The 129,331-nt window shown below is 39.3% G+C and overlaps 1 protein-coding gene across 1 annotated transcript; it reads left to right on the top strand.

The window, feature by feature from the left end:
- Window positions 1-39,662: 39,662 nt before the first annotated feature.
- On the top strand, window positions 39,663-106,399 carry ADAM7 (ADAM metallopeptidase domain 7). The gene is made up of 22 exons (XM_047857569.1): window positions 39,663-39,714; window positions 40,698-40,801; window positions 45,480-45,556; window positions 60,532-60,610; window positions 62,156-62,232; window positions 63,194-63,386; window positions 65,248-65,301; window positions 70,821-70,892; window positions 78,314-78,483; window positions 80,801-80,885; window positions 82,257-82,387; window positions 84,057-84,231; window positions 86,309-86,398; window positions 87,399-87,594; window positions 88,011-88,113; window positions 89,105-89,294; window positions 95,709-95,789; window positions 97,026-97,104; window positions 97,842-97,947; window positions 98,314-98,413; window positions 101,910-101,966; window positions 106,325-106,399. The coding sequence occupies exons 1-22, from the start codon at window positions 39,663-39,665 to the stop codon at window positions 106,397-106,399; spliced, it is 2,346 nt and encodes a 781-aa protein (XP_047713525.1).
- Window positions 106,400-129,331: the final 22,932 nt, after the last annotated feature.

Here is a 129,331-nt window from a genome sequence, read left to right as displayed (position 1 = left end):
TAGTTTCCTTTTGGTGTTTGGCAGCATGCAAATAGTCTAACAGTTAAATGTGATGTGTTTTTATCCTCTGGAAATTACTTTCAAAAGCAGAATTCTGTTTCCAACCAGAGCAAAATCAAAAGACTACCATATATCTGCTCCGCGTTCTAAGTTTTTCAAAGTATGTTTACATCTTTTACCAAGTTTGAGTCTTAATGAAAACATTAAGAGACAGGCATAGCGAGTGGTAGTGTTTTCATTTCATAATGGAAGAATCTGTGGCCAAATAAGCTGTTAAGTGATTTATCCAGGGTTCTATAGAAAACATACGGAAGGCACACAATTCACTCCAGTGCCCTGAGTCCTGAAGCAAGTCATTTACAAATAATTTAGGCTTCTACCATTTTGTTCTCCATTCTGATGAGATCATCTCTTGAAATGGTCGAACCTCACGTCTTACAGCACTTTATTTATTGATACTTACAACAGGTCATAAATCCTAAGAGAACCCGGGATGGTGTTGGAAAGTGCACATGAGCACAAAGGACAAATGTCTATGAATAGCGCTCAGTAATTTGCTTTCTAAAGACACTGATTGCTTCTTTCCCTCCCCACCCTTGACTAAATTGCCTGGCACTAGGATTGTATTTTTATTTTTTTCAAAATTTTTAATGTTTATTTATTTTTAAGAGAGGGAGGGGGGAGGGCAGAGAGAGAAGTAGGCTCCAGGCTCTGAGCTGCACAGAGCCCAACATGGGGCTTGAAGTCATGGACTGAGAGATCATGACCTGATGTTTAACCAACTGAGCCACCCAGGGGCCCCTGGGAGTTTATTTTTAAAGTGAAAAATATGGATTCTTGAAATTTACATATAAAATTGACAATATAGTAAGAGAAGAAAACTGAATTCATACAAGGATAAACAAATGTATACCTGTTTAGTCATTGAAAAACACATGTATTCAAATAGTTTCAACCCTAGTAATAAATAGATTTGTCATATAATGGAAGCTATTTGAGCTAGTATATATCCAGTACATTATACTGAGTATATTACTAAGTAATTAATGAATGTAGAAAACAGGTAAAACATAGTTATTTTTCTCCCTGGAAATTTTTTTTTCCATTTTTTAAAATGCTTATTTATTTTTGAGAAAGAGCCAGAGTGCGAGCGGGGAAGGGCAGAGTGAGAGGGAGCCATGGAATCCAAAGCAGGCTCCAGGCTCCAGGATCTAGGTAGGCTTCAAGCTGTCAGCACAGAGTCCCACATGAGGCTCAAACTCATGAACCACCAAATCATGACCTGAACCGAAGTGGATGCTTAACCGACCGAGCCACCCAGGTGTCCCTTTTTTCTCCCTGGAAAATTTTAACTTTGTGAGAACAATGGGCAATCCACATAGCCTAGAAGAGTTGAGCTTCTGGAGGAGATACGGCTTGACCTAGCTGTTGAGGAATAACACGATTTGAAAAGTCAAAGTGACTTTTGGGGGTGTCGACACAGTTTCCGAAAAGGAGTGCAAACTTAGAGACAGAAATGAGAATACTAAGCATGGGACAAGGAGGAACAATGTGTTCCCTCCTGGCCCATTTTCATCGTGGTCTTGAGTAAAATGCCACAAGGCAGAATGTAGAGTTAGGTGAGCCACGGATTGTCTTTAGGATCCTTTAGGCAGGGGACAACATTTATTCTAAGTGCCAACAAACACTACATTAGGTTCTGGCCACCCATTGCCTTACTTCATTTTCATCATACGCATTCCAATTTCGTCATTTTTACATTTTGCAGGTGATCACATTAACATTCAGAAAGATTTAACCAACGTCACACAGCAAATAAGTGGGTAACTGGGGTGCACCCCAGATATGACATTCTAGTTCCATGGTAGCTTGCTGAATTTTCAGAACTTGAAAGTTATTCCTTGAAATTTATTGAAATTTATTTATCATGTATTTTAGAATTTAATAATAAAGTGAAAGAATAGTTAAAAACGTGGCATGAAGAAAATGATTCACGTATTTAAATAGTTGTTGCACCAAATCACCTTGTCAGTGTTTTGTAGAAATTTAAAAAGACAAGAGAGCAGCATATAAAATATTTCTGTGCAGAGGATGATGAGTAATTATACTTTTTCATCCATGAAGGGGCAAAGAAAGAAATAAGGAGTTAGATATACCAAGTAGCTTTAAAGGCTTTAAAATATTTTTTCCCCAAGGAACCAGGAGAGAAAAGTAGGTTATTTTAATGTTTCTTCTAATCATCTTATTCCCTATAGTAGAGAAGGGATTTAAAATGAACAGTAGAAGCAATGGCACTTGGTCCCTGAGGGTCCCCTCAGTGTTGAAAGGCATCCAGGTACTTGGGCCTGGATTTCATCCAATTCCTAGGATTCTCTGGAAACGTTCATGTCATAACAGCTGACCAGGAGAAAAGTAGATCTAAATGGCTCTTCATTCATATCATAGTTTTTTATATGTGGTTACTTTCTTGGTCTAGAAACAAACCAGCAAAATGACCTTACTAACTTAACTAGACTGGATGAAGAGAGACTGACCTAAGCAAGCCATAGACATCACTAGAGCCAAGGGACTTATCAGTTGCGTGTGTGTGTGCATGCACACAGGCGCATGCATGCATATGGGCGTGTGCATGTTCTCAGAGCATTCCATTCAAACATGGAAAGATCAGGACACAGCCAGACAATGGAGAACTGAAGGACAAGCTGTTCCAGGGCATTAGAGTGAGTGAAGACCACAGAAATGATCAAAGCAGAGTACAGTCACCCATCAGAAGAACACAAGGGCCACGTGGGGCCAGGGAAGGGAAGTGGCATTGCTGTAAAGATTTTACTGATCAGGGGCGCCTGGGTGGCGCAGTCGGTTAAGCGTCCGACTTCAGCCAGGTCACGATCTCGCGGTCTGGGAGTCCGAGCCCCGCGTCAGGCTCTGGGCTGATGGCTCGGAGCCTGGAGCCTGTTTCCGATTCTGTGTCTCCCTCTCTCTCTGCCCCTCCCCCGTTCATGCTCTGTCTCTCTCTGTCCCAAAAATAAATAAACATTGAAAAAAATTTAAAAAAAAAAGATTTCACTGATCAAAATGATTTCCTGTGGATGGTGACAGATGAAGAGAGTCCAACGTACAAAGACAGGGAGAGGTTAAAGAGAGCTTCCTGACTCAAAATGGCACTGCATGGCAGATAAGGAAACAAAGTCAGAGACAAGGCAAAGACCTTTTGGCAAAGGAAGTTGTATGATAGATAGATAGATAGATAGATATAGTTTTTTTTTTTTTTTTTGGAAAAGGAAGTGACAAATAAGACCATGACCATTTAAAGGGGGAGACTGAAATATTTTAATTATTTAAAAAAATTTTTTTAATCTTTATTTATTTTTGAGAGAGACACACACAGAGTGCCAGCAGGGGAGGAACAGAGAGAAGAGACACAGAATCCGAAGCAGGCTTACGGCTCCAAGCGGTCATCACAGAACCTGACGTGGGGCTCGAACTCACCAACCGTGAGCCGAAGTCGGACGCTTAACCGACTGAGCCATCCAGTCACCCCGATTTTCAATTACTTTTTAAATATTTTAAGTTTATTTTATTTTATTTTTTTTTTGAGAGAGACAGAACAAGTGGGGGAGGGGCAGAGAAAGAGGGAGAGAGAGAATCCCAAGCAGACTCCACGCCATCAGTGCAGAGCCCTACGTGGGGTCCGAATCCACAAACCTTGAGATCGTGACCTGAGCCCAAACTGGAACTTGGATGCTTAACCCACTGAGCCACCTAGGTGTTCCTGAAATATTTTGAATTCTTAAGGAGTCCATGTTTGAAAAGAAGAAATATGGTTTAGAAGATGATCTTGTAAGGTCGGTTTTAAGATGGTCAAAACCAAATGAGAGGTAATTTCAATAAGCACGGTAGAGAGGACTTTGCCTGCTGTTGACATACTGGAATAGATCATGGAAAATGGCTCTTCATTCATATGATAGTTTTTTATATGTGATTACTTTCTTGATCTAGAAACAAACCGAAAAAAGGACCTTAATCACCAGACTACATGAAAAAAGACTGACCTAGCCAAGCCACAGTCATCCCTAGAGCCAAGGGACATATCAGTTGTGTGTGTGCGGGTGAAATGAGCACTGTGTTTTAAGGGACGTATTCCTAGGTGAGCATTCTGGAATTTTATACTAGAAGACAGCCCTGGATTGGACTTTCTTATGAAAGCTTTCTTTAGAATGAAGGTTTGAGGAAAGCGTAGCATGGTGTCTATAGGCCTAGCACCTTAACACTTAGCACTTACCTTAATACCGAACATGTAGCTTGGTACCAACCAGGCACAAAGAGGAAGGAAGGAAGGAAGGAAGGGAGGGAGGAAGAAAGGAAGGGAGGGGAGGAGAAAGAAGGAGAGAAAGAAAGAAAGAAAGAAAGAAAGAAAGAGAAAGAAAGAAAGGGAGAAAAAGAGAAAGGGAAGGGGAGGGGAGTGGAGGGGACGGGAGGAAAGGAGAGGAGAGGAGAGGAGAGGAGAGGAAAGGAAAGGAAAGGGAAAGGAAAGGAAAGGAAAGGAGGAAAGGAAGGGAGAAGGAAGGAAAGAGGGGGAAGGAAGAAGAAAAAAAATCATGAAAGAATGGGAAAAGAGAGTTGTACACAATGTCTGAAGAAAATACATTTCCAATGTATAGGAAAGAAAGAAAGAAAGAAAGAAAGAAAGAAAGAAAGAAAGAAAGAAAGAAAGAAACATGATTTTGACCTCTCCTGAGAGTGGGGTAGAATTCTCAAAGAAATAAAGTAAAAACCAGAGAACAAATTATGAAATGCAACTCCCTATGGCCCAAGTCTTGTGTTCTAGAGTGAAGGGGGATCAGTTATCTGTTGTTGGTAGAGGCCACCTTCAAGAGTAAGAACAAAGTACAATAAAACCATGTTCACATGAACAAATTTAACATTGATAATTTTGACAATTTGTAGAGAAATGAAATGGTCCGTGAAAATGGACTTCTGAGGTGAGCATCCCAATCTGTACAAGGGCTGTGGTGGAAAGCAAGCGCTTAGCCAGGGACTTAGCCAAGACAAGTGCCAGACTCGATGACCTCACATGATATATTTGGTCATATTAGTGTAGAAGGTTCAATCGTTCCTTAGAAGTGACAGAGAGCTAGAAGTAAAGGAGGCAGAGAGAGACAGACAGATAGTGAGCAGTAGGGGGACAGAACCCCGAGAAACCTTGAGAGAACCTAGATTGGCTTGTCACCACCAACTGTGGACACAAGTATATGGCAGGAGGTAAGGCCTTCTCTTCTCTGGAGGTTTTTCTGCAGAATATCATATTTGGGGTCCATTAAAGCCTCAGCATTGAAATCTTCTCCCTCACACATCACAGTAAGTATATATACACACATATAGATACGGAGATCTCACTTTTCCTGTCATGTTCTACCTAACGGAGGGAGGAGAGTGGCTTTCCCTCAGCCCTTCTTCATTATTTCTAGATCTGTCCCCTCTTCTGTGTTGTTTACAGCATCACTTAGTATACCTCTCGGTGGTCTCCAACACCCTTCCATCTGGGTCATAGAGTCAGAGATTGCCTCATGTTCCCCTTCCTTAGCATTTTCCATGCCAATGCTTCGCAAAAGCAACACAAATAATTGCTCAGACATTTTTAACCGAATATACTTCAGACTTCCTTAAAGACCAGTGGCATGCAACTTCACTTCTTGGAGCAAACCCTCGGAGCAAACCTTCAGCATGTCTTGAATGCCTTGAATACCATCAATTAGAAATGACTTCTTGGGGCACCTAGGTGGCTCAGTCGATTAAGCCTACGACTTCCGCTCAGGTCACGATCTCATGGTTCATGAGTTTGAGCCTCACATTGGGCTCACTGCTGTCCATGGGGAGCCTGCTTTGAATCCTCTGTCCCCCTCTCTCCACCCTTCCCCCACTTTTGCACTCTCAAAAATAAATAAAACATTTAGAAATGACTTCTTTCTAAGGATTTGGAACTGGAACTTGCCTTCTATGACTGTTTCTGCCTTATTTTCTCATGCACGCTCATGCCTGCCTATTTTATGATGGGATTTGCCTCCATGTACTGATCTTCTTATAATTATTTACACCTTTTCCCTCTCTTGACTTTCTGACCCAGCTAGAATCCCATAATTCGCCATTTCAGTGCTGTCTCCCTTATTTTAGCCTATCCTTTCCAGTTAGGCTTATGTCATGTTACCCACACCTGACTTTGGTATTCTTACCATCCAGTTCTCAGATTGGCCGCAAGGTGCTGGTCAACCAGGCTACCACAAAATCACACCAAATTGAGCAGGGCTCTTGTTACTGTTCAACATTCCTTTTATCGATCTCACATTGAACTCCTGAAACTTTCCCTCATGTTGGCTGTGTTAACTCATCCTCCCTCCTTTTCAGTTTAAGGACCGCTCTTCCCATGATGCTGAACTGAGCATTGGAAGTAAATTCCAGTCCCCAAATCTTCCTCCACCCATGTTTCGGGCCAGCTCTGGGTCCACATTCTTTCTGCCAGGACCAAATCTCCCTGGCGTCTGTGACGCTCACTCTTCTATTTGCTGCCTCGGGGAGGATGACTTCTCTTCATTTTCGACTCTCCTGTCTGTGTTCTCCTGTTTTTCTGTCCACTTTCTTCTTGATTGTTTCCATGTTGACTTGGATGTTGATTCCATCTGCTCGAATGGCTTTAGCGATCAGCATCCTTCTTCACTATTCCTGACACCCTCTTCAGTTACTCCTCCCCCCCCACCTCATTCTGTTCCCGTCCCTCCACCCATTCCCAACACCTTCACCATAAGACTCCCCCACCTGCTCTTGTGTTTCCAGTGGCCCCTTGCTTCTCCCTCCCTCCACTCTTCTCCCGCTACAAAAAGGCTTAACAGAGAACCAATGGGGGAACACTCTGAGCCGGCAACTAACTGCTTTTCATCAAGAAGAGGAAGAATTAGGTAGAGAGTAGAGCCTTCCTTTCAGGTCTGACTGATATCAAAGAACGAAATTAGACTGCTATTAACTCTAAGTTACCGAGTCCGGGGGCACCGGAGTAGCTCAGTTGGTTAAACAACTGACTTTAGCTCATGTCACGATCTCCCAGTCCGTGGGTTCGAGCCCCGCGTCGGGCTCTGTGCTGACAGCTCAGAGCCTGGAGCCTGCTTTGGATCCTGTGTCTCCCTCTCTCTTTGCCCCTCCCTTGCTCATGCTCTGTCTCTCTCTTTCTCACTCTATCTCTCTCTCTGTCTCTCAAAAATAAATAAAATCAACATTATAAAAACAGTATGAAAATTTTTTTTAAAAAATAAGTAACGGAATCCATCATTTAGAAAAAAATCCATAACTCCTCAACTATTCTCATGAATACCCCTGGGTATCTTCCTGAGTCCTCCTGTCCTCCCGGACTGGACTCGCTTATTTTATGTCTGCTGACCCACCAGGCCAGTCCCTAATATAGTTACTCCTCCTCTGTGACAACTATGTCTTCAATAATGAAAACTAAAGGCTTCTTCCTTGGGTTTCTCTAAGCAGAGTTAAAAAAAAGTGCTTTCCCCCAAAACTAACTTTATTGTATACTTCATAATAGCAAGAAATAGATAGCAGTATAAATCCATCATATAGGATTTATGCAATGCAAACACAGAAACACAAATATAAACATAACCATCTTCCTCAAGTGTAGATCTGCTCTTTCAACAAGCTCGAGCCCAAAGGACTGGTACGTCTGTGCCCACCTTGTCCGGTTCCCTCACCCCTCTTCTTTATTTCCATGGAGAAGATTCCATTTTATGACTTACTAACCTTTCTTCCTCAATCTCTGATCCTTGCTCATCCCTAAAAAATCCCACTTGTGAACCGTCTACTAGTTCCCCATAAATTGGCAGGAAAGCCACTTACTTCCCTACAGGAAATACTTTTGACTAGGAGCCCATTTAGCCGGTGACAGAAAGCCTGAAGCAGATTCCCTTAGCCCAGCGGGCCCAGGGATTTGGGGGGCCGATCTCAGGCCCTTCTTCTGGAGAAAGGACTTCTTGACTTCCTGTCTTGGCATCTCATTCTGCTCGACTTCTCTCACTCATTTGAGGGGCTGTGAGCAGTGAGCTGTTGCTGAGCAAAGCAGATGATTCCAGGGTCAGAGCAAGTGGGCTTTAGTCTGAAGCTCTGAACATTAGAGAGGAGCTCAGCCGGGCCTTTGGTTGTTTTTTGGACCGTCAGCTGACGCGAGCCCTTGTAGACAAAATCTTGGGCTCTGGGCGCCCTCCTGTGGGTGTGATGTGGACAGGTGCGGAGCCTCTGGCAAATTCTCTGTTCCCCTGGTATGTCCCCACGGCTACCACGGGGAGAATGCCCTTACTGGAGGCCTCAGGGTGGGTTGGTTGGGCGGTGTGCGACCATGGCAGGTGGAAGAAACCCAGCTCCACGGAGAGATTCCGTAGGACCTGTTTCTAAAGCAAGTCAGACCTGCAGCCTCTACCACAGCAAGGTCTGCATCTCCCTCAAGACCCTTTAGCAAAGTTGATCCTTTCAGGCTGAAAGCTGCAGAGCTGGCCAAGGCTTATCCATTCAGTCCAACAGCATCAACGGCCCTCTTGTGAACTATCGAGATGAGTAAGTAGTTGACCTGTGTCTTCACCCAAATGCGCTTGGTTCCACACTTGATTTGAAACCACATGGGGGACTTCGAGTTTCCAATAAAGCTCTTCCTTATTCATTTCAGATTAGAATCGCTTTCTCCCTGAGCATAGTTCTTGAAGGAGGACCGAGGATGGAAGGGTGCCGCTAATGTTCCTCACAGACGCACACAGTCGCACGCCAAGCTGAGTGGCACTGAATCATCTGTGGTCACCACCGTGTGTGCAGATTCCACACAACTGTGCCCCAGGGCCTGTGCGGAGCACGCAGATATTTTCTCCCCGGCCCAAACTTGCGTTGTTTGTTTTCTGAATGCTCTTTCCATGGTTAGAAGTTTTTAATTTAAATGAAGTCTAGTTTGTCATTTTGTTCCTTTATGATGGTTATGTGCTCTGTATTACGTCTTTATTCCCCTTGATTGTTAATTTTTTATCTTAGGTTTTCTTCCAGAGCATTTATTGTTGTAACTTTAACGGGTAGGTCTATGATGCATTTCGAGTTAATTTCCACATGTGGCATTAGGTGAGCTCCAATGTTCATTTTCACCATATATGTAGCCAGTTGTTCTGACGCAATTTGTTGAAGACAATGTCTTTTCCCCAGTGAGTTACCTGGACGCAATTCAAAGGCAACTGTCAATGAGTATGCACGTACAAGTCAATTTCTGGACTGGGTTCTGTTCCATTGATCTTCGCCTCTGATGTATGATCTTGCTAAATTAACTTGTTAGTTCCAGTCGCTTGTGTCTCCTAATTTTATACACTTTTCCTTGTTGTACATCGTCTGTAGGACTGCGAATGCCAATGCTCTTCATTGACTTGTCACATCATCTAGACACCAACGGCCATTCCTAAATTGGTTTGTGCAGCCGGTTCAGTGACTGCCAGTCCTTAATTAGTCTGGGTTTGGCGTGTGTGTCCTGTTCCTTGTCCTGACACCTCACTTCCCTAATCCTGCTATGGGAGGGCTCTGCTGTTCCAAACCCAGTATCCTCCTACCCGGAACCAGGCTGCTATGATCATCACTCTCTTTTCCCCATCCTCCAGGCCACTGGTATCATCCATATTTCTCTTAGGCAACAGCTTTAGCCCAGTAATTCAGTTTAGAGGCTGGATCTTTCAGCTTTTACCCTGGAGAGGGCTAGCTCTATGGGAGGAAATATCCCATATTCATTGGTAATTTAGTAATTTAAAGGAGTTATACTTTTTTGCCTTATATTATTATTGTTGACGTGTTTGATTACTTAGGGTAATAGTTCTTATCCTTGTGGAATAAATAGAAGTAGAGAAGAAATATATTTGAGGCAGATGTATCTGTGCCTGGAATACGCCAGGGTATTTTTCATAGCGTGGCTATTGGAGGACATCTTTTTTTTGACACAGTACCCATAGATCTCTTGTTACAAAAGAACATCCACCAAGAAGGATGATAGTCTTAGCTAAACTGAGGGACCCAGGATTGAGTGCAGAGATGCATTATATGAAAAATTGAGGGTGAATTTACTTAAAAAAAATAATAAAACAATAGCAAAACCTTCTCTAAGAATGGGAGCAAAGGAAGATAGAGCCTCTGCTGAACTGAAAGATGAAGTTTCTCCTGGTCTCTTGCCATAGTCGGGATGGATGTTGTCCAAAGATTATAAGCTGGTTTATTTTCCCAGCATTCATTGAGCTCTTAGTATAGGCCAAGTAGCAAAACAGCAGGCACTTGCTACAGGTTCCTGTTATAGACAGCAGAGAGAGTTCCTTCTTCCTCTCCTACCCATGCCAAAACTGCAAATGGAAAGGAGAGTACTAGCTCCTGCGTCCCTCAGCAAATACCCGGTGACCGCCACCGTCCTTCACGATCCCCAGCCCTGCCGGCCTCAAGGTTCTCTATTGTTTTCACGAAGCAGGGGCCAGCGGAGGTATTAGCACTCAGTTGACGCTCTCCAGAATTGGAATCTCTGCAAGGAAAATGGAACGGGACAGACGTCTGGGAAACTGGGAAGCAAATAGCACGTGGTTCGTTACTACATTTCCCTGGTGCTAAAGGTGACATTCTCTCACATTTTTAAGATTTATTAAATTGAGATACTGCGTGTCGTATATATGGATACGATATACGGTTTTACACACACATGCACACATCTGATGAGGTAGCATTCCCTTTTTTGCCCTCTATAACTATCGTGAAATCAATGCAGTAGCTTACCAGCCTGTTGCTTGTCAATGGAGGAAAAGTGCTCATTACCACGTCAATTCTACCATGTCCATGGTACTAACTGAATGTATTTTAAAGCCGTATTTTAAGGTGATTATTGCCTTTCTCTTTTGCATTAAGAAAACGCACTGCTTCTCTTTTATTAGGCAATTGTGACACCTGCTGTCAGAAATAGAGAACTTCTCTCCGGCTGCCAACTGGCCTTGCTGATCGCTAAGAAATAAAGATGCCTAGGACCTGAAAACTTCTAGAAGACAATGAGCAAATCACAATTTTCATTTTTGTACTCTATTAAAACAACCCTAATTGTTCCGGACCACTGAAATTCCAGTTTTAAGCAGGTAGCATTTGTGTTGGAACACTGTAGGCAGCCCAAGGCCTGTCTCTGTCCTGCCCCAATTTTTTTCCCAGAGATTTGGTGCTGAGTGATTGATTTAGTGACCACCAGACGGACAAATATTTGCAGGCATCTACCCATGCTTTGAGCGTGTAGATATCACCTTTTTTTTTAAGTTCGGGGGCCCCTGGTTTGTTTCTGTTTTTTTTTAATACCATTTTATTGGGTATGATTTACATAAAATGTACTTGCTTTAAGATGCAGTTCAATGAATTTTGACAAATGTCACCACTACCAAAATCAAGATATAGAAAGTTTCCATTGAGCATTCTTTTCTACCTCTCTCTGGTGAGCCCTGACCTCCCCTCACCCCCCCTCCCCATCCCCAACCAGGTCCCAGGCAGTCACTGATCTGCTTTCTATTACTATAAATCAAGTTTGTGTTTTCTAGTTTCAAGTAAAGGGACTCATACAGTATGCATTCTTTATGCTCAGTGTCTTTCACTCAGCATATTTGGAAGATTCATCGAATCCAGTTATTATTAATGTTATAACTACTTACCTCAAAACTTAGTGGCAGAAAACATTTTAGTGTGTTCCCTGACTCTGCGGGTCAGGATTTCAACAGGGCACAGTGGAAACAGCAAGGCTTGAGAGGGTCCTGCGCGCAACAGCTTCTGTTGTCATGGAATTGGGGTGCATTGGTCTCCTGGGATATGTTTACCAATTCTACTGTCTATTGTGCATTGGTCTCCTGGGATATGTTTATGGGTATGTTTACCAAGCTGGAAACCTATCAAGCCACCTACGATTTGGATTTTATGGAGGATTCCTCATGTAGGCAAGATCAATTTTTAACTCCTTTTCCAGCCCCTGTCCCCTCTCTGGAGAAGTGGGGGGAGGGGGCAGGCTGAAAATGCCAAGCTTCTGATCATGATTTTGTCTTTCTGGTGACCAGCTCCCCATGCAGGAGTCCTCCCAGAGTCACCTCAATAGAATGATCCTCTTACATTTAGTGAGCCTTGTTTTGTGTCATGATGTGATCTATCTTAGAGAATGCCCCATATATACTTGAGAAGAATGTGTATTCTGTGCTTCTGGCTGAAATGTTCTGTATATATCTATTAAGTCCATCTGGTCTAATGTATCATTTAGGGTCACAGTTCTTTATTTTATTTTATTTTATTTTATTTTATTTTATTTTATTTTTTTATTTTATTATTTTATTTTTTAAAGCAGGTTCCAACCTAGCATGGAGCCTGACATGGGGCTTGAATCCACCACCCTGAGACCAAAACCTGAGCTGAGATCAAGAGTCAGATGCTTAACCAACTGAGTTACCCAGGTTCCCCTAAGGTAACAGTTTCTTTATGGATTTTCTGTTTGGATGGGATATCCATTGATGTAAGTGAGTATTAAAGTTCCCTACTGGTATTGCATTGCTTCCATTTTCTTCTGTTAGATCTTCTAATATTTGTTTTATATATTTAGGTGTTCCTATGTTGAGTACATAAATATTTACAAACATATGCTCTTTTTGGATTGACCCTCTTATCATTATGTAATGTCCTTCTTTGTCTCTTATTAGAAACTTTATTTTAAAGTCTGTTTTGTCTGATATAAGGATAGCTACCCCAGGTTCTATTGGCTTTCATTTGCAAGGATTATCTTTTCCCATCTCTTCCCTTTCAGTCTTTATGTGTCCTTATATTTGAAGTGAGACTCTTATGGGCAGCATATAGATGGGTCTTGTTTTTTAATCAATTAAGTCACTCTATCTTTTGATTGGAGAATTTTGTCCATTTACATTTAAAGTAATTATTGATAGGTGTGCACTAGTAAATATGAATATCAATCAATATTTGTTGTTTCTCTTTCTCAGTCATCTAATGTATCGCTCTATCTACACCAACTTACATATTCCTAACTACATAGTTAAAATAATTTAAAGGTAACTCATGATACATGATGTACAAAACAAAAATATAAATTTGAAGTAGATAAGAAGAAAAAGTAAACCTTTGAGTTTTTAAATATTCCTCTTTTTAATTTTATTCCAAATGTGAATAAGAGGCATTCTGGATCAGTGAAAGATTATTTACTAGTATTTCTAGAATAATAACTGTGTTGCTTCCTTTGTTTCAACTCCTGTCCTGAGACAACACAGAAAGAACCAGGTGGGAAAATTTATTTGGGGAGCCAAAATACCTTTATGCAAGGGCCAGAGAAAAATGGACTTTTTCTGCTTATGTATAGGAGAAAAATACATCTTTCTCTCCACTCCATAAAGAAGGGAGAAAATACCTTGCTCCTTAGAGACATAATAGAAAGGATCCTGGGTTCTCACTCTAATCTTTTGAAATATAAATACACCACTCCAGTCGGTTAAGCTTCTGACTCTTGGTTTCAGCTCAGGTCATGAACTCACTGTTTGGTGAGTTCAAGCCCCATGTCAGGCTTTGCATTGACTGTGGGGAGCCTGCTTGGGATTCTCTCTCTCTCCCTCTCTCTGCCCCTACCCTGTCCCCATGGTCTCTCAAAAATAAATGTCTTTCTCAAAATGTCTCTGTCAAACTAAACAAACTAAAACAAATCAACGTATTCAGAAAAAGCATCTGACAAAATACAGCATCCTTTCATGATTAAAAACCCTCAAGAAAGTAGGGATAGAAGGAATATACCTCAAGATCATAAAGGCCATATATGAAAGACCTACAGCTTATATCATCCTCAATGGGGACAAAACTGAGAGCTTTCCCCCTAAGGTCAGGAACAAGACAGGAAAGTCCATGCTCACCACTGTTACTCAACATAATGGAAGTCCTAGTCTCAACAATCAGACTACAAAATAAATAAAACGCATCCAAGTCAGCAAGGGGGAAGTCAAAATTTCACTCTTCAGAGATGACATATTCTCTATGTGTAAAGACTTCACCAAAAACTGCTAGAAATGATACATGGATTCAGCAATGTTGCAGGATATAGAATCAATGTACAGAAATTGGTTGCACTATCTATACACCAATAATGAAGCAACAGAAAGACAAATCAAGGAATTGATCTCATTACCAATTTACCAAAACCCATAAAATACCTAAGAATAAACTTAACCAAACAGGTGGAAAATCCATACACTGAAAACTATAGAAAGCTTATTAAGGAAATTGAAAAAGACACACAAAAAAATGGAAAACCATTCCATACTCATGGATTGGAAGAACAAATATTGTTAAAATGTCGATATTGTCCAAAGCAATTTACTTACTCAGTGCAATCCCTACCCCAAAAGCACCCAACATTCTTCACAAAGCTGGAACAAATAATCCCCAAATTTGTGTGGAACAGAGAAGACCCCGAATAGCCAAAACAATCCTGAAAAAGAAAACCAAAGCTCGAGGCATCACAATCCCAGACTTCAGGATGTATTACAAAGCTGTAATCATCAAGATGGTATGTTACTGGCACAAAAAACAGACACTCAGATCAATGGAACAGAATAGAGAACCCAGGAATGGACCAACAAATGTATGACCGACTAATCTTTGACAAAACAGGAAAGAATATCTGATGGAAAAAAAGACAGTCTCTTCAACAAATGGTGTTGGGGAAACTGGACAGCAACATGCAGAAGAATGAACCTGGACCACTTTCTTACACCATGCACAAAAATAAACTCAAACAGGATGAAAAACCTAAAGGTAAGACAGGCAGCCATCAAAATGCCAGAGGAGAAAACGAGCAACAACTTCTCTGACTTCAACTGCAACAACTTCTTACTAGACATGTGTCAGGAGGCAGGGGAGAAAAAGCAAAAATGAACTATTGGGACCTCATCAAGATAAATAGCTGTGTACAGTGAAGGAAACAATCAGCAAAACTAAAATACAACCAACAGAATGGAAGAAGATATTTGCAAATGACGTATCAGATGAAGGGTTAGTATCCAAAATCTACAGAGAACGTGTCAAACTTGACACCCAAAAAACAAATAATGCAGTGAAGAAATGGGCAAAAGATCTGAATAGACTCTTTTCCAAAGAAGACATCCAGGTGGCTAACAGACACATGAAAAGATGCTCAGCATCACTCATTATCAGGGAAATACAAATCAAAACCAATATGAAATACCACCTCACACCTGTCAGAATGGCTAATATTGACAACTCAGGTAACAACAGATGTTGGTGAAGGTGTGGAGAAACTGCTGGTGGGAAAATTAAAAATAGAACTACCCTATGACCAAGCGTTTGCACTACTAGGCATTTATCCAAAGGATGTAAAAATGCTAATTTGAAGGGCACTATGGACAATAGGCAAGGCATGTAAAAAGCCCAAATGTCCATCAATGGATGAATAGATAAAGATGTGGGGTGTGTGTGTGTGTGTGTGTGTGTACACACATATATATTGTATTTATACATATACATAAAATGGAACATTTTATTCATCCATAAGGATGAATCTTGCTATTTGCAACAGCATGGATGGAACTTGAATGTATTAGGCTAAGCAAAATAAGCCAGTCAGGGAAAGACAAATATCATATGATTCCACTCATATGTAGAATTTAAGAAACAAAACAGATGAACATAGGGGCAAGGAAGCAAAACTCAGGTAAAAACAAAGAGGGAGACAAATCATAAGAGACTCTTAAATACAGAGAACAAACCAAGGGTTGCTGGAGGGGTGTTGGTGGATGGGTGGGCTAAATGGGTGATGGGTATTAAGGAGGGCACTTGTTGGGATGAGAACTGCGTGTTATATGTAAGTGATGAACCACTAAATTCTATTCCTGAAATCATTATTACACTATATATTTACAGACTTGGATTTAAATTTAAAAAAAAAAAAAGAAGACGAAGACACACACACACACACACACACACACACAATCTAAATAAATAAATAAATAACTCCAAAAGCCAGATATGCTCCAGACTTTCAGGCTTTAATGACCTACAGGAATACCGCCCAAGCCTCATCTTCCCTTCAAATATAAACTCATATCTATGGTATAAATTAACTTGCCGAGACTTGCTTTTAGGTCAGAGTTTGAAGTTTCTGCAAAATTGATTCAGAAAGCCACACATCTGCAGAAACACAAAAAATATTCACTCACATTCCTTAGAAACATAATGGTAAGGTCATAAAATGTATATTCCCATGAAACATAGGAGAAAGTAGTTTTAGGTAAAGTCCTTGAAGTTGCTCCCTTCAACTTATTGTTCCAGTCAACTCCAGACATTTCAACTCGTTTCCTAGTTAATTGACTCTTTTTAATTTTTTTTTTCAACGTTTAATTTATTTTTGGGACAGGGAGAGACAGAGCATGAACGGGGGAGGGGCAGAGAGAGAGGGAGACACAGAATCGGAAACAGGCTCCAGGCTCTGAGCCGTCAGCCCAGAGCCCGACGCGGGGCTCGAACTCACGGACCGCGAGATCGTGACCTGGCTGAAGTCGGACGCTTAACCGACTGCGCCATCCAGGCGCCCCAACTGACTCTTTTTAGAGTAAATACATACATAGATCATCCCGCGCATGTACACATACACAAAACAAATCAGCAGAATAAACCCGTTATTTTTACACCAAAAACAATGACCATGTTTTGTTTTTTGGTTTTTTGGTCTTTCTGGGTTTTTTTTTTTTTACTTCCACTTGGGAAATTAAAATAGGCTTCAGAGAATTAGAGACCCAAACTACTTTATTGTAAAATGGGAGAAAACTCATTAGGTTGCCTTAAAATGTTCTTTGGGTGATTGTATTCTTTCAGAATAAGTGCTTTTGCCCAGGGCATGTGGTTGAAGTCAGATTTCTTTATTAGGAACGGAGCATTTTAGAGCTAGGAGAGACTTTCAATATCTGACAACGCTAATGGATTTAGAGCTAATTTTAGAATAAGATACGTCTGGGACACATATTGATTTGCAGTCCTGATGGCGTTTGCCTTTCTTCAGAAATATCTCCTTCCAGGTATTTTTCCATTTTCCTATAACCCAGATGAGATTTCTAAAAGCTTTGAATCACAATTCTTGACAGAAGATAGATGGTAGAGGTGTTGTTTTTAAGTTACCTTTGTTAGAGACAATGGGGTAACCTGGAAAGGATTGGCTCGGTAGAAGATACACTTGGCTTGGAATCCTCTGCCGGTTACGACTTGCGTGGAATTGGAAGGTGCAATTGCTTGAGTCATCTGTGAAATCGTACCCCCCACCCCTGCCCCACCTTTTACAGAGGAGGACGGAGGATGCACACCCGCTAAGTGAAGTATGGTTCCGTGCTGCAGTCTTTGGGAAGTTTAACAGAGATGTACAAATTGCCTAGTAGTGTGAGCAGTCGGCATTCAACAGGTGAAAGGTAATACATAACAATAATAAAAGCGTTTTCCTCTTTGTCCTGCCTCAGATGGAATATCTAAGCATTGCTTATCTTCCATAGCACCACCATCTTCGTCATCAACAGGAGGGGGACTCAAGATGCCACAATCATTTGTACACTTTCAACAAAGAGTGGTACCCCAGAGTCCATGGAAAGAATGCCTGGAAACTTTATTATAAGGTTAGATATTCTGAGACACAAGTTTTCCTTTTTTTCTTACAAAGAGATACAGCATTAGCTGACCCAGTGGACAAAACAAATAGTTCCATCCTGGTTTCATCGTGTTTTTTTCTTCTTTTTTTCTTGTCTTTTCTGTTTCTTGGTTTGTTTGTTTGTTTGTTTGTTTGTTTTCTGTCTATGTGTGTGTGCACATGCTTGTATGCATATGTGCAGTACTCTGTAACTTTGGCTATTTGAGAGCCTTTTCTTCAGATTTCCATTTCAGCTCTTCTTAAGAGCTCTGGGTTGGGGCGCCTGGGTGGCCCAGTCACTTAAGTGTCCGATTTCAGCTCAGGTCACCATCTCGTGGTCCGTGGGTTCGAGTCCTGTGTGGGGCTCTGTGCTGACAGCTCAGAGCCTGGAGTCTGCCTCGCATTCTGCGTCTCCTTCTCTCTCTGCCCTTCCCCCACTCATACTCTGTCTCTCTCTCTGTCTCTCAAAAGTGAATAAGCATTAAAAAAAATTTTTTTTTAGGGCTCTGGTCAGTGGTCAGTAAAAGGCAATGCAGGGACCATCTAAGTACAGTAAATACTTTGAAACAAAACACATCTTTAGAAAAAATGATTCCTTCTTCTCTCCCCTATGCCTTCCATGTAATAAAATAATGAGTTATGGTTGTACCTACATAATTAGCAGAAAATCTATTTTAGAAGAAATAACCTGAAGCAAAGAATTTCATAGCTATACATTTATGCTGGATATTTATTTCCTTGGAGTCTCGTTTGCTTGGTGTTAGTTTTTCTCCTTTGACGGGACCATTGCTCTTAGAAACAAGTAAGAGCAGATATTTTTATAAATCTTAGGTCCACACTTAGTTTAAAATCCTTCATAAGTCTGCCCTTACTGGAGTTAACCTGAAGGATTACACTCTTGCCTGACTGCCAAACACATTTATCTTTCACTTGCGTCTCGAGAGTAAGGTCCCGAGAGCATAGAGCATCTGCTTTTGGATTAAAATACATACCCCTAATCCCTACTTTTAATTGCAATGCTTCGCCTGGTCATCTCTGATCTTAATTTAATCAAAAAATATAGTCTCTACTATAAATTGTCAGACAATCTCCAAGCACTAGAGCTAGAACAGTAATCAAGCTGACAAAATTATCTTTAGGTGATAAAGTCAGGGAAGTAAGCAGGGGTCAGATAAGCAGGGCTTTGTGCATCAGGATAAGACATTTGGCTTTTGTTTTCAGTGTGTTGGAAAGCCTTTAGAAGGTTTTCAGCCATAAAATAAATTGACGAGGCTTATATTTTAAGGAAATCATTTAGTTGCTGAATGCAAATGACTTCTTGGGAAGGGTTGGAGGGAGAGAAAGACTAAGTGCCTTTGTGGGCCTCCCATAAATGGAAGGACTGCTCATCTCCCAGGATGCAAGATCGCACCATGTTTCCAGGCAAGGGCTCTTGAAGCTGGTTACAGATACAAATACTGGTTTATTGCTCGCTATTGACCTCTCGACTTCATGACCCAAAATGGAGATAACAATTTTACCTTCTACCAAGGGTTCATATTAGGATTTAATGCTGATATATATCAAGCTGGAGCAGTTCCTGGCACACGGAAAACTTCAATGAACAGCAGCCTTAAGAAACTTGATCCATAAAATCTATTGGCTTACTTTCTGTTTTTGTTGTGTGGACTTTGGAATATTTTACCACAGAGATTGCAATTCCTCCCAGCTTGCTTAATCTCTTAATACTCACTCGTTCTTGCCTTGTCTGAAACATCTTTCTTGGCTTGACCGATTGCCCAACTATATGATTACTACGCTGCCGTCATATTCTTCATCAAAGTCGGGGTTTTAAACTTCTTTTTTTTTTAAGTTTACTTATTTATTTTTGAGAGAGAGAGAGAGCATGAGCAGGGAAGCGGCAGAGAGAAGGAGAGAGAGAGAATCCCAAGCAGGCTTTGCTCTGCCAAAGCAGAGCCCCATGTGGGACTTGAAGTCACGAACTGTGAGATCATGACCTGAGTCGAAATCAAGAGTTGGCTGCCCAACCTACTGAGCCACCCAGGCGCCCCCAGGGTTTTACACTTCCCAATCCAACCAGGGCTTTGCTGCCCCCACTGGAAATCTACACTTACACTCTTTGCATGTTTAATATTAGAGATATGTTATCCAACTTTTGCTGCTATAGTATCTTTAGTGTCTGAGAGTCATGTTCTCATTTTAACCATACATTTTCTCATGTCCGTTTTATAATGAATTGTTTATATCATCAGCTTAGTTGCTGATTTTCCCCATTTGTGTCCTTACTTTTCCCCTGTAGACTTGAAGACAAAAGTTCTAACTGCTTCCTTGTGTTTGGGGTGCTTTAGAGGCTCAGTCTAGCAATATGTTAATATAAAAGTCATTGATTTAAATATAGAGGGGGTGTATGTAAGTGATCTCATCCAGAGAGTTCTGAGGGAATAGGCTGAATTAAATCACAATGTAAGAATGGGCCTCCCAGATGAGATGCCTGAAGTTCAACTTGTCTCCTAATTTCACTGGCGTGACCCTCCAGTGTAGCCCAGCTCTCTATGGTGGTTCATGGTCTTGAAAAACTATAATATTTTGTTCTTTTCTCTTATCCTGAAAGTTTGGAGAAGAGAATGCCTTTTGTGACTATGGTTGTCATGCACATTTGAATTTGAGGTTAGCAAGAGATTTTCTGATTAAATAAGTTCACATTTGTTTTTACATCGACTAATTGGGTATGATTTAAAATTCAATGCAAGTCGTAAAAACAATTTTTAACCTTTTCTTACATCACAAGCACTGTACTGTGCATTTAATATGCATAGTGACATTTAATTCTATTTTTTTTCAACGTCATATAAAAAGTTAGTAGAGATTGAGCAGCAAATATAATTATTTCCATGAGAGCTCCAGTGTCAAATAACACAATTGCATTATGTCTATCTGTCCTTGGCCTAAAATGTATTCTCAAAAGCTGACCCAGGATCTCAACAACATAACTACTGTCGAATATTTATCTTTTCACTGATTCAAAACTCTTCCAAACTTTAGAAGAAGAGATAAAAAGAAAAATAACACGCACATATAAAAATAATATTGTTTAAGACAGGAATTGGTATACATTTTCTGTAAGGATCTAGACGGCATATTAGCACTTCATGGGCCATGTGGTCTCTGATGCAACAACTACTTGGCCATTGCAGCATGAAAACAGCCATAGAAAATACACAAACGAATGGGTGTGGCTGCGTTTCAATAAAACTTTATTTACAAAACTGGCTGTGGCCCATAGACCATAGTATTTTGACCCACTGGCTTAAAAAATACAGTGAATATGATTTTATTTCTTAATTTTGTAGAAAATCATAGGGCAGTCTTCCAAATCGTGTGTTCCAAATCATTGCACTTAGTAGCTCATACTAAGTACAGCTGGGATATGTTTTCTCTAACAAGGAAAAGTCCCAGGAATGGAATTCCTCAATCTGAGGGATAAGACTAAAAACTTCTCAAGGTGAATGAAACCAACATTATTCTTCCTGGATGGAAGGTCTGGCCCAATCAAAACCACTTTCTCCTTTCCGCCCTCCAATGCATTATCCTAAATACCCTTCTCATTCAAGAGAAAGAACCAACAACGTTATTTCTGTGTTTAAAACTTTTGCGAACATTGCCTTCCGGATAAATTAGCACCTTCGTACTCTGGCAAACAGACCTCTTCCCAATCCATCTCCAACCTTCTGGAGAGCTTCATCTCATGGCACGGCCCACCTTCCCAATCCCATTTAACCTGGCCCTTTATTAAACACATCTCCACTGAGCACCCAGTTCCAGAATCGGTCAGAGTTTCAGATGTGAGGTGACTTCATGTACACTGTTTTTTAAACAATTTCACTTCAATTCATAGCAATACTCGACTAGAGAATACATCTCAGCATCTTACTAGTATCTAACAATATTTTTTTGGCCCTGTGTCAATGACTGTTACAATGGCTACAAGTATGTGTTGTTCCGTGGAAACAACCGAGAAAGTTCAGCAGAGGAAATGGGAGGCACAAAGACGGGAGGATCTCGAACCATAACAACAAACAGAAGTGAGGGACGGTGCCACTGTTCCACACCACACCACACCACACCACACCACACAACACAGGCAGGCTTCCTGACTTCATAGGAGGAGACAGAAAGGAAGTGGTTTTCTTGTGAATCCTCCTTAACAATTAGGGATAAAAGAGTATATATATATATATATATATATTTTTTTTTTTTTTTTTGAGAGACAGAGTTTGAACAGGGGAAAGGGACAGAGGGAGTTAGAAGGAGGAAACCCAAGCAGGCTCCACATTCAGCGTGGAGTCCTACACAGGGCCCAGTCCTACGATCCTGGCATTATGACCTGAGCAGAAATCAGGAGTCAGCAGCTCAACTGAGTGAACCACCCAGGCGCCCCCCTCACCCCTTTTTGGAGTATTATTTTTAAAAGAAGAAACTCTGATGAAAGAAAATTTTGTTTTTTGAATGTTTGTTTATTTCTGAGAGAAAGAGAGAGCACACATGCACTAGTGTGGGAGGGCCAGAGGGAGAGGGAGACAGAGGATTTGAAGAGGGCTCTGCGCTGACAGAAGAGAGCCTGGGGTGGGGCTTGAACTCGTGAGGTGCAAGATCATGACGTGCGCGGAAGTCGTGCTTAGCCAACTGAGCCACCCAGGTGCCTCGAAAACAAATTGAAAACTCTTGAATTTTTATTACTATTTCTAACCATGGGCACGAATAGGCAGCGCAAAAGAGTGGAAGACAAAGGTTCCAAATACTTTACACGACTTGGGGCTGATATTTAAAGTTGAAGGGGAACGCGTTCCTTGATTTCAAACCTCCTGCAGATGCTGATTACTCCGAGACTTTAAAATATTTTTCTGTGTGCGACTGTCACTGGCACAGACAGGCTCTCTCTGTGATCCTCAGAAATAAGAACGGAAGAGTGGGAACCTCATAAATTAATAGCCTAAGATAATTGGGTCTATACAAAGTTCCACCAGTCGCTGGTTACCTTTGAGCAGGCAAATTTCCCTCTTGGCAGAACTGAATGTCCAAGTGCCCGACAGAGTAAGTGCTCAAGAGGTTAAGTTTTATTGCATCATGAGGTCGTAGGGCTCATTTCAAGCCTGAATCAAGGCTTGAAAGTGTGTTCTGAGTGAAGGAACATCTGGGTGCCAACATTTCCTGCCTCAACTTTCTCTTTGTAAGGAGACAACCTGGATGCGGGGAGTTTCTGGCACGGGTTCGACGGCCGTACCATGCCACTTCCTCATGGTTAATGGAGCCCTGCTGGTACAGACTGTACTGGAAGGTTCAATTGTGGGTGAAAGCAGTCTGCCGAATTTGAACGGACAGACTGTAGAGATGCTATTGTATTCATTCCTAGGCATGATGGATAGTCAAGCTATTAGAAATCTGAATGTAACCTCAACTCCCAGTACTTGATAGTCCTTGAATAGCTCTTGGTCACGGGTGCGTCTGGAGCTGTTATGCAGCCTTGGCTTAGCTATAGAGAGACCCAAAGGAACTTGATTTTCGGGAAAATAAGAGTTGTGGAAATTTGTTTTCGGTCACAGGAAATCTATAATGTTTACCACCTTTCTGCAAACTGAGCGCAGCAGCAAAGTTATGCTAAAGTAATCACCTCCTTAAACTACTGTTTATTGAATCCAGACAATGTGCAACGTCTAGAGATGTTGGACCCCAGGACACGTGCGTCTTAGCCCAGACCTCTGATTTCAACAGGTGTGTACATATTTCAGAAGATACAGTAAAAATTTCACGAATAATTCCTGACTTTGCAAATGTTAAGAGGCAGAAGGCAAGCAAGTTCAGATATATCATTTAATTAGGGTCTAGATACTTCGAAGATACCTTGGCTTGGCACAGAAACACCTTAGCCTTCACTATATTTAGCCTACAGAAACAAGCAGACAAAAGCAACAAAACTCCCTCAAAGGTACTCACATCCCTTACATACAGACTGTAGGGCAGAAGTAAGCATTCTTAGGATTCAGCGAAAGGAAGAGGCAGCATGGGCTATGTTCGGTAACAGAAGTATCCTGAAGAATGTAGTACTGCATGTGTGGATTCAGGAAGGGTGGGCAGGCCCTCACCCCAAAGTGACTTATCATATTTGTCAAATTGGAGGAGGAGAGTGGCCTGGAATAAAGAATATGATTGCACCACAAGGACTGATAGGTATACTGAGTTGTGTTCAACCAACCCTGAAAAAGATGGTTCACTTGAACCTGTAGGAAGATGAAAGGAGAGCTCAGCAGGTGTGCTGATAAAAAAAAAAAAAAAAACAGGGGAAGGGGTGCCTGGGTGGCTCAGTCGGTTAAACGTCCGACTTCCTCTCAGGTCATGAACCGGCGGTTTGTGAGTTCGAGCCCTGCGTCGGGCTCTGTGCTGACAGCTCGGAGCCTGGAGCCTGCTTCAGATTCTCTGTCTCCTCCTCTTTCTGCCCCTCCCCTGCTCATGCTCTGTCTCTCTCTGTCTCTCAAAAATAAATAAATGTTAAAAAAATTTGAAAAACAAAAAAAAAGCAGGGGGAACAAGACCTGAACAGGCCAACCAATCAGATGATCTGTTGGCGAAAAGCAGTCTCTAGTCTTTTCTAGTTTGTAGTCTTAAAATATTACACATACAGTGTCTGGTTATGACAACTTAGGTTTCCTTACATTTAGCCATCCAGGCTACTGGGAAACCCTCTTCAAAACGGCAGAAGAAGACAGAGTCTCAGTCATTCATTGGTAATGTTCAGTTTCTTGGAAAACAAACAAAAAAACATAAACTATAAGGACAAGATCTTCAAATGAACTTACCCTAAAAATATTTATTGGGAGTCTCCCTTGTGTGAGATACAACTCTAGGTGTTGGGGACATAGCACTGAACGGACACAAAAGATTGTATTACATCCTAGTGCATGTACATAAACAAACAAACAAACAAACAAAAAACAAGTGCATAGTTAAAAGTCTTTCTGCTGATCATGTGCTTACTCTTCAATGACCAAGTGGGAAAGCACATAAAGAGATCTTAGATGTTTTTATGAAGAGTGTGCATCTAAAATTGAGCAGGCAAAGAAGGACTTGCTGAAAAAGCATATTTTTTAAAATTTTATTTTTTTAAATTTACAACCATATTAGTTAGCATATAGTGCAACAATGATTTCAGGAGTAGATTCCTTAGTGCCCCGTACCCATTTAGCCCATCCCCCCTCCCACAACCCCTCCAGAAACCCTCAGTTTGTTCTCCACATTTATGAGTCTCTTCTGTTTTGCCCCTTCCCTGTTTTTATATTCTTTTTGTTTCCCTTCCCTATGTTAATCTGTTTTGTCTCTTGAAGTCCTCATATGAGTGAAGTCATATGATTTTTGTCTTTCTCTGACTAATTTCACTTAGCATGATACCCTCCAGCTTCATCCACGTAGTTGCAAATGGCAAGATTTCATTATTTTTGATTGCCGAGTAATACTCCATTGTGTGTGTGTATATATATATATATACATATATACATATATATATATACACACACACATATATACATATATAGATGTATATATACATGTGTGTATATATACATATATATACATATATATATACAATATATATATATTGTGTGTGTGTATATATATATATATATATATATATATATATATATCTTCTTTATCCATTCATCCATCAATGGACATTTGGGATCTTTGCATAATTTGGCTATTGTTGATAGTACTGCTATAAACATGGGGGTGCATTTGTCCCTTTGAAACAGCACCCCTGTATCCCTTGGATAAATGCCTAGTAGTGCAATTGCTGGGTCATAGGGTAAGTCTAGTTTTAGTTTTTTGAGGAACCTCCATACTGTTTTCCAGAGTGGCTGCACCAGCTTGCATTCCCACCAACAACACAAAAGAGATCCTCTTTCTCCGCATCCTCACCAACATCTGTTGTTGCCTGAGTTGTTAATGTTACCAATTCTGACAGGTGTAAGATGGTATCTCATGGTAGTTTTGATGTGTATTTCCTTGATAATGAGTGATGTAGAGCATTTTTTCATATGTTGGTTGCCATCTGGATGTATTCCTTGGAGAAGTGTCTATTCATGTCTTTTGCCCATTTCTTCACTGGATTATTTGTTTTTTGGGTGTTGAGTTTGATAAGTTGTTTGTAGGTTTTGGATACTAACCCTTTATGTGATATGTCATTTGCAAATATCTTCTTCCATTCTGTCGGTTGCCTTTTAGTTTTGCTGATTGTTTCCTTCGCTGTGCAGTTTTTTATTTTGATGAGGTCCCAGTAGTTCATTTTTGCTTTTATTTCCCCTGCCTCTGGAGACGTGTTGAGTAAGAAGTTGCTGTAGCCAAGATCAAAGAGGTTCTTGCCTGGTTTTTCCTCGAGGATTTTGATGGCTTCCTGTCTTACATTGAGGTCTTTCATCCATTTTGAGTTTATTTTTGTGTATGGTGTAAGAAAGTGGCCCAGGTTCATTCTTCTGCATGTCACCATCCAGTTTTCCCAGCACCACTTGCTGAAGAGACTGTCTTTATTCCATTGGATATTCTTTCCTGCTTTGTCAAAGATTAGTTGGCCAAACGTTTGTGGGTCCATTTCTGGGTTCTCTATTCTGTTCCATTGATCTGAGTGTCTTTTCTTGTGCCAGTACCATACTGTCTTAATGATAACAGCTTTGTAGTAGAGCTTGAAGTCTGGGATTGTGATGCCTCCTGCTTTGGTTTTCTTTTTCAAGATCACTTTGGCTATTTGGGGTCTTTTCTGGTTCCATACAAATTTTAGAATTATTTGTTCTAGCTCTGTGAAGAATGCTAGTGTTATTTTGATAGGGATTGCATTGAACATGTAGATTGCTTTGGGTAGTATTGACATTTCAACAATATTTGTTCTTCCTATCCAGGAGCATGACATCTTTTTCCATATTTTTGTGTCTTCTTCAATTTCTTTCATAAGCTTTCTATAGTTTTCAGTGTAGAGTTTTCACCTCTTTGGTTAGATTTATTCCTAGGTATTTTATGGTTTTTGGTGCAACTGAAATGGGTTAGATTCCTTGATTTCTCTTTCTGTCACTTCATTGTTGGTGTATAGGATTGCAAACGATTTCTATGCATTGATTTCACATCCCGCAATTTTCCTGAATTCATGAATCAGTTCTAGCAGTTTTTTGGTGGAAACTTTTGAGCTTTCCATATAGAGTATCATGTCATCTGCGAAGAGTGAAAATTTGACCTCCTCTTGGCCTATTTTGATGCCTTTCATTTCTTTGTGTTGTCTGACTGCAGAGGCTAAGACTTCCAATACTATGTTGAATAACAGCGGTGAGCGTGGACATCCCTATCTCGTTCCTGACCTTAGGGGGAAAGCTCTCAGCTTTTCCCCATTGAGGATGATATTAGCGTTGGGTCATTCATATATGGCTTTTGTGATCTCGAGGTATGCTCCTTCTATCCCTACTTTCTTGAGGGTTTTTATCAAGAAACGATGCTGTATTTTGTCAGATGCTTTCTCTGCATCTATTGAGAGGATCATATGGTTCTTGTCCTTTCTTTTATTGATTGATGAATCATGTTAACTGTTTTGCAGATATTGAACCAGCCCTGCATCTCAGGTATAAATCCCACTTGGTTGTGGTGAATAATTTTTTTAATGTATTGTTGGATCTGGTTGGCTAATATCTTGTTGAGGATTTTTGCATCTGTGTTCATCATGGTTCTATAATTGGTCTATAGTTCTCCTTTTTAGTGGGGTCTCTGTCTGGTATTGGGATCAAGGTAACACTGGCTTCATAGAAAGAGTTTGGAAGTTTTCCTTCCATTTCTATTTTTTGGAACAGTTTCAAGAGAATAGGTGTTAACTCTTACTTAAATGTTTGGTAGAATTCCCCTGGAAAGCCATCTGGCCTTGGACTCATTTTTTTGGAAGATTTTTGATTACTACTTCAATTTCCTTACTGGTTATGGGTCTGTTCAAGTTTTCTATTTCTTCCTGTTTCAGTTTTGGTAGTGTATATGTTTCTAGGAATTTGTCCATTTCTTCCAGATTGTCCATTTTATTGGCATATAATTACTCATAATATTCTCTTATTATTGTTTCTATTTCTGTTGTGTTGGTTGTGACCTCTCCTCTTTCATTCTTGATTTTATTTATTTGGGTCCTTTCCTTTTTCTTCTTGATCAAACTGGCTAGTGGTTTATCAATTTTGTTAATTCTTTCAAAGAATCAGCTTCTGGTTTCATTGATCTGTTCTACTGGTTTTTTTTTTTTTTTTTTTTTTGGTTTTGGTAGCATTAATTTCTGCTCTAATCTTTATTATTTTCTGTCTTCTGCTGGTTTGGGGTTTTATTTGCTCTTCTTTTTCCAGCTCTTTAAGGCATAATGTTAGGTTGTGTATCTGAGATCTTTCTTCCTTCTTTAGGAAGGCCTGGATTGCTATATACTTTCCTCTTATGATCACCTTTGCTGTGTCCCAGAGGTTTTGGGTTGTGGTGTTATCATTTTCATTGACTTCTATATACTTTTAATTTCCCCTTTAACTGCTTGGTTAGCCCATTCATCTTTAGTAGGACGTCCTTCAGTCTCCAAGTATTTGTTACCTTTCCAAATTTTTTTTTATGGTTGATTTCGAGTTTCATAGCATTGTGGTCTGAAAATATGCACAGTATGATCTCGATCTTTTTGTACTTACTTAGGGCTGATTTGTGTCCCAGTATATGGTCTACTCTGGAGGATGTTCCATGTGCACTGGAGAAGAATGTATATTCTGCTGCTTTAGGATGAAATGTTCTGAATATATCTGTTAAGTCCGCCTGTTCCAGTGTGTCACTCAAAGCCCTTGTTTTCTTGTTGATTTTTTGATTAGGTGATCTGTCCATTGCTGTGAGTGGGGTGTTGAAGTCTCCCACTACTATTGTATTACTATCGATGAGGTTCTTTATGTTTGTGATTAATTGATTTATATATTTGGGAGCTCCACATTTATATATTTGGGTGCATAAATGTTTACAATTATTAGGTCTTCTTGGTGGATACAGCCCTTGATTATGATATAATGCCCTTCTGCATCTCTTGATACAGTCTTTATTTTAAAGTCTAGATTGTCTGATATAAGTATGGCTACTCCCGCTTTCTTTTGGCAACCATTAGCATGATAGATGGTTCTCCATCCCCTTATTTTCATTCTGAAGGTGTCTTTATAGCTCTAAAGTGGGTCTCTTGTAAACAGAATATAGATGGATCTTTTTTTCTTACCCATTCTGGTACCCTATGTCTTTTGATTGAAGCATTGAGTCCATTGACGTTTAGAGTGAGTACTGAAAGATATGAATTTATTGCCTTACTGATTCGTGTAGAGTTGGAGTTTCTGGTGGTGTTCTCTGGTCCTTTCCAATCATTGTTGCTTTTGGTGTTTATATATATATACATATTTTCATCTTTTCTCCCTTCAGAGAGTCCCCCTTAAAATTTCTTCCAGGGCTGGTTTAGTGGTCATAAACTCCTTTAATTTTTGATTGGGGAAATTATAATCTCTCCTTCTACTTTGAATGACAGCCTTGCTGGATAAAGAGTTCTTGGCTGCATATTTTTCTGATTCAGCACACTGAATATATCCCACCACTCTTTTCTGGCCTGCCAAGTTTCTATGGACAGGTCTGCTGCAAACCTGATGTGTCTTCCCTTGTAGGTTAGGGACTTTTTTTCCCTTGCTGCTTTCATCATTCTCTCCTTGCCTGAGTATTTTGTGAATTTGATTATCATATGCCTTGTTGATGGTTGACTTTTGTTGAATCTAATGGGGGTCCTCTGTGCTTCCTGGATTTTGATGTCTCTGTCTTTCCCCAGGTTAGGAAAGTTTCCGCTATGATTTGCTCACATAACCCTTCTACCCCTATTTCTCTCTCTTCCTTTTCTGGGACCCCTATGATTCTGACGTTGTTCCTTTTTAATGAGTTACTGACTTGTCTAATTCTTAAATCGTGCTCTTTTGCTTTAATCTACCTCTTTTTCTGCTTCGTTATTCTCCATAAATTTGTCCTCTATATTGCTGATTCTCTGTTCTGCCTCGTCCATCCTTGCCACCGCTGCATCCATCCATGATTGCAGCTCAATTATAGCATTTTAAATTTCATTCTAATTTTTACTTCTTTTATCTCTGCAAAAAGGGATTCTAATCTATTTTCGACTCCAGCTAGTATTCTTATTATCGTGATTCTAAATTCTGGTTCAGACATCTTGCTTATATCTGTGTTGGTTAAATCCCTGGCTATCATTTCTTCATGCTCTTTCTCTTGGGGTGAATTCCTTCCTTTTGTCATTTTGAAGGGAGAAAAGGAATTAACGAGGTAGAAAAATTGAAATTAAAAAAATTATAATTAAAAAAATTAAAATTAAAAATTAAACACACACACACACACACATCGAATAGATGATTCTAGATCTTAGGTGTGTTTTGGTCTGGGTGTTGAAACTGGTTTGACAGATTAGAGGAAAAAAAAGGGGGCAAGGAGAAAAAAAAAGGAAAAAGAAGGAAATTGTTTGGGAATTTGAAAAAAAATGAACACACTGAAGTAGATTAAACTGAGATAATGAGGGCAAATAGAATTTGAAAAAATATACACAAAAGTAAAGAATATAGTAGAAAAAAATAAAGAAAAATATTTTTAATAAAAATTAAAAATAAATATGAATTTTTCATTTTTTTGTATTTAATAAAAAGGAAATGAAAAAGAAAAAAGATAAAAAAGGAAAAAAAGAAAAAATAAATTGTTTGAAAATTTGAAAAAATGAGTACACTGTAGTAGACTAAAATAGAATGATGGAAGTAAACAGGATTTGAAAAAATATATATAAAAGCAAAAACTATAGTAAAAAATTAAAGAAAAATATTTTTAATAGAAATTGAAATTAAAAATGAAGTTTTTCTCTTTCTGCATTCAGGAAAAAGAAAAGAAATGAAAAACAGAAAAAAGAAAAAGAAAGGAAAAAAGGAAATCGTTTGAAAATTTGAAAATGTGAATACACTGAAGTAGACTAAAATAAAACGATGGAAGTAAAAGAATTTGAAAAGAAATTGCTCAAAAGTAAAAAGTATAGTAATAAAAATTAAAGAAAAATACTTTTAATAAAAATTGAAAATAAAAATGAGTTTTTTCTCTTTCTGTAGAGTAAATGATGAGGTTTGAGAGTAACAGGGCACCAGAAAAAGAAAAGAATTGTAAAAGAGAAAAAAAGAAAAAAAAGAAAAAAAAGAAAGAAAGAAAGAAAGAATAAAGAAAGAAAATTGAATAGATGGACCTGCTAACAGATTGAAGTAGGACTGAAATTATTTTGTTTTCCCCTAGAAGTCAGTCTATGTAGCACTTTATAGTTCATAAACCAAGCCGGTGTTGAGACCTGTGTTCTTGAGAGCGAAATTGGCCCAGGTGGGCGGGGCTCAGTGTAAGAGCTCCATTCTCCACTAGATGGTGCTGCTAGCCCCACTGGGGTGGATTGTTGTGGAACTCCAAGGTGTGTATGCGCATGCGCAGGAGTGGTAAAAATGGCACCACCCAGCTACCCAGTCTGTTCTCCTGGATCAGCAATCGTGCATCTGTCCTGTCTTCAGCTTTTGTCCACTCCCCACTTTTTCACTCTCCATGACCAGGCCCCAGGGCAGTACCTCTCTCCAGAGTTTTGTCTCAGATGCGGCTGTTTTCCCTGGCCCCTTACTTCTGAAGGACTGCGGCCTTGACCCGTTCCACCCCTCTGCAGGAGGTTCTCACCGAGCAATGGCCAAATGAGCAATGGCTGAATGTCGGCTGCACCCAGGAATGCTTGCTGGACCCTGCTGCTGCCAGTGCTCTGAGACTGCCCAGGTGCCAGCCCGTCCCAGAAAAGTTCGCGAGACAGTGTAGCTGCAGCGTTTCAGGGATGATGGAAAATCACAACACACACCTGGCACCAGGCTTCACCCTTAAAGACCTTGTTCCAGCAGCAGCGAATATGGCTGTTTTCTGGGGTCTGCTGGGACCAGGTGGGTTCAACAGTCCTTCCAGCAGTGGAACCGCTTTCCCCCGTGTGGCCCGAGAACCTTCCAGACCCCACTCTGCTCCTGGGGATTCGCCCTTCCCACCAGGGCGCCGCCACGTATGGAGCTGCGGAGTTGCAGCCTTTGCGCTCCCCTTGTTTACAGTCTTAATGGAATTTAAACCCTCTCCTTTCTCCTTTCTCCCTTTTTAGTTTAGTCCCTGAAGCTGTTTCCAATTTCCGCCTTCTCTCCAGCTGCTTTTGGGGAGGGGTGCTTTTCCCGTATTCTCCCCACACCCCAGTCTCCGTCCTCTCTCCGCTCACAAAAGCACCTGCCTTCCTGCACCTTTTCACTCCCCAAGTTGACTTCTCCACGCCGTGTACCTGCTGCATTCTGTGGTTCAGGTTGTGCAGATTGTTGTGTTAATCTTCCAGTCGGTTTTTTAGGTGTGTAGGATGGTTTAGTGTTGGTCTGGCTGTATTTCATGGACGCGAGACACACAAAAAAACTTCCATGTTGTTCGGCCATCTTGGCTCCTCCTCTGAAGAAGCGTATTGGAGGAAAGAACTAACAGAGGTAAGGGATGGAGCCCTGAACTGACAACATGTTGGCATATTGGTTCTGGGTAGAGCAAAAAGGACAGAGTAGCTGAAAAGAGCCAAGGAGAAGAGTAAATGATGAGGTTTGAGAGTAACAGGGCACCAGATCATACAGGGACTTGAAGAGTGTTACAAAGAATATAGCTTCTATTTGGTTAGGTGGTAAACCACTGCAGGATTTTATTTATTTTATTTTTTTTTTAATTTTTTTTTTCAACGTTTATTTATTTTTGGGACAGAGAGAGACAGAGCATGAACGGGTGAGGGGCAGAGAGAGAGGGAGACACAGAATTGGAAACAGGCTCCAGGCTCTGAGCCATCAGCCCAGAGCCTGACGCGGGGCTCGAACTCACGGACCTCGAGATCGTGACCTGGCTGAAGTCGGACGTTTAACCGACTGCGCCACCCAGGCACCCCACCACTGCAGGATTTTAAACAGAGGAATGACATGTTACTTCTTCCATTTTAAAAAGATTTCCAGGCGCGCCTGGGTGGCTTGGTTGGTTAAGTGTCCGACTTCGGCTCAGGTCATGATCTCACAGTCCATGGGTTTGAGCCCTGCGTCGGGCTCTGTGCTGACAGCTCAGAGCCTGGAGCCTGTTTCAGATTCTGTGTCTCCCTCTCTCTCTGCCCCTCCCCTGTTCATGCTCTGTTTCTCTCTGTCTCAAAAATAAATAAACACTAAAAAAAAAAAAATTTCCAACTGCTTCTGGGAAATAGACTATTAGGGAGAGGCAAGGATAGACATTGAAAGCACTGATCAGGGGTTTGTGGTAGTCCTCCGGCAGGAGGGAGATGATCGTGGATTTGTTCAGTGTGGTATCAGTAGAGGCGATGAGAAGAAGTTAGATTCTGAGTACGTTCTGAAGAAAAAGCCAGCAAGATGTCCTGACAGGTTATGTATGGAGTGTGAGAGAAAGAGAGGGCCCAAGGACAGCCCCACGGTCTTTGGCTTGAGTGGTTATATTGATCTACAGCATTGTTATTTTCTGAGATGAGCAAGACATTTAGAGGAACACTTTTGGGGATGCAGATGAGGAGTTTGGTCTTGGTATAAATTAAATTTGTGGTGCCCAGTACACATCAAAATGGAGATGCCAAATAGACAACTGAAGCTAAGGAAATATCTCTGGGACATATTAATTTGGCAGTCAACAGCATAGCCAAAGATTTTAAGACGTCATTTTTTTAAAAAAAATTTAATGTTTATTTATTTTTGACAGAAAGAGAGACAGAGCATGAGCAGGGGAAGGGCGGAGAGAGAGAGGGAGACACAGAATCTGAAGCAGGCTCCAGGCTCCGAGCCGTCAGCACAGAGCCCGACGCGGGGCTCGAACTCACGGACCGCGAGATCGTGACCTGAGCTGAAGTCGGATGCTCAACCGACTGAGCCGCCCAGACGCCCCAGACTTGTGATTTGTTGAGATCTCCAAGGGAATTAGTGTAGACAGAAAAGAGAATATGTTCAGACAGTGAGCCCTCCTAGGACTTTCCAATGATTAAAGGTCTAGGGTGTGAGGGAAAGGAGTACAGTAAAGCAAGAAGAAATGGCTAATGAGGGAGAAAATGCAGGGCTAGAAGTCCAGTAATAAAAGTGTGTCAAAAAAAAAAAAAAAAAGACAAAGACAAAGAAAGGCTCAAATAAGAAACCAAACATGGCAAAGAAGTGAAATTAAGACTGACACTTGACCATTGAATTTAAAATGTGGAAGTCATTGGTGACATCAGTGAGTCATTTCAGAAGAGTAGTGGGGACCAAAGAGATTGTCTCTTGTCCCTGATAGGAGTGGCTTAAAGAAAGAATGAAGAATCTGGGGCAGTGACTGTATTGAGAGCATTTTGTTGTAAAGGGATTCAAAAAAAAATATTGAAACTGCTGGGCGGGCAAGTAAGAACAAGAACCTTACTCTAATTTGTTTAAAGATGAAGAAAATTACAGCTTGTTGAGGGGTGAGGAGAAGGTGTGGCATAGTTGTGTAGGAAAATGGGACTGATGAATGGAAACATGAGAGCCATCATCTTGTGCCTGGTTATCCAACAGGAAAAAATCTAATTATACTGCATTTCATTTTCTATCCTACCACCAGTTAGTTTTACGTCTATGTTCTTTAAACCATTTTGGCCTTGCTGAATTCAGTGCATTTCTTAAAGCTGGTATGAAACAGTTAGGTTGAGAGTAAGAAATAATGTCAACCCTTCGGTAACACAATTCATTAATTATCTCAGTCTACACAACAATCCTATGTAAAAAAAAAAACACTCTCATCCTTAGTTTATCATGAGGAAACCCAAACGCTAGGAATATCAAGTGATTTGTTCAATGTCACTAGCTAAGCAATGTGATTATCAGAATAAAGAGGTGAAATTATTACACCTTCTGTTCACTCTGGGACTGCCATTCCCCAGGAATAACTTTGTCCCTCTGGGTGACAGAGTGAGTCAATTTGTTATGACTCTTGTTGTATTTGTTACATGATGTTTTCTATGCATATTATTGGTAAACCTGTAGTTAGAAATAAAAAAAAATATGATAGTGATAAAAAAGTCCCAAATGTATCATTATTCTCCCAAATCAAAATTCCCACTTACAGTGAAGGTGTTAGAAAAGGGGGGGAGGGGCGCCTGGGTGGCGCAGTCGGTTAAGCGTCCGACTTCAGCCACGTCACGATCTCGCGGTCCGGGAGTTCGAGCCCCGCGTCAGGCTCTGGGCTGATGGCTCGGAGCCTGGAGCCTGTTTCCGATTCTGTGTTTCCCTCTCTCTCTGCCCCTCCCCCGTTCATGCTCTGTCTCTCTCTGTCCCAAAAATAAATAAACGTTGAGAAAAAAAAATTAAAAAAAAAAAAAAAAAGAAAAGGGGGGGAAAACCCCAACAAGTGTAAGCGTGGAAATAGGATTTTGATATTAAAAAAATAATCTTAGACTTCAAACAGTCTGACAATCCCAATTTATAAATTAGGCAGTGGAGCCAAGAAAATCAGTGATTTGCCAAAGGTAGTAGAATTAGTCACAGGAGAACACAGAGCTCCAGATTTTGAATCTAGTGTTCTTTTCGATGCACTTAAAACACAATTAATAGGCTGAAATCAGCGTCTACAAAGAGAATCACAAGTTTCCTTTGATTACTGTGGTTTTGGAGTACTTTATACTGCTATTTCTTTCAAAGCCAGACAGAAAAATGCTCATTTTTATTCCAGTATTTCTCTGTGGAGCTTTTTCCTTGTTACAATTTAAATGTTTTTCTTTATTCACCTTCTTCTCTTCATTCGCTTGTATTTAGTGCCCCTTTCCTTCATGATTCTCTTCACAAAGGTAGTCACAAGAGTAAGCATTTGGGGTCTGCTGCTCATTTCTGATTTAGAATACGTTCTGCACCATCTATCATCCTTCCTGGGGCCTCCATTGTGAACACACTCCTTTAAGTTTTTACGAGGGTCTGGGGGTTGCTCTTTAAGTCACTAGCGAGGAGAGTGGGAACAACATTGAGGAAAAGAACAGCAGAAGGGAGCCCCAGAGGGCAAGCCCGAGGAGTATCTGGATTGTGAGGGAGGTCAAAAGGAGAAAGTGTACAAGGTCTGCACAAAGCTGGGGGCCTCCAAGACTATTTCGCAAAGAGCTGATCCTAGTGGCAATAAGGAATGAACACAAGAATCTATAGCCTCCAAACCACTCGTGGAAAGCAAGATAAGAGTAGGTTAGAGAACCTCTAAGAGAGGCTGCTTCGCTAATTTGTAACGGAGAAATAGGAAGAGAACAGAACATTCTCATGCATGTCTAATCTTTCTTTCAAATCGGCTGTTGTCTGACATTTGGACTCCCTTTGATATTGAAATCTGTTCCAGGGTTCATTGCTTTTTGGAAAAAAAAAGTTTCATATACTTTAGTGATCATGCTAATTTAAACAGAAAACTGTGAGCAAGAGTGAGAACGATGAATGAACTAGTTGTATTATGTTGCACTATTTCGTGCTAGCAACTTGGTAGAGTTTGGAATTGAGTGCAACATTCTCCAAGTTTGAAAGATTGGTTCGAGTGTGATTTTGAGAAAGAGTAAAGCTTGTTTCCCTCTCTAAAAAGGGACACCAGGATATAATAGAAAGAACACCGAGTCAGGCAGACATTTTCTTTTAATCTCTGCCTTCCATTTGTTGAGCACGCTTGAGTAAGTTACAAAAATGTTTCTTCTTTGAAAGTGCTTGTTTGTTTCACCTGGGTTAACCATAAATAATACTGTATCTGTAATACTTTAGATATGGCAGAGAGTTAGTCTAGTTGTAACTCGAACAAAGACACCAGACTAAGGCCTCAAAGCCTTATCATTTACCATGACACTATAAATAATTGAGATTCCACAATTTGTATTTTTTTTTAAACTTTTTTTTAACGTTTATTTATTTATTTTTTTTTTTTTTTGAGACAGAGAGAGACAGAGCATGAACGGGGGAGGGGCAGAGAGAGAGGGAAACACAGAATCCAAAGCAGGCTCCAGGCTCTGAGCCATCAGCCCAGAGCCCAACTCGGGGCTCGAACTCACGGGCTGTGAGATGGTGACCTGAGTCGAAGTCGGACACTTAACCGACGGAGCCACCCAGGCGCCCCTCACAATTTGTATTTTAAAAATTGTTTCTTCTATCTCCCACAACTTTGACTGCAACAAAGGCAAGTTCAATATAGTTTCTGTCACCCAATTTAAAATGATCTTCTTCACTGTCATAATGAATAAGCTGGTAAGTTCCATTTGATGTGTGGCTGAGTATTTGTTTGGTTTGATAATGGGCCGAATACCCTGAGGACACTCATCAGTCTTCACCTCTCTTTTGCACTGACCTGAAAGAGTGTCATAGACTCTACTGGTAGAGATGATCATTTGCATTAAAGCTGTTTCAATGATGTTCGAAATTTCTGGAAACACATGAGGGTGTAACCCGGCAATAATGATGCTGCCAATTATGTTCTTGCATTCAACAATTTTATATTAAATGTCGTGTCTATCTGCAACACGCTGTTAGGTTTGTGGTACCAGAGTAAGCAAAAACAAACACAATATTTGCTTTCTGGAGATTATAGTCCGCTGGAGGAGGTAGATAATCAAATACTTAGATGAGTAAGTGTGTGATAAACTAAGTTTTCAGAAAAAAAGAGAATCTTGTTTCAGAATGAAATTCGATTACGAGAGATATCAATGATGGCTACCAGATTTCAGACTTGCAATGTGGAATGGATATTGACATCATTAAGAAAGACAGAGAATGGGGCGCCTGGGTGGCGCAGTCGGTTAAGCGTCCGACTTCAGCCAGGTCACCATCTCGCGGTCCGGGAGTTCGAGCCCCGCGTCGGGCTCTGGGCTGATGGCTCAGAGCCTGGAGCCTGTTTCCGATTCTGTGTCTCCCTCTCTCTCTGCCCCTCCCCCGTTCATGCTCTGTCTCTCTCTGTCCCAAAAATAAATAAATGTTGAAAAAAAAATTAAAAAAAAAAGAAAGACAGAGAACAAGTTTTGTACCTTCTGAGTTTGCAGGGGCTTTGAGCCCTCCCAGCGAAGATGTTGAGTAGAGAGTTGGATGTAAAGGTCTACCATTCAGGTGGATAGCTGTGTAAATGTGAGGCATCGCAGAGAGATGATAATTAAGCCATAACTGATGATAAGATGGCTTTGGGACGGGCACACAGTTAGAGGAAAAGAGGGTATAGGATAATACCTTGAGGAGCTCCAAAATTTAAAGGTTGGGTAAGAAAAGAAATGCACGCACAGGTTTCCAGAGGGCTAGGAAAACATTAAAAAAGTCTGTGTCAAGGGAGTCAAATAGAGTATTTCGATGGCGAAGATGTGGTCAAGAGTGCCAAATGTTGTTAAGAGGGCAAGTAACATAAGGAACCAAAATAGCCATTGGATATAGAAATTGTGAAATGGTAGGCAAGATTGATCAGCTATATCAGCAGAATAATGAAGGCAGAGTACAATGTGTTAGGATGAGCTGGAAGGGAGAAAATCGCCAGAAGAAGTACAGATAAACTTTGTGAAAAGTTTAGTTGAAAAGGGAATGAAAAACCAGGTGATGGTAGGGGTCTGTGGAATATAGGATTGAGGGGAGGATTTTTTGAAAGGAAGAGACTTAAACTTATTTAAATATTAAAAGAATGCTTCTAGTTATCATAGATTGGTTCAATTTATGGGAATATTAGAGGGATAATCAATAATATGAGATGGGGGAGGAGACAGAATCCCAAACACCAAAGGATGATATTGGCAAAGGGATATCTCTTCTAACATAAGAAGAGATCGTAGGCATAGAGATAGGCTTATACAGGTTCTTCGCGCATGTGTCTATTAATGTCTTATTTTTCGTATTGATTTGAAGGAGCTCCATATTATAAGGATATTCACCCTTACCCTTACCCTTACCTTGCATACATTCCTGGAGTTTTTGTCTTTTCATTTAAATTCATATGTGATTTAGAGAGTAGATGCTAAGAGCTCTCATCACAAAGAAAAAGCCATTTTTTTTCTTTTGTGTCTGCATCTGTAGGGGGATGATGGATGTCAATTACACTTACTGCGCTAAAACTTACAATAAGAGTAAATCAAGTCATTGCACCATGCACCTTAAACTTACACGGTGCTGTCTGTTAGTTATATCTTGATAAAACTGGTGTGGGGGGGGGAGATCAAGTTATCTCCCCTCATTTTCTCTTCTTGCCTCAGGACTCTGGGTTCTTTTATAAGGGTAGGAGTGGAGGCTGGGGGTGGGATATGAATTAATATCTTGTGTTTGGGGCACCATTAGAAAGGCCATTATGCCCCTGCCCCACGTGGCATAGGCTTTTCTTTAATAGCTAGGGGAAAAAAGGCTTCAGTATTTCTAACTGGTTTTAACAAACCTTCCTTTACAATTCCTACACGTGGCATTCTTCCTATGCACCTTCATCAACCCAAGTTTATATAAACGTTCTTTAATGTTTTTTTTCTAAGACCCACATGATTTTTTTTCACTTTAGGATTTTTAGTACCTCTAGAATTGTTTTTATATCAGGCACGAAGCAGGGATCTCTGCCCAGTCCACCCCCATGACAGCACCTCAGTAGTCCTTTTAATTAGTACATGATGTCAACCCTCCGGGTTTTAGCCTCAGGCACCTCACAAATGATGCAACACGAGCAAGGAACACTTCCTTGTGCTGCATCAAAACTGTCTGTCCATCTGTTGGGCTCTTTGACCCCGCTGAGGAAGCAAGGGCGGGAGCTGTGTGCATCTTTTCTCAAGCACCTGTGCCCCCTTCCACCAGAATCCTTCAGAATGTTCCCCGGGACTTTGCTTTTCATGATCATACTCATCTCTCAGATTAAAGGTATGTCTTAATCTTTTTATTAGGGTTTTCTTACTAGGCTATGAGGTAATGTCTCTTTAGTCACAAAATTGAAACTGTAAATGATAAAAACAGGAATTCCCATGGATGATTTCGCTGAGAACATAGCGTAGGACTTGGGCCAGTTATGACAAATACTGAGATTCTATGAGACACCTTCTCGGTCTTATATATTCTGATTTACACCGAGAAGGAGGAAGGAATGGACATTTCTGGATATCTGCAACATTGCACACGTAGAGCTGGCCATTGGCCACTTTGTACATTAGCACACGTAAAATTCTAAGTTACTGTCTCCACTTTATAGATAAAGGAATTGAGAATAATATATACAGATCAGAGAGAATGGATATAGTATTTATGGTCACACTGCTAATAAACTGGTAAAACTTATTTGATTCAGATAAGAGCAGATTCTAAAATCCTACGGTCTTTCCTCCCTATCGCTCTTCAGGGAGGTTACCAGGGCTCACCTCACAGATGGCCACCGGTTGTGTAGAATATTATGTCCAGCACTGATTCAAGAGTATTTCAAACCTTTTTTAGCAAGATAAAGACCTGTATGTATCTAAGAGGGTCAAGGTTTCAAATGCAAATGTTCCTGGGAGACAAAAATCGGTAATTGACACTAAAATCGGTAATTTACCATCTACGATCCATCCCAGGGCAGGCTGGGACAGGCGGCGGAATCCAGAGACAGGCGTGAGGAGACAGGCAAGGTGGAGAGATGGAAAAAGCCAAAGGACCTCATGGTTTTTTGGTCTACTTTCCAATTTTGCTTGTATTTTCCCAATTTGGAAATGACAGTCTCAATTTCCTCACCTGTGAATGGGGATCTATTTCCTAGTGATGCTGTACATGACTGCTAACTGGGGGCAAGTGAACTCTGTGAGACTATTCGTTCTCCAGTCGCTGTGGGTGAATGTTAATGCCGGATGTATTTTCCCCCTTATGTTTCCTTTTAGAAAAGGTAATCCTTGGAGTGGAGGGCCAAGAACTGGTGTATCCGAAAAGGCTTCCTCTGATGCAGAAGAGAGATGTTTGGCACATCCATGATTATGACATACAGGTACACGTTTGGATTGAATAAATTGGATTTATTGCATTCACAGGATATGTAGAAAGCCAGCTCGTGCTCCAATCCGAACTGAACAAGAGAGGAGTCTCGATGTTTCTGCGGACTCACCTCCCCCCCCCCCCAACCGCCCAGGGTACAGCATGTGCTTGGTGGGGGCGAGGGTTGTGGAGGCAGCAAGCTTTTGATGGATTAGGACATAAGATGGAGTAAAATTTGGATTTTAGGGGGTGCCATTTAAAATCTTCCACTAACAGAGGATTTCCACTAACAGCTTTCCGGACTGATTTAAGGCAACTTCGTTTGTTCTGAGCTGGTGCCCGTGGAATGTAATCTCTGAGCATTTTGCTTTCTCAGAGGTGTAACATGCAGGTTTGTTTGCTTTACAGCAGCTTTCTGCAGCAAAGTTGGACAACTTTCACGGGAACACATTTGGCCTGTTGCTTAGAATAGTGTTTATTCAGGTGTTAAAACATAAGCATTTAAGATTTTATTTAAAAAAAAAACCCAAATGTTTATGCAGACAATATGTAATACATATAATAGGAAACAAGCTTCAAAATTAGGTAATTTTTCAACTCCCGCTACTATGAAAGGCATTCAATGACTGTCCTTAGATATTTATTACCAGGCAGTTGCATTGTGAGCCTTAGGTTTCTTACTTGGTCCATGGAGAATACTGACTGTCACTTTGCTCCAACATTTTTTGAGTGGGTAAACTTTTCCCAGGGCAGCTGCTTTTCTTCCCTCCAAAACTAGAAGAGCCAGCCCTCCATGCTCTCATTTGTTAGGTTTCTCAGTCATAAGCATGACACATTTCAGCATTCCAAAAGATCCCACCTAAATGTCTTTCCCATGGCTTGAGATCATGAAAATGCAACTCTCCACCTGTGGCCATTGGGAGATAACGTCTAGCCATTTTTTCTCTAGTTATCTCCTTACAAATAGTGTATTCTCTTGATCTCCAATTCCTTTATCACCTTCTTAAACGTTTTATTAATATAACATTGCAGGTCAACAATAAAAAAAAAAGCAAAACTTTTATTGGTTGAAGTTTGGTACTCACCCAAGAGGGCAAAGCCAATCTTTTACCACCATTGTGCAAATCAGGACTTATGTTAAAAGTCCCATATGGGGGCACTTGAGTGGCTCAGTCAGTTAGGTGTCCAACTCTTGATTGCTGTTTAGGTCATTATCTCACTGTTCGTAAGATCGAGCCCTAGATCTGTGTTGTCAGCACAGAGTCTGCTTGGGATTCTCTCTCTTTCTCTCCCTCTCTCTCTGTCCCTCCCCCTCTTCTCTCTCTCTCTCTCTCTCTCTCTCTCTCAAAATAAAAGCTTTAAAAGTCCCATTATGAGTATGCAAGATGAGCCTGGCCTGGGGCAGGAATTATACAAGATGAGTTTGAAGCATCTTATGCTACCAGAAAGTGAGGAAATTCTCAAACAACCCAAACTTGCATCGATGGGAGTGTGTCAAAAGAACATAGGAGCCAAAGGAAGGAGCTCCCAGTAGCGAAAGAAGGGACAATTTGAGCAACAAAATTAATAACATAGTTTTGGACCATAAAGAAAGATAAATTAATGCCCATGAACCCATATCCCCCCCATAAATTGAGGGGGGATAGACAAATCTATTCATAAGAGTGAAAAAATTGACATAGGCTCCTTTCCAGGAGATGGACATAACTCCCCACCCTTTAAGCATGGACTGTGCATAGTGACTTCTCCATAGAGAAGAACATGGAAGGGGAGAAACACTGTTACCTTGAAGTGGAGAAGGGCTGACAAATGTCACCTCAGTGAGCCGATCAAGGTTAACATCGTCAGTAATAACTCATGTTGATAGTAGGTACTTTTAGTATGATGCGATGAAAATGGCACTTTTTTCCCTCAAATCTCCACAGTCCCAATCCAGTAATAAGAAAAATTTCAGAAAAACCTAAGTTGAGGGACAACCTATAAAATACTTGATTGTTACTCTTCAAAACTGTCAACGTTTTCAGAAAAATAAAGAATGTCTGAGAAACTGTCATAGAGGATCCTAAAGAAGCATGACTGAATGTAATGTGCTGCCCTGGATGGGATCCTAAGACAGGACTTTAAACAAAATTAAGGAAATCTGTATAAATGTATACATTAATTGATAATGGTAGTCTTGGTTCATAAGTTGTGATAGGTACATAATAGTCATGTAAGATATTAGCAATATGGAAATCTGAGTTGTGGGGTCCATGGGGATTCTCTGTATTATCTTTCCAACTTTTCTCTAAGTCTAAAATGAAAACAAATTTGGGGCCCCTGGGTAGCTCAGTCAGCTAAGCGTCCTACCTCGGCTCAGGTCATGATCTCGCGGTCTGTGAGTTCGAGCCCCGCGTCGGGTTCTGTGCTGCCAGCTCAGAGCCTGGCGCCTGCTTTGGATTCTGTGTTTCCTCCTCCTTCTGCCCTTCCCATGTTCATGCTCTGTCTCTTTCTGTCTCCCAATAATAAATAAGTGTTAAGAGGAAAAAAATTTAAAAAAAATTAAATTAAATAAGATTAATAAAATTCTAAATTAAATATAAAATCACAAAATTCTGTTCATGTAGAAACAATAGTAAGGACAAGAATAACGATAATGTCACATTTAACAATATTAACAATAGTGTCTGAATATTAGCTAATACACAATGTATACTGTTCCTCGTGTTTGTAAAGGCAATTCTACCCTTCTTATTTGAATAAACACACAGGTTCTTGCTGGCCCACTGTGAATTATGTGTTTATGATAAAGTCCTAATTTTACATTAAAGTTGCAGTCAAAAATGCCCTCCTGCACACCTCACATTCAACAAACACAAAACTCCCCTCTCCTTTCCTCAAAGCTGCCCCTTTTCAGAAGACCCTCATTTCAATAGCATAGTTTAAACAAACTAGAAGCCTGAGGGAATTCTTCACTCCTCACTTGTGCCTCCCCCATCAAAGAATCACTGAGCTGATTCCAGCATGTAAATAAATATCCTTTGAAATTATCGACCCTCCCTGCCTTATCATTGCTGCCACTCCCCTGCCCAAGTGACCTATAATCCAGCAACAGTCTTTAAATGCTTTTCCTGCCTACGGTTGTGATTTTTGCTGATCCATTACCCATAATAAGTAAACCACCTAAAATACCATACCTACTTCTGCTTTTTTTCTTCTCTTGGCTCTTAGGATAAGGTCCAAATCTTCTTAAGTGACTAGTTGTTACCTGATTTGGCGCCTTCCTACCTTGGCGTTTTTCGTATTTATTCAGTTTACATTTGCTTTTCCCGCCATGTTGAACTCTTCTGGATTTCTCAAACATGTCGAGCTCTTTCTTACCTCAGAGCTTTTGCATGTGCTGTTCTCTGCCCCTGACTCCTCTTTCTACATCCCTCACACAGTCACTTCATTTCTCCTATTATGATGCTTAATAATACTCAGTTACATTTGATTGATTTTCGTCTTTGCCAAGCTATAGCTTCCATAAGGGCAGTGACCTCTATCTTGTGCACCATTGTATTTTCCATATGATCAGTATGCCTGAAATGACAGCTATTGAATACATGGGTGAACAATAAACTAAAGAAATGTGCTAGACATATGACCTAACTGTAAATCCTGAAATTATAAATAGTTCTTATGGGGGCGCCTGGATGGCGCAGTCGGTTAAGCGTCCGACTTCAGCCAGGTCACGATCTCGCGGTCCGTGGGTTCGAGCCCCGCGTCAGGCTCTGGGCTGATGGCTCAGAGCCTGGAGCCTGTTTCCGATTCTGTGTCTCCCTCTCTCTCTGCCCCTCCCCCGTTCATGCTCTGTCTCTCTCTGTCCCAAAAATAAATAAACGTTGAAAAAAAAAATAGTTCTTATGAATTATAAAGAAAGAAAATACCACAAAAGAAAATAGTTAAAGGATATAAATTAGGAAATCATATACGAGTATACAAATAACAACATAAACTAAATGAACAGAAGAAAAATGTCACTCCCAATGGTCATCGAAGAAAACAATTTGTCACAATAAGTTATCAATTCATTACTGTTAACATCTAAGGCAAAAAAACAAGAACCACTGTAAATTTCTAGTGAAATTCTAATTTTGTGCTTCCTTTCTTCAGTATTTTGCAGTATTTCTCTAAAAGCTTTGCATTTTTTCCACCTTGCCAATAAAGAAATTATGTCTAACTACAGTGAATACCTCAAATCAAATTTCTGATATGGATATAGTTTAAATAATTTAACATTGTGCTTTTCAGCCATAAAATACATACTATGAAAAACATTTATTGGGATAGGAAAATGGTGATGGTCATAATTTATTTTTATGTGAGACAGTAGACTATAAAACACTATACCCAAAATTGTTAAAAATACATAAACAAAAGCTCTATGAGCAGAGACTATAAATATTTTCCTTTCATTTCATTTTATTTTATAACTAGAAAAAATGCCCATCAAAAAATTTAACGAAAACATAACTTACAAGCAAAATCCTCCATATATTGGTTCTCGTTCACTCAGTCTAATCCGTATTGATCATTTTGTCTGGCCCTTACTGCTGGGTTGCCAGATAGATTGATAAAGTCTAATTTATCCCAGGATCCACCCCACTCCCCATCCCAACACACACCAAATGAGCACACGTTTAAGCCATGCGATGGATATTGTTTTGCAGGAAACTTATGAAGAAGAATTGTTGTATGAACTAAGGCTAACTAGAAAAACCTTAATACTTCACCTTTTAAAATCAAGGTAAGTTCTATTATAATTCACCACGTTATAGAGGTATTAGTCTGTAGTATCTCAGCTTTTGTAAAAACTGCCAGCGAAGTGAATTCGTCAAGTCACTGTTACCTGTATATATTCTGAATTCCTAGTCTTCTAATATAAGCCCCTTGCATTTTGACATCTTAACAACAATTACAGACACTGCCCTTCAGTTCCCGAGTTACTCTTTATTTGGAAACTTGGAGTCCTTTGTGAATCAGTGGAACAAAGGAAATTTGAAAAACATGGCTTTTTAGAGTGGACTGCTAAGTTCTTTAAAATAGATATCAAACCAAGTTCTGTGGGAGAATAAACCAGAACTGGGAAGAATTTACTTCAACAGGTTATCTTGTGTTAGCTAAATAATTCTAATGGCCTTCATTTCTTCCTTAGCTTTCTTTACAACTTCTGTGTTGTTATGGTTAAATTTCCATCGGTTTTCTTTGGGCCATTCCTATACACGATAGCTCTGCCTCCCAGACCCAAACATTAAAATCATGAAGAATTATTAAATGCTAAGTGGAAGGGTAACTCTACTGAAGGTTTGGAGGGCACCTGGGTGGCTCAGGTGATTGAGCATCAGACTCTAGATTTTGGCTCAGGTCATGATCCCAGGATTGTGGGATCAAGTCTCATGTCTGGCTCTCTGCTGAGTGTGGAGCCTGCTAGAGATTCTGTCTTTCTCATTTGTGGATCTTGAGAAACTTAACAGAAGACCATGGGGGAGAGGAGGGGAAAAACAAGTTACAGAGAGGGAGGGAGGCAAACCATAAGAGACTCTCAAGGACTGAGAACAAACTAAGGGTTGATGGGGGCTGGAGGAGACGGGCAAGTGGGTGATGGGCATGGAGGAGGGCACTTGTTGGGATGAGTACTGAGTGTTTTATGGAAACCAATCTGACAATAAATTATATTCAAATTAAAAAAAAATAAAAACAACAACAACAAAGAGATTCTGTTTTTCTCTCCCTCTGCCACTCTCCCAATTGCATGTGCGCACGCGCTCTCTCTCTCTCTCAAAAAAAAAAAAAAAAGAATTGAGACTCTAGCCTATTAGCTAAAAAGAACAGCAACAAGAAATATAAAACAAAGAAACAAACAAAAAACCTTTCTTCTACTCCAGAGTTGCCCACTGGACAGATGCACAGAAATAGAATTAATCTAAGAACATAATTCTATTGATAATTTATTCAGACGCTGCATACATTCTCAGGATGGAAGAAGGCTAGCATTTACTGAGCAATTTCTATATGCCTTCTCTCAAAGTGCTCTCTTAATTCCCACAATATCCATACAAGCAAATATATGATTTTACTTTTATTTTACCGAGGAAAAATCATAGGTTCACTGAAGCAAAAACCTGTCAGGGTCACAGTGCAGATGATGGTGCTGATTCTCTAACTCAGATCTACCTGTTTTCGAAATTACTCCATGCTGCCTATGCCTCAAGTAGCCAAATCTCATTATATATCAGCTATTGTGTAATTCTGTTAATCAGCCTGGAGTGGCATATTATAGACTTGTGGACATATCAAGTAGTTTAATCTAATATTGATACTTCTGATGGACCACATTACTTCAGTCCCCTCCAAGAAGTAAGTGAATTTAGTACATACCATGGAGCCTTTCAAATCTGTGAATACTACTTATTCAGATGTTTTCATATCTTATGGTAACAAACAGAAACTTGATCTTATTAATTTAGATTTTTGTCTTGGGTATTGCTTTTTGTAGCCACTTTTTCCCATATTTCCCCTGTGAGTTTCATCTGACTTGGTTTTAACCATACCGAATACTTATTTTATAAGCTGATATTGAGAAATAGAGGTAAATCTTCATAGACCAACCATGTCTGATCAGATTTTTATTCATCCAGTGGAAACACTGATTGGGTCAACTTAGTTTTCACTACAGTAAATCCAATAATAGGTGAAAAGTTACATGTGTCTGTATATATGAGGCAAAAGAAACATTAATTTAAAATATGTTATATAATCAAGCACTTTACCAAAAGTTATACCTATGTGTTTTGAAAATAACCACAAATATGATTGTATTTTATTTACCTGTTGTATGTCTTTCATTTTAACCAACAGTTTGTTATAAAAAAATTTCACACAGAGAGCAAAGTTGAAGTTATTTTATTTTATTTTATTTTATTTTATTTTTAGTTGAAATAATTTTAGAGTGAACATTTATATACCCACGAATACACATATACCCATAATCCCAAGAAGATATAGATATAACATATACCCATTAACATTTTAATATGCTTGTTTTATATCCTATTTTCCTGTCTATCCATTCCTCTATCCATCCATCCATCCATTTATTCATCCACCTATCCATCCATCCATCCATCCATCCATCATCTTATTTTTTTTAATTTTTTTTTCAACGTTTATTTATTTTTGGGACAGAGAGAGACAGAGCATGAACGGGGGAGGGTCAGAGAGAGAGGGAGACACAGAATCGGAAACAGGCTCCAGGCTCTGAGCCATCAGCCCAGAGCCCGACGCGGGGCTCGAACTCACGGACCGCGAGATCGTGACCTGGCTGAAGTCGGACGCTTAACCGTCTGCGCCACCCAGGTGCCCCCATCATCTTATTTTTATACATTTTAGACATTAACATAACTTCCCACTACATACTTCAACAAGCAGCAGATCATTAGAATTTAATATTTGTTTACAGTTTTCTTCTTCTCATTTAAAATTTTTATACAAAGAAATGCACATACCTTAAGTGTATATTCATTGAATTTTGGCAAATGCGCATACCTGTGTTACCCAAATTTTTACAAAAATGAACTATAGAAGAAGTGTCACTCAGAAAATTTACTTCTGTTTTTTCCTAATCGATTCCCCTCAAAACCTGCTCATAGAGGTTCATCAACTGCAAATTATTTTTGTCCATTCTGGAAGTTCTTATAAATAGGTTTACACCACATGTACTCTTTTGCATACGGCTTCTTTAATTCAGCATTGCATTAATGAGACTCGTTCATGTAGTTCCACGTATCAGAAGTTTGAGTCTTTTACATTCTGAGTACTATTCCATCATATAAATATACTACAGTTTATTTATTTAGTCTCCCATTGTTGGACAGCCTAAGCTCTTTCCAGGATTTGGCCATCACAAGTAAAGCTTAAATGGGCATTCTTGTATAGCCTTTATATGATACGTGCTTTCATTTCTCCTTGGTCAAAGCCAAGGAGTGAAATTTCTGGGTCATAGAGTGTTACTTAAAAAAAAAAAAATTGGGGCTGCCTGGGTGGCTCAGTCAGTTAAGCATCCGACTTCGGTTCAGGTTATGATCTTGAGGTTTGTGAGTTCAAGCCCCACATCAGTCTCTCTGCTGTCGGCACAGAGTCTGGAGCCTGCCTCGAATTCTGTGTCCCCTCTCTTTCTGCCCCTCCCCTGCCTGCACTCTGTCTCTCTCTGTCTTCTCTCTCTCTCTCTTTCTCAAAAATAAACATAACAATTTTTTAAAAAGAATAAAAATAAATAAATAAATAAATAAATGGCTTCCAATCAGTTTCCAAAGTGGTTGTACAATTTTGTATATTACAATGTATGAGAATTCTAGTTGCTCCCTGTCGTCTTCATCATTATAATTTTTTTTTTAATTTATTTGTCTTGAGAGAGAGAGAGGAAGGTGAGGGACAGAGAGAGTAAGAGTGGCAGACAATCCCAAGCAAGCCCTGCACTGAGAGCACAGAGCCGGATGCAGGGCTCAATCTCACGAAATGTGAGATCATGACCTGAGCGGAAATCAAAAGTTGGAGGCTTATCTGACTGAGCCACCCAGGGGCTCCCCTTTATAATTTTAGTTACACTAGTAAGTTTGTGGTAATATTTCATTTTTAATAAACTTGCAGCCCCTGTTGAAAACTTTTTTTAGTATCTTTTTATATCTTGAAGATCAGCTCTTGGTCAAATATATCTGTTAATGGCATTTTCCATTCTGTGATTTTTTATTCATTTTCTTAATTGTGTCTCCTAAAAAGTAAAAATTTATCGTTTGAAAACAATTTTAATTTATCACACGTTTCATTTATGGTAATTGCTTTATGTGAACTGTCTTCTAACGTCTTCATTGGTTTGGTTTTTAGATTTGATCTGCTATTGTCGTGAATGTGTGCCTGTGTGGGCAATTTGTGGGAAGGTCAAGGTTCTTATCTCTCCGTATGCTTAGCTAGTTATTCCAGCCCATTTTGTTACATTGCCTTTCTCTGCATTGGATTGCTTTCATACCTTAAATAAAACCCAATGATTATTTCTGGGATCTCTCTAGTGTATCCTGTTCATTTACTTTTCAATCCTGAATCCATGACCACATTGTCTTGTTTACTGCAGCTTTATAGTAAATCAAAAGCCAGTTTGGGTAACCTCTCCCAACTTTGTTCTACTCTTTAAGAAATTAAAAACTCTAGATCCTTTCCATTTTTCTAAAATTTAGAATCCATTTGGTAATTTTATTTTATTTATTTTTAATTTTTTTAATCTTTCTTTATTTTTGAGACCGAGAGACAGAGCATGAGCAGGGGAGGGGCAGAGAGAGAGGGAGACACAGAATCCGAAGCAAACCATAAGTTCATGACCGGAGCCAAAGTCGGACGCTTAACTGACTGAGCCACCCAGGCGCCCCATTTGTTAATTTTATTTTTTAAAAGCCCTGGAATTTTGTTTGGAGTTTTATTGAATGTGCATATCAATTTGGAGAGAATTGATATCAATAACATTAAAACTCTTCATGTCGTATCTCTATATTTACTTAGGTCTTTAATTGCTATCAACAGTGTTTTGTAGTTTATAGTGTAGAGCTCTCACATGTCTTTTGTTAAATTTATTTCTACATGTGTAATGTTTGTGGCGTTCTTGTAAGCAGAACTGCTTCTCATTATTTTATTTTTCTATTAGGGTTTCATCTATGAATCTATTGATTGTTCTGTAGGTTGCTTAAGGATTTTCAACAGCAAATATGGACAGTTTTACTACTTTCTTCCTAGTCATTATTCCTTCTATTTCTATATCTTATTCCAATGATTAAGAACTCCAGTATAATTTGAGTAGAAGTAATGAGAGTTGGCAACCATTCATTATTTTTTATTTTAAGGGGAAAGTATTCAATATTAAAAGATTAATATGATATTGCTAAGAGAATTGTCACTGGTTTACCTTACTAGATTAAGATAGTTGCCTGAGAAATTTGCTGCAAGTGTTCTGTCTTCAACTATTGAAATGTCCATATGTCAATTTCAGTAATTGATTTGTGAATACTAAACCATCTTTGCACTCTTGGAAGAAAACTCTTTGCTGTATTCAGTTTACTATTATTTTGTTAAGGGTTTTAAAACCAAGTTAGTGATTAATATTATTCTGTATTTTTCATTTTTTGTAATGTCATAGTCAGATATTTATATTAGGATTATGGTGATCTCATAACATGAATTAGAAAGTATTCTCTTTTCTTATATTTATAAAGGACATTTTTGGAATGTTTGTTAGAATTCCTAAATGAAACTTTCTGTGCCTTGAGGATTTTTTTGTGTATGTGTGGGAATGAGGTTTTATGATTACAAATTCGATCTTATTAATAAAGGCTTATTCAGATTTCCTTCATATTGAGTCAGTTTTAAGTTGTAATTTACAAGGAAAATGTATATTTCATCTAAGTTGTCAAATTTTTGGCATAAGGTGTTTCATAATATTCTTACTATTCTTTTTTTCCCTCATTCTATTCTTTCGTTCTACTCATTCTATTCTATTCTTTTAATGTCTGTAATATCTTTAGAGATAATCTCTTTATAATATCTAATATTGGTTATTTGAGTTCTCTTTTTTCCTTGACTAATATAAAGGAGTTTATCAATTTGATATTTTCAAATAACTAAAATTTTATTTTACTAATGTTACTGTTTATTTCACTGATTCATTTTATTATCTTTATTATTTTATTTGTCCCACTTATTTAATGGTTACTTTTCTCTTTTTACAGAAACATTTCATGTGTTCTGTCATAAGTATTTAAAGTATTTAAAGCTATGACATTTCTTCTAAACATAAATTTAGATGCATCTCAAAAATCTTGATATGTTGTATTTTTATTATCATTTATTCCAAAATATTTTGTAATTTCTTTTGAGATTTCTTCTTTGGCTCATGTATTACTTAAGAGTGGCTATTTAACTCCAGCATTTGGAGTTAAAAAAATTTTTTTAATGTTTATTTATTTTTGAGAGAAAGAGAGACAGAGCATGAGCTGGGGAGGGGCAGAGAGAGAAGGAGACACAGAATCTGAAGCAGGCTCCAGGCTCTGAGCTGTCAGCACAGAACCTGATATGGGGCTCGAACTCACAGACCATGAGATCATGACCTGAGCCAAAGTCAGACACTTAACTACTGAGCCATCCAGACGCCCCCCAATATTTGGTGTTTTTTAAAAAATATATCGTTGTGTCAAATTTTTCTATTTTAATTCTATTTTTGATGAAGAATATAGTTTTTATAACATCATATTTTAAAAAAATGTATTACAATTTTTTATAGCCAAGCATGTTTCTAACTTATTAAACATACATGTGCACTTAAAAAGAATATGTATTTTACAGTGTTGGATGAAGCATTCTATAAACAGCAATTAGAAAAAGTGGTGGATTATTCAGAATTATTTTTATTTAATTTATGTGTCTATTTTCTCTGTCCATTGCTGAGAGAGGAGTGTCAAAATATTTAACTATGGTTTTTGAAATTGTTTTTCTTCTTTCCATTTTTCTCTCTTTTCCATTCCTTTAATATTTGTTTCATGTATTATGAAGCTTAGCTATTAGGTTCAGACATATTTATAATTTTTTTACTGTGAATTGATTCTATTTTTCCTCCAGTTCCCAGTAACTTTTTTTTTTTTAATTTGAATTTCAGTGTAGTTAATATACAGTGTTATATTACTTTCAGGTGTAGGCATAGTCACTCATCAATCCATATATTACTCAGGGCTTATCAAAATAAGTGTATCTTAATCCCCTTCACTTATTTCATCCATTTCCCCCCTCCCACTTCCTTCTGATAATAATCTGTTCTCTATGGTTAAGAGTCTGTTTCTTTGTTTGTCTCTTTTATTTTATTTATTTGTTTTGTTTCTTAAGTTCCACATATGAGTGAGATCATATGATATTTGTCTTTCTCTGAATGTTTATTTCAGTTAGCCTTATACTCTCTAGATCCAGCCCCCTTCTTCGAAAATGGCAAGATTTCATTTGTTTTCATGACTGAATAGTATTCCATTGCATGTATAGATATCACTTCTTTATCTGTTCATCTATCAATGGACACTTGGGCTGCTTCCATAATTTGACTATGGTAAATAATGCTGCAGTAAACATAGAGATGCATATATCCTTTAAAATTAGTGTTTTTGTATTCTTTAAGTAAATACCTAGTAGCACCATTACTGGATCATAGGGTCATTCTGTTTTTAATTTTTTGAACACCCTCCATACTGTTTTCCACAGTGGCTATACCAGTTTGCATTCCCACCACCAGTGCAAAAGGGTTCCTATTTCTCCACATCCTTGTGCTTTTAGCCATTCTGATAGGTGTGATGTGATATCTCATTATGTTTTGATTTGTATTTCCCTGATGATGAGTGATGTTGAGCATCTTTTCATGTGCCTGTTGGACATCTGGATGTCTTCTTTAGAGAAATGTCTATTCGTGTCTTCTGCCCATTTTTTAAATTGGATTATTCATTTTGTTGATGTTGAGTTATTTAAGTTCTTTATACATTTTGGATACTAATCCTATATTAGCTATGTCATTTGCAAATATCTTCTTCCATTCAGTAAGTTGTCTTTTAGGTTTGTTGATTGTTTCCTTTGCTGTACAGAAGCTTTTAATATTGATTTCCCAATAGTTTATTTTTTGCTTTTGTTTCTCTTGACCCTGGAGACTTACCTAGAAAAATGTTGCTATGGCCAATTTCAGAGAAGTTACTGCCTGTGTTCTCTTCTAAGATTTCTATGGTTTCAGGACTCACATTTATATCTTTAATCCATTTTGAGCTTATTTTTTGGGGATGGTGTAAGAAAGTGGTCCAGTTTCATTCTTTTGTTTGTAGCTGTCCAGTTTTGCAGCACCATTAAAATTGTTTTTTAACATTTTATTCATTTTTGAGAGACAGAGAGTGACAGAGTGTAAATATGAGTGGGGCAGAGACAGGGAGACACAGAATCCAAAGCAGGCTCCAAACTCTGAGCTGTCAGCACAGAGCCTGAAGGGGGGCTTGAACTCACAAACTGTGAGATCATAACCTGAGCCGAAGTTAGATGCTTAACTCTCTGGGTCACCCAGGCACCCTTATAGCACCATTTATTGAAGAGACTTTTCCCCATTGCACATTGTTGCCTCCTTTGTTGATTAATTCACCATATAATTGTGGGTTTATTTCTGGGCTTTAGTCTGTTCCATTGATCTATGTGTATTTTTTTATGCCAGTACCATACTGTTTTGATTACTACTGCTTTATAGTATAACTTAAAGTCTGGATTTATGACACCTCCAGCTATGTTGGTGAATTGATTCTTTTATCATTATGTCATTATACAAGATCTGTCTTGTCAGGAAGTGTATTTTACCTGATATCAACATAATATCCTAGCCTTCATATATTTACTCTTTGTGTAATGTATTATTTTTCATCCATTTCCTTCAACATATCTGTCTTTCTATTTAAAATGTGTCTCTTGTAATTTGGCAAGTAGTTGGGTCCTGTTTTTTAACAAATTCTGACAATCTGATTTCTAATTATAATGTTTGATCCATTAACATTTAATGTTTTGAATGCTATGTTGTATTTAATTTTTGATATCTGTCTGAGTTTTTTATTGTTGTTGTTTGTTTGTTTCTCTGGTCTTCTTTTTTGGATCTTTGGATTATTTGATTTTTTTATTACCTTCCTTACTGGCTTTTTATTTATCTATTGGGTTTTTAGAAATATCTCTCTGCTTTAGGTTTAAAATTTTATTTCAGATATTACAATATTTATTTAAAATTAATATTGTATCATGAACTCCATGATGCATGGCTATAATTTTGGCTTAAAGTGGTCATGTGTACCTGAAAGAAATTCAATGAAAAAACAATTTTATTTCCTGAATTATTTATCATTTCCTATCTTTCTATTCTTAGAAATTCAATTTTCCATCTTCTGCCAATCCCTTGAGCCCGAAGGACTTCTTTTACTGATTTTTGTAGCACAGGGTCTGCTGGCAGAATTTTACCTTTGAATTATCAGACAAAATTTCAAAGCATCCATCATAAAAATACTTCAGTGAACAGGGACACCTGGGTGGCTCAGTCAGTTAGGCATCCAACTCTTGATTTTAGCTCGGGTCATGATCTCACAGTTTGTAAGACTGAGCTCCATGTCTGGCACTGTTCTGACACCATGGAGGTTGCTTGGGGTTCTCTCTCTCTCCCTCTCGCTCTGCCCCTCCCCTGCTTGCTCTTTCTCTCTCTCTTAAAAATAAATAAACTACAGGAGGGCTGATGCATAGGGGCACTCGTACCCTGCTGTTTACGGCAGCACTCTCAACAATAGCCGGACTGTGGAAAGAGCCTAAATGTCCATCCACTGATGAATTGATAAAGAAATTGTGGTTTATATACACAATGGAGTACTACGTGGCAATGAGAAAGAATGAAATATGGCCCTTTGTAGCAACATGGATGGAACTGGAGGGTATTATGCTAAGTGAAATAAATCAGGCAGAGAAAGACAGATACCGTATGTTTTCACTCGTATGTGGATCCTGAGAAACTTAACAGAAGACCATGGGGGAGGCGAAGGGGGAAAAAAAAGTTACAGAGAGGGAGGGATGCAAACCATAAGAGACTCTTAAGGACTGAGAACAAACTGAGGGTTGATGGGGGGTGGAAGAGAGGGGAAAGTGGGTGCTGGGCATGGAGGAGGGCACCTGTTGGGATGAGCACTGGGTGTTGTATGGAAACCAATTTGACAATAAACTATATTTAATATAAAAAAGGAAATAGACATTAAAAATAATGCTTCAGTGAACAATTATCAACATGCTTGAAACAAATGACACAAAATAGAATGTCTCAGGGGATGAATAGAAAACCTCAGAAAAAAATAGAAGATATAAATAAGAATCTAAAGGAAATTTTAGAACTGAAAAGTAAAATACATGGAAAAAATAAAACTTTCAATGCATGGGCTCAATATCAGAATGGAGAGGGCAGGGATGCTTAGGTGGCTCAGTTGTTAAGCATCTGACTCTTGATTTCAGCCCAGGCCACGAACACGATTGTGAGATTGAGCCCTGCATTGGGCTCTGTGCTCAGCCTGGAGGCTGTTTGGGATTCTCTCTCTCCCTCTCTGTCTGCCCTTCCCCTACTCGTGCACATGCTCTCTCACTCTCTTTTTCAAAGTAAACATTAAAAACAAAAAAGAACAGAGACGGCAGGAGAAAATAATCAGTGAATATGGAATAATAGAAATTACACAATCTAAATAACAAAGAAAATTTTCTGAAAAAAAAAGCCACTCTCAGGAATATGTGGTAATAAAGTAAAAGATAAAAAACTGAGGTCATCAGAGACCCCAAAGGAGAGGAGAAAGAGTATGGAGCTGAAAAAATATCAAATGAATACCTTGATACTGAAAATACCCACATTTGGCAAAGGAGACACTAAAAACTTACAGGTTCAAGAAGCTGAACAAATTCAAAACAGGATAAACTCAGACAATCTCCAATATATAAATCTCAAACAATTCCAAGACATACCTTGGTTCGTTTTATATATACATACATACACATGTATGAAATGTATTATCTAGAGTAACCACTAAAAAACCTATACAGGGAGGTACGCTGAAAAACGCTATAGATAAATCAAAATGGAATTTGAAAGTATATTTAAGCAATCCATAAGAAGGCAGGAAAAGGAAACTAAAACATGAGAAAAGAAGAAACAGGAACAAATGATAAAATAGCAGACTTAAGTCTTAATATATTAATAATTACTTCAAATTGTATAAATACTGAAAATGGCAGATGAAAAATATCACTAAACTTTACGGTCTTTATACAATGTCTTCCAGAAAACACAGAGGATACTTCCCTTCTCATTTTATGAAGCCAACATTACTTTGATACCTAAACCAGACAAAGACAGTATAAACAAAATTAAATAGAATTCAACAATGCACACCAAGAGTCATACACCATAACCAAATGGGATCTTTTCCAGGAATACAATACTGGCCCAATATTCTAAAATTAATCAACATAATTTACCATATTAACAATGGAAAGAAGAAAAAAATCACATGATATTATTAATTGGCACAGAAAAAAGCTTTTGCTAAAATACAACAATCATTTATGATTAAACATTTCAGAAAATTAGCAATATAACAGGATGTCCTTGACTTGATAGCGAGTATTTACAAAACCCTACAGCAATAGGATTATCATAGGTGAAAGACTGAATGTTTTCCTCCTAAAATCTGGAACCAGGCAAATACGTACACTCTCACTACTGCTAGTCAACATATTCCCAGGACATCTAGTCAGTTCAACTAAGAAACAAAAGGAAATAAAAGGCATATAGATTGGAAAGGTAGAAGGAAAAAAAATAAGTCCTTACTTGCAGGTGACATACATAGAAATTCTACAAAATCTAACAAACAGGCTAACCAAACATCAAACAAAAAACATCTTCTGGGCGTAATAAGTGCATTCAGCAAAGTCACAGAATATTGCATCATAAAAATATCAATTGTATTTAAACACTCGCAATGAACATGAGGAAACTGAAGTTTAAACTGTAACACCATTTGTAGCTGTTCAAAAAGAAACAAAACTGTTACAAATCAGAGAACTAAATACAAAGCTTGTTCACTGAAAACTACAAGATTCTGATGAAAATCATCAAAAAAATGTAAATAGGTGGGGTCTTATTTTGTATTACTATATTGGAAGACCACATGGGAAAGATGTTAATTTCTCCAGTGGATATATAGGGTTATCACAATTCCCATTGAAATTACTGTAAGACTTTTTATAAATATAGAGAAGATTATTCCAAAACTTATAGGGGAAGACAAAGGAACTAGAGTAGCTAAAAGAAATCTGAAAAAAGAAAAAAAAAACAGGAGTAATCACTTTGAGAGCTATTATGTAGAGAGTCAGACTGTCAAGACAATAGACACAGAGATCAATGGAATCAAATAGAAATCTCAGAAATAGTTCCACCCTAGTAAAGCCAACTCTTTTTTGACAAAGTTTGTAAAGCAAATCAATGGAGGAGGTAGAATCTCTTCAGCAAAAGGTCCTGAAACTATCCAGCAAAAAAATACATAAACAAAAGAAACTCAACCTAAATCTCAATGCTTTTACCAAATTCATGTCAAAATTAACTCAAAATAGATCATGGGTGTCAGTGTAGAATGCAAAACTATAATACATTTAGATAAAACAGCAAATATCTTAGGATCTTGGGCTAAGGCAAAGAATTCTTCCACTTGACATCAGTTCATTTGACATGACTAATAAAATAAAAGACAAAGTTGATAAATTGGACTTCATTGAAATTGAAAGTGCTTAACTCTCCCAAAGTCTCATTATGAGGATGAAAAGACAAGCTGCAAATTGGGAGGAGACACTGGCAAACCGACAGAGAACTAGCATCTGGAAAAATAAAGAGTTCTGAGAACTCAACAATAATAACGCAAGCAATTCAATCAGAAAATAGGCGAAAGGTAGGAAGAGACATCTCACCAAAGACAATATACGGGTGACAAACAAGCACTTGAGAGATGTGTGGCATCATTAATCATTCAAGAAATGCAAATGAAACTATAATGAAATATCATTTCATTCGATTAGAATGGCTAAACCTAAAACAATAATTACGTCTCCAGAAAGCTGGCAAAGGATATAAGGAATACTGGATCATTAATACATTGCTGACGGGAATATTAAACAATATAACACTCTGGAAAACAATTGGCAATTTAAAAAAAGAACAAACATGCAACCTCCCTCAGGGGAAGCAATTGTACTCCTGGGATCAGTGAGAGAGATGAGAGGTCATTTTCTGGTGGACTAGTTCTGTATCTTAATTGCAGTGGTACAAATTACATCTATGATAAAATGCCACATGAACACAAACATGCAATAGACTAATGTGTATTTCTGGTTTTGTTATTGTACTATAATTATGTGAGATGTAACTACTGGGGAAATTGAGGGAGGTGTGCATAGACATCAGATTCTGCTACGCTATCTTTGTAACTACCTATGAGTCTATAATTATTTCAAAATAAAATTTAAAAAATGAGATACTAGTACTTTGAATTCATACATCGGAAAAATGTGGGATCCTCTGTTTTCTAAGAAAATAAAATTTTTGAATATAGTTTTGGGGAAAGAAAAGCGATGCCCACGATGATTCAGCCCATTAAAATGTACATTCTGGTTGCACGCTGAACATATAATCCTACCTTTTGGGAGTTACTGAGAATGAGGCAGGTTGTGTTCACGAAGCATGGACATAAAGGGAAATCTACTGACTCTGCTAGAGTAGGGAAAATTGTGACTGTTCTGCCAGCTCTTTGAGGAAGGGTGAGTAACAACGCACAGGTGGATATGTTTAATTTAAGTTCAATATTTTCTTTATTGTGTTTTGTAACTATCTGTTTTCAAATTCATGAGATAACAAAGTAAGATTGTTGGGTAAACAACTATGTTGAGAGGATGATGTCAACTTTAATAACGAACGTGTTTATGTCTCTACAAACTACACAAATGTTTGTTTTTCACGTTCATATAAGATAGTGTACGTATTACCTCTCCAAAGTGATTTTGAGCTCGTTCTATTCAGTCAAACCCAAGTGATGGTTCTGATACTAGGGCTTTCTCTACCCCGTCACCATTTCCTCTCTAAGAGAGCCAATATTCCACTTTTCTTCTTGGGGCCTCGTAAATCTTAAAATAGAATGGCTATTATCCACATAGGGTAATTCAGATAGAACTAAGTAAATTACAGAATGGTGTAAGAAGAATCCAATGATTCCCTATGTACTTCTGTAGCATCCATGTACTGAGAGAGTTGAGATATACGACCTTAGTTCTTGGTCTGAGGATGCCCATGGGATTTGTTACAGGGCATGTGGGTAAGTAGAGTCATTCTACTGATTACTCAGAATGCCATCCCTTAACGTGTGCAGAGAAAAAAAAAACTATAAAGAATTACATGAAGGGGAACCTGAGTGGCTTAGTTGGTTGAACATCTGACTCTTAAATTGGCTCAGGTCATGATCTCAGGGTTCGTGGGTTCGGGCCCCACATCGGGCTCTGTCCTGACAGCAGGGAGCCTGCTTGGGATTCTCTTTCTCCCTCTCTCTCTGCCCCTCCTCCCCTTTGTCTCAAAATAAACAAATTAACCTAAAACAAGAAGAGTTACATGAAGATATTAGCAGAGGTTGTCTCTCTGTAGCGAGTTTCATTGATACTTTTCTGTGTTTTCTAAATTTATATTATGATTAATACATACTGCTTTTATCTGAATATATAGTTGTTGGGTTAATGTATGTTAAGATATATGCATTTTATGTATATTTGATATACACATCAAATATATTTCTTATCAAATATATATATGACTTTACTTAGATAGTATTTTCTCTAGTTTTTTTCTCAACTTGCTCCCAGAATCTCTTTCAGTCTCTTCTAGTGTTTACCAAATCATGAAATCTGGGCAGAAAGCCTTTTCGTGTGAGTGGGTTGATTCTGCTTATGTGTTTCTAGCATGAGAGGAACATGCTGAGATTTGGAAACAGCCTCAAGTCTTCTCTTCCCCATAATTGGTTTTATCTGCTATCTTTGTAAACTGACTAAATCTCACTACCTCTCTGCCCTCTTTTCCAGGGAGTTCCTAGCCTCAAATTACAGTGAAACCTACTACTCTATAAAAGGAGAGGCCGTCACCAGCTACCCTTCCACCACGGTATCTTATGGAACCTTCCCTTGTCTTCCGAAATTTTCTCATGGGATTTTGAAACGCAATCCAGCTGTACAGGCAGCTTCTGAAAATGTTATGTCAGAGGCGAATCTTACATTGAATACTGTCACGAATCATTCTAGAATAGAACACATGACCCTTCAAACTCTAAAGGAGGCCGACTACTATCTCACAAGCAGATTGATGACTGTTAATGTATTTTTTCTTGACTAAACTGACTTCTGTGTACCCCAAATGACGTTAAGTCTGGAGAAAGGGTAAAGCAGGAACCAAAGAAGTAGAAGCCACCCTGATGAGATTGTCATCAGGCTAAATAAAGGGATAAAAACTAACGACATGAAACTATTTTAAAACCTCCATCTAATTGACCCTTTTGTGAGTCCTATTCCCCGGCCTAGGCCTTCTGCTGCACCAACATTGTGGTCTCTCCTTCATTCTCCAAATGAATTTTTGTTCATTTATCATCAATAATATTCCAGTGGATACAGGTTCTACTTTTACGGCCTTCCTTCCCTTTCCATGCCCTCTGTAGCCTTCTAACCGAAGATGACATTATTCCTTTTCACCAAAAGTATACTTTCTAAAAACCTATTTCCTGGTTAAGGCATGTGTCAATCATGGAATGTAAACCTTCAGCCAATCTTTGTAAAATAGAAATGGAAGGAAACTGGGCAACATGCTTTTATGCAGGGGGTGGCTGTTGGCCTAAGAGGGTCTGAGATCACATGGGGAGTGTCACTCATGGACAAAATGGAAAAGGTGATTACCTGATGGAACCATTACAGGCAGAGCACCACGTAGGGAGTGACAGGGATATCAACTTGACTGAAGCAAGGCCGCAGGAGGAAAGGGCTTGAGGGGACCTGGCTGGAGAGTGAAACCTAATTTTAGCAATCATCAACAACGTTGGCATGGGGCGCTTGAGTGACTCAGTCCGTTAGGTGTCCAACTCTTGATTTTGACTCAGGTCATGATCTCACAATTTCGTGAGTTTGAGCCCTGCCTGGGTTCTGTGCTGATGGGGCAGAGCCTGCTTGAGATTCTCCCTCTTTCTCTACCCCTCCCCCACTCGCACTGTCTCTGTCTCTCTCAAAATAAATAAATGAACTTAAAAAAAATTTTTTTTTAAAAAACTGGGTTGATTTCATAGGCAACTGGGGAAAAATTATAATAACAACACGAGAAGGGTAGTTTGGTAGACATTTTAGGGTGGATGAAAGGAGAAATACTTAAGTGGAAAAGGGTCACATTTCGGAGACGGGATTCATCAACTAATACACTCCTAAATCTGTGAGGAAAGAATCCACATCCTGCTTCATACAAAGTAACGATGCAATTACAATAAAAGGATTCTGAAGGAGTTCAAAATTTTCCAAATGGCAGAGTGCAATGAGCGAATACATGAAGGAGCATGGGTGTAATTTGTGAGAATGCAGTGCTGATACATTGTGAACGTAAAATATGTGTATAGTGATATTTATGCAATATGAGCATATGTATTTATACCAATAGTCTCTTCATCTATTTTAGGATCACTGTTTTTACCAAGGATCCATCATACATGAATTTGATTCTTCTGCCAGTATCAGCACATGTAATGGTCTGAGGTATTGCACAGTTCTCTATTTGGTTTATAAGTTTGCTTAAGGCATTTTCAGAGACATTTGCTTTTCATCTTTCAAACAGCCTTATAAATAGAAAAAATCACGGGAAAAAGCTACTGCATATTTTCAGCATGAGTAGCCCTCCTAGCCCATCACTGATGTCCATTTGTGACAAAAAGATGTCTAATGCACAGCCCTAAGCAAGACAAATTTTTTGTCAAGGGATTCAGAGACTGCTGGGAATAATCTAGCCTGTCCTCTCATGTCAGAGACACTGAAATCAGAGACTAGCCTCTGAACATTCAATTTGCTGGTGATAGAACTCAATGGAAAAACCAGGTCTCCTGACTTCTAGGCCTGTGAATTCCCACCACAACACAACACTTCACAGCTTTTTGCTCTTCAGGAGTTTAGAGTCTTTAGAAATCAAAAAAGCCAGAAGTATAGTCTGTATCAGTTCCTTATAGATCTTGGGCTCAAGGATTAAAGAGGAAATGTGGGGTAGCAGGGTAGGAGAACAAGACATTTCCGCCTTCATTTATGAGTACTTTACTTAAGTAGATCCCAATATATTCAAGAATAAAGACTCTTTTAATGACAAAATTGCCATGTAATAGTATTTGTGCTTTCATATAGTTACTCTACAATTAAAGCATGATGGACATAAAAATTCACAAAATATTTGTGAGAACTCTGAGATTTCAAAGTAGAGATTGGGCTGGTAAGCTTCTGAAAATCTAGAGGAGTTGATTCTTACGCATGTTATTGATTCAAAGGCCACATATCACCTCACCTTTTTATCACTCAGAATACGTGTGCAGCCACATGCTCATGAGGCCTTGGTCTTATAGTTTCCTTTCTTAGCTAAGGAAAGTCAATAAAATGGAACAGAGAAATATGGTGAGAAATAAAGTAGTAAAATGGTATAGATCTTGAATATACATCATATTTCCATTTTCTGTAGGGGATTCTTCAGGGTATATAACCAAAGGTACCTCATCGAACCAGTGAAATATTCAGATGAGGGACAACATTTTGTGTTCAGATATAATCCAAAGGCACAGTTCGCTGCCAATTATTCTTGTACGGAACTCAATTTTACCAGGACAACTGATCCGAAGGATGCTATTAAAATCGTGGAAGACCTCAAAACAGAAGTAAGTGCCTTTTTGAAAAAATCGTCTTAATGTCAAGATAAGCCCCTTTTATTTCCTTTCTGATCTCAAAGGAGAGAAACGAGCACAACTAGTGAAATATACATGCCACCTGAGTCTGACTCTTCGTTGTTTGAAATCTAAAATGTCAAACTTTTTATCAACATAGAAAATGTTCGTTACCTACAGCAAATCTCAGTTTGTCCCATCAGTTTTAAGGAACGGGAATTTTTGCAACCCTACATGTGATTTATACCATCAGGGCTACAAGTGGTTGGAAAGAATGAAATTTGCAATGTCGTAAAACCTACCGAGCTATTGTTTCCCCTTGTCGTCACTGCCATCAATTTGTTGGGAGAGGAGGGATTTGCTGATGATAAGTCAAGGTCTCCCCCTTTCATCAGGCCAAATATTCTAATTATTAATTATTAAGGACAATTAAGAGTAATCGCAAGTTCAATTTCTGGCAGATGATTGCACCATGAGAGTCCTATGTGTTTTAAGCTTTCTTGTATGACTAGTTCATATCACCTCAAATCCTCACGAGGCGTTAGCCTTTAAAGATCCATGAGTGCCCATCTGCTTCACATATCCATGGTCCAGATTGTGTCTGAAACTTACTAGGTGCCTAACTGATGTTTTTGATGGACTCAATCAATTAATAGATGATCACTAAAAAAAAAGTCCCCCCCAAAATGACTTAGTTAGATCTTTGAACAATACGCCTCTGGTTTATTACTCGGAGAATATGCATGTACCTCAATAGATGACATTGAAAGCTGAAGACAGAATTTTCTGGTATTGTTGATTTATAAAAAAAATAAGGATCTGTCATTAGCAACCTTTATACATTTCTTTGGAATTGAGACTACCACAAAGTAGGGGATTGAGAGACAGGAGAGGAGTAGAAGGAATACAGTCAGTCCTATTAGCCAGTCCCACGATTTGCTCTCCACTCTTGATGAGTTGAGTCCTTTTTATACGAGCTATTTAGTAAGCATTTACTTTATAAATGAAAAAAAATTTAAAAACTGTATTCATGATTCTTTATTTATAACTCTTCTATTTATTTATTTAGAGTATAGCTGACAATGTTACATCAGTCTCAGGTGTACAACCTAGTGATTGAATATCTCCATACATCATGCTACACTCACCACAGGTGTTGCCACCCTCTGTCACCATGCAAGGATACCGCAATGCCATTGACTATATTCCCTATGCTGTGCCTTTTGTTCCATGACTTATTCATTCCATAACTGGAAGCCTGTGTCTCCCACGCCCCTTCACCTATTTTGCCTCCTACACCCTCCGTCCCTATGACAACCATCAGTTTGTTCTCTGTATTTATAGGTATGATTCTGGTTTAACTTGTTTGTTTATTCGTTTATTTTGAATTTTAGATTCCACACCTAAGTGAAATGTTATTTGTCTTCCTCAGTCTGACTTATTTCACTTAGTATAATACCTTCTGGATTGATTCATACCGTTGTAAATGGCAAGATCGTATCCTTTCTTATGGCTGCATAATATCAGTGTGTGCGTGTGTGTGTTCGTGTGTGTGTGTCACATCTTCTTTACCCTTTCATCTACCAATAGCCACTTAGGATGCTTCCATATCTTGGCCATTGTAAATAATGCTGCAATAAATACAACTAATTTTACCTGAAAGACGATCTGATGTAAAGGGCCACATGTTTTAATAATATATGGGGCTTTCTTTAGATAAATTCCTGGAATTATTAGTTATACTCCTCTTCCTCACCTTCCTGGATCAATAATGCTAACATTTCTTACCATGAAAATTTTAACGTCAAATGAGAAACATTGACCATACTCTATTAAATTTTTCATAAATTTCCAGAACACCCACAAAGAAAAGTATGTGGAACTGTTCATTGTTGCTGATGAAAACGTGGTAAGTTTTCAGAGGAATATTTGCTCCTCATTCATACTTATAAAACTATAGTGATCCTAAAAAAGAGAAAAAAATATTTTAATCGGAATTCCATTTTGGGCTCAATGTTGTTTTTAGCTTCCCCAAACGGATTTATATAAGAGATGATAAGGTCCTTTGGCAGTATAGAAGACTAAGCCAAAATAGAATTCTCCTCCTTTTTTTACTGAGCATATGGAAATGATGAACAACATACACAAAATTGAAAAAATGTGCACAATCTCTAGTTGAGCTCAGAAGAAAACACAGGAAATCTCCAAGTCCTAAAAATGAGAAGAGAATCTCTTGTCAGAGCAGTAAGTCAAATTCACAGGCTTGGTGACATATAGTATATAGAATGTGTTGAATAATGCCCAGAGCCATGATGAGCTGCCCCATCTCTGAAAAGGGAACCGGAGAATGTCTCCCTACTGAAACTGCAAAGAGAAAAGGAATGTTCTGTTTGTTTGTAGCGATAGGAAGGGGATATATTATGCACAGGAAAGCAAAAATGTTAAACACGTGTCATATAATGATGTGGAGCGTGATATATTTTTCTTTAGATACAGAAATGCCAAGCAAAGCTTTTAATGTAAAACTTGATTAGAAACTTGATAAACTGTTACAGCTCAAGTCAAAAATGTTCTATGAAGACATTTTCATAATCTAAGATGAAACTAATCACATGAGGAAGAGTCAACTAACACAATGGGAAGGAGAATAAGCTCTCCAAGAACTGTAAACCAGCCACTGATATTTCAGATTATATACCTAACAATAGAGTCAAAAAAGATGTGCAACAAAAAATAACAGTTACAGGCAGAGTAAGTTTTTTTCAGTTCCCCTGTATCAGGAAATTTTAGGTAAAGTAGGAAAAAATTCAACACAAGTAGAAAAGATCTGAGTCACATAAATATCGTTTTGATATAATCAATTGGTAGAATCTCCAAAACACACAAAATAGACAATCTATAAACTTTTCAAATGCAAATAAAATACTTCCAAAAATTAAACTGGTATTTGACCACAAAGAAAGTAAAAAGAAATAGAAAAAAATAGATATAGGGGCGCCTGGGTGGCTCAGTTGGTTAAGCGTCCGACTTCGGCTCAGGTCATGATCTCACAGTTCGTGAGTTCGAGCCCCGCGTCGGGCTCTGTGCTGACAGCTCAGAGACTGGAGCCTGTTTCAGATTCTGTGTCTCCCTCTCTCTCTCTTTAACCGCCCCCCCCCCCCGTTCATGCTCTGTCTCTCTCTGTCTCAAAAGAGACAGACGTTTATTTATAAACGTTAAAAAAAGGAAAAAAAAAAGAAAAAATAGATATATAATAAAGAGCACCCTTTTGTTTTTAAACCACAACCAAATTGGAAGTTATAACAAAAATTGATATAGTAAGCCACTAAATGATCATTGGTTTGGAAACTAAAGCAAAATACATTTCCAAATATTAACTGACTGAAGAAGTCAAATCGGAAATCATGAAACATTTATAACAGCAAAAAGAAAAGACTGGTATAGAGAAAACTTTAGATGCAGGAGGTGTAGCAGTATTTGGAAGGATATTTGTAGTCTTAGACATTTCTATGAAAGAGAAAGAAAAATTTAATGAACTAAGAGTCTAACTGGAAAAGTTATAAAATGAAGCAGAATAAATCAAAAAAGGATAGAAAGGAGAAAAAAATCTTAATAATGCATGAAATTAATAAAAGACATGAGTCAAAAAGAAGCAATTGGTAGGTCAACAAAGCCAAATGCTCATTCCTCGAATAGATTGGTAAAATAGAGAAATCTCTGACAATAATTATTAAAAAAAAAAAGTACAAATAAAATTAGAAGTAAAAGGCAGCATAACTATAAATATAGTACAGGTTACACATCAATAAAAAATATACGTACAACCTGTGCCAATACAGTTATGAGCAGAAGCATGCAGTAAAATGTTACCAAGCTGACTTGAAAAGAAATAGTAAACCCGAAAAAGATTGTAATGAATTTTAAAAATTAAATAAGCAGTCCACAGTCTCTCAACAAATGAAGACACTAGGCTCACATCCATTTAAACACAAATTTTGCCGAAATTTGCTTTAACAGATAATATCTCTTACAAACAAATTTGAAGAATAAGCAAAAGGAAAAATTCTTCGCACATGTTATACAGTTATTATACCTTTCGCATTAGATATCTACTGCTGTGTAACAAACAACCCCAAGCTTATTGTGGTTCGCTTGTATAGCAGTTCCACTGGGCTAGCTGGCTGGTGTAAAAATGGCTTCAGACACTTGACTGATATGTAGTACAAGTATCAGTTGGCCACGTAAGCAGTAGGCTCACCTGTGCTTCTCATATGATAACTGGGCATCAAAATATCAAGAAAGATGCCAGGCTTCAGTATGTAAGATTTTTAAGCTCCTGCTTGTACTACAATTATTAATTAATGTCTCCTTAGCCAAACTAAGCCATAGAGTCAAGCCTAGAATCGATGTTGGAGGGAAATACACAAGGGTGTGGATATCTGGAAGAGGGATTTCTTAAGGATCATTACTGGAACGATCTATGATGACTTTGATAACAAATCCAGACAGGAAAGTAAAATTGTAAGATGATTTCACTTACCAAACCAACTGCAAAATCCTAAAACAATAGTTGCAAACCCAGTCCTTGCACAGATTCAAAGAAAGTTTACATGGCAATGGTTTATCCCAGGAATGAAATCATCTCAAATATTTCTGATAAAACTCTTAGCAAGCAAAAGATGGAAGAAAATAAAGAACATTTACCAAAATCATTCTATCCTGTATAAATAAATATAAATATATCCTGTATAAATATAAATATATAAATATAAATATCCTGTATAAATATAAATATCCTGTATAAATATTCCAACTGTAATGTTGGAAGTTTTTTCCTCCAAAAGTGAGAATAAGATACATTTATTTTCACTGTCAATAAATTTTATTTTAACATATTCACTGAAATTTTTAGTCACCATAATAAAACAAAATAAATGGGATCTATGTTAGTTTAAAAGAAAGACACAACATTATTGCATATTTTTAAAAATGAGGAGAAACTACAATTGTCAATTTTATGTAAAAAAAAGAAGTTGGTAAGATTTGGGCACTAGATAGGCTTACTTTAACATGTTTATGAGAACATGTTAACTCACTTTTAAAAGAGTGCTAAAATAATTTCTTTGCTCTTAACAATAAGTTATTAGTAAAAAGTAAGAACAATTCATTAAATTTAATATTTTACCCCAGGTACCAGGCAAATATTTGCTTGATATGATTTAGGGGCATTAAACTGGGCATAACTCCCACATAGGCTGCCTTAATATTGTCTTTAGATATTTAAGTTTTTTTTTAAGAGAAGTTCCTATAGTAAATCATTCATTTTCATTTAACAAATAGTTAATGAGCATCTAATATGCTAGATGCTGAGTGTTGAATGTATATATTTACAATTATATGAGTAATATATTCATACATACATACATGTATATGTTAGCTGAGTATAGAGGGTAACAGCAAGAACAATGTAGAGTTATTGTATTCTGGTAAGACAGAATAGAAAAACAAAGGCAGCTTTTGGAAAACATGTTGAGGAGTTTACATATCTTGAAGACGATGTGATGAATTTTAAGCAGGTGAGTAAGGATATGGATTTATACAACCAGACCCAGCAAGTTGAAAGGATAAGCAGAACACAGGTATCTAGATCCTGGGGAAGACTAACCATTAATAAAGACTAACCATTAATAAGGATGCAAAGACTCTGTATGCATTTGTCTTCCTTACCCCCATCTGTGGAAATCACTGATTGATAAAGTACCCTATCCCTATGATCTCTAAGATACTCTCAGAATCCTTCTTTCTTGGGGGTTCTGGGTGACTCGGTCAGTTAAGTGTCTGACTCTTGGTTTGGGCTAAGATCGTGATCTCATGGTTCATGAGTTTGAGCCCCACGTCAGGCTTTGTGCTGACAACACAGAGCCTCCTTGAGAGTCTCTCTCTCTCTCTCTCTCTCTCTCTCTCTCTCCCCCGCCTCCCCTGTTCACTCTCTTTGTCACTCTTTCAAAATAAATGAATAAACATTTTAAAAAATAGAAAGATTTAAAAAAATTTTAAGTGTATTTATTTATTTTGTGAGAGAACGTAAAAGCATGAGCTGGGGATGGGCAGAGGGAGAGGGAGAGAGAGAATCCCAAGCAGACTCCATGCTGTCCGCCCACAGCCCAACTCAGTGTTTGAGCTCATGAACCTTGAGATCACGACCCGAGCCAAAATCAAGAGTCCAACACTTAGCCAACTGAGCCACCCAGGTACCCCAGTCTCAGGATCTTTCTCAACTGTATTTTAGGCAAGCTCTACCAACTGGTCACCAACAATTCTGGTGTGAAACCATATTTGCCATCCAGAATTTAAGGGAATGGTGGAAAAAAGGAACCTCTGTACAATGAAACACTAGGAGTGATAGGGTATTGGACACAAAGGTGATAAGAAATTTCTTGAAAGATAAAATGGTCAATATTAAAGGTAGATGAGATGACTAGGAAGATGAGGAAAAGGTGTTCAATGGACTGGATAAGCAGGAGGACATTTATGTGCCTGTCAAGAATAGTTTCTGTGGAATAGAGGCAGTTAAACTAATGAGTATGGGTTGAGGGATGAATGAGAGATAAGTGAAGAGAGTCTAACGTTATATCTTTGAGGTATTTAGGTATGTGAGACAACAGGAGAGCAATGGAATAGTAAATAGAGGATATTTGTAGGATTCAGAAAAGCCATATTTCTTTTTATTCTTATTATGAAACAAGCTTGATCATTTGCATTTATCCCTACAGGATACTTTTGTTATTATAAAGTATATTTTATCAGGTCTCAGTCGATAATGCCAACAACAAGGTCCACAAATGGGGAGTCCATTTCTTAGAAAGGAACAAAAGACAGAATAGGCTGGAGCAGGAAGGTCCGCTTTGTTTTCTCAGCCTTTCCCTGGAGAGAAGGGGTGTCACAGTTTCCTGCCCCTCTCCATCACATCTCTGGCTGCAGGGTGGTCTTTGATTACATTCCGTAGTTTGTTACTACCATGGATACAGAAGGGCTGATAAAGTTTCCGGAGTTTTTTTGCAATATAAGGATTTCTGTGACACTTTAATACGTTTTGCTTCATCAGCATTATAAATATGGACTCTAAAGAACACTTATCAGTTGGTTTAATAAATCAACGTAATGCAATATGTTGTGATGTGAAAAGGGAACGAGGTTATGAAGAAAATCTTAAAAGTAGTGCTAAGCTGAAGCATGTCTTTAGAAACTGCTGTGTGTAGTGATTTCATATCAAAAATGTAATTCTGCATAAATTGCCATGATTTTTAGCTGACCAGAAAGAATACCAATAAGTTTCCCCCCCACCCTGGAAATATCTCACAGTAGGTGATTTTGTTGAGTTTATATCATATGTTATTAATGAATGTTGATCTGATGTTTTATTTCCAGTGTCGCAGGAATAATCATCATCACAGTAAAATAAGGAATCGAATTTGGGGAATGGTCAATTTTGTCAACATGGTAAGATCTGATAACGTTTGAATCAATCTAAGAATACAAATGGAAAATACCTTTTAGGGTAGATATCTCCTGGGTTTTGTGGTAAGCTCAGTATTGAGAAGGCCCAAAACACAGAAATTCACTGCATAGACTAATGAACCAAAATCCATTGAAAACTGTAAGGCGATACAGGAAACACAGCTCTGAGATTTTGGGTTTTGAAGTGAATGACATTTAACATCTAAATAAATTTCAAATATTGGTTAGTAACCACAAAATTTATAAAGCAACATATAAAGACTTGAAAACTCATCACGCATAAATCAAATCCATTAATACATTTAAAATCACTGTTCCAGAACCTAGCACTGTTGGAGACTTTGTCCCTGCTTCACCCACCTTGTCCCTGCACCCTCAACTTCAGGCCTTTGCTAAGAGCCAGAGCTGAAAGGTCTGCACTCACAATTCTTATCTCTCCTTCAGTAGTAATCTGTTTTTGTTTGCTAATTCAGTGATCTCTAGCCTGGTTAGGGGACCCAGAGAGTTTTGTTACTCTGATCTATCCTGTTTTAGGAAAGCTCTGCCCATGGGGTCTTTGGGTAGATTATTCTCATCGTTTATGTTCTTCCTTCACTGGTAGGAGACCTCGAAGGCTCTGGCCTTAGGACAGCTTCCTGTCTGTCCTCCAGGGGCAGAAGGTTTTTGTTTGTTTGTTTTTCTGGTTTTTCTTTTCCCTTCTTTCAGTAACAATAGGTTTTCACTTGAGTTCTGGGAGAATAAAAAAAAAAAATGCCCTACCCTCAGCAATCCATATGCCATCCAGACAGATCATCAATAAAGACTGGATTTGAACAACACTATAGACCAAATGAAACCAACAGGTATATGCAGAATTTTTCACCCAAGAGCAACAGAATACACCTTTTCCAGAGCAGAAGAGGCATTTCATGATATATATTATAGAGTAGGCCACAGAGCAAATCTCAACAAATTCAAGAAGATGGGAATGATACCAAGTATCTTTTCCTGCCACAGTGGTATGAAACTAAAAAAGCAACGCCAGCCAGATTAATGGAAAATTTATAAATATGCAGAAATTCAAGAGCACATTCCTGAACAGCAAGTGGACCAACGGATAAATGAAAGGCATAAGAAGAAAATCTTGGTACAAAAAATGGAAACAAAACCTACCAAAACGTATGAGATACAACAAAAGGAGCTCTGGGAGGAAAGTTTATAGCTACAAATGCAAACATATATCAATTAAAAAGAAAGTATCAATAAACAACTAACCTTCTGCCTTAAGGAACTGCAGAAAGGGCAAACTAAGCCCGTAGTGAGCACGAGGAAAGAAGGGACAATGAGATAAGAACAGGAAAAATATTTCTTTCTGAAGGTCACACAGCAGCTTAGTGCTTTTGTTTTTCTGGAGAACAAGAGTCTGGTAGGTTTAAAGATGTTCCCAAGTCAGCAGTTTCTCTCATCCTTCAAGCCTATCCCACCAGAGGAGGGGACCTCCAAGTCTCCCATTCTGCCCTCCATGGTTTCATGGGGCATGCAGAGGAGGCCCGTGGAGAAGATTCTGAGCATAGGCGTGAGATTCCTTATGCCTGTGTCTCTCAGAGGGTCCTACACTCATTCTATCACATACTTGCCCTTTAGCAATTCCTTAAAAATGTCTGGTAAGTTCTTCTTATGTCTTGTATGGTGCTCAGCATCCTCTGCTGCTGGGAGATACTCCAGTACCATTTCTGCCTTAAAGAAGTAATCTTTCCCGAGATTTCAGGCATCATCTTACTTGCCCTGTTACCTCAGCTAACTTACGGTCCGATCTGATATGACTTTGTAGATTCTCTGGCTTTTTCTTTCTGTCAGGGTAGAAGCGATATTATTTCCAGTTTTGTACATCTGAGCCAGAAGTAGATATTCTCTGAGCTTTAAGCCTATTTCTATGGCTGTTAAAAACCCTCCCCATATTTTTCTAGAAGGGAGGAGCAATGTGGTGTGAAATAGTTATATCTCATAGTCACCTATGTGGTTTTTTTTCCTGTTTCTTTTTATTGATTGATTTTCTCCCTTTTCTCCACCTCCATACCAGCATCTGTTGTCTCTTGTCTTTTTGATGATGGCCGTTCTAACAAGCATGAGATCATACCTCATCGTGATTTTAATTTGCATTATCCTAATGCCTAGCGATGTTGAACATCTTTTCATGCACTTATTGGCCTTTCATGCATCTTTTTTGAAAAACAGGTCTGTTTAGGTACTTTGCCCATTTTTGAATTAGGTTATTTGTATTTTTTTTTTGCTATTGAGTTGATGGGTTGTTTAGGTGTGTTGGATATTAACCCCTTATCAGATATATGGCTTGTAAATATGTTTTCCCATTCCATCTTTTCACTTTTTTAATGGACTCTTTTGTTGTGTAGAAGCTTTGAGATGCAGTCCCGTTTCTTATTTCTTATTTTATTGCTTTTGCTTTTAGGCGTCATATCCAAAAAATCATTACCAAGACCCATGTTAAGGAGCTTTAGTTTTGTTTTCTTCTAGGATCTTCATAGTAAGACTCAACATGTAAGTCTTTAATCCACTTTGAATTCATTTTTGTGAGTGGCATAAGTTACTGGTTCATCTTCATTCATTTATTTACATGTGAATACCCAATCATCTCAGCGTCATACATTGAAGAGATAATGTTTTGTCCACTGAGTGTTCTTGGCTTCCTTGTCAAATATTAGGTAACTGTATATGCCTCGGTTCATTTCTGGGCTCTTGCTTCTGTTCCATTGGACTATTTGTCTCTTTATATGCTAGTCCCATACTGTTTTGATGACTTTAGATTTACATAAAACTTAACATCAGGAAGTGTGATGCTCCTGCTTTGTCTCTCTCAGGATTTTTTTTTCTTGGCTATTTGGGTGTTTTTTGGTTCTATATAAACTTTAGGAGTTTGTTTTCTACTTTCATAAAAACTGTCACTGGAATCTTGATAGGGATTGCATTGACTATATAGATGGCTTTCAGTAGTATTTGCATTTTAACATTATTAATTCTTCCACTCAATGGACAGAGGATACCTTTGCATTTATCTGTGTCTTCTTTGATTTATTTTATCAACTTATACTTTTAAGCATACATATCTTTCAGCTCCTTATTAACTTTATTCCTAAGTATTTTATTATTTTTGACGTTCGTGTATGTGGGGGATAAATATTTTTATTTCTTTTCAGAAATTTCCCTGTTATTGTCTAGAAATGCTACCAAATGTCTGCCTGCTAATTTTGTATCCTGCAACTGTACTAAATTCATTGAGTAAATCTTACCAATTTTGGGTTGTCTTTGGGATTTTTCTATAGATAAAATCATGGCTGCAAATAGAGACAATGTTACTTTCCTTACCAATTCTGATACCCTTGTTTCTTTTTATTGTCTGATTGCTGTAGCTAGAACTTCCAGTGCTATGTTGAATAGGGTTGCTAAGAGTGGGTACTGGTTTTGTACTTGATCTTAGAAGAAAAGCTTTTTCACCATTGAGCATGATGTTAGCTGTGCGCTTGTCATATATGGCTTTGATTATGTTGGGATATGTTCCACCTATGCCTAATTTGTTAAGAGGGTTTTTTAATAATGAATAAAATGTTGAATTTTGTCAAGTTGAGATACGATTCTTATGATTCTTTTCTTTTGTGTTATTAATGTAATATGTCACATTCATTGATTTGTTTATTTGAATGACCCTTGCATCCCAGGGTAAATTCCACTTGACCGTGTGAATGATCCTCTTAATGTGCTGCTGAATTCAATTTGGTGGTATTTTATTGAGGTTTTTTTTACATGTATACTCATTAGGGATATTAGCCTGAAGTATTCTTTTCTAGTAGTATCCATTTCTGGTTTGGGTATCAAGGTAATGTTGGCCTTGTGAAATGAGTTTGGAGGGTTTCCTTCCCTTTGAGTTTTTTCTTTTTCTTTTTCTTTTTCTTTTTCTTTTTGGAAGAGTTTGAGAATTATTGGTATTAATTCTTTAAATGTTTGGTATATTTACACTATCTGGTCCTGGGGTTCATTAGGATAGTTTCGATTATTATTTCAATATCCATACTAGTAATTGGTCTATTCAGAGTTTCTATTTCTGTTGATTTGGTCTTGGTAAGTTGTATGTTTCCAATTTTTTGCTTTTCTCCTAGGTGTCATGTTTCTTGTCATATAGTTGTTCATAGCAGCCTCTTATCCTTTAAATTTCTGTGATATCAGTTGTAACACCCCCTTTTTCATTTATAATTTTGCTGGTTTAAGTCCTTTATGTTTTGCTTAGTCTAGCTAGGGTTTGTCCATTTTCTTCATCTTTTTAAAGAACTGACTCTTAGTTTTGGTTAATCTTTTCCAATGTTTTTCTGTTCTCTACTTCATTATTTCTCCTATAATGTTTATCATTTCCTTTCTTCAGCTAAGTTTGGGCTCAGTTTTTATTGTTATTGTTTTGGTTTGGTGTTTTTTAAATATGTATAGTTCCTCAGTGTGTAGAGTTAGGTTCTTTATCTGAGATCTTTCTTACCTCTTAATGTAGGCATTTATGGCTATGAACTTTCTTTTCTCTTAGAGCTTCTTTTGATGTATCCTATAAGTTTTTCATGTTGTGTTTCCATTTTCATTTCTCTCAAGAAACTCTTGTTTCCCCTTTAGTTTCTCCTTTGATCCATTGATTGTGCAGGAGAGTGTGCTTAATTTTCACGTATTCATGAATTTCCAGTTTTCCTCTTGTTATTGGTTTCTAGTTCCATACCTTTATATTCAAAAAAGATACTTGGTATGATTTCTGTCTTCTTGAACTCGCTAAGACTTGTTTTAAAACCTAATATATAGTCTATCACAAAAATATTCTATGTGCATATAAGAAGAATATGTATTCTGTTGTTGGATAGAATGTTCTATATATGTCTGTTAGGTCCATTAGGGCTAAAGCATTGTTCAAATTCACTGTTGACTTATTGATTCTCTGTCTGATCTATCCATTGTTCAGTGTGGGGTATTAAAGGCCCAACGATAATTGCTTTACTGTTTATTTCTCCTTTTATTTCTGCTGGCTTTTCTTTGTATATTTGTTTTCTTTTTTTCAAGTTTTTTTTAATGTTTATTTATTTTGAGAGAGAGAGAGAGAGAGAGAGAGAGAGAATGTGCACACAGCTAAAGAGGAGCAGAGAGACAGAGGGAGAGAGAGAATTCTAAGCAGGCTCTATGCCATCACCAAAAAGCCCAAAGCCCAATATAGGGCTCGATCTCAAGAACCATGAGATCATGACCTGAGCCAAAATCAGGAGTCGGACACTTGACCAAATGAGCCACACAGGCACTCCATTTATTTTATTCCTTTGTATAATTGCCAGAAAAATTTCCCTTGAGGTTATCATGAGGTTTACATAAGATATCAAACTTATCACATCCTGATTTAACCTGATAACAACTTAGAATTCATATACTTTGCACTTCTCCTTTTTCTCCTTACATGTTAGATTACTGCTGTGATAATTTACATGGTTTTTAAATATTTTGTAACAAATAGCATTGTGCACATTGTACTTATGGGTTTTTTTGCTATGCTCATTCTTTTTAGCTTTTAAACTAGAGTCATGAATTACATACCACTATTACAAAATTGCAGATTCTAACAATGACTATATATTTACCATTACAAATGAGATTTATCAACAGAAACTTTTTAGGCCAAGAGAGAATGTAATATCAAAATAACTGTCAACTAAAAATACTATGACTGGTAAAGCTGTCCTTCAGTAATGGAGAGACAAAAACTTTCTTGAACAAACAAAAGCTGAGGAAGAGAGCTCATTACCACCAGACCTGCCTTACAAAAAATGCTAAAGGGATTTCTTTGAGGGGAAGAAAAGGAATGCTAATTAAAATCATAAAAAAACATAAAACGATAACATTAATCTCTTACGTAACTAAGAGTCTTTTATGGTTTGCCTCTCTCTCTTTTTTCCTTTCCCCAGTGTTCACCTGTTTTGTTTCTTAACTTCTATATATGAGTTAAATCATTGTATTTGTCTTTCTCTGACCGACTTACTTCACTTAGCATAATACACTCTAAGTCCATCCACATCATTGCAAATGGCAAGACTTCATTCTTTTTGATGGCTGAGTAACACTCCGTTATATACCATATCTTCTTTATCCATGAATATGGATACGCTTCATAGTAACGATTGCATCCTCTACTAATTCTGTGAGCTCTCCATTCACAGTTTCTTATTCATTCTTTCTTTCAATCTACTTTGTATTGGCTGCTATATACAGTTTTTGTCTCAAAATCCTCATAATGTGTACTTAAACTTTATCTTCTTTTGTGATGACATCAAACTATCTGCCAGCTTAGAGTTTACAAAAGCAAATGGGAATAGGGGTGAGAAGGCTTATGGGCTACAGCTATTGGTGCCTGTTTTGAGCCATCTCCGGTAAGATTTCTCAGACTACAAAGTAGTTCCAAAAATCAAACAAAATATGGCAGCTAAGCTATTGGTCTTTGAAAGTCAATATCAACCTTCTAACCTGCCGTAGAACCAACTAATGACTTAAATGGAGAGATAAATAAGGTACATTTAGTCCTCGGTGTGTCACTGTTAGTGAATTCACGTAGGTCAGTTATAATCTCAGAGCCTTAATAAATTATTTATTCTAGGCACATCTTGAGCCCAGTGTCTGTAAAGTTTATGACAGCTCAAAGGGAATCTGATTTATTTATTGTTTTTAATGTTTATCTTTTGAGAGAGAGAGAGAGTGTGCAAGTGGGAGAGGGGCAGAGAGAGAGAGGGAGACACAGAATCCGAAGCAGGCTCCAGGCTCTGAGCTGTTAGCACAGAGCCCGATGTGGGGCTAGAACCTGCTAGCTGGGAGATCATGACCTGAGCTGAAGTCGGACGTTCAACCGACTGAGCCACCCAGAGGTGCCAAGGGAATATGATTTTTCAGTCAAGTGTCTTTGTCGGTCATGATAATTCACCCAGGATTCTGGCCAATTTACTCTACATTCTGTTTCAATGTAACCATTTGTAAAATAAGGCCTGTGCTTTTTTTGTTGATGTACCTCACATATTTTGTTTTGTTTTGTTTTATAAAATGTTTATTTATTTTTGAGAAAGGCAGAAACAGAGCATGAGTGGGGGAGGGGCAGAAAGAGAGAGGGAGACCAAGATTCCGAAGCAGGCTCCAGGCTCTGAGCTGTCAGCACAGACCCCGACTCGGGGTTCAAACCCACAAACCGCAAGATCATGACCTGAGCCGAAGTCGGACACTCAACTGACTGACCCACCCAGGCACCCCTGTACCTCACATGTTAAAAGTACTTATTTTAATATAAAGGAATGTAGTAACAATGAAGGATTCTTCTGTAACTTGACTCTGTGAAAACTTACTTCCCCTTTGAACAGATTTATAAAACCATGGACATTCATGTGACATTGGTTGGCCTTGAAATGTGGACAAATGGAGATAAAATAGACATAGATTCAAATATGGAAAATACCTTATTGCGTTTTTCAAGTTGGCAAGAAATATTCCTTAAAAAAAGGAATAATTTTGATCACGTTCTGTTACTCAGGTACGTAAGTTCTCTATTTTCCTGCGTAACTTAGGTGGATTAAAAAAAAAAAAGAAAAGAAAACAAATGAACAGCAACCAAATACTTTTTAAAACAATTGACTTTTGCATAGTACACAGTGACAAAATGTTACGTGTAGCCATACGTAAAATTTCTACGTGAACTTTTTCATATTCTTTCTTTCTCGTATTGGTTAATACTAGAAAGTAAACATATGATATATTTCCAATTCTGGGCAGGGTTGAAAATGTCATTAGGTAAGCAATTTACTTTTAGAATTGATTCACTTATCAACATCCAATACTAACTCCTTCCATGTTATGCCATTCCAATGCGCCACCAAAACCAACCTTTCCGGTGGAAAGGAATATCCTCATTCCCTGGATATTTTCCCTCAACAGAGTGTCCCTATCCAGTGACTAGCCTCTCAAGAGCATCTCTTCTGCTGTTAAAGATGACAAATAACTAATCTATCACAGCGTTAGTATTCCTAAGTAAAGGTTGGGATTTACGTACAATATTACATCATTCTTTAAAGCGGGGTGGGGGGCACTTTGATCATATTTTTGTAATTCAAAATACCTATCACACTACTCAGCCTATAAGAAAATGATAAATAATTGTGGAGCCGAACTGATCTTCACCTTGTGTTAGCCATAGTCCTGTTATCCTAATTAAATTATGAAAACACACCTTTGGAGCAATGGAATCTTTCGGCAATTCTTCTGGTGCCCTTAAGGCTACTATGTATATAACCATGGTACCCACTTGTCCCACTTCATTTTCCTATAGTAGCAGTGCTTCTCCTAAGGTCTGTGGATGGCCAACAAATGTGCTTCCCGGCATCACATAAGTGTTAACTTTCAGTTTGAACTCAGAACAGTGAACCTTCCAAAGCCTATAGTTGGAGTCCAGCTCTTTGGCAGATTGATGAGAGTGTAATGCACCTCCAAAATAATATCATTTCTGATTTTTATATCTGGAATGGCCCCCAGCACACATCTGCAGGGGGTCATAGTTGTACCTGACTTGGACTCAGATATTCATGCACCAGTTTGCCCTAAAATTACAGAGGTTAAATTAAAATATCACCATGACCTTTGTTGTGGGCAAGATTAATCTCTTTGCCTATTTCTTGGGCCAGTGTTTTAAAATAATAAATTAGTGTAGAAATATTTACATGGCTGTAAATGGAAAACTTTGCTTTCCTCAATGTCTCTTATCCTGAGCAGTAGCTTCTTACCCTAATAGTACGTCTGCAAATACGGAGATGAGAAAAGTGCTACTGAATGTTTAACCGGACATCATATTTGAGACTTCTTATGTGTTGAGCTTCTTGGATGTCTTTTTGCCTATGTTCACAGAGAACCATAAGGGATGAGACAATATATATGGCATTATCATGGTGTGACTTTTGTTCTTAAGTGACCTTGAGCAAAATCAGACCGTGCTCGCTCTGATGCTTTATTTCCATAGGTGGTGTTCTTCCAAGATCTCCAGAGTCTAGCAAGACCAGAATTCTAAGTTCTTCCAAGATGTGTAGCCAAACACTGAGACTAAAATGTGCAACATTTCGAAAGCAAAGAAAGAAATAGAGCATATTTCTGTTTTGATCTTCTTGGTCAAAAAAGTTAAAGATTAAAGGTGGTCATCTAGCCTGACCACCTTCCTTGTATTTGAACCTTCTTAATTAAATTCCAAGTGTGGTCCTCCAGCTCATGATCACTGTCTTTAAAGTAGTTCAACTCTAAATGTTCTTGAAAACATATCAGGTCTGGATTCCCTTAACATACACAACTACATCTGTCTTTTTAGGTAATCCAAGAATAGTTCACGTGACAACTGTTTAAAATATTTGATTATAGCTATCAAGTCCTCTATGAATTTCTATGGTCGATTGAAATTTTCTAAAAATTTTCAACTATAGCTAATTAATTAGTCATGGTGTTGAGTCTACTCACTGTGTTGTATTTTTCCCTCCAAATATTTTTTAGCTTAATTGTTTGGTCTTTTAAGTGGTTTTATCCAAAGCTGAGTATAGAGTAAGCCATGTAAAATTGGACTCTCACCATATTATGTTTTTAGAAAGTAAATTTTTTCTGACTTCAACTTTAGACTGTACTGTTTCAATGCCTCTAATATACCACAGGTTTTAAATGAGCTTAATAACAACTAAGATCATCCTCAATTCTAGAACTCTAGAACAAAAGGCACTTTTATGTGCAAAGGTACTAGCATCGTGAGGGTTCGTAGCAATTCAATCTTTGTGTTAAACTATGACCTCAGACTGAAGAGTGTATTTGCACCTTGTTTCCAGTGGGAAGTGGCTCTACACAAATGCACAAGGAATTTCTTATCCAGGGGGTATATGCCTGCCTTATTATTCCTCCAGTGTCGTTAAGGTAGGCTGTGTTTTATTGAAGTTATGTTACTTAATCAAAAAGTTTGAATTAAACTTTTGTAAATTTTCTGCATCCCGCTGAAGAGAACACACATGCATTCTGTCATATATTCCCACCAAGATATGTCATGATGAAGCTGTTATGTTTCTTTGATCAAATCAGAAAATAATCTTTTATAAAAACTATAGATGAACAATGAAAGTAAACGAGTGTTGTTCAGAGCTTAAAAGAACACCACACACAAATGAACATACAAAACCTAAGAAAGCTTTTTGGCATATTAAATATAATGTGTCTTTATTTACAAGGACACATAAAGTGCACAAAACTTGATGGCTGGTGGGAAGTGATAATTGTTCTCGTGCTGAAAAGGGAGTTCATAAACCATTTAAAATAGCATAGCAAGACAACCTTGCAATTCATTTTCAGGAAGAATAAGGCCTTCAAACTGCTGACTTACCTATTTTATCTGGTATTTTTCCCAAGTCACTAAGCTTCTAGTAAATGGTGGCCAAGTAATCTTATTTCAGTCTTATTAAGTCCTTGAAATTAAAACCTAGTACATGATCTATCTCTTAAATGGATATTTTTATGATTATGCCTTGACTCCGGTATTTTAATAACACAAATTGTGCATAGTGGAGTCCGTCTAATCTAACACAGGCTGTCGCCACTCCAATTATGACATTGCAACTCGTCCAGAACACATTTTAAATTTCAAACGAGTGCAATGAGAGGGCCAAATTAGAGGAATTTTACCTTTACAGTAGCCTAATATCCCACTCCTTTCTGGAAATTAATTTTTTAGTCATTAACATAGAGATAAAAACATGAAATAGAGCTAAAAACACAGGTAACAATCAACCCTGCCTGGGATTTCAAATCACTGAATTTCTGGGTTTTTTCGTAGCAGAAACTTCCCCCGCCAGGATCACACAACATTGTTGTGCAGTGTAAGACTGTACTTTGAAAACATGAACCTCCGCATACTTACTTTTACCCTCTTTGAATATCTAGTATATAAAAGGCAAATCAATAATGCTTATTGTATTGTGTAGGACATTCGCTTATCGTTTTTAGCTATTTGTAAGAATGAGTTTATAGAAATCCAACAATGACTATTACTGTGCCACCAAAAAAGAATTTCAAAATGTTAGTGTTAGAGACACTCAGAAGGTCGTTTGTCCAACATCATTATATAATTAAAGGACCCAAGGGCAAGACAGGGAGATAACTAAGTCTGTGGCCTCTCAGATAAGTACTACTTAACCAGAAGCTAGAAACTGGGTCTCAACCAATATTTCAAAACACTATGTCCTAGAGTGCATTATCTTATAGAAATTTCTGATGCACATCTTTTCTTGGCCTTAGGATCTTTTACCTGACCTAAATGTAGTCGCAAGCAGAATTGCACATCAGCTGGGGCATAGCCTTGGGATGAAGCATAATGATTACCCGTGTACTTGTACTTTTGAGAGATGTGTGATGGATCACGGTGGAAGGTGAGGCTCAAACCATGCAGAGAAGACATTTCGATATTTTGCAACTGGCTCTTGATTAGATCTCCATATCGTAGGGATATACTGTTATTATGTGAAAAATTTCCCAATATATTCCATAAATTCTCTTACAAAACCAGCCGTGATAGGCTTCCCTTTGGGGTCTAAATCTTATCAGTTGGTAGTGTCTGTCCTAGTGATACAGTGAGAGAAAATTTAAAACTCCATCTGAGCATACTACAAAAGTATGCAATGATTAATTAGTAAATTGCACTGAGGTGCATAGGGGAGGGATACACTCAACATGCCTCGTTTTATCATCTTTGTTATAAACTCTAATTTCCTCCTTCAAATCTTTACTCACATGTTATTCTCAGCCAAGCTTCCCCCAGCCACTTGATCCAATTGTTCAATCCTGTCTCCTCATAACACCCTGTTGGGAATTATCTATCCCCTCTTCTTTGCATTTCCCCCCCATTCTTAGTATTAATCACTATTTAATATAGTCTGTGCTTTAGCTATTTAGCTTGCTTATTATTTTATTTTTCCAATAAATTATAAACTTCATGAAGGCAGAGGGTTTTGTCTGCTTCGTTCACTATTTCATCACACTATCTAGAAAAGTCCCAGATACACTCTATAAATAGTTACAGAATACAGGACTGTATATCCTGTGTGTGTGTGTATATATATATATATATATGTGTGTGTGTGTGTATATATATATATATGTGTGTGTGTGTGTGTGTGTGTGTGTGTATCCCTACATCATGCTGTGAATTACGTGCATCCAGGTCCTAAACCTTACATGTCTTGGAATTCCTTCACAGAGGGGACGCAGTGCATTGCATATAAGAAAAGTGTTTGCTGATGATGGCCAGTGCTTCTATATATTGATTAAATGAAGTAAAATCGTGAAAGCCCCAAATTACGGTGACTGGCACAGAATAAGAACTAAGTAACTGACAGCTGATTTTATATCGTTATCTACATAATTAGTAGTGTTTTTCAGAACCCCACCATCCCAAAGTAACCCACTTAAGGCTCAAAAAGTACATCTGTACCCAATCGTGTCAATAATGGCAAGGGAGTCAAAACAAGAGGAAGACAGAAGGGAGGTGAATATCAGTTTTGTGAATCTTTAAACTTTTCAAAAGTATAGGGCATTCCTAGGATGTGTGAGATGTTACCAAATGAATCCTTTGTTTCAACAAATGTTTACAGAGACCTACTCTGTACCAGACACGGCGTTAAACTAGCGCTTATTGGAAAAGAAGAAGAAGATCTATTTCTTGCTTTGAGAAGCTTGTAATCTTGCATGAATGATAAACAATTATATAGATGATGGCAAGAGGCACAAGCAAAAAGTGATATGGGGCACCAAGCCATTCAGTCTAAACTGTGGGCTTCAGGGAGGACTTTCTGGAGGAGATATAGTCAGAGTATTTTCACCAGAATGGCATGCGTTGCCTGTTTCAATAGACATTGCCTATTATAAAAGCCCAGTCGCTACTCTCGTATTCCACTAAGGCAAGAGTAGGAGAAGTAAATGGACTTTTAGAGTTGATCGTTTATATTTATTCTTTCTAAAGCCCTCATAAAACTTTCATAGCTGTTCCACCAGTGTGCATGGATAAAATTAATCTTTATTTTTCGCTCATCTAAACTCTAGCATTCCGGCACTAAAATTCAGTAAATGCAACAGAATTCGGTACCTGCAACACGTGAAGGATTACAATCCGACGTGCCTGTTCAATGTCCCATTTTCTGATAAGCTAAGTGATTACCCGTATTGTGGAGACGAGAAGTTGGACGAAGGAGAAGAGTGCGACTGTGGCCCTGTTCAGGTATTTGCAAATGATGTTGTATTTAAATTACAAAGTTTGTGCTCAGCTAGAACCTAGGCAGGTAAGTAGCCTTTCATCAACCATATTTCTTGTAAAGTGTTAAGTAATGTGTTTTTTTGTCTCATTTTGAAACAAGTTATTGGCGTAGCCTCATTGCAAGGCATCTTACCAAGTCATGAATTACGCATAATGATCTTGCTGGAGACCCACAGTATCACATTTGCCTCGTTTATATATTAACTGGCTCTTCTTGTGAGAAAACCCCCTAGATGTCATTAAGTCTGATCTCATGCACAGTAAGAATGTGTTCTCCACAGTCAGTCAATTGAGTTTTACTCAGGACCTTAGGAAGCTTGTCTATATCCCAGTTGGACAGTTCATGTGATTAGAAAACTCTGTCTTAATTGAGCAGAAACCTTCTAACCTTCCACATATTTATTACAGCCTTGGTCTCTGGAACACTTAGAAGAAGATTTAAGACAAATGTTTGAGTCATTCTTTTTTTTTTAATTTAAAAAATATCTATTTTGAGAGACAGTGAGAGAGAGCATGTGTGGGGAAAGGGCAGAGAGAGAGGGAGACAGAGAATCCCAAGCAGGCTCCATGAGAGTTGGAGGCTTAACCAACTGAGCCACCCAGGTGCCCCTAGAGTAATTCTTAATCTGCTCTTGTCCAACATAGAGGTTATTTTGGTTGAGAGCTTCTCATGTAGGTATGAGTCCTAAACAGCTACTTCTCAAGTTATGTGTATGTATATCACCTGGGGATGTTGTTAATTGTGGATTTTCTAATTCAGGAGGCCTGAAGTGAGGCGGAGATCCTTTATTCCTAACAACCACCAAGGTCACGTTGATACTACTGGACTGAAGACCGTATTTGTGGTATACACACAAATACTACAGTTCAAAATAAATCTAATTGTGCGGCGAACCAGAGACTGCACGATCGGAGTGGGGACAGTGACATGTCCAGAGTTTTCAAATGTCTCACCTTAAAAGTGAAGAGGCTCTTAACTTTGGAAATTGATGGCGTCTGCCCATGCCTGTTCTTTAAAATAGTTCTACAGTTTCATTCTAACATATGAAGTGCTGTCCATGACAGGACGCAGACAATTTCTTTTGCAATTTTTTTTAATTTTTTTTTAACGTTTATTTATTTTTGAGACAGAGAGAGACAGAGCATGAACGGGGGAGGGTCAGAGAGAGGGAGACACAGAATCTGAAGCAGGCTCCAGGCTCTGAGCTGTCAGCACAGAGCCCGACGCGGGGCTCGAACTCACGGACTGCGAGATCGTGACCTGAGCCGAAGTCGGCCGCTTAACCGACTGAGCCACCCAGGCGCCCCTTCTTTTGCAATTTTAATTTCATTTGAGGAGACAGGGCCTAAGTGTCCATGAGTTTTTTTTGTTTTTTTTTTTAATTTTTTTTTTCAACGTTTATCTATTTTTGGGACAGAGAGAGACAGAGCATGAACGGGGGAGGGGCAGAGAGAGAGGGAGACACAGAATCGGAAACAGACTCCAGGCTCTGAGCCATCAGCCCAGAGCCCGACGTGGGGCTCGAACTCATAGACCGCGAGATCGTGACCTGGCTGAAGTCGGACGCTCAACCGACTGCGCCACCCAGGCGCCCCATAAGTGTCCATGAGTTTTTAATGAAGCGTTAACAACAGCAACAAAATCCAGCCTGAAATACTTAGCATCTTGAGAAAAATGTTAAATTATGTCTTCAGAAGTTCTATTATTTCATATTAAACCTTTAGTATAAAGCAGTAGCAGGACCCTTCCTTCCAAAGAGTGGAAAGGAAAATGGAAGGTCAGAAGCTTTGGGCTTTGTACCCTGCCAGGGAAAATTCACTGAGTGTGGAGTACTGAATGGCCAAACAGGAAGGAAACAAAGTAAAAGTCCCAAAGACTAGTTACGAGGAATCGTCTTCACATACATGTCATAACCAAGGATAATGCATTTGCATTTCAAACCAAAAGACAAGTAACGATAAGTTATATACACGCACAGCTTATTAAACAGGAGCCTAACTACCAACCCATTTCCGATCTTTAACTTTTGCTTGTTGCCAGGAGTGCAGCAATCCTTGCTGTGATGCAAACAAATGTGTGTTGAAGCCAGGATTTACTTGTGCCGAAGGAGAATGTTGTGAATCTTGTCAGGTAAGGACCTTTGCTAAGACTGGGTTCTCTGTTTTCAGTTTATTAAGGATACAGAGGACCACAGAATTGTCTGTCCATTACTAGTTACATTACTAATCCCAGATTAAGGTTATGCTTGCTTGGCCCCAATAAAGCTTTTTTGAGATGTTCTGGCGTCTAAGCCCTGGCAATGATCTATGGTCTGGGGAGTGAAGAAGCAGGTATCATATGGTCTGTTAGGAATAGAATTATATGCTCAACATTACTCTTGTTCTTGGCCAACCTTTACGAAATCATTACCAACCTATTTAACCTCAGCTTGGGTGTCATTCTAACAACAGTGAAATAGAAGGGAAAAGGATTATACTGGGATTTAAAAGTGGGGAATAACTAGTACATGGAGATCTATTCCCAGAAAGGGCAATCAGAAGTCCAAATGACTCTGTCCAAAGGTTTAATGACATTTCTTTCACCCACTATGTTCGGAACTCACAAAGGAAAGGAAACATGTCTTCTTCATCTTCAAATCTTTCTAGAACTCATCGCAATTCAGTGCCTATTGAATGGCTGAATAAGAGAATATTTTCATGCACTTTCCTCCAGCAATGAGTCAGGGCACTTTTCTGGTTCATACGGAGAGATCTGATTTCTTGGGAGTGGAGATGCCTCATTATAGATACAGGCAGGAGGGGGCCCTGGTTGTGTGTGTGCTGGGGACGGAATGTACTATAGCAGGATGAGCAGAGCACTTGCTCACCTCTCCATTTTATGTCCTTTCTGGTTCTGCCCAATGCTGTTCTAACCATCCTGTCACTCCTGAAATTACATAAGCACCAAGGCATTTCAATGCCTTGATAACAATGATAACCATTCTCAGTGGAATGGAGAAGAAAGTCACGATCCAACCTTCAAACTTTTTTTTTTTTACGATAAATTAAATGGGTCAACCCTCCCCTGCTGACTTAACCTTAAGCTACCTGAATGTGCCCAAGATTTAGTCTTTTTTGTTTTTCTTCAACAGATGAAAAAATCAGGGTCCATGTGCAGGCCAGCAAAAGATGAATGTGATTTTCCTGAAGTGTGCACAGGCCACTCTTCTGCATGCCCTATGGACAAATTCCAAGTAAATGGCGTTCCTTGCAAGAATGCAAAAGGTTACTGCTTCATGGGGAAATGCCCCACCCGGGATGATCAGTGCTCTGAACTCTTTGATAATGGTGAGAGACGATTACCGCAAATGGCTGATAACGATAATAGCCATTATTTCTATTATTATCCTGTAAAAATTTATGGGCAAGATTGAAGATAACGCCGTTTGTGGCATTCTTCCCAGATATCACGTAGAATCTCTCTGGATATTACCTTTAATATTAGTTGATATTACCATTAATGTTAATTAACTGCCTCGGTATGTGGGTTAAGGTATGTTTGTTACTTTTTTTTACATCCACACTCTGCCATAAAATATCTTCCTGATGCAATAGAATAGTTTTAAAGTGATTTATTTATCCCATTCTGCCTCCCTGCCCCGTGATACTGAAATTTCAATTAGATTAGAAAAATAAGGTATTTTGTGATGTATAACATTCATGTTTTTATTGCGTTACTTTAATCATACTACTTTGGATCCTAGAGGTGAAAGACAGTTCTGATCTCTGCTATGAGATGAATAAAAAGGGAAATAGATTTGGATACTGCAAAAATAAGGAAAACGGATTAATTCCCTGCGAAGAGAAGTAAGTACCACCTGAAGAAAAGCAAGTGCTTTCTAAGAGTGTTTTTGTGAAATCAGAACCATAACGGCTCTTGTTCTGACAGCTGCTAACCTCTTTTGATTGAGATTAGGAAGAGAGGGAGTGAGGCAGCAAGGACACAACCCTGGGAGTGGCACTGGCATTTATGTACTGTAGTTATGAGCTGAAGGTCGTGGAATATAAGGAAGAAAGATGGGCAAGAGTTAAAATTCCTAGGAAAGAAAGGGAAGAAGAGAAGCTGCAAGAAATAGGAAAGAGCAAACAGGAGGAGGAGGAGGAAAGTAAAGTGGGAAGGGGTGGAAAGAAGCAGAAAGAAGGAAGCGAGTGAAGCCATATCCAGAAAGAAACGTAGAACTTGAAACGGGAAGGAAGGGGAGAAGTGAACGATCTGATTTTAAAAACCATGAGCTGTGTCATTCTTCCAGACTTGTTACGCTCAGAAAGGCTTTTTTTTATGTGCCACAGAGGGATATGGACTGAAAACAAACGATAAAAGACTTAGGTCGAGTTTGACTTTGCTCCTAAATATACTAGGTGAAACTGGGCGATCCCTTAACCTCCTCTTCCTTCCAATTGTTGCCCAATCTGTCAAATGGGTGTTATAATAATAGCAAAGACATAGGTTTGTTGTGAGAATTAACTGGGTGCTCTGTGCCAGAAAGAGATTCGAATGTCTTGATTAACATTATGCTAACTCAAATGACTAATAGGAAATATTCTTCTGGAAACGTGAGCTAATGTTGATTTGTGACAATCACAGAGATCTAAAGAAATACGATCATTCTACCTCACAGTTCCCAGAGTCAGGACTGTGACTGTCCAACCTCTCCTCCTGCCTCTCTCGGTGCTTCGGCAGCCCACTGATAAGCCTGGGTCTACAGAAAAGTGACCAAACTGCTTCACTGCTGGTCTCGTCTCTATGAAATCCTTATTTCCTGGTCCCAAGTCTGAGAATATTCTCCCTTTCCTTCAGAGATGTCAAATGTGGGAAGATACACTGCAGCAGAGGGAAGCACTCGTCTCTACCTGGAGAAGAAAAGATCAATCACCTTAAGAAGGTTTCAGAGAAGAATGTCACTACTGAGTGCAAAACTTTTAGTTCATATCACAATTCTAAAGATTTGGGCCTGGTTGCTTCTGGAACAAAATGTGGAGATAAAATGGTAAGACGAAAGCCTTTTGTCCTATTAAAACTTCTTGGTTCAGTCACTTGAAAACATTACTTTTTGTAATTGGTTCCTGAGGGCCTATATATGAGAAAGCAGAAACAAATGGGCAACGTTTTTATTTTTTATGGAGCAAAGTAGTAATAACAAGATAATAAATATTCATTTCGCCTAATCTCTGTTAGACAAAATGATGTGTAAATGTTATAAGTGTGCTTAATTAGTATCTTACAGTAGACATCTAGTGAAGTTATAGGCATAATTTTTAAAATTAGTTTGACTATGACGTAGCTATAGGTTCTTCAATTATGTTATTCATTCAGCCACATTTATTGGCCATTATTATCACCATACTGTGGTGCCAGTGACCATGCTGTACACAAATGATTTAAAGATGAGTGTACTTGAGAACTTCATAGACTGCATTAAATATTAAAATCAAACACAAGTGGGGCACCTGGGTGGCGCAGTCGGTTAAGCGTCCGACTTCAGCCAGGTCACGATCTCACAGTCCGTGAGTTCGAGCCCCGGGTCAGGCTCTGGGCTGATGGCTCGGAGCCTGGAGCCTGTTTCCGATTCTGTGTCTCCCTCTCTCTCTGCCCCTCCCCCATTCATGCTCTGTCTCTCTCTGTCCCAAAAATAAATAAATGTTGAAAAAAAATTTTTTTTAAAAATAAAAAGTAAAAAAATAAAATAAATAAATAAATAAATAAATAAATAAATAAAATCAAACACAAGTGCTTTCATAGTGTTGTGACCAATATACATTCAAGCCCAAAGGAAGAAGTGATGGACTTCACTCATAAAACACAAAAGGCATCTTATGATGCCATTAAATGAGTGACGTTTCAGCTTTGACGTAATGAATATTTTTCAATGCAGACAAAATGAGAAAAGACTTTAAAAAATTGTTTTGATGTTTATTTATTTTTGAGACAGAGAGAGAGAGAGAGAGAGAAAGCGGGGGAAGAGCAGAAAGAGAGGGAGACACAGAATCCGAAGCAGGCTCCAGGCTCAGAACTCTAGAATCTGACACAGGGCTGGAACTCATGAACGTTGAGATCATGACCTGAGCCCAAGTCAGATGCTTAACCAACTGAGCCACCCAGGTGCCCCGAGGAAAGACTTTTTAGAAAGAAATACTAACATAATAGGCAAAGATACAGTGTGTATGGCATAGTCAGATAACTGGGAAATTTTGGTGTGACAGGAGCTTTGGGTGAAATATCGGAAAATGAAATTGAGCAGCTAGAATAAGGCCAGATTAGAAAGGGTGTATTATTCCAAGATGAAAAGTTGAGAATGGACACTAAAAATAATAGCCAACTCATCAAGGTTTATAAACACAGGAATATATGGAAAACATAATACTTTCAAAAAATCAGTTATTTTGAAATAGTATGGCTTCTTTCTGTAATACACCTCCTTTCCTCCCATACCACCACCCCCAAACATTACAGTGTCATTCATATCATGTGATAGAGAAATGAATTGAAAAACAAAATTCATAATGTAAAAAAGGGAACTCGAATTTTAATAATTTAATGGAGCCCTATATTGCAAATCCATATTCTTAACGACTACAGTTTCCCATTATAATAACTAAATATCAAAATGGTGAGGAATGTGTATTTGTGAAATTTTAGGTATGTGTACCAACCACATGCTAGAAAGTTCAAGGACTTTCAATGGTAGAGTATATGAGGCACCACGTTAAAGAAAATATCAAATAATTTCTTATTCACTCCAGATAAGAAATGTCATCCAAAAATACCAACAAAATTGTTTTTTTTAATGTTTATTTCTGAGACAGAGAGAGACAGCATGAGTGGGGGAGAGGCAGAGAGAGAGGGAGACACAGAATCAGAAGCAGACTCCAGGGTCTGAGCTGTCAGCACAGAGCCCGACGTGGGGCTTGAACTCACAAACCGTGAGATCATGACCCGAGCCGAAGTCGGTCGCTCAACTGACTGAGCCACTCAGGCGCCCCCAAAATTGTTTTGTTTTTTAAGAGATAAACAAAATTGACAAACCTTTAAATAGGCTGACCAAGAAACAAAGGGAAGAGGATTCAAATAATGAAATTATAAATGACAGAGGAGACCTCACAGCTGATATCACAGAAATAGAAAGTATCATAAAAAATACTATGGATAATTCTACAAGTTGAATATTTAAACGAAATGGATAAATTCTGAAAAACATACAACGTACCAAAATTAAATGATGAAGAAAGAGAACATCTGAATAAACCAAGAGAGATCAAATCAATAATTAATAATCTCCTAACAAAGAAAAGTCCTGGATCGGATGGTTTCACATGTGAATTCTATCAAATATTTAAAGAATTAATGCCATTCCTTCTCATCATCTCAAAAAATCAAACAGGAGGAGACACTTCCAAACTCACTTTATGTGGCCAGCATTATGCTCTATCAAAGCCAGAAGAGGAAACTATAAGAAAAAAGAATTATGGGCTAATATGGTTAATGAACATAGATGCAAAAATCCTAGCAAACATATTAGTAAACTGAATTCAGTAGCACATTAAAAGGATTATACACTATAATCAAGTGAGATTTATTCATGAGATGCAAGGATGAGTATACTTACACAAAGCAATCAATGATACACTTCATTAAGAGAATGAAATACAAAAATCATATGACCATCTGAATAGATTCAGAAAAAGTATTTGGCAAAATTTAGAATCTTTTCATGATAAAAAGTCTCAACAAATTCTGTATGGAAGGAATGCCCCTCAATATTATAAAGGCCATATGTGGTAAACCCACAACTAATATCATACGCAATGGTGAAAAGTTGAAAGATTTTCCTTTAAGATCAGGAACAAGAAAAGTGTACCCACTCTCCCCACTTCTAGTGAGCATAGTACTGGAATTACCAGCCAAAGCAATTAGGCAAGAAAAAAACAACAGGCATTCAATTTAGAAAGGAAGAAGTTAAATTTTCTGTTTGCAGGTGATATGATCTTATATATAGAAAACCCCAGGGATACCTGGGTGGCTCGGTCGGTGAAGTGTCCAACTCTTGGTTTCAGATCAAGCCACAATCTCAGCTTCATGAGTTCAAGCCCCACATTGGGCTCTGTGCTGGCAGTCCAGAGCCTGCTTGGGATCCTCTCTCTCTAAACTCTCTGCCCTTCCCCCACTTGCACTGTCTCTGTCTCTCTCAAAATAAATAAATAAACTTAAAAAAGAGAGAAAACCCTGAAGGCTCCATCAAGAAACTATTAGAACTTATAAGTGAATTCAGTAAAGTTGCATGATAAAGAACAACATAGAAAAATTAGCCGCATTTCTATACACTAAAGAAAAAAAAAAACCTATCTGTAAAAGAAATTAAAAAAAACAACAACCCCATTTATAATAGCATCAAAAACAATAAAAATGCTTAGGAGTAAATTTAACCAAGAGGTGAAAAGTCCATAGACTGAAAATTATTAAAGACGATCCAAAAATATGTAGGAACGACAAAAGATCTTGAATCACCAAAGCAATCTTGAGCAAAAAAGAACAAAGCTGGAGGCATCACACTTCCTTATATCAAACAATATTACAAAGCTATACAGCATTGAACAGCATGGAACAGACATTTAAAACATGCACATATAGACCAATGGAATTGAATAGAGATGCCAGAAATAAATGTATGCGTATATGGTCAACTAGTCATTGACAAAGCACCAACAATACACAATGGGGAAAGGATAGTCTTTTGAATAAATGGTTCTGGGAATACTACACATGCAAAAGAATGAAACCGGATTCTTAACTTACACCATGAACCAAAATGAACTCAAGATCATTTAAGGTATGAAACAGTAAAGCACCTAGAAGAAAACATAGGAGAAAATCTCCTTGTCATTGGTCTTTGCGATTTTGTTTTGTTTTGTTTTGTATGTGATGCAGACAAAAAAGCAAAAATAAATAAGGGGGGCTATATCAAAGTAAAACATTTCTTCAGCAAAGGACACAATCAAGAAAATGAAAAGGCAACCAATGGAATGGAAGAAAAGATCTCCAAACCATATATCTGATAAAGAGTTAATATACAAAAGTTTTAACTAATTCATACAGCTGAAGAGCAAAAAACCCCAACAGTCCAATTAAAAAAAAAAAAGGCAAAGGACCTAAATGGACATTTTTTTTCCAAAGAAGATATGCAAATGACCAACAAGGAAATGAAAAAGAGTTCAACATCATTAATCTTCAAGGAAAAGTGAATCAAAGCCACTAAGAGATGTCACCCCACACCTGTTTGGATGGCTATTATCAAAAAGACAACAAATAAAAAAATGTTGGTGAAGCTGTGGAAAAAAGGAAACCCTTGTGCACTATTGGCGGGAATGTAGACTGGTACAGACATTATAGAAACAACAGTAGTTCTTCCAAAAATTAAAAATAGAACTACGCTATGATCCAGCACCCTCGCTTTGGGCACATAACCAAAGAAACTGAAATCAGGATCTTGAAGGGATATCTGCACTCCTAGTTTCATTGCACCATTATTTACAGTAGCCAAGATATGGAAACAATTTAAATGCCCTTTAACAGGAAAATGGATAGTGAAAATGTGATATGCATATAAAATATCACAATAATATATACTACATAATTATGGAATATATATAATGGGATCTTATTTAGCTTTGAAAAAGAGGGAAATTCTGTCAGTTTCAGCCACCTGGATAAACTTGGAAGACTTTTCATGTATGCTAAGCAAGATAAAGCCTGACACAGAGACACAAATTCTGTATGATTTCACTTACATGTGGAAGCTAAAGAAGTCAAAGTCACAAAAGCAAAGAGTAGAATGATGGTTGCCAGGTGGGGAAAATGGGGAGATGTTGGCCAAAGCATACAAATTCTGAAGGTTTAATGTAGAAGGTGGCTATAGTTAATGATGCTGTAATGTATACTTAAAATTTTCTAAGGGGGTAAAATTTTAAGTGTTCTCAACACACACAAAAAAGTAACTATTTGAGGGGATGGATGTGTTCATTGTTTTTGATAATCATTTCACAATGTATACATTGTATATAAAATCATTAAAATATGCACTTGAAATATATACAATTTTTATTTGCCAGTTATACCTCAATAGAGTTGGAAAAACATTTCCTGATACACGTTTTTTAAAAGAAATAGGCAAAAATCGGAGTGACTGGGTGGCTCAGTCAGTTAAGCATCTGACTCTTGATTTTGGCTCAGGTCATGATCTCATGGTTTGTGGGATTGAGTCCCGAATCTGCTCTGCACTGACGGTGTGGAGCCTACTTGGGATTCTCTCTCTCTCTCTCTCTCTCTCTCTCTCTGCCCGCCCCCCACCCCCCCCCACTCACATACTCTCTCTGTCTCTCAAAATAAATAAATAAGCATTAAAAACATAAAGATAAAACAAATAGGTAAATATAAAAATAACAGTTAAAAACTTAAAAATTGGGCAGGGCGCCTGGGTGCCTCAGTCAGCTGAGCGTCAGACTTCAGCCAGGTCACCATCTCATGGTCCGTGAGTTCGAGCCCCGCGTCAGGCTCTGTGCTGACGGCTCAGAGCCTGGAGCCTGCTTTGGATCCTGGGTCTCCCTCTCTCTCTGCCCCTCCCCCACTTGTGCTCTGTCTCTCTCTGTCTCTCAAAAATAAATAAATGTAACAAAATTTTTCAAAAAGAAAAAATTTTAAAAATGGGCTAAGATAAGCCAGGCAATAATTATAAGCAACAAAAACAACAATAATTTTGTTATAACATGTACAAAAAAATAACAAGCAAAATGGAAAACAAAGTTAATAAGCATAAATAAGAAGATTAATTGATATTAAAAATAACCAAATGCACAGTTGACAATGGTGGTATAGGAAGCATGGATCTTATTGAATCAAAAGAAAACTTGCAGGATGCCTGGGTGGCTCAGTCGGTTCACCATCTGACTCTTGATTTTGGCTCAGGTCATGATCTTGCCGATGTGGAATCAAGCCCCAGGTCCAGGTGCGCGCTGAGCATGCGGTCTGCTTGGGATTCTTTCTCTCTCCCTCTCTCTCTGCCTCTCTCTCTCAAAATAAATAAAAAGAACAAATACACTTAAAAAAAACAGAAAAAGAACACTTGATAGAAATAATAACATAAATTGTTGCACTTACAACTGTAGAATCTTTGATAGGTTAACATTTGAAGAATTAGTAAGGATACAGGTATTTGAATGATGAGTTTGTATATAACAGTGTTTGATTGTACGCTGCATTAATTTCAAATATCTCATCAAACATTTATGGAGGATTTCTTCTACAGAAGATTCTACATGTGGTTTTTGTTTTTTTTTTTTTTTATAATAGAAAAAAATCATGTAAATTCTAAGAGCAAGTCATTAATTCATACTGGTAACTTTATTTCCAGGTGTGCAGCAATGGTGAATGTGTGAAACTCGAAAAGGTCTACAATTCAACCAATTGCTTGTCTCTGTGCAGTGAAAATGCTGTAAGATTTGGCTCCTTTTTAAATTAATGTCTTGCCAGTCATTTGCTTACATAGAACTTCATTCCTGAGCATGTGTGTGTGTGTGTGTGTGTGTGTGTGTGTATGTATGAGTGTTGATTTTTAAATAAAATACACATTTGGGATCCATGTTTTCATGTATCATCCATAAAATTGATCTAAAGATCCAAACCAGGTATTACTTATAGATATTGTCAATATTATAAGTATATAGTTTATCATTGGACTGGTAATCTAGAAACCTAGTAACTTATGTACGTATGAAGTTGAAACCTAAAGGATCTATCATAATGTCACTTAAAGTAAAATTATAACAATGTCAACGTTAATCGAAAGCTTTTGACCAAATAACAAAAATTATATATATGTATATGTATATATGTGTATATGTATGTATATGTATATGTATATATATGTATATGTATATATATACATATATGTATATGTAAATGTATATATATACACATATATATAAATATATATAATTACTCAACACTACCTGATACCACCAGTACCTAGCAGTTTGCATTTGTGGGTAACATTTTTCCTTAGTGCAATTAATCAGTAACACTTATATATAAGTTGTATGTGTATCAGGTACCCTTCCAAGTACTTTACATATATTACATTCTAAACACTTCACAACAGCCTCAAAAGCGAGTACTATTCTTATGCCCAATATTACAGGTGGAGAATAAGTCACATGATGTTGTGTTGAAGGAAAAGCTGAAATAGAAGTGCAGAAAGAGTGCATATCCTTAATCATTACACTATGGTCTTTGATGAAGAAAACATTGCACAACTCTTTTTTCTCATATTAACGTTATCTCGTTATTACTAAGGCTAGTTAGAGCCAGCTGTGTGGCTATGACATGTCTAACTCTAACAGGGCTGTTCTTTTAATAACATTCATGTCTTCTAGAAAGATAAGTAAAGCCATCTAATTCATCTGGTTTTAAATTTGTTAGAATCATTCTCTTGTCCAAAGGCCACCTTCAAAAGTTGCTTCTTCTTGCAATTTCATTTATTTATTTGTTTCCAATGTTGATTTTGATACGCAGTTTAGTTAATTAATCAGTAAAAGTGTGTGTGCGTGTGTGTGTGCGTGCGTGTGTGTGTGTGTGTGTGTGTGTGTGTGATGTTGAAACAGCCCAAGCTAAGCGAGGTACAAAACACACATATAACCTGATAAAATTATATGATTAACTATTCTTCCAGGTGGATGGCCCTGAACTTCAGTGCCAGTGTGAGGAAGAACAGAAACATGTGGACTGGGGAGAAAACTTAAATGCTACCAGTGAGCATTCTAGAATATAATATCAAAAGCCTAGACAATGAGAAAGCTTGTTTTCCTTATTTCCCAAGTCTAATACGTATATGTTGTTTCCATGTGGGTTTGTATGGTCTTTTTACTATTTTGCATATTTAAACACCTAAATTTGAGTATACTACAATTGCTGTTTCAATTAATATGTCTTCTTCTAGTTATATTTGGATAGGATCTTCTAAGAAACTGTAACACAACAAGGCCTTTTTTTTTAATTTTTTTCAATGTTTATTTATTTTTGGGACAGAGAGAGACAGAGCATGAACGGGGGAGGGGCAGAGAGAGAGGGAGACACAGAATCGGAAACAGGCTCCAGGCTCTGAGCCATCAGCCCAGAGCCCGACGCAGGGCTCGAACTCAAGGACCGCGAGATCGTGACCTGGCTGAAGTCGGACGCTTAACCGACTGCGCCACCCAGGCGCCCCAACAAGGCCTTTTTATAGTCAATTAACAACTAACAGTCAACACATTTCCTGCCGATTGTTGTTCTTAAACATAAGGGACTCTCAGGTTGAGTGTCAGTTGTTAATACACATGATAATTTGTTTAATGTTTTGGTCTTTTACTTTATATTTTTAAAAAAAATGGAGGAAGGGGACATTAAAGTCCTTTAAGTAAGGGAGAAGCTGGATTGTAATAGCTCAGTTAATACTCTATTGTCCTAAGGTTGATGTCCTGGCTAAAGCTTATGTTTTTTAATGTTGCAGATATATCCATCCTGGTTGTTGTGCTTGTCCTGGTGGTTATTGGTGTAGGGGTTGTCGCATTATTAATTCGTTACCAAAAATGTATTAAGCTGAAGCAAATCCAGAGGTATGTATTTTCTGTCTAGTGAAATGGGACCACTCCTAACGATATATAAGCTCTGTCACTGTAGACGATATTCCCTGGGGGAGAAGTCTAAGCCTCTTACTGAAGACGAAGTAAGAGTAACAGTAAATCAAGCTTTTACATACTTAGTTCTCATCTCCAAACGCTTATCCCGATGGTTCCCAAAGTTTGCTACACATTGGAATCCTAGAGATTTTTTACAAGAATACTAATTTCAGTTTCTCCCTCTGATTAAATTGTTATGGGGTGCAACCTGAGTATCAATCGTTTAGAAATCTCCTAGATGATTAAATATTAACCACAGGCATACCCCGTAGCTTATGTCAATATTCAACTTCCTCTTGACAGCCCACCGAGAGAGACACTGGGAGTGGAGAATAAAGGATACTTTGGTGATGAGCAGCAGACAAGGACTGAGCCCATCTTTCCCGACATTCATCCCCTCCACGTAAGCCAATGTCACTTGCAACAGCTGACTGATTTCAAAAGTAGTTGCATGTGTATTCGATGTAGAACTAGCCCTAAGCTAAGTGATATGGGAGGTGCTAAAGAACAGTTTAACGTGATTCCACACCAATGAAGCCTTTGGTCTACATGTGGGGAAGGAAAAAATGGCAGGACATAAGCAAAGCAAGACACTATTTCACAGCAGAATCTATGAGTTAAATAAAATATTGATTTGTGCACTATCAGAAAAATTTACAAACGTAAACTATATTTTGGGGCATAAAACAAGTCAGTAAATTTAAAAGAATGGGAGTCATACACAATGTTACCAAAACAAAACTTTATTAAAAATCAGTAACAGGGGCGCCTGGGTGGCTCAGTGGGTTAGGTGGCCGACTTCGGCTCAGGTCATGATCTCACGGTCCGTGAGTTCGAGCCCCGCGTCGGGCTCTGTGTTGACAGCTCAGAGCCTGGAGCCTGTTTCAGATTCCGTGTCTCCCTCTCTCTGACCCTCCCCTGTTCATGCTCTGTCTCTCCCTGTCTCAAAAATAAATAAAACGTTAAAAAATTTTTTTTAAAAATCAGTAACAGAAAACTATCAGAAAAAATCTCCAAATGAAAATTAGATAATAAATTCTAAAGAACACCTGGGCCAAATAAAAAATCAATAGGGAAAATGGAAAATACTTTAAAGGAAAATGAAACAATACCTACCCAAATTTGTGGGAAGTAGTGAAACCAGTAAAGGAGAGTTTATAGCACTAAATACTTATGCTAGAAAAGAAGAAAGGTATCAGATCAATGACATCAGCTTTCATTTTAGGAAACTAAAAAGAGAAAAGCAAATAAAACTCCATGCAAATAGAGGACAGGAAAACAATAAATATTGGTCACCAGTGAAACTAAAAACAAAACAAAACAAAATCCTGTAGGCAGACAATAAAAGCAAAAGCTGTTTTCCAGAAATTAATAAATCTTATAAACTTCCAGTCACACGAAGAGAAAAAGGTACAAGAGTCAAAATGACTATCTGGAATCATAAAGTTGACATCCCAGGAGAGTAATGTCCCTTATTAAATTGACAATATTTTGAATATGGAGATTAATTTGAAAAATTATTATTTTAACATATATATATTTGACAGTGTAATTCAATAGTAAACTTTTTGAAAGTTTCAAATCACCAAAGCTTACTCATGAAGAAAGAGATTACCGAAATATCTCCGTATTTAACAGAGAAATTGAATTTGTAGTAAAAAACTTTCTACAAATAATAATAATGGGTGAATTCTACCAAACATATAATGATGAAATATTACCAATTCTACATAAACTCTTCCAAAAAATGGGAGAGAATGGATACTTCCCAACTCTTTTAACAAGGACAGTATTTTTCTGTTATCCTTCTAGAGAAAAGCATTATAACACAGAAAACTGTTTGCCAATATTTCTAATAAATATAAGTGCGTAAGTACTAAATTTTAGCAAATTGAATTTCACAATGCATAAAAAGGATATGGTATTGTGACCAAATGAGGGTTATCCTAGGAACGTAAGGAAAATTTAACATTAACAAACCAATCAAGCTAATCCACGGTATCGTTTGGCAAAAAGTAAAATTATATGACCATCTCAATAGATGTGGGAAAAGCATTTGGAAAAGATGTAATCTATGTTCCTGATAAAACTCAGTAAATTAGGAACATAAGGGAACTTTCTGAACCTGGTGAAAGTGTCTACCAAAAAACCTATAGCTGATATATTTATGCTTAAAAAAACTGAATACCTTTTCTATAACAACAGGAATAAAGCAATGATGTACACTCCCACCACTTCTATTGAACATTTTACTTGAGACTATAGCCATTACAATAAGGCAAAAAAAAAAAAATCAGAAAGAAAAAGAGTAAACCCTTTTGATTTGCTGAAGACACTATCATCTATAAAAAATCCTATACTAGGGGTGCCTGGGTGGCTCAGTTGGTTAAGCACCTGACTCTTGATTTCAGCTTAGGTCATGATCTCACAGTTTGTGAGATAGAGCCCCATATTGTGCTCTGTGCTGGCAGCATGGAGCCTGCTTGGGATTCTCTCTCTCCATCTGTCTCTGTCCCTCCCCCACTAGTGCACTCGCTCGCTCGCTCTCTCTCTCTCTCAAAACAAATAAATAAATCCTATAGTAAAAAAAGTGAATTTAGTAAGATTTTTTTTCAATATATGAAATTTATTGTCAAATTGGTTTCCATACAACACCTAGTGCTCATCCCAAAAGGTGCCCTCCTCAATACCCATCAGCCCCCCTCCCCTCCCTCCCACCCCCATCAACCCTCAGTTTGTTCTCAGTTTTTAAGAGTCTCTTATGCTTTGGCTCTCTCCCAATCTAACCTCTTTAAGATTTTAAGATATGAATCTGTGCACAAGAACCTATTGTGTTTTCATATACAAACAAGAATATAGCTGGTTATGGAATTTCAAGCATTCAGAAATTGACTTTACATTCGGATGCTAAAAGATCTGCCTTGGTCAATTCTTACTATAATACATAAAGAAACTCCCACTCTTTTCCAATGTAAGTTTGTTTTGTGAGTTCTTAGACTTCTTCAGTATAAGAGAATAACTTAGGGAAGAATATTTCCCCATGTGTTTTGATATTTGTACATTTACTAGGTGTTTTCTAGAGATAGCTAGAAAATTTATTGTGCAGGCTTAGAAAAGGGTCATACTTGCCAGAACACTTAATTGCAAGGATAATAGGATCTCTTTTTCCTAGCAAAGAACTGCAGAGTCCTTGGAGAGACTTCCAACCAGTTTTTCAAGTCCGCACTACATCACACTGGTATGGTCGCTTACCCCCTTTCTGTTGGGTTGTGCTAGTCTGTGGCCATTTCAGTAATAATTTCGGTGTCACTTAACTATTTGCTGGTTCCTTGAAATAGTCAAATAATATAACAAAGCTCTGAAAGCACCAAGATTTTCAGCTGTCTATTTTTCAAATGAACAATTCTCATTATGCTGTCTATATTAGTAGCTAAAAGGGTGTGATTAAGATAGCTTTCAGTCTATGGTTCCCCAGAATCCTCCTCTCCCACAAAAGGATCTCAGAGCGTGCCACCCAGTTGGGATGGGGCTGAATGATCATTTCTTCCCATACCCCACTCAACCAGTACCGTCCATTTTGACAAATTGTTTTTACTGGGGTTTCAACAGGGATGTTTTCGCAATGGAAACTCCAGCGCTTGAAAAATGTTTGGAAATCTCTTACCAAATACAGGGTTGGAGAGATCCACCACAAAGTTTACAAGGAAAAAAAAATGGCTTCGGATAAGGCTTCACTAATCAGGACTATCTCCCCATCGTCTCCCATAGCAATGTACAAACTTTCTTAGATTGTTCACGGATCAAGAAGAGACTGTCTGCATGTGATGTGCTTGTGTGTATGTGTGTCTACTTGTGACATCTGGTACAGTTCCTGACACAGCACAATTTGTGTATTCCAGAAATCTGCAAATAAAGACCTAAGAGGAATCGCAGATCCCAGTCAAAGTGCCAAAGAGGTAGGTTCCTGTGACAGATGGTACCCCCACCCACTATTGATGGAGAGGGGACACCCTCTGTCCTTACCAGAAGAATAAGATGGTTGGAATTGTTTTCTCCCATGTGCTAAAATTTCTAAGAGACAATTTAACAGAGTATGTTTCAGTCTGAGAGTTTCAAGCCTGACTATGGGAGCAAGCTAGGATTTAACAGTCTCAGAGTCTTGGGCATTTTTAGACATAACAGAAACAAAACTTCTTTCTTAGACTTTTCTTGCCCAGAGTATACACACTTATGGTTTCTCATGAAGAATTTTTTTCAAATGTTTATTTATTTTTGAGAGAGATGGAGTGTGAACATGGGAGGAGCAGAGAGAGAAAGAGAGAGGGGAGACACAGAATCCGAAGCAGGCTCCAGGCTCTGAGCCATCAGCACAGAACCCGACGTGGGGCTCGAACTCACAAACCGTGAGATCGTGACCCGAGCCAAAGTGGGGATGCTCAACCGACTGAGTCACCCAAACACCCCTCTCATGAAGAATTTTAAGGACCAAATAGCACTGGTAATTACGGAGAAAGTACCATTCCTAATGGAAAGTTATTTCATGTTTGCTTTATCAAAGTTTCACCTACTAAATCAATAACTGACTCTATCTGAGGGATGATTTCACTTTTTAAGTGCAATGGCTATATTAGAAAATTTATCAAAAAGTTGTGATTTTTGTCAAAACGAGACAAAATGAGCACTGTGGCTACATATCAGAGTTTCTGTTTTCATTCCTTCATTCATCCATTCATCGATTTCTATTGAGTTTCTACAATGTACTGGGTTAATCAGAAGTTTCCCACACAAAACATTCTTTTTTCATCTTTTTTTTTTCATTTCAGAGAGACATAGAGAGGGGAGCGGGGAGGGAGGGAGAACCTTAAACTGGCTCCACACTCAGTGCAGAGCCCTACATGGGGCTCAGTCCCAATCCTGGGATCAAGACCTGAGCCAAATCCAGAGTCAGCACTCAACTGACTGAGCCACCCAGGTGCCTCCCCCGTAAAAACATTCTTCACAAGAAATCTTGCCCAACACACTTTCTGTGTTGGAAAGGGGAAGGAAGGACATTTCTAATGGTCCTTCCACTCCTTATTGATGGACATGTCTCATACTGATGAATGGAGAGAGATGCTCCTTAATGCAAACAAACTGTTTGGCATCCTGTAATGAAAAACAAAATGATTTTCTCTCTTTTGTGATAGGCTTGTTCATTTTATAATGACTGCTTAATTAGCCATGGCTAAGGAGATCTGGAAAAAATGTGAACAAGCATAGTACAACAGAATCCCGGAAAGTTACTGTAATTAGCAGATAACAATGAGTAACTGAAATATAATGTGCCGTAGACTTTAGAGAAAATAACTTCTTTTTACCCGTCTGTTTCTATTTAGAGCTTGAAACTGGATATCCAAAATGGCTGTGCAAGGCTAGGCTGAGGATTCTGGATGAAAGATCTTCATAACCCTCCCTCGATACTTGCTACACAAATTTCTGGCAGTTTTTCCAAAGTTCTTATCAAGACAGAAAATGTTGATGAGAAGCAACTTCTTTCTGTAATCTTTACCTGTAGAATTTATAGCCTGTAGTGTAGACATTTGCTACAAAAAGATTCTTGGCGTTTTCCCAATGACTAATACAATATAATACAATAACAAAACTAATACAATAGACTAATACAAAATAGTCTCCTTGCTCTAGGATTTTCCTAAAGAATGTCAATCTGGTTACTTTAAAAAAGACTCTTAACCTTGAGGATATTAAATTACAGCCCCGAGTCTAAGAAGCAAAACACTTCTTATAAAAGTTTATTTCTTTGGAATCATAAAACTACTGAACCTTAATTGGAATATGACATGATTGCCACTAATTCTGGTTTAAATGAAGTTCTCTCCTGCAGAAATGCCAAGGAATTCAGTGCAGGAAGTCATCTGATTCCACTAAATAATTAAAAGGTAGAGGGCTGTCTGGCTCATGTCTTGTCAGTGAAGGAGGCAGGAGAATAGTCCTCTTCGCTACAAAATCAATGTTAAAATTGTGGGAGCAAAGGAGGACATGAGATGCTTCTGGTTAAATTCCTAGAATCTCATCTTAAATTCCTAAATTTTTAGAATTCCTTCTAAACCTGACAGAGAAATCAGAGGGGTTATAAGAATTTCAGAAAATTAACTCCAGCAGAGAAGAAATACTCACGGCTCCCCTTAAGTGCTTGTGAGATCTTTGTAGTACACAGATTTGCGCAATTACTGTGCAATTTCTCTTCCGTCTCTAGCCTTCCCTGATTCTGGTGTGTGGGGCTGTCCAAGGAATGATGTCAGATATTTCTTATGCCCATGTTTCTCAGCACTTTCTCTTGTATTATTTTCTTTTTGTTAACGGTTAAAGCTATATCAATTGTTTCTTTGTATACTAAAGTGAAGTTTTCAAGTGCTAAATGAGAATTATATGATTCAATAAATAAATAAATAAAGCAAGGAAGAGAGCTGGTTGTTCTTGATGAGATTCTTCTTGCTTTACTTGACTGGCTGATGTGAGGACACAGTGAGATCAGCAAAGGACAGCAGGGACTCAGCAGTTCACACCTAAGCAAGAATTCCATAAGCGTTTGTTTTTCTGATTAAAACCACTCATTTGAGAAAGAGTGTTGACGATTGCCCGCTGAAAGCAAAAGATGCTAATTTAACTGTTTTATGACTCTTGAGGATATAGAACAAATTGAGGGTTGCTGGATGGGAGGTGGGTGGGCTAAATGGATGATGGGCATTTAGGAGGGCACTTGTTGTGAGGAACACTGGGTGTTGTACATTAGTGATAATTCACTGAATGCTATTCCTGAAACCAATATTACACTACATATTAACAGACTAGAATTTAAATAGGAACCTGAAAACATTTTTAAAAGACAAATGTTTTAGGCAAACTTGTGAAAAAAAGAAATTGTGTGTCATATATACTCCTTAAAGCAAACAATAGTCTTCTGATGTCCAAAACGAAGGGACAGTCACATACTTGTACTTGCTTGAACAATACATATGTTGCCGAACAATATATATATCTCGCCTTCTTGATTCACTATGTTTCTTCTTGCTCTCGTATTTCTTCCAAAAGACTCACCATCATCTCTGCCTTGGGTTCCACATTCAGCCAACTACTAGTTTCCAGTGATTTTTCTTTCTTTCTTTCTTTCTTTCTTTCTTTCTTTTTTTTTTTTTTTTGCAAATTTTTCTTCTCTCTCTCAAATTATAAATATGCCTGGCACCACCTGAGTCCTCCTGCTTGGCTGTTTCATGCCTAGATAATCACTTCTAGTGACTTCTAGTCTGCTCCCCCATTCTTCAAATAACCACAGTGGCCCTCTGCCGGGTAAGCTTCCTTTTTACTTTAGGGTGTATTTTCCGTGCTTGTCCTTATTACTTATCCGAGGCCCTAGAGACTTGACCTACACTTCTTTCAGATGCTGCCACCCTTGCCGTGTTTCTTAGGGATCTTCTTCCAATGCTGTCTGCAGATTAGGAAGCAATTTCATGGTTCCCTTGGAGGGAACCAGCAGGAGTGCTGTCCCTGTCCCCAGTTATGGAGCCAGGTATGATTTCATAGCCCTAATATGTATGGCTCTTATCACCTTGGACAGTTTGAGTCTTTTCCTTTGAACCAACAGTTGCAGACAGAACTCCTGTTGTGAATGAACAGACCTGCAGTACTTACGGGCTAAGGAACTCTGTCTTCCTCCTCAGCCTGTGAACTGCTTCCTTTCCCACCCCATACACAGATAGAGAACCTTCCTGATGCTGGAACTTGCCTAAAGTAAGACAGAGCTCGTTACAGCTCTGGGATGTTGTGTTTTGGAGTACTAAGTTACTCTCGGTAGCTGGGTCCATGTACCCTCTGCCCTGGACAGAGGTGGATTTATCCAGAAGCTAATAAAGCTTGAGCTTCAGGGTCTATCTCGTGCATTGCTCCTTCCCAGACCTTTTATCTAATTTGACATTTACATTTTTTAATGACAGTGGGCTGGTTTGGGTTGGGAAGTGAGAACTCAAATGAGTGCAAATGATGTGTCCACAATAGGGCCTATACCTAAGAAGCAGACAGGACAAAGATGCCCTGTGTTAGGCAGAAATTGGTGGTTCCAGGAAGGGCAAGGAGACGACCAGCCAGAAATGGGATGGGGGTATCTGGGAATGAGAACAGCATGGCAGGTGTGAGGAACCCTCAGCAAACCCATGGCCGACTGGGGAAAGGCTTGGGTGGAGGTGAGTTCCCAGACAGCACCACAGAGAGGAAAATCCAAGAGGGGAACGAACTTTGACTGTGCTCCCCAATCCACCCACAGATAATGGCCAAGGGCCAGGGCTTTACCAGCGTGCTGAGTTTGAGCAAAACCTGTGCGCAAATCACCGAACCCTGAGCGATGCAGACCCAGCGCGACCCATAGAAAAACAATACAGAATACAAAACTAAGGGACGCCTGGGTGGCTCAGTCGGTTAAGCGTCCGACTTCAGGTCGGGTCACGATCTTGCGGTTCACGAGTTCAATCCCCACATCGGGCTCTGTGCTGACAGCTCGGAGCCTGGAGCCTGCTTCCGATTCTGTGTCTCCCTCTCTCTCTCTCTCTGCCCCTCCCCCACTCGCCCCACTCGTGCTCTGTCTCTTTCAAAAGTAAATAAATAAAAAAATAAACATTAAAAAATTAAAAAAAAATACAAAAATAAGAAGCGAAACCCGAGCAGACATATCAGCAGCTGTACATCCCAGGGGGCAGAGGGTGGGCGATAGATTCTGCAGTTTAAGTTCGGACAAGTGCCTTTAAAAAACACTCAGAAGTAAATCAGAATTCATACTTGTTGCAGTAGTATTTGAATCTCCCATATACGTTCACGTCAGTTCTGCCAGGAATGCAGTGATGGAGATCCCACACAAACCAAACCAAAAATCAGCATTCCCAGGACAGCATCCACTATTCTAAATACCGGCCAGATCCACACGACCACGTTGCCATTCTCAGAAAGCATCAGTGCTTCCACATGGTTGTGGAATTTAAAGGCACTCTTGGGGCGTGCTAGAATTGGGAAGTCACATCCTAAAAGACCAGTGATCGCTTCCTGATCTGGGGCACAAATACATGCATGGGCCCTGGCAGTCCTCACGGCGCAACGCATCGATGAAGTTTCTACAACGACCACTAGGTGGCCACCTAACAATCTAAATCTATGAGCTGGAAACTCGCCCAGGGAACTCACACACCAGGCCTGCAAAATTCGGACTTGAAATAAACTTACCAAGAAGTTTGTTCAAGTCCGTTGCTGGTTACGGAAGACGTAGCTCTGGGAGAATTTTGCCAGACCCCTTTCTTCTCTGCCAGGGTTGTGGGTTGGGTTAGGAAAACAGAAACGGAGCCCCTGAGCAAAGGGGAGTTGGGTGGACAGCCTGAAAACTTTGAATGAAAAGAAAAAAAATTTAATGTGTATTACTTATTTTTGCGACAGAGAGAGAGAGAGAGAGTGCCAGGGGGCGGGGGTGGCAGAGACAGAGGGAGACACAGGATCCAAAGCAGGCTCCAGGCTCTGAGCTGTCAGCACAGCTCAGGGCTGGGGCTCAGGGAACCAGGAGATCAGGACCTGAGCCGGAGTCAGACGTTTACCTGACTGGGCCACCCAGGCAACCCGAGCCTGCAAACTGTGAATGAGGGCTTTAGATTCTGAAGATAAATCCTGTTTGCTTTCAGTCTTGAAGTCCAGTGGTGTTGAAGCTGACATGTCAGTAGCTCCAAATGACCCCATCTCCTGAAAACTACTGGGGGAGGGCCGGAGGGATCATTTTGTTTTTGCTTTTTACTTTTATATGATCTGTTTATTTATTTTAGTTTTTTGAAGGCCAGCAAATTAGCCACTGCTGCTGTGGACGCCGGAAGAGCTCCCCCTTTCCCCAGGGATATGTAACGGCTAGTAAATACCAGGAGGAGCCATAGCCTGTGTGACTTCTATGACTTTGTAGTGGGACATTCATGACAATCGACGTCCACCTACTAATCACCACCAAGGAGTGAGAAGTATCGATTCGACTCCTGAGCTTATTGGACGCTTCCTGATCACTTTCTGATGGAAGCTCAGGCTTTTAGGAAAGTCGAGAGCCATTATGCAAGGGAAATGGCTGTCTCCCGGCCTTGACAGAATCCATTAGTATATTTCTCCAGGAAAAGCTGTAATTGGGAACTATATGTAATGGATATTGATCGCTAAGAAAAGAAGATACACATAACTTTAGACCTCAGGGGTCTCCGGGAGCAAAAGGTACGTAAAAAGGGGTCTTCATAGGATCATAGAAGTGCTAGCCGGAAAGAAACTGAACCGGAGTGGCTTTAGAGCTTAGGTAAGTCAATTCACGAGCCAATAGCTGCTTGCTCAAGGATATCAGTGATTTGCTGCAAGGAGAGCAAATATAGCATTTACTGAGTACATACTATTTGTCAGGCATTTTTCTAAGCACTTCGTATGTAGTCTTTTATTTGACTTAAAATAACTCTAGGAGTTAACTACTGTTATTATCGTCATTTTACGCTTTGAGAAAATCAAGCTCAAGGTAAAATAATTTGCCAAAAGAGAGACAGTGGACGGAAGAGCTTAGCCAGAATGTCAACCCAGGGATTCAACCTCCAGAGAGTGTGTTTCCCATCACTACCACGCTGTTTGGTGTGAATATAATTTTGAGAGGGAGGAAGCACAGGTCCTTCCAACATTCACAGTGGTGCAAGGGAAACTAATATATCTTGCTCCCATTCCCATTTCCCGCCCACCAACTTCCCAGTCTTTGCAGCCACAGCCACAGCCACAAGGATGCACGGATTTACACAGCAAGGCAAGCCGGGCAGGGGCCACCTCCCAATTTAGCCCGACCCTGGCTGCCATGCTGCTGTCGTGGTAGAACCATATTTGGGGCTGCACCTGAGACTTTAGCACCTTTAACCCTTCTCCTGGCCCGTCCCAAGGGGGGTGCTTGTGATCTGGAACCTTTTCTGTGTTGTACTACTTCAGGTTCTGGGAGGTCTTACTCAGTAGAACAGGGCTCTGCCTGGGCAATGTTTTAGTTCGCTTTAGCATGCCTGGGAAAGATGTCTGTTGCTTCCTTCATTGTCAGCGTGCAGGGAAGGAAAACCAAAAGAATTATTGACATTTGGCAGCAACTTGTGGATCGGGGGATGGCAAGAGTCAATGAAGGGGCCGACCCGCTCTGAGGAAGGCTTCCTGGTTCTAATCAAATGAAGAATGCACCAGACAAGGGGTCACATTTAACATGTGGGGAAGGAGAGAGTATCCGTGCTGCACCTTTCAGACTCCACACACCTGCCAGACCTCTCCGTATTTCTCATTCGATGCCCACTGCAAAGCCCTGTGAAAGTATTCTCTTACAGACAAGGAAGGTAGGGATAAGAGGTGCCCAGCCACCCAGCGGTCAAGGGTGAAACAGAAATCCGCACATAAGCCTCAGACCAAAGCCACGATCCGAACCCACTCCAGTTTCTAAACTGACCTATTATACCCCCAGGGTGACAGTGACATCACAGGTGGCCACTGGAGCTGATTTCTGGGAGAGGCAACTTTGATCTAGAAAGGGGCGGGCCAACCCAAGGCAGTGGGTGGGCCTAGGTTTTTTCTCGTAAAGAACAAGGCGTCCGTTTCATTTCCCAGTCTTCTCCAGGTTTTCAAAGCGATGATTAGAGGGAAGAAAATGTTCACAGGTCTACTGTCGTTCCAACAGGGTTCAAAGGGGATTCACTGGATGGAAAAACGCAAAGGCTTTTAGATAAATCCTATGGCACTTAAAGTCCTTCTTGTCCTGTATTTATTTTTTTTTTTTCAACGTTTATTTATTTTTGGGACAGAGAGAGACAGAGCATGAACGGGGGAGGGGCAGAGAGAGAGGGAGACACAGAATCGGAAACAGGCTCCAGGCTCTGAGCCATCAGCCCAGAGCCTGACGCGGGGCTCACACTCACGGACCGCGAGATCGTGACCTGGCTGAAGTCGGACGCTTAACCGACTGCGCCACCCAGGCACCCCTTGTCCTGTATTTAAACGAGTCCTTTTCTCTCCCGTTGTCCACATCAGCCTCTGGACGTAAACGTTGACGTCCATTACCCAGAGACGGTAACATTTTAAAAACAAAACCGCCCAGAAAACTAGAGATCGGGCTCTGGGGTGTGCCTCTTCAGGTCTACCAGGGAAAGTCGCTGGATACTAATTTGACGTTCTTAGAAATGTGTCTGATACTCTCTCTGCAGGAGGACATAGTTTGAAATATCATTACCTACTGCCGTCTTTAGGCTGGCGGAGGAAAGGAAGAAATAGCCTCCCAGGTAGCACATTGCGCAAACCGGATACCTCAATATTGACGCACCGCCAACCAATTCAGAAGAGAAATAAATCGATTTGCTCCATCTTGTTCATGCTGCTTGGTTGCGTAACAGGTTTCCATGCTGAAAATAGCACCAGCTGGACACTGTGCTACTCAATATCCCACCTTTAGAAATGAAGAATCAGACCCAAGCCCAACCCAGCGTCATACTGCTCCCTGAGTCCCCCTGCGTTTTCTAGCCAGGGGACACTCAGAAAGCAGCAGGATAAAAAGGCGGATCTCACAACCCCATTTCCAGCCAAAGCTATAATCTTCCTCCTGAGGACTCTTCAGTGACCCTTCGGAAAGCCAACAAACCAAAACGACAAGCAGAGACCAATAGTACTCTTAGATTTCAAAGGGGGAAACATGGCATAAAAGTAATAAAATAAATAACGAATATGGATTGATACAATTTAGGCTCTGTTCGTTTAATTATTCATTTACTCCATCGTTCAACAGGTGCTCACTGCACATTTGCTGTATTCGAGGTATCGTTCTAGGTGCCTGAAGATAGATGATGTAGAAGACTCTGCCCAAGGGGCCTCAAGCCTCACAGGAAAGCACCCAGGCTTCTAAATGGATGGCCTCGAGGTCACGTGATGACCTGCACAGACGAAGAAGGCGGCAGATGTGACTGACAGGAGAAGAGAGAGGAGGTGTATACTATTTGGTACAGTGGAGAATCTTTCAGAAAGGCAAGCTTTTTATCAAGAGCTTAACAAATGGACAAAGTTTGGCCAAACAGAGAGCTAGCATTCCAGGGACAATCAGCCAGTCTACGCACACCAGAGTCTGTCAGGTCCATTCGTGGTGAGGGGTTAGGATAGCTCAACTATAATGCATGCAGAAACGTGTGATATGAGGGCAGGTTAAAAGTAGCCTGTATAGGATATACTCTGCTGTGTTTATCTTAAAGGTAGCGGGAATTATTTAGGGGACTTAAGTGACAGTGACATGATCAAATTTGTACTTGAGGGGGAAAAAGACAGTCACAATTATGAAAGGTGGATTGGCGAGAAGCTAGCGGACTGTCCGGATTAGAAGACACCAAACTCTACAGAGACCAGAGTTGGTAGAAAACAGAGAAAACGGAGGACTTCACATTGCTTCGTTCTTACTGATGAGGGACTTACAGGGATGGGGTAGATGAAAGCATTGATACTGGCTTGTCTATTTCTGTTTCACGTAGATGAAGCTCCACCTGTTCCTTCACCAGAAAAGAATACAAGGAATAGAACCAGGTTACCCTGGAGGTGAAAATGGGTTAAATGTGAGCCATTTTAACTTCCTCTTAATGTAAATACATATAGTGAATTCATATGATATGAAGAGCAAAGTGGGAAAAACTACTCAGGAAAGTTTTCCTTTAAAAAAAAAGTGATTAGGGGCGCCTGGGTGGCGCAGTCGGTTAAGCGTCCGACTTCAGCCAGGTCACGATCTCGCAGTCCGTGAGTTCGAGCCCCGCGTCAGGCTCTGGGCTGATGGCTCAGAGCCTGGAGCCTGTTTCCGATTCTGTGTCTCCCTCTCTCTCTGCCCCTCCCCCGTTCATGCTCTGTCTCTCTCTGTCCCAAAAATAAATAAACGTTGAAAAAAAAATTTAAAAAAAAAAGTGATTAAAGAAAAAGTAAAATAAAGATCGTGATTTACTCAACTGTTGTGCTAGAAGCTACTGCCTAGAACAGCACCCAGGACCAGTAGCACAGGGTAGAATATAAAATGGGCTCATCAAATACTGGCTTAGATTTAAATGAAATGTGTTACGTTTTTTAGGCAATGGGAAGAAAGCACAGTGACGATAGATCAACTAGTAGGAAATAACACGGATCAAGGTAATTCTGAGTCGGACTCTTGATTCCCTTAGCTGCTCATGCAGCACCTGGCCCCTGCCCATCCTCAGATGCTTTGCTGGATCAGAGGAGCTCTCCTCCAAACTCCACAGATTCTGGGACTCTCCCTGCTAAGCTGAGGACACAACTTACTTCCCCTGAGCCCCAATAAGAGTCCTTCAAGGGAGAAAGGCAAGGGAGAAGAAGCATTATTCGTTGAAGGACACTTTTCATTTTTAATGTTTATTTATTTATTTTGAGAGAGGGCACAAGTGGGGAAGGCACAGAGAGAGAGGGAGAGAGAATCCCAAGCAGGCTCTGCACTGCCAGTTCAGAGCCCAGCACGGGTCCCGAACTCACGAACCATGAGATCATGACCTGAGCCGAAGCCAAGAGTCAGACACTTAACTGACTGAGTCACCCAGGAGCCCCAACTTTGAAGGACACTTGAAGCCAATTCTATCCAACAAAATCGTCCTCCTCTCTCTGACTTGAAACAATGCAAACATCTAATACCTTTTGTATATTCTATGTCTCCAATTAAATCTTTAGACATATGAAATACGATAATAATAACTGTTGCAATATCCTTGTCCAGTCATTTCAAAACTCTGTGTCAGTTCTAGTTTGGTTTTGATTGAGCTTCCTACTCATAAGGGTCATATCTTTCTGCCTCTTTAAGGCATGGTCATTGTTGATTAGATGCCCATCCACTGTGAACACTACCCTTACTGGCCCTGGATTTTTTTTTTTTTTTTGTATTCTCATAAATATTCTTGAACTTTGTTCTGAAAAGCAGTTGGTTATTTGGAAACAATTTGATGCTTTTAGGTCTTGCATTTAAGACCGTTACACAGGCCCAGAGCAATGTTTAGTCTAGGGTAACTGATTCCTCACTGCAGAGAAATACCAAGTACTCAGATGCCCATGAATTATGAGGTATCTGATGGAGCTAGCAGGTAATTTTTCCTTGGACTTGTGTTATGGGCTGAATCATGTCCCCACAAAGATCTTGCACTCCAGAATTGCAAAGGAATAAATTTTTGTTGTTTAAATGATATGTGTTATCAGGGTTCAAGGTAAGTGATAAAATATGGTGCTGGGACGGGGGTGGAGGGGTGCTTCTGTTACAAAAACCTAAAAATGTGGAAGTCACTTTGGAACTGGACCATGGGAAGAGGCTGGAAGTTTTGAGATGCATGTTAGAAGAGGCATAGATTGCCTTCAAAAGGCATTCGGCACAAACATGACTGTTGAAGATAACTCTGGTGGAGGCTGAAAAAGAAGAAGAGAGCTGTTGAGAAAGTTTCTCTGAGAGATACATATGTCATCACAAATAGAATGTTGTTAGAAGTATGGATGTTAAAGGTGCTTCTGGTGAGGTCTCAGAGGGAAATGCTGAACATGTTATCGGACCAGATGAAAGGCCTTTCTTGTTATACAGTTGTAGAACTTGGTTAAATTGTGTCCTACTGTTTTATGGAAGGTAACATTTGCAAGTGATGAACTTGGTTATTTAGCTGAGGATATTCCTATTCAAAGTGTTGAGGGGGGGCACCTGGTTTCTCCTTGCTGCTTGTAACAAAATGTAAGGAGTCAGAGAGAGAGAGAGAGAGAGAGAGAGAGAGAGAGGAATTGAAGAAACCATTGTTAAGCATAGGGGAACCAGAACTTGAAGATTTGGAAAATTCTGAGCCTATCTATATTGCGAAACTAAGAAAGCATATTTTGGAGAGAACATCACGACTATGACTACATAATAATTTGTTAAAAGATGACTGATGTGTGATTTATGGATCCAGTCAGCCATCTCAGCAGAAGCCGGGGATAGGCATTGGGTTATCCCTTTAGAAACACTGCAGAGATGGGATGAAATGAAGGAAGGCTGTTGGACTTCTGAGATTCTATAAGATAGACTACTAGAGCTTTTCTGGTGTAACATGCTATCCTTCAAGAAAAGGAACTAATGACCCTCAGGGTGGTTCAAACGTGGGCAGGAATGGTGATTCTACCAAGAGCCAGAAGGCCAAGGCCTGAGGGGTCAGGGTCACTGTTCACAGTCAAAAGAACAGAGCCACTCCATTTGGACTGGTTGGTCTAAAAAGGCAGGGCCACTAACCAGGTGCATCGAGCCAAAAAGGATTATTCCTGAACCTTAAAATCTTAGGGAATTTTCTCTGCTAAGTTTCAGACGTGCTTGGAACCCATCACCCTTTTCTTCTTTCTAATTTCTCCCTTTTAGAATTGGAATGTTTATCCTCTACCTGTCCCGCCATTGTATTTGGGAAGCAGTTAACTTTTCTAGTTGCACAGATTCATAGCTGGAGAGGGATTTCGTCTCAGGATGAATCATACCTTGAGTCTCACCCACACCAGATTTAGATGATATTTAGATGAAACTTTAGAGTATATGATAGAATGAGTTAAGATATTTGGGGCTGTTGGGATGGAGTTAATGTATTCTGTATGAAAGAAGAACATGAGGGGAGCTTGGGTGGTTCAGTCAGTTAAGCAACCGACTCTTAATGTCAGCTCAGGTCTTGATCTCAGGTCATGAGTTCAAGCCCTGCATGGGGCTCCACGCTGGGCATGAAGCCTATTTTTAATAGGCTTTAATAATGCAGCTTCCTTTTCTGGCAAAATGGTGAACTAGAACGCTAAAGAAATATACCTGGTACAGAATACCAAAAGGTTTTGGAATACCTTTGTCTTTCCTGATTCACTGTTGTATTGATAAGAAAGCCAAGGAAAATTTCAGAGTCCAGAAACACTGACAATTGTGAATCGAGAGCTAGATAAAAGCCACTTTCATGACAAACTCAATTTTTATCTCACGGTCAGGGTCCGATGGACAGGATATGACATGTTATAAAATTGCAAAGCAGAAGCGGAATTAAGTCGTCAGGAAGAAGAAACAGTAGAAAAAAATAACCGGCAGATGAAAGTTTCCAAAGATAATTGGTGTTGGAGTGAACAGATTCAGAATAGAAAAAAGGCACATACATTTAAAGAGCTAAAAGACCAGAGAACAACAGAAATGAGAAACCAAACTAGCCTGTAGATTTAAATATATCCATAAAATAATTAAGATTAAAAAAAATGTGGCTGTGTTCAGCAGCATATCCGGAAGGCAGCCTAATGAGATAGGGTTGGAGGAAAAGAATGAAAGAATAGTTTAAAGATGTAACAGAAGGTGAAAAGATTAACCTGTATCTAGCTGTAGTCCCAAAGTAGACATTATTCATAAAACTACAGCTAAATATTTTCCAGTAGGGAGAGAAGGAAGGAAATGGCAAGGGAAAAAGAAAAAAAAAAAAATCAGCACTCGAGCCTGTGACTTCCCAGATGTGAAGTAGCCTGTCTTAAAAGTTACACAGAAATTTCAAATCATCAGGTTTAAAGGGAAGAACTCAAAACCTTCAGAGGGAAAATACAGGTGGGAAAGAAAGACTGGAGAATCAGGGAGGGCATTATATTTCTCAATGCAGGGCAGAAGGTTATAGAAGTAAGACGATCCGTATGTTCAAATGTTGAGGGGAAATGTTTTTCAAACCTAGAAGTCTAAACTCAGCCGGATTTAGTAATCCAGATGAGCAGAAAATAGACATTTTCACCATACGATTCATCCAAATTTTACCTGTTGTTCACTTACAGGAAGGTAGCAGAGGTTGTGCTTCAACATTTTAGAGGATTAAAAACATAAAGGAGACAAAAGATTTGGTAAACAGATGATTCAGCAGAGGGGAAAGCAAAGGCGTTTCCCAGAGATGGGTGAACGGAAGTTTCGGGATGACTGCCGTGCTAGGGAGCCCTAGGGAGCACCTCTCAGATGGCAGCAAGACCACGGACAGCTAGGGAGCCCTAGGGAGCACCTCTCATCGCAGCAAGACCACAGACAGCTCCAGAAGAGCCGTCCCCAAGAGGAAATCAACAAAAGTAGACCTGATTGAGAACAAGGTGTCTTTATGATTCTGAGATGTGGTTTCTAGTTCTTCTGGAGCGGTAGTTCTCAATGAGGGTGATTCTTTTCTTCCTCAGGAGACATTTGACAACGTCTGGAGACATTTGTGGCTGTCGCAACAAGATGGGGGTGCCGCCGGTATTGGGTAGGACAAGACCAGGGATGCGCCTGAACATCCTACAGTGCACAGGACAGCCTCCTGCCCATTAGCATCCCATCAAAGAATTCTAGGACCAAAATGTCAGTAGTTCCAAGGTCAAAAAACCCTGAGTTTCAGACAAAAATTTTAAATGAAAAAAAAAAATGGACAAGGAAAGACATATAATCCCACGGACTATGTTGTTCAACTAGGAGCAATATTTAAAGCAGTTGTGCTATAACTGTTTTGGAAAGATTAGGAAACAGAAATGGTGAGAAAAAGAAGGTAATCTTTATCTCTCTTAGTTAGAAGACAGTAGATAATTCTTAAAAGTGACATGTGTACGGACAGAAGCCAAAGTAACTTATTTAGAAAATATGGAGGTGCTGGTCGTGGAAATAACTTAGAGTATGGAATGTTTAGGATACAGTGAATGGAGACCAAGAATGAGAAAGTAGGAGACAGAGGCTCCTGTCTTTCATTGTAAATCTTTACCTATCATTTGATATTTGAAACTATATTTGATACTATCATTTGATATTTGAAACTAATGAAAAAACAATGTTAAAGCAGATATGGCAATCATGAGATTCAGGAATCTAATTAAGAGATTAGAGTTCTGGGGGCGCCTTAGCGAATCGGTAAGTTGGGCGTCCGACTTCGGCTCAGGCCATGACCTTGCAGTTTGTGAGTTTGAGCCCCACATCAGGCTCTGTGCTGACAGCTCAGAGCCTGGAGCCTGTTTTGGAGTCTGTCTTTACCCCCCTCTCTCTCTGCCTGTCCTGTGCTCGTGCTCTGTCTCTCTCTAAAAAATAAATAAACATAAAACAATTTTTTAAAGAAATTAGAGTTCTGGTTCACATAAACAAATAAGTGACTTGATCAAACTTTAACATCCTGATTTTCTGATTGATATGCCAAGAAATGCAATTTTTTTTTCTGACCTTCACTGTAATCTTTCCTCATTATTTCAAGTTGGTTTCCCTTAGGGGAGAGCCCAGGCAGGCAGGCTGAAGGCAGTGTGTTCAGGGGCTGATTCAGCAAGCAGCAAGATGGTCCCATCGTCATCCCTACATGGTGCTACAAGGACAATATAAAAATGCAACTGAGGGACAAAACTGAGGCTGATCCAAAGAGACGTGTGCAAAGCAGGTCCTTCACTCTGTGACAAAGGATGCCTGTCTATTGAAATCAACTGGAATGGAAGAGTGCAGTACTTCGTGGAGAAGTGGCTGCCATGAGCGAAACAGGAGGTGGTCTAGAATAATTCCAAAGAGGGGAGCCCAAGTCCACCACTCCTAGATGCATTCTCCGTACGTGGGCACTTGAGAGTTCACCCATTAAAGGGGCTGGGATGTAAAAGAACACCACGAAGGGAGGATTCAAAAATTAAACAAATGCACATGCACACACACACACACACACACACACACACACGAGGGTAAATTGTCCTCTTATTGTGAAATGCAACGCACAGCCTCTGGGAGCCACCGAAATAAATGAGGTAGATGAGATCATCCGTCTGCAGGTCGAGTGATCAAGACGAGAACCCTGCTTTGCTGCAGGGCTGAAACAGCATCGTTCATGGGGCTGGGCTTCTTCGTCAAAAACAGTGAGGCTGTCATGTGTTTGTGGGTCATGTGCTTGTTTCACAACTCTTTGCTTTAAGGAGCACAGCTAATATAGAACTGTTACGCTCAAACCTTCGATAATAACGTGAGGGTTTTGAAAAGTGATTTACTATTTTAATTGGATACGTTCATGGTTGAACTCTTTTGCATTAGTCCACAATATTGCGAAGACGACAGTGCAATTTTCCTTCTATCGCTAGGAATAATTTGCGTTCGTGGATTCAGAGAACGCACACACGTGTAAGACCAGTCGTGATGGTTTTCTGAAAAGGAACAGCCGTATCACATGGAAGAATTTCAAATTCAATCAGCTAATGATGTTAATATTTGCAATCGTGTGGTTAAAACCCTTCCCTTTTTTACACTCACATTTTTCTATTATGCGTATGTTCAGTATATGATATCTTCCCTTAGTTACAAGAGGTACAAAGTTGTCCTTCAGGACAGGTACATTTTAACAAGATGTTAGAAATATAAGAAATTACAAGTTTGGTTTATTTTAGCTAGTTAGGTTTTATTTTTTTTACTTATTTTTAAAAATTTTTTAATGTTTACATATTTTTGAGGGAGAGAGAGAGACAGAGTGTGAGTGGGGGAGCAGCAGAGAGAGAGGGAGACACAGAGTCTGAAGCAGGCTCCAGGCTCTGAGCTGTCAGCACAGAGCCTGATGTGGGGCTTGAACTCACGAACTGCGAGATCATGACCTGAGCTAAAGTCAGACACTTAACTGACTGAGCCACCCAGGTACCCCGTTAGTTTATTTTTTATAAAGCCAACGATAACCAAGGAAATTTCAGTATTTCTTTTTTTTTAATGTTTATTTATTTTTGACAGAAAGAGAGAAACACAGCATGAGTGGGGGAGGGGCAGAGAGAGAGGGAGACAGAATCCAAAGCAGGCTCCAGGCTCTGAGCTGTCAGCACAGAGCCCAACGTGGGGCTCGAACTCACAGACTGCGAGATCATGACCTGAGCCGAAGTCGGCCGCTCAACCGACTGAGCCACCCAGGCGCCCCAGAAATTTCAGTGTTTCTTTTTTTTTTTTTAATTTTTTTTTTTAATGTTTATTTAGTTTTGAGAGAGACAGAGACAGAATACGAGTGGGTTGGGACAGAGAGAAGAGGGAGACACAGAATCTGAAACAGACTCCAGGCTCTGGGCTGTCAGCACAGAGCCCGATGCGGGGCTCGAACTCATGAGCTGCGAGATCATGACCTGAGCTGAAGTCGGACGCTCAACCGACTGAGCCACCCAGGCGCCCCTTCAGTGTTTCTAATGGTAACCAGAATGTGGTTGGAAAGGCCAAGATGGGGTCGGCAACTCATTTTGGTGCCGTGTGGGCTAGGGTGGGTTTGGGATGTGGCAATGTATTTGACAGGAAGCACAGAAAACCTTTAAAATCATCCTTGTTCTCAAGGCCCTTATACCAGCTTGGGATTTAAGATTAATGTGTAAAGAAAAAAACCCCGTGTGAAGTGGCAAGCACTAGCCTTAAAACGATTAGGAGCACAGAGTGGACTACATCATGTGTGAGCATATGGGGGTCTGAACCTGAAGGACCTTGAGAAAGTCTATCTCTCAGGCTCTAAAGTTTATAATTATTATGGGCCAGAGAAAATAAAAGAGACAAGGCGATCATTAAATTCCTCCGTATTCTTTTGCATCATTTACTAGTTAAGGCCAAATGGAGATTACTTTTTGTAATTTAAAAAGAAATAATGTGTTTTTTAGATGGAAAATGAGTGACGTCTGAATTTCACCTCCATCGTCACCATAGCAAAAGGCTGTCCGAGGCCCTAGAACAGTGAGAACCAGAACAAATGACCTTCTTCCGTAACAAAGGCATCACGTCCTCGTTCTCTGCCAGCGCCCAAGGGAGATCGTTAAGCGCATTTTCAGCCCCACTGCCCACCTGTCTCCTGGGCAGAAAGCTACTCAGGGTCCTGCCCTCCACGTTCTTGGAGAACAAGGATGAGGATATTGGGCCCCTGTTTCCTTCCATGCGGCTTCCGCAATGAATAACATGAAAAAGAAATCCTAGTTAAAAAACAAACATACAATGGAATACTAAGTGGCAATGAGAAAGAATGAAATATGGCCTTTTGTAGCAATGTGGATGGAACTGGAGAGTGTTATGCTAAGTGAAATAAGTCATACAGACAAAGACAGATACCATATGTTTTCACTCTTAGGTGGATCCTGAGAAACTTAGCAGAAGACCATGGGGGAGGGGAAGGGAAAGAAAAGTTAGAGAGGGAGGGAGGCAAACCATAAGAGACTCTTGAAAACTGAGAATAAACTGAGGGTTGATGGGGGTGGGAAGGAGGGGAAAGTGGGTGATGGGCATTGAGGAGGCACCTGTTGGGATGAGCACTGGGTGTTGTATGGAAACCAGTTTGACAATAAATTTCATATTAAGAAAAATAATAAATAAAATAACATAGAAATGAAAAAAACACATACTGGGTGGCTCAGTCGGGTAAGCCTCCGACTCTCGGTTTCGGCTCCGGTCCTGATCTCATGGTTGCGTGGGTTCAAGCCCCTGACAGTTCAGAGTCTGCTTGGGATTCTTTGTCTCCCTCTCTCTCTGCCTCTCCCCAACGTGCACTGTCTCTGTCTCTCTCAAAATAAAGTTAAAAAACAAACAAGCAAACAAGGTCGCCTGGGTGGCTCAGTTGGTTAAGCGTCCGACTCTTGACTTTGGTTCAGGTCATGATCTCAGGGTTTGTGAGTTCGAGCCCCGCATCGGGCTCTGTGCTGATGGCTCAGAGCCTGGAGCCTGTTTTGGATTCTGTGTCTCCCTCTCTCTCTGCCCCTCCCCTGTTCATGCTCTGTCTCTCTCTGTCTCAAAAATAAATAAATGTTAAAAAAAAAAAAAAGAAAATGTAATAGCTTTCTTCCCCTGTTAAGTGCATGAACAACTGGGAATGGAGATACCCAGAAAGCAGCTTCTAACAACTCATTTATAGATACTCATTTGCATCTTTATGTGTCATTCACTAGAAACTTTATGCGGATAAGATAACCAGAAGCAGCCAGTTGCTTTTATCTATCTGTCTCTATCTATCTATCATCTATCTATCTATCTATCTTTCCATCTATCATCAACTGATTTTATCAAAATCTTACTTTCAAAGGCTGTTAAGCCATCAGCAAATATATAATTGCCATGTGCTCAGTCCTTAAAGATATTACATATATATGACAAATGTGGGAAAAATAGTTCTCACCCTTCGATTTAGATAGTGAAAGTAATATGTACCAATAAATAATACAAAAGTGTAGGCCATTCAAACCTGGTCTGTAGGGCACAGAATAGGAAGTGTTCTACAATCCACATGTCTCAAGTCTCTCTGTACTGTACAAAATAGAGACAGAAAAGTAAAGTCCCCACACTGCAGACTCTGCAGCAACACCCCCCGCCCCCTGCCCCGTTGGACCTCTGGGCTCTGACACAAGGTAGTGGTATATTTTTGGGTCTTACTGGACCTCTCTGTGCTCTTCCCTTGAAGACATTATCCGACCTCGAGATGCCCTCCAGTTATTTCTGGGAAGCCCCCCTGGGGTTTCTCACCAGCGGTCAACAAATCCCAGGGTGCCTTCAGTCACACCCACTCACCTCCTCGGGGGCATGCTCGATTGTGTCTCACCTCTGTCACCTGTGCTGTCCATTCCTCTCCTGCAGGTCTCACAAGACTTCCGATCATCAGGCCTCTGGCCCCTGGTACTCTCCGCGGGCCCCTGAGATTCACTTTCTACCCTCGCCTTGCCTTTGGGTTTGTCTAAGTGGAGACAGCAGACAGGAATTTAGGGAGAGGGCAACACAGCAATCCGTTTATGTCTCCGATCCTTCCACACTGGACTGCAGGGCAGCGGGTGCTATGCAATGCAGCCCTCTCCCACAGCAGGCTCTCTCCCGGCTCCCCTCCCCTCCCCTCCCTCCCTCGCAGGAACAGTGGCCTCCTTTGCCCCTTCAGACTAAAGATGGTAAGGCCTAGCTCCTCTTGACATTCTCGGGATGCTTTACCATCCTTTTTCAGTCTCCTGAAACCCTAATCACACCTCTTTATGAAACAGCAATTTCTCCCCCCGTGTCCCCTTTCAGTAACACTCACCAATGACCCCATGTATGGCGTCTGTGATCGGCCCAGACCCTGATGGCTACAGTGTCCTAATTCTGCTTAGTTTCATGCAGAAGCAGGGGGAATATTCATCCTCCGCCCCCCCCGACCCCCTTTTTCCAGTGCAATTACATGAGCCCTAGAGCAGATCAGCTTATATCCAGTTAAGTCAGTTACAACACATCCCATGAAACTCAGTTCCCTACAGTCTTGGAAAACAGGCAAAAATAAATAAAGAAATAAAAGCATCCCCTCTGTCCTTCTCTTTAGGCCCTGCTCCTATTCACAACTCCCCTTCCAGGCATAAAACCTGGATGCAAAGTTGTATGCATGGCTGGACTGTGCATAAGAAGGGAAGGGGCCTGGCTTACAGAGCGCTAACTTACCGAGCAAAACATTCTCAGTTCCAATCATAAAAGTAGGTGTGTTTGGGGTGCCTGGACGGGTCAGTCCATTGAGTATCTGACTCTTGGTTTTGGCTCAGGCCGTGATCTCATGGGGGTAGGAATGAGCCCTGTGTCAGGCTCTCGCTGACAACACGAGCCTATTTGGGATTCTTTCTTGCTCCCTCTCTCTCTCTGCTCCTCCCCCACTCACACTTGTGCTCTCTCTCTCTGTCTCTCTCTCAAAATAAATAAATAAACTAAAAAAATGTTTTTAAAAATGGGTGTGTTTGCAGGAGGTGGGGGGATAGGGGTTGGGTAAGAAACTCAGAATTACAAAGGTTGGACTGATCAGAAAAGTTTTTATGGGGGCACCTGGGTGGCTCAGCCGGTTAAGCGCCTGACTTTGGCTCAGGTCATGATCTCACGGTTTGTGAGTTCGAGCCCCATGTCGGGCTCTGTGCTGACAGCTCAGAGCCTGGAGCTGCTTCAGATTCTGTGTCTCCCTCTATCTCTGCTCCTCCCCTATTCACGCTCTGTCTCTGTCTCTCTCTCTCTCTCAAAAATAAACATTAAAAAAATTTTTTTAAAAGTTTTTATGAACAAGATGAGACCAATTTGATCTGTTAAAAAAATAATTTCTTAAAGTTTATTTATATATTTTGAGAGAGAGAGAGAGAGAGAGAGACAACGCACGCACTCTAGTGGAGGAGGGGCGGAGAGAGAGGGAGATAGAGAGAATCCTAAGCAGGCTCCACACTCAACATGAAGCCCACCCAGAACTTGATCTCAGGACCCTGAGATTATGACCCGAACCGAAATCAAGAGCTGGACACTTAACCGACTGAGCCCTCCAGGCGCCCTGAAACCAATTTTATCTTGATAAGAGAAAGAAAATGAGGCTACCTTAGCGTCAGAGAAATGTAACATTTACAGAAGGGTAACAAAGTAGAACATTAATAGACGGTGGGCACCATGTACTGAGGAGCAACGAAAGTTGGGGTTGAATGGGTGGATGAAGCCACTAGACAGAAGAGCTTAACATCTAGGTGGAAATATTTAAATTTGATGTCGATGGCAATAGGAAAACATTGAAGTTATACGCTAAATGTAGCCAGACCACAGGAGAAATTCTGTGTTAGCAATTTCAATTACTTTAACTGGATTTTGGATCCGTGTTGGTGTTCACCTCAGAACGACTACAACAGACCTCCAGGAAAGTGTGGAAACCAGTAGAAGCCAGGCTAATTCTCCCAGTATGGCTCATGTGGAAATACTGAAATCTTTAGTTAAGGGATCTTACAGATAGTTATGGTGCTTCTCTAAATCTTTGTTCAGCAGAAGAGAGATGACAGATAAATAGGTCTTTAACATAATTCTGCACTTGGAAACTGAGAAGCTGTCCAAGTGTTCAGAAACTGATGCAGAAGCAGTTGTCACACAAGAACAATTTTTTAATTTCCGTTTCTTGAAAAATGGGTCAGTGATAATTCTTTAGGCCCATGCTTCATCTCTAAGGACACACTGCTTGATTTGCAGTCTAGAAGAACCACTAATGGAGAAAAGGGCAGAGAGATGAAAAGGACCAGAATTGGCTACAAACATGTCCATTTGGCATGGACTCTGATGAGATTACAGGTCATATGGAATGGAACAGATATTTGCAAATGATATATGGGATAAAGGGCTAGTATCCAAATCTATAAAGAACTCACCAAACTCCACACCCCCCCAAAAAACAAATAATGCAGTGAAGAAATAGGCAGGAGACATAAATAGACACTTTTCCAAAGAAGACATCCAGAAGGCTAACAGACACATGAAAAGATGCTCAACATCACTTATCATCAGGGAAATAAAAATCAAAGCCACACTGAGATGCCACCTCACGCCGGTCGGAGTGACTAAAATTAGCAACTCAGCAAACAACGGATGCTGGGAGGATGTGGAGAAACGGGAACCCTCTTGCACCGTTGGTGGGAATGCAAACTGGTGCAGCCACTCTGGAAAACAGTGTGGAGGTTCCTCAAAAAATTAAAAATAGAAATACCCTGTGACCCAGCAATAGTTCTGCTTGGAATTTACCCAAGGGATACAGGAGTACTGATGCACAGGGTCACTTGTACCCCAATGTTTATAGGAGAAATTTCAACAATAGCCAAATATGGAAAGAGCCTAAATGTCCATCAACTGACAAATGAATAAAGAAAATGTGGTTTATATATACAAAGGAATACTACTTGGCAATGAGAAAGAATGAAATCTGGCCATTTGCAGCAATGTGGATGGAACTGGAGGGTATTATGCTAAGTGAAATAAGTCAGTCAGAGGAAATAAGTCAGTCTGTCTGAAGACAGATACCCTATGTTTTCACTCATATGTGGATCATGAGAAACTTAATAGAAGACCATGGAGGAGGGGAAGGGGGAAAGAAAGTTACAGAGAGGGAGGGAGGCAAACCATAAGAGACCCTTAAATAGTGAGAACAAACTGAGGGTTGATGGGGGGGTGGGAGAGGGGGGAAAGTGGGTGATGGGCATTGAGGAGGGCACCTGCTGGGATGAGTACTGGGTGTTGTATGGAAACCAATTTGAAAATAAATTATATTTTAAAAAAAAGATTACAGGTCACAAAATGGCCCAAGCTTTGGGGTCATCTAAATGATCTGCATACGACTTTTTCTTTTTATCTCGTAGAAATACACAACTAGTGGAAGGGAAAAAAATAATATACTTTTGAACATTTAAGCAGAACCAAGCGCTGTGCTACATTCTTTACATTTGCTCATTTAATAAGTTTTATTACGCACAGGGGTATGAGGTGGTTGCATCAGGATCACACAGCAAAAGGCGTTAAAGCAGGATGCCCCATCAACAATCAATGCCTTTCATAGGCTACTTACTGGTATAATTGTGCAGAAACAGTCTCTCTGGATGTGTCTAGGCTCAACCCCATAGATCGGCGTTTTCTTCCAAGAACTTTCAACGGGTGTGCTACAGAGCTAAGTTCCTGCCTGCCTGCAACCAGTCCTCTATCTCTCTGATCTAAATCAAACCTCTGGTTGAAGGAGATCCATTCTGTTTTCCTTTCCTGACACTTTCATGGGGTTTGTTTATTTCTTTGTTTGCCTTTGTTCCTTCATTTGCGTGTGTTCAAAAGAAAATAAAATTTAATGTCATTTATTCACTTCTATTTTTATATATTTTTGCTCTTATGTGCAAGGTGTTAGTGAGGACTCAAAGAAAATTGAAACAGAAATCCTTCCCTCAAGGAGTTTTTATTTTTTTTTTTAATTTTTTTTTCAACGTTTATTTATTTTTGGGACAGAGAGAGACAGAGCATGAAGGGGGGAGGGGCAGAGAGAGAGGGAGACACAGAATCGGAAACAGGCTCCAGGCTCTGAGCCATCAGCCCAGAGCCTGACGCGGGGCTCGAACCCACAGACCGCGAGATCGTGACCTGGCTGAAGTCGGGCGCTCAACCGACTGCGCCACCCAGGCGCCCCGTCAAGGAGTTTTTAAAAAGATAGGGAATGGACCATTGCGACCTCTAATATTGTATGTTCGTTGAATATTGTATGTTGAAAGTAACCTAGAAAATATATCATGTTGATGCGATAAATAGTATGTTGTGAAGGATTTGAAGGCCAGGTGTAAGGTACTTGAAATTTATCGAGATGCTGGGAAGTCATTTTATAGTTTTTGGTACCCCTTAAATCTGTGTACTTTCCAAATACAATTGTGGGATTATCAAAAATTCCAATATATATGTAGAATGAAAGCATAGAATTTAGAACTAGAACATAGGAAACTAAGATAAGACATCCTGCTAGACACCTTGTTCCACTGTGTCATTTGTCAAGGAGGATGTTCAAGTTCAGAGAGGTGAAAATTACTTACCTGCATCTGATAGTGTCCGAGTTAGACTTCTTTCTAAATTGAAATCTCTTGGTAGACTGTCATTGCACTGAATGCCCACTTATTTCACTCACAGATCAGTGTTTCGCAAGATCTTTGTGACCACTGATTCATTATCATATCGACTGAATAAACAACCGAGTACCCGTGCTACGTTCCATGCATAATGAGGAAAGCAACCCAAGGTCCCTGCCCTAGAAAAGGTGCATTAATGTGGAGGAGGCTGAAATGCCAATGGAGGCGTCTAACGCATTTGGATTCACAGGGTGTTGGGAAAGAACAAAAACGCATTGCGGGATCTTAATACACAATAGGCTTTTCAAAATGCGTGGGTTGTTTCTTAAAAATATTCCACATGAAATGCCTGTTAACTACAGATGACTTTGTTGTAAAATCCTCAAGGTCTAGAACAACTCTATTAATGAAACGGCCAAACATGCTGCTGCGTCTACAGTCAACAATTTCATCTGGAGGAAGGTCATGTATGCTTTACTCTTCAGTGATGGAGCCCCTGCTTGGCCAACAGCCAGTGCTCCAGAGAGTGCTTAAGCTAAATTCACATTCGGGAAATGACAGAAATCAGTGTCTTGCCTGCTCTGAAAGCTCATAGCAATTCTTTAGCAACTGACCTTTTTTCTGAGCTGCAGAAAATCTCTCTTTCATGAAGGAATTTCATTGCACAAATTTGAAGAATGGTTCAGGGCTATCAAGGTCATTGGGCCATTTTTTCTCTTTTTTTTTTTTTTTGTTCAGGAGAGGAAAGCGACACCCCCAAAGGCTGGAGGATGTGCTAGCAAACAGATGCAACCAGATCCCCGGGCACCTGGCGCTTTTCCAGTATCACTTCCACGGCACCATGTGTCTTTGATGTCTTATCCAATGTAATTTTCTCATTATGAATGAACTTCCAAGGACCCATTACGGAGCAGTATCCAAAAGAGTCAAGACAAGTTCCCCGTATTCATTCAACACTATTCCGGGGCCACATAGATTCTTATTCCAAGGAGAACAGCTAGGGAGAGAAAGAAGGACACCAACAGGGTTTCCTCTTCTTTTGTTAACAACTCTGCTGGGATGAACCACTTGTTAGCCTGTGTCTTAAACTGAGCACCGCCCACTCTAATAATTCAGAATTTCAAACATTAGGAAAACTAAGATAGACATCCCGCTTAACATTTTGCCTGTGTTATCTCATTCAGCTGTCACAAGTCTCTGGGGGTATGAGTGTGTGTGTGTGTGTGTGTGTGTGTGTGTGTGTGTGATTACCTTTATTATGTAGATTAGATTAGGAAACAGGCTCTGAAAGGTAATCTGTCCGGGTCTTATATCCAGTAAGTGGCAGCGCTGAAAATAAATTCTGGTCTTCACCAGTTTACTCCTCGAATGCGTCAACTCTTCCCCTAAATTAGGCAAAAACAAGTACTTGCTTTCATGCAAGGTAATCATATGTGTATAGTTCTGGCTTTAGAATGAACAGAAGTGTGCTTAAATTTATGTAGCATTTTGCATTTCCCAAATGCCTCCTTTTTTTGCCTCCTTTTTCATTGCTTGGTTGAAGAGGAAAATCTTTACAAGCAATTTTTGGAAGTCATAGTGATTTGAAAAGAAAGAGAAGAGGAGAAGGGAAGGGAAGGGAAGGGAAGGGAAGGGAAGGGAAGGAAAGGAAAGGAAAGGAAAGGAAAGGAAAGGAGAAAAGAAAAGAAAAGAAAAGAAAAGAAAAGAAAAGAGAAAAGAAGGCAAGACACAGGGAGGGGCCCTAAGCAGCGATGGTTCTGGCATTGTATGGCTTCAGAGGCAAGGAAAGGATTACAGTGCTTAAAGTTCCCCGGGGTTTTGTCACTATCCTAGGTTGATAAGCCCATCAGTTTTAAGTATAAAATTGGTATAGCATTGCCAAGGCCATTGAGAACTAATCTCTAAAATACCAGGTCTCCCTGTTAAAGCGGAGAATGAAAAATGCTACAAATAGAGATCCGGGAGTCACAGGATCTAATGTTTGTGATTTGTGGAAGTCTCATTACCACCACGGAAATCTGAATGATTCTATGCAACCTAACAGCCATCAGCCCCAAGCCACCTAACAATGCATAATGTAATAAACCCCTACTGGGTGGAAGAACAGGAGACGATGTCCCAGTGTCACAACATTTCTATGCAGTAGCCGACACGCTGACTGCACTCACACCCTTTTCCTTTGGCCGTATTGATTACGCTGTGTGAACGCACTCACACACAGCATAGACGTCAGTCTGGTTTATACTGCAGGTGCCTCTGGTTAGCAACACCAGTTCTCCAGAGACTCTGGTCTCATCGTTCGCAGAACTGAATACTTGCAAATGGTCTCTTTAAAGGGTACTGAGGGGCTGCAAGGTTGAACGAAGATGTGGGAGTCTGTCTCCTCAGCTACCTCCAGCTATAGAAATAGGTAGACTGTAAAAGTCTAGTTCGATCATGGGCAAAATGCAAAACAAGTCATGGAACAGTGCCAAAACACTGCCGTCAGCAGGTATGAGAAATTTGCGGAAACCAATTCTTCTGTAAAACGTTGTGGCTAGGGGTGCCTGGGTGGCGCAGTCAGTTAAGCATCCGACTTCAGCCAGGTCACGATCTCGCGGTCCGGGAGTTCGAGCCCCGCATCGGGCTCTGGGCTGATGGCTCAGAGCCTGGAGCCTGTTTCCGATTCTGTGTCTCCCTCTCTCTCTGCCCCTCCCCCGTTCATGCTCTGTCTCTCTCTGTCCCAAAAATAAATAAACGTTGAAAAAAAAAATTAAAAAAAACAAACAAAAAAAAAACGTTGTGGCTAAAATCGACTGGGTTACAACTAAAGTCTAAGCCAGGGGCTAGAAAAACCCGAACTTGCTCCTAGTTGAGCGCTAACTTTTTTTGAGTAATCTTAGAATCAAAAGCTGGACTTGGGTACCTTTCCATATCTGAAATTTGGGGTATATATCTCTATACCTTACTAACA

This window comes from Prionailurus viverrinus, chromosome B1, assembly GCF_022837055.1.
Source record: "Prionailurus viverrinus isolate Anna chromosome B1, UM_Priviv_1.0, whole genome shotgun sequence".
Taxonomy (NCBI): Eukaryota; Metazoa; Chordata; class Mammalia; order Carnivora; family Felidae; genus Prionailurus; species Prionailurus viverrinus.
Note: the sequence above shows the minus strand (reverse complement) of the source record. Positions and strands in the feature narration are given on the sequence as shown.

Coding starts and splice junctions, on each gene's coding strand:
- ADAM7 (XM_047857569.1), top strand. CDS start 39,663: ATGTTCCCCGGGACTTTGCTTTTCATGATCATACTCATCTCTCAGATT. Junction 40,802..45,479: donor TCCATGATTATGACATACAG/GTACACGTTTGG, acceptor ATTGTTTTGCAG/GAAACTTATGAAGAAGAATT. Junction 60,611..62,155: donor CCAGCTACCCTTCCACCACG/GTATCTTATGGA, acceptor CATCTATTTTAG/GATCACTGTTTTTACCAAGG.